The 118,976-nt window shown below is 38.7% G+C and overlaps 3 protein-coding genes across 3 annotated transcripts; 1 reads left to right on the plus strand and 2 right to left on the minus strand.

Annotated features, from left to right (window-relative positions):
• Positions 1 to 839: 839 nt before the first annotated feature.
• On the plus strand, positions 840 to 80,500 carry LOC128742040 (putative odorant-binding protein A10). Its single transcript, XM_053838221.1, has 2 exons — positions 840 to 1,041; positions 80,358 to 80,500. The coding sequence occupies exons 1-2, from the start codon at positions 840 to 842 to the stop codon at positions 80,498 to 80,500; spliced, it is 345 nt and encodes a 114-aa protein (XP_053694196.1).
• A 14,089-nt stretch (positions 80,501 to 94,589) lies between these two features.
• On the minus strand, positions 94,590 to 96,526 carry LOC128744751 (chitinase-like protein Idgf4). Its single transcript, XM_053841965.1, has 3 exons — positions 96,295 to 96,526; positions 95,286 to 96,021; positions 94,590 to 95,225 (listed from the first exon to the last, which is right to left on the minus strand). The coding sequence occupies exons 1-3, from the start codon at positions 96,428 to 96,430 to the stop codon at positions 94,751 to 94,753; spliced, it is 1,347 nt and encodes a 448-aa protein (XP_053697940.1). The 5' UTR covers positions 96,431 to 96,526; the 3' UTR covers positions 94,590 to 94,750.
• A 6,542-nt stretch (positions 96,527 to 103,068) lies between these two features.
• LOC128744740 (chitinase-like protein Idgf4) lies at positions 103,069 to 112,823 on the minus strand. Its single transcript, XM_053841950.1, has 3 exons — positions 112,636 to 112,823; positions 103,718 to 104,441; positions 103,069 to 103,657 (listed from the first exon to the last, which is right to left on the minus strand). The coding sequence occupies exons 1-3, from the start codon at positions 112,763 to 112,765 to the stop codon at positions 103,183 to 103,185; spliced, it is 1,329 nt and encodes a 442-aa protein (XP_053697925.1). The 5' UTR covers positions 112,766 to 112,823; the 3' UTR covers positions 103,069 to 103,182.
• Positions 112,824 to 118,976: the final 6,153 nt, after the last annotated feature.

Here is a 118,976-nt window from a genome sequence, read left to right on the forward strand (position 1 = left end):
GTGCTCTCGATTTTCCTCTGCTGCACTTGACACACACAGCCAGCCGGGGCGGGTAGGATATTTGTTTTGTTGTGCTTCTCTCTATCTGGTGCACGTGATTCCGGCTTACCATGTGGTCCTACGAACGGACGGACGGACTATAAGCCAGACACCGATGAGCAGACGAACAAGGTGAGAGCAAATGAGAGTGAGCAGAAAGCTCTGCAAGTTTTCCTGAACTGAACTGGAAAACTGGAGCGCGATAGCATAAAACATATTGCACCACCAGACTGGGTCCTCAGTTCGTTGCCGACCGTCGGGCGTTTTGAACGGTTCTTCTTTAGCCGCTAGAATTAGCGGTGGATTATTACGACAACATTAATCATATCAGACGCGTAGCTTACCGAAAGGGAATTTCGAACCATATCACGCGTGTTTTCACGATTCCGTTTACTGTCTTTTTGGCTTCCGCCGGTAATTGATGAACGTCCGGCGAGATTTATTTCGCGTAACCATATCAACTTCGCTTTCCGTGTGTCTTCTTGACAAAAGGGGTTTAAACGCGCGCCATCAGTAGCATAATCAGAGGTGCTTTAATATTCATCATAGTAGGCACAACTATAGCTGGCAGCCCTTGAGTGTTAGTGTATGTTGATGACCATTATTCGCTGGAGATTTAGATAACATAAAGGTTCTTTGAAATCCGCTAGACGACGACGACGACAACGACAACAAGAGCCAGCCAACTTAATTCAATAATTGGGTGTAAGTGACGATCAGATTGTCATTCGGTGTGCTTCCTTCGAGAAGAAAGTGAAAAACATACGGCGAGTATTATAGAATTAAACGAAACTAGCGCGATGCGATCGGTGAAGCTGACCATGCTATCTACAGCGGGGATTATTGTCGTGCTTGCGCTGCTGGGCAGGACCGTCCCGGCGGTCGAGGCCAACGACAGTCAGAACCTTAACCGGCTGCTCAACAATCAGGTCATCGTTAGCCGGCAGATCATGTGCGTGCTGGAGAAGAGTCCGTGCGATCAGCTGGGCAGACAGCTGAAAGGTAGGTAAACTGTACACGCCGGAGCGAAAGTGGAAAGTTTTGATTGGTTTGATGTGACAAAATTGAAGAAGAAATTCGTGATGTGTAGCATAACGAAAAATTGATTGAGGTTTGAGGGGGCTTTGTAGCTCTTTTTGTCGTTTTAACAAAATAATTGGGAATGAAATACTTTAATAAAGGCTTCCGCTTCGAAGAGAAAATTGATTTATGGCGCATAAATTGCAATCAAGAGCGAAAAGGATTCTAGATGGGACATTAAATGTTAGGAAAAAAGCCAATTAATTCCATAATTTTTATTGTATTTTACTGTATGCAGTACTCCAAGCGTGGTTTTATTATCAATCAGGGTAGTTCACGAAGATGATCATTCATTAGTTAGGTTAATTGAACAACTCAATAGAGAATTTTCTTTGAGGGCATCGAAGAGAAAATAGGCAATCAAAAACAGCAAGTGGAAAGAGACAGGATTGCCTAAAGATATGTTTCTGGGTGATAGTCATATAGTCATGGTAACACACTTCCAGTATGACTTCGATGATTCTGCAAATCAATACGACATTATATAACACTCCTGGGAACATCTTGGATTTCAGTTTACCCGCAATTCCTGGTGGTCACGTTGATTTATTACGATTTACCGACTAAATGTTCGTTTAATGCTCATCCTGTTTGAATTCCATAATGCGCTAAAAATAAAAAGCGGCAGTGTTCATTATGTCTGCTGTTTAATTTATCACTTCAATAAGCACTGTTCTCTACAATTTTGATGATTGATGCAGTTTATATTTAATAGCTACATTTGGCGGTGTTGACTACATAATATTGCTGGCTAAACTGGAAAAACCTGGTGTTTACGCTGCCCCTGTGCGATGATTTCGATCTTATCTGTTCGATGGAATGCTCTATGGTAAATATAGATAAACAGCAATTTAAATACAGTGGAATCTCGTAAAAGTAAATCGGGTACGGTCACTGAACTTACGTTAAATTTTTTAGAGGACGCCATTTGAAAATGGGTACTATTCAACATAGAGCTGTCTCTTTACCAAACCAATACTTGTAGTTCGTCAGCCTTAATAGTTACCATCCGTGGGAGGCACGCGTTTGTCTCCTTTGAGCCTCTTCCTGTTCCACGCATTTATTTTTAGCCCAATCCTTCTAAATTCCGCTTTCAGTCTGACGTAGCTTGCCTCCAACGTAGCACAGTTCCTGGCTATGATATCAAAGTCATCGGCGAAGTCTAGGAGTTGGCCATCTTTGGTGAAAATCGTGCTTTTCGTTTCGATGGCTGTTCAAGAGCGATATTGTAGAATAAACTGTCATCTTGTCCCAATCCTCTCCGAACCTAGAAGGAATCCGAGAGCGTTACGGATTACTCGATCCAATAATGTAACTCTGATCAGTCGCATCAGTTTGTCCGGAAAACCGTATTCGTGCATTATCTGGCAAAGCTGGTCTCGGTTGGTGGATCATATATACTGCGTGTGCAATTTGGCTTGCGAAATAATTCTAAAAGCTTTTGGACATTCGTAAACTTCAAGAAGAAAAACGCTTCCATTACTTCTAGCGTGATCCTGGTCGGTACGGTATCCGCGACACATACTGAAATAGCTACGTCGGGTGTCCCTGATGGTTCTGTTGATCTGGATATTTGACTACATACGTGCCAAGAAATTGAAGCTTCTATTCACCTGGTCTCGATGGTGTTTCGGCTGTTGTTTTCAGTCGTTAAGCTACTGCTCCTGCCTTGCCCCTCAGTCAGATTTTAAACAAATCGTTTGAGCAACGGAGTTTTCCAACGCTGTGAAGATAATCCTATATATATCCTGTATTCAAAAGAGAGGAAAACGAGACGTAAGGAACTATAGAGGCATTACCAGTCTATAGATCATTAGATCAGAGATTTTTAAAATCATCGTCAGTAGTGTTATTCTGAACACCACCAAAAACTATATTTCAGTAGACCAGCATGGTCTTATGCCGGGTCGATCTGTGTCGACCAACTAGATCGAATTTACTAGTACCTGCATCTCACAGTTGGAAGCTGGAACTCAAATCTACGTTCTGTACACAAATATTAGGGCCGCGTTCGACCCAGTAAATCATCGAACACTCTTGCACAAACTCACTAAACTTGGTGTTACTGATAGACCACCTTTATGATTAAGTTCATACCTTTCAGACCATACTTTGCGTGTCAAACTGGATTGTGCAGTTTCACGTACATTCAGTAATCCTTCTGGTGTTCCTCAAGGCAGTAACGTGAGGTCTTTGCTTTTCACCTTGTACTGCAACGACAATGCTATTCTGCTGGGTTCCGTATATGCCGTATATGCTAGTATATGGCGAGGATATAAAGATCTTTGCAACAACTGGGATTCATTACCAAAATTGCCCGTAACTTTAAGACCCAGTGATCTTCCCCGCTACGAAGACCGATGCCAGCTTTTGTAGAGAGTCGTCGGAAGATTTAACAAGCGACTTTTGTAGCCAAACATCTAATTAATAAACCTGATGCCACGGTTTTGCTGTCTCGTATTGATATTCGAGTTTCACATAGACAGCTTCTTTCTTAGAGTATACTGAAAACTAGATTGGACAACTTTATTGGACCTTGTACGGATTTTATGACTAATTGAAGTCATGCACTCGCACTTTCACGCTCTGTTATCGAACACTCATTTGACTTCGCAAATGTGCCTTCACGTGGTTTTAGTAAAAGAATAACAAGGTCTAGGATGCTGCAATATTCTTTTTTGTATTATAGATGCTTTAACCCTAATGGTTATTCGCGTCTATGCTGCAATAGACTTAGTTTTTGATTTAATTTTTATGTTTATGTTTATGGGCGTATCTAACTGCAATATACAACTAGTTGTTGAGTTAGCCAATTATCCCAGATGCCTGGAAGGAACCATTTTGTTAGCTCTTTTCAAAAAACAGACGTAGCAAACTACTGAGTAACTAACTCTCTATGCGCAGGATCGAAGCTACTAGAAACACTCATGAATAAGATTTGTTTTCATGAGGAAAACTGCCATAACTTTTGTGACCAACACGGTTTTTTCTCAGCACATTTGAATACCCCACACTTCATGGAGCTTACACCCGACAGCTTCCTAAACACCTTTGAACTAAATGTGTAATCAATCTGGTGTTCCACAAGGCAGTAATCTCGGACCATTGTACTGTTCTTCAATGATGTATGCGCAGTTTTATCCTTAGCGTGCAGAATTCTGTCTGTGGATGACGTAAAACTTTTCCTCATATTAATGTCCACTAAACTCTGCAGTGAGCACCTGCCGCTCAATATTTTTGCTCCTCTATATCTTCGCCGATTGAAGTATAAAGAACGGGTCCATCATTAGCGTGCGTAAATGTTCGGTCATTAGGGCTTATTTTTTCGGCAATTAGGGCTTATTTCTAATTTCCGTCGTAGTACGGAAAGCCACTTCAATTTTCATCATTTCTTGGATGGATATAACGAATAATCCAAAAGTTCTCATGTTGATTGTATCCAAACACACTTCCCAGCTAGCACCAACTCGTATATCAATGTACGAAAACTATTGTAAATATCTCCTAACAAACTCGAAATCGTAACTAAAGCTGGTTAAAGTGGGATCAAGTTGATTTTTTGTCGTATATAATGATAATGACTGACATACATACGATTTTCAGCACAAAATCGTAGAATAGTACGGAGCGACTCGCGCTTAATCGGATATTATCGTATATAAATATTTATATAGTCGTAACGCTCCAAATTATTCGTAATCATGTATATCGCCTCCAAAATAGTACGGATATGCCAATTTTGCGCATGAAATACGATTTATTTAGCATGTATATCTGTACGTAATGCTGATTTTTATTTTTTTTTATACATATGAAAATGCTAGCTGGGTTACCTTCCGATCCGTGCACTTCGAATTCACTAAAAAGCGATTAGTAAAGCATTTTATTGAAATTAAGCAACTGACTTTATTTTTTAAATTCGTCGTACCGTTTTGAAATCCATCCATCAAAATTTTTCATCGTCCGAACTAAAAATCACAACAATACGAAATTACCGCGCATGTATTTGTGGAAGACGGCATGACAAATGTTATTCTGCAAAAATTTCTGCTGGTCGTGCAAGTTTTCCCAGCTGTAGAATAACGACAATGCGTTGCGTGAGCTATTTTCATTTTATGAATGACGGAAATTGAAACGATTAGTTGACATTTTCTTCTTCGTCGCACGAAAAAACGGAAATATAGCTGCTAAGAATTCTTTAATGAAAAAAAGCATTTAAATAGATCTCAGCTTACTTTGATTGATCGTGTATGATAGACAACAAACTAAAATATGAGGGAATAACTAGTTTTGCATTGTGTGTCATAAAAACGCTGATATTTTTAATAATATGTGTTGGGTAGGATGGGAATAGTCAATTACGACGAAGCGGCAACATACTCTATACGGATGTAGCACATCGACGATGGCTTGCTAGATAGAGTTTTCGTCATTGAAGGCATCGGTGTTTATCTGATAGGGAGGCTTTCCTTCCGTGAACATTATTCCTGCATTATTCCGTTGACATGACATTGAAGGAAAGTTAAACTTTGCTCGAACCTGTTAGACTGTTATAGTTTAGACAGCATTTTTATCCTACTATCAACTCTCGAATATTCCGACCAAATAATACTGAGAATCTGTTTGAAGCTTGATTGCCGTTTAACGTTCAATTTAAAATTTGGTTCTTTGAAGTTTTTCGTGATATTCTGGCGAGCTCTAAGCCGCTGTTAATTTTAAATTATTTTATCGTATTCGATAGCCAATTTGATATTGAGAATCATGAAACTACAACTGAGTAGGTACTAGTTCCTTAAAAAATAGTATACTTTTATATCAATATTCATCGTCTATTTGTAGAGGGAATCGAGTCACATAGTATCTATTTTTTACTCGGTTAAGTTATCAGCAATACAGAGTGATTGCCCTGCCCGCTTGTCATCGGTCGTTCGTAGTGGATCCAGAGGTTGACAGCCATATCAATATCCGTTTCAATCTACGCTTCTGCCAATATTATTCGACCCGGCGGAACTGCAAATGCTCAATGAATGCTCGTCCATTCCATTTATGCAGTACTAGCTGACCCGACAAACTTCGTATTGCCACAAATTAACCTGTGTTGTACATAAATCATGAATCTCGGATGATCTTTGTCACAATCTCGAGTTTTGCAAGCCCCCCAGTGGGCGGCGCTTCCGACTGCGGGTCACCGGCAACACTCGCGACCGTCTCGTCCTGAATGATCTAGTGTTACTATAGATAGTTTTTGTGGTCTTGTATTAACTAATGTTTTATGGAAGAGTCTCGAATTTCTCGAGTTCGATTAGTTTTTAAGTTTCGCAAAAATTTCTGTTTTATTTGTATAAGAGTCCATATCCCCCTACCACAGGGGTGAGAGGTCTCTAACTATCGTAAAATAAATTCAAGACTCCAAAATCTCCCACATGCCAAATTTGGTTCCATTTGCTTGATTAGTTCTCAAGTTATAAGGAAATTTGAATTTCATTTGTATGAGAGCTCCCCTCTTAAAAGGGAAAAGGGGTCGTAATTCACCATAGAAAAAATTTCTGCCATCTAAAACTCCCACATGCCAAATTTGGTTCCATTTGATTGATTAGTTCTCGAGTTATGAGGAAATTTGGTTTTCATTTGTATAGGAGCCCCCCCCCCCCCCCCTCTTAAAGTGGGGAAATCCATAGAAAATATTCTTGCCTACAAAAATACCCACATGATAAATTTGGTTCCATTTGCTTGATTAGTTCTAGAGTTATGAGGAAATTTGTATTTCGTTTGTGTAGAAGCACCCCCTCTTAAAGTTGGGAGGGGTCCTAATTCACCATAGAAAATATTTTTGCCTCCAGAAACCTCCACTTGCCAAATTTGGTTCTATTTGCTTGATTAGTTCTCGAGTTATGAGGAAATTTGAATTTCATTTGTAAAGGAGCCCCCCCTCCTAAAGTGGGTAGGGGTCCCAATTCATCATAGAAAAGATTTTTGTCTCCAAAAACACCCACGTGTCAAATTTGGTTCCATTTGCTTGATTAGTTCTCGAGTTATGAGGAAATTCGTATTTGGTTTGTATAAGAGCCCCCCCTGTGTCTCATTGTGTCTCATTTGTATGGGAGCCCTCCCTCTTAGTGGGGGGAGGGATTTCTAACCATCACTAAAACCTTTCCTGGCCCCAAAAAACCTCTACATGCATATTTTCATGCCGATTGGTTCAGTAGTTTTTGATTCTATAAGAAACATACGGACAGACAGACAGACAGACAGAAATCCTTCTTTATAGGTATAGATATACAGTAGTTGCAGCAGTTGCCGTATTGAATACCAGCAAGCTAAATCTGTTCAAAGGACTATTGTGGGCTTCGATAAACGGCAATGACGATTTAATCTGAAACGAATCTAATATTTTCAAAATGATTATCAATGGAATGGAATCAGATCTGCCGATGCTATTGGGTGGTTTTGGTTTACCAACAATGTGTTTCAGGATACAATAAACATTTCATAATACGGTATTACGTTCGACAAAAAGCGCCACTCCATTTCAATTTATAGATGTTTATACTTTCGACGGTATTCAAACTTGCCAGGATTAGGCAAAATTCTGTCGACATGCTCTTTTCGACGACTCGAAAATGTTTTGATCGTGTTTTCAATGCATCGATTGAGCTTCGAAACTATAAAAACAATTTCAGTTTTCATTTTGTTTCTCTTCCGAACCGAACGTCGGTACCGGCTGGCTGCCAAAGCCAAACATGTTGGTATTTTCAAATTGTCTATCCCAAGCGTACATCACCCACCCACACCACCCACATGTGTACATGTGTGCTGGTATGTGCTATGTTTGTGCGAAATAGAATTTTAAATATTAAATTCCTACCAAGCACCCCAAAGTGTTTACTGCAGTAAAATTTGTCGCACATACCGCAATACAGCACACTTGAGGGAATTTTATCTAATTTTAAATTCAGTTGGTCACTGTAAAAAAAATATTTACTGCAGACCAGACTAAGGTTCACTTTTCCATTTTTAATGGCATTCCTAGTTTCGAGAGTAGGTGTTTCAGTTTTTCGCACTGCATAATTTCTAAGTCCCTTTTGGGTCAGTTAAGACGAAGTTCAAGCGCTGCAGTTTATTTGAGCACCAAAACAGAGGAACAAAAAAACTTTTTTTTAATTATGCATTTTAATTAAAGGCGAAGATGTCACCTTATGTTTTGTCGGCAAGTGCCAGAATCATATTTCGGACGCTGCTCCCCGTTGGGGAAAACACTCTGCATTAAATTTTTCTCTGCTTTGTAGAGCATCTCCGGTTGGAAGAAAAACGAAAGCGACAGCAGTTTGTACGGTTTTATAGTAAATTGCGATGTCGACCCGCATTCACGTGACTGCCAACGACGATGGTCAGAAACGAAAGGATGCTTTCGGGGTCGATCTAGACTGGAACGATTTTATTGTCGCAATTAATCTTGGTAGGAAAAGAAAAAAAAACAACTGACCTGAGCTCGCTCTTTCATCAGTTATGGGCTGCCCACTCACAAAAAACTATTTCATTTTCAATCAAGCAACTGAATTTTTTGGTGAAGAGCGAAAACCAAAAACTTGTTATGGGACGATGTTTCCTATCAACATCGAATCGCTGTTTGATCGAATTACCCAAAACTTTTCCCATAACGGAATGCAATTCCGTGTGCTTTCACCATATCAAAACCGACAAATTCGAAGCAATATTTTCCGGCACACATCAAACGTTCGGCTCAACCTCGGCGGGGGTTGATGGCAAGCAAGTTGCAGTCACCACCACCGTTGCCTGATCGGATGGGTTCACAAGAAAGAACCTAGTTCAATCTGAACAATTCCGTTCAGTGCCTGCAGCGGCGTACTAACCAACAAAAAAAAAAGGATTTCAACTTGTTGAAGCCATGATACCCTTTTCAGTAGAGAACAGATTAAAAAATACAACCAGTTAAAGGGTACGACGGTAAATCTCTCCTGGCACAACCCAAGCACAAAGACGTTGCTTGCCGCTTGCAGGAGCAGGGCAGCACGTTAAAAAGGTCGCGATTCAATTTGCAGCGGAAGTAGAAGATAAATGTGCCAAATAGCAAAAAAAAGCAGAAACTTCTCAGTCCTTTTTCTTTAGTTCAGTGGACAACGATTTGGATCGTTACGTTTGACAAGCAAAAGAAAGCAAAAAAATACAGGATTTTAATCTCCGGTTTGTACAGTTCAAAAATAAGCTGACTTATTTATGGCCAGATCGACGTGGCTGTGTTTTGTTGCATCCCAAATATCCTTGTTAGTTTTAATTTCAGCAAACGAGATACTTTTTTTGGGTGAAAAGAGGTTGTCACTGTAATTGGGATGATTTCGGTCTAATGATCCATGTAGAATCGGACCTTATTTTTCAAGACATTTTTAGAAAGTTTTTTATCAGTTTTCTTTTAATTCATGGTTTGTAAAGGCCATGTTTCTGGTTCCTTGATGATGATGCTGATGGAAAAGACGATGGTTTCCACATGATTTTTCGCTCAATCAGCTCGGCTGTATTTTGTATTCAAATTTTCTCAACTTTTTATTTGTTATTACTTAATATACTTTTACAATTAATCCACTTTTAATCAAACAGTTGAACAATGCATGCTTTTTCAGTGTTCAACCATGGTTTTCATTCAGACTGAGCTAATAAACAGAAACTTCCAGTAAGATTCCACCCGTCGTCGTATAAATTTTATAAGTCATCAGTGATGTAGGAAGCAAGTATCACTCCTACGCGTTCGGAGGTTGAAAACAACATATGTTTTGGTATGTTCTTGTTTTCGCAAGCAGTTTCTGGTGAACTTCAATCTCGTCTCTTTCTATATAAGGAGTGACATCATGCGGAAAAGCTTTTCCGAGCAAGACCGCAGTGGTGGAAAAAGTTTTTCTACACACGATTGCTCTTGACAACAACTTGGTCTGGGTCACAGACAAGCAATTTCTATACTGCTCTATTGATATTTCTTCCTCTTCAGGATGCAGCTGTGCGGAAAAATGAAATCAATTGAAAGTATGTAAAACAAATTTCTGTTTTCCTATCAAATGTTCCAACTCTCAGTTTTGGTCCCAGCGAGATTTATACACCATGTGTGGTAAACTTTTAGAAGTCTTCTCCAATGGCACTGGTATCTCGTGCACGTAAATTACATATTGAATGACAGCGCATTTCGCATCCCGAGAGTGTACATTTCCCCCCTGCACCTCACCACCTCAGACGGACCTCACACCGCACCGGAATGCTTGTTCGGCAAATGGCAAAAACGTCGAAAACAGCTTGCTTCCGAAGCATTCGTGCATGCATACGAGAGAAACCCGGATCGGCTGAAAGTGAAACAGGAAATTCAAAATTTTCCATTTCATTTCACAATTCCAATGCCACAATGCCGGAAGCGGGAAAAGAACTTTACCGAAAAAATTAAAGCTGTTTCGCGCTGATATGTTTGATACTTTTTTGAAAATTGCAACATGACAAAAACTGTCTCCGCTTGATGGAAACAAATCTTCCTCCGGGGAGTTCATTACATTCGAAACAACTTAGATGTGAGTTGTTCATCTGCTCAAAAAAAAAAAAAAGAAATTTCCGGCTGCTGATAGACTCCAATTTGAATTTGATTGATACTAAGCGGTAAGCGGTATTACCGAGGAAAAATAAGCTTCTCAGCGGCAACAAAAAACAAAGCAAAAAATTTGAGTAAATCTCGAACGCTATTTACGCAAACAACTGCTCTTGTAATAAATCAACATTAGGAAGCGAAAATTTATTTCGCCAGCTTCGGCACATATTACGGTGCGAAAGGTCTTGAAACTTTTCCCATAACACGTTTTGTTCCCGGCAAGCCAAGAAACATTCTGGAAAGTCAATTGTGGAAAACTTTTCCCACGTGTCCAGTGCGACAGCCAGCGCAGGGAAAAGGATTGTGGACCTATTGGTGGTTGGTAACAGTTTGACCACTTTACTGTTTTCCACCCGCAACCTCAGCTACGCCGAAACTCGATGACCTCGACCAACTTTAAATACATATGGCCCGGCTTGGTTCGATCGATGGAACGGGCAATCGGGAATATGGCTTCCATCCATGGCCCATCTTCCACAATTTATTACGGTCGTTTGAATCAATCCGGTCTGGTCCTCGTTGGGGAGTTGGGTAGTCGGTCGCTCGGGATGCATAAGTGAGCCGTGTTTGTCTAAAGGGAACGCATGGGGAGTTAAATAACTGTGGAATGTACGTTGCGTGTGGTTGATAAACTGAAAATAATTTAAATTTATTGCTGCGACGATGCGAAGCGATTTAGTTTTGGGAATGCTTCCGCCGGTTGTAGTGAAATATGAACTGTTGCGAATCTTTAGCAAACACTCTCGAATTTGAAATAAATTTCTATTGTATGCATTTATTATTTACTAGATAGCACTGGCGTTCTCAGGCTGAGGCGCACTGGGACACGTGCCCCACATTTTCTGTAAAATCTAATGAACAACAACATTTCTGTAACAGAAGTCCGCAGTTTTTAAACCAAAAGCAAAGCCTTTGATTTAAACGTCTTTCTAAAACTTGACCCTTCTTTATCGACAGACTTCACAGTCGGCTATTAGAATACAGGACAGTTACAGGGCAAGTGCAACAATTCTACTGACTCTATCTAGCTTGTTAGGCCAGCTTCGTACCTTGATACCAACTAAGCGATAGTTTTTAAACCAATCGGTAACTATTTTCAACAAAGGACATTTTATAATGTAACATGGCGACCGTGGTAACCAATCGGTAATTATTTTTGTCACGATCGCCATATTACATTATAAAATGTCCGTTGTTAATAACTCGCAAATAAAAGTCTGGATTGCTAATAAAGTCTCACAGCGGAAACTAACACTTTTGGACGCGAAAATGGTTGGCTACATTACCTGCACGAGCTGTCGACTACACCACTGAGCCCATCACTTGATGACCGAGGTTGAACGTGTATACTTACTATTCTAACAGCTTCGGCCTAAGCTCATCCAAAGTGACAGCCCATGAGCCGAAAGTCCTAAGGAGTCACCAGAAACGGATATGGACGGAAACGGAATGACTAATCAAGCTTAAAGTTGGTGGCCAATTGATTCTTTATTTCCAAAAAACCATCTATTTATACTCGACTTTTAGATATTTTAGATCGATATTTGTCACTTTACAATAATTTTTTAAAGCTAACAGGAGACAGACTTTCGAGATAGTGGGTGTCAAAAAAGGTTCTATTCATATGTATAAAATATATATATTTTCAATATTCAATTGCATTCTGTGCGCAATGATGTAATTCGACTCTTTACCGAACGCTGTTCGATGCCGCCCACCAGCAGCGTGGGTCAGCAAAAAATGTGCACTTGCATGTGCATGCGCTTCTGCTGGTCCCTGTCGATGGTGCTCGTACATGTAACGGCGAATTCATTGTTTGTTTACTTTAACTGATGCTAATTCGAGTGTAATATGTATAGTACAACAGGAAAGGAGGAGAAAAGGACCAGAAAACGAGGAAAAACTGATGTAAAAAAACGAAAAATGGAAATCGAGGCTCAAGACTCAAGAAACGAGATGAAAAATGGGGCAGGAAAAGAAGAGAAAAGGAACGGGGAAAGAGAATGCGCACAGAAAAATAGAAACACGAGAGCAAGGCGATTAAATTGGAAAAAGACGAAACTGGAAATGATAACAAGGGAAGTAGAGTAAATGAAGAGAAACAAGAAAAACAAGGCAAAAATGGCAAGGCTGGACAGAAAAAGAAGAAGAATGGAGATGAAAAGAAGCAAAATGAGAGAAAATAAAGACTAACCACAAAGAAAACCTAGAAAAGGAAAAATAAAATGATGATAAACTGGACAGAGAAACAGCAAAAACGAGATAAAGAAGGAGAAAACGGGAAAGAAAAGAAGGAAATAAAAAGAATTTGCTGGATCAGGCAAATGGAAAAACAGAAAAAAAGGAAAAAACAAAAAAGAGGAGGAAAATTAAAACAAAATGGAAGGAAAAAATGAAAACTGAAGGCAAACAAGATGAAACGCAAAAGAGGAACAAAACGTGACAGTAAAAGAAGAAAAGCAGGACATGATAAGAGGAACGGAACATAGGGAAACCCATAACGGATAAGAAAAAGAGACAAGACGAGAGTCGGGACCGAAGAAAAAAGGAGCGTGACCGAAAACTTTTAGTCATTTAGTCATTTAGAACTGGGCAAAAAGGAAAAATAAAAGAAAAAAGACGAAAACCGAAAATCATAACTCAGAAAAATGCGAAAAACTGGACATGAGAAGAAGAGAAAATGAACAGAGAAATATGAAACAGCGGGCAGAAAAAAGGAAAAAACGAGATAAAAACGAGTTAGATAAAGACGAAAGACGGGAATGAGACGGGAATGAAAATAACAAAATACAAGTGAAAGACTTGATGAAAAATAGGACTAAAAATGAGACAGGTAAAGAAGAAAAATGGAACATTGAAACAGAAAATACGGTCCAGAAAAAAAGGTAAGAGAAAAAGATGTAAAACGTGAGAGAAAAATAATAACTTGCATGAAAAAAGAAAAAAAAAGTGGAAAACAGGAAAACGAAGAGAAATAGGTAAAACGAGACAGAAAAAGTGAAAAATGGAAGAAAAAATAAGAAAAATTAGAGAAAAAGAGGAAAAGGAATCTATGAAGAAAAGAGGAAAAAATAAAACTGCACAGAACAGCACTAAATCGGGACAAAAATGTGATAAATGGGCTAGAAAAGCAAAACCGAAAAGGTGAAAATACAGCAGCAGGGATATGGAGAAACGAGAATAGAAAAATAGGAAAACCGCGGCAGAAAATGAAAAAAAAGGATTCAAAAAAATGAAAACGGAAAGGTAATACAGAACGTGACAGTAAAGATGGTAAAGCAGGAGAGAATAAGCGGCAGAACGGGTCAGGCGGATACGAAAAACGGGATAGAAGAAGCGTTAAAAGCGAAAACCAGAAGCGAAAAAAAGAAACGTGACAGCAAATGAGAAACGGGAAAAGAGGGAAAACGGGCCTGAAAACAAGGAAAACCGAAAGCAAAAAGACAAAAAACGGACAAGGGCGAAAAACGAGACAGGAAACAAAAATCAGAGGGGTTGTGTACAAGACACGACCGCATATATAGGTGACGCAGGACTACGTAAGTGTCTTTGTAGTGATAGCAGCATGTATTCATGCTTGTAATCATTCGATTCTTCATGTATACATGCTATATGCAACATATATACATGCCACATGCGTTGTATGTAACATTTATCAAAGGAGTAACATTGCATACGTTCAATTCTCAAAAGATTGTGCATTTGACAACAATTTAACAAAACCAAGAACACAAACTATTGCATTCCTGCTATCTTACAGAAATTAAAGATTGTTTTTATTACCCATGGTTCCCCACGTTGAAGGGATTTTACTAATTCAATCCTATTCTATCAACGGCACATCTTTTCACTACACTTCTAATGGAACGGCAAGCATGCGTATTCATACAAAGTCGTATTATAACCGAACACTACAGCCATGGCACATTTTTCCAACACAGATATCAAATTCGCCGAGGTTTAATCGTCTCGCAGTAAAGAATTTGCGATCTGTTGGGATAATGAACTTGTGTCATTTTTTCTGGCACACTTCCCTAACACAGACATCAAATTGGACTAGGTTTAATCGCGTTCGTAAGAAATCTGTTGGTACGAGGGGGCTTTGTCACTCTTTCTGGTATACTTCCCAAGCAAGGACATCAAAATGGTCTAAGTTTAACCGCGGTGTCAAGAAATCTTGTTGAAATGAGGAAACTTTGCCACTTGTTTTGGCTTACTTCCCAAGCACAGATATCTAATTGGTATAGGTTTAGATCATCGAAAAGAATCTTCCAACCAATCACAAAGCGAGAATTCTGGTAAAACATAGGTTCATTATATTCAGTTTTTCAATAGTTCAACATCAAGAATCCATACTTTTCTTCATTTGGGTCAATTCTTAGCAGATTTTCCGATCGATTGGTGTAAGAATATTGAAAATCGATTGGAAAACCGCTGAGCTATTAGCGCTAAAAACCTTTCATTTTTCGTGACGCTCGCATTTTTCGATTTTTTGGAATGACACCCTATCTCAAAACTTGCCGTAAGACGTAGTCCTACGTCAAAAAGAACAAAGAACGAGAAACAGCGTGCAGATAAAAGAAAAACCAAGATAAAGGAGATAAAAAAGAAAACAAGGGAAATAGAGAAGAGAAAAGACGGAAACGGGTAAGGAAATAACAAAAAATGAGTGATACACAAGGGGAAAAACAGGACAGAAAATATGAAGAAATGGGACAGGAAACGAAGAAAACCGGAATAATAAAACATAAAATACAGAACGAAAACGAAGAAAAACGAGAGAAAAGACGGAAGAAAAGTGAGCATAGCAGCAGAGCATAGCATAGTTTGACCGCCCATGACTTGCCCGACATTGATCTAGATCAGCTGAAATTGCACAAAGAACCATCCGAATGATGCTAATTCTTTGTGATGATCAATAGCAACGCTGACCACGCCCAAGAAAGTCAATTTGTGAAGGAAAGTAATATTAGTCCGACAAATGTTGCTACTAGAGATCGAGGAATCCTCTGCCTCATCCACAAGTGTCACAGGATGGAGTTGTTGTTAGTGGAAAGGAATGGATTGGATCCACCGAGGCAGGTGGTGCGATCACTGTCATTAAAGCTCGTGTATGACTTGAGGACGGGAAAAAAGTGAGGGGAAAAACAAAGAAAATGATACAGATAGGGAGAAAAAACGTTATAAAAAGTGGGAAAATGGGACTGGAAAAGAGAACCAACAGAACAGAAAAGAGGGAAAACGTGTGATAGAATTAGACGAAAAATGTCAATTCGTGTAAGAAAAACTTCGTGTTTAATTTCGTGTTTATATCCGGTTTGAAGTAAAACTTCAAGTCCAGATTTCCTTTTAATTTAACGGTCAATATCCAGTTCAATTGCATATCCGATTCCAAGCCCAATTTTAAATTTAATTTATTGTCCAATTTCAAGCCTAATTTCTAGTCCAATCATAACATTGCACCGCAAAGACCGCAGTTTTCAATCTAATAGGACGGATTTTTGTGATAAGTAATAAGAGATCCACCATGCTACGTTTACTCCGTTCTTCCAGACCGGAACATCCTTCTGAAAGATCGTGTGCCGCACTTTTTGTTTATGTCTGGGCACGATTGTGTCTCAAATGTCAACTAATGGAGCTATTCTAACGTAATACGAATACTCTGGCTTTGAGTGGGTACTTCTGCGTTATGGAAAATTTCTAGGGTAAATCAAACCATAAACAGATTGTCTGCCGGTAATACGATGGAAGCAAATCCAGTTCAAAGTTGCATCGTTTCCGTAGAGAAAGAGAAATAAATAAAAAAAATATGATCACCAAGATTTTGCACTCTATTGGATAGCAGAGCGACTCGCAAACTGCGGCCAATCGCGGCAAATATGTTCAATGGATGGGGTCGCTTGAAGTGGGATGGCAAGAGACTTGAACCTCTGCAGTAGTTTCTAACCGGTAAAGAAGCATAGCAAAATTTAGAGCAATACATTCAACACCCGCCATGCTACCTGATTGTGTTCACAAAAACAAACAAACATTGGTTTGTGAGAAACGTTCAGTCATGCGTTATTTTCTCGAGGCAGCTTTAATCCAGCTTTACACTCGCTGGATCAGTGCCAATTTTATTTCAAACCGAGCTAAACTGCTTATCGAGCAGAATACGGACAGGTGGATTAGGACACAATGACTGACATCGTTTTTCTTGAGAATTTTTCCCATTTCTCCTTCGTCGGATAGGAAGCCATGCATTGGCATGTCCTTTCCGCTTCGAACAAGAACGAGCAACAAAAAAAAAAAAAAAAAAGAAACAGCAACTCTAGCTCGTTTCATATGTTATTTTATGTTATGTATTACGAACCCACAAGTTCTTCTGCCTGGCAGTTCTTCCGACATCACAACGTGAATCAGAGCGGAATCGGATTGGTATTCGACGGGGCACGTTGTGAAACAGAAAACTATTGTCTGCTTCTGACACGACATCCCTGCTAACGAGGGTGGAACGATTGCCTTTTTATGTTGGAGATTTGCATTGATTGCACCATGCTGGAACATGATGTTCTGCACTTTGTTTTGGCGGTTTTAGTAGACAGTTCTTTTTAAGCGGTTATCCCTAGAAAAGTCATATAAAAGTAGATTTAAACTTTTGTGATATTCAACCAGAAGGATATGTGTTCCTTATTGCTATCCAAAATCAATATGAAAAAACTTTGGAGTGAGTTTAGCAAGAACCTATTACGGCATATTATATGGCTAACTTTGTACCCTTTTACTCCTACACCGCTCAATCGAGCGACTGAGTGAAAACCACAAAAGAAAAAAACACCTTACAAGAGCTCTAACCGAGAAAAAGGTAAACTTTTTTCATTCAATTCTCGTCGAACTTGCACTGAATTTATGGTTCACCGTAGCGTGGAAAAAACGATTGGAAACAACTTCATTCCGAAGGACTTCCGCCGTCCGCTCTAACCACCGCGTTACGTTGGTCGTTCAGTGGTGAGAAGGAAAACCGCAATATTTGAGCTACGCTCAAATTGTGTTTTCCACGCCATAAACATTTACCGGGTAGGTAATGATTATTGGGGTCCACCCGGGTGAGCAAATGGGATTAAAGTTACCGCTCTAGAGTGTTTCAATGGGAGTGTACCGATTTTGTACGCATTACTGATTGAAATATGACCGGAATTAGTTCTATAAATTGATATTTTACAGATCAATTATGGTGGTAATGGATCCGAAATTCTTAAATAAACATAACTTGGTAAGCATATTTGTTCGTTCCAATATTGAGTACCGTACCATTAAATACCGGGCATTGGAAAGGCAAAAGTGATTATTCAGCGGGGATTAACTTTGCTTCAACCAGTGAATACACTCAGTAAAGATACTACGAACGAGAGAGCAAACTATAAACTGTATACACTAATGCTGGATGCTAGATGCGAAAGTTGATAAATTATTCATCAAATTTGGGATCGAATGTTTACCATTCCATGGTGGAACGTCAGAGTAAGGAAAATTCATTACCTTTATGAGAAAACTTATTTCGTTAGCGAAAACAAATCATATCGAGTTCTGGTTCCGAGTTTATTTTTTACTCCCAGTTCAAATCGATTCTAGGCATCACATAGTCGAACATGTTTCTGGATCTTTTATATTGCTTTTTTCCAATAAAATACAAACAAATGACGGTCCAGTCCAATGATTGGAAAACAAATTTGGATAATATTTCCTACTTCGATTGAGATAACAAGTCAATAATATTAATGCTTGCCCTTTATTTCGGCCACCTTCCCTGTCCCACGTTGGCATTAACAGCTCCAATGGAGAGGAACTGCCAATAAAATTATCTCGTAAATTTCCGGCGAACCGAAGCGTAACACATTTCCTTTTCAGGCTAGACGGTATTGGGGTCAATCTCCGCCAACTGGTCCTTTCCAACAAGTGAATAACTTGTTGTGTTTCAAAAGTCAACTTGAAACGTAAAATATTTGCACGCTACTTGAAGCGTTTCAGAAAACTGCACAACTCAACAATACGGTTCTTTACGGATGACAGCTAGACATTCGCCGGGCAAATACTTGGGCTCACATTTCTGCTATTCCAGAACCGGTACTTTCGCCCATCTTGAGATATTTATTCGTTGGACCATTGTTGTTTAGCAGCAAAAAAAAATATACCGGAGAGGAAAAGAATTTTCCTCCCTAGCAACGTTGGCCCAGCGCACTTCACTTGGTTGAGAATTTTTTTACAATTTTGTTTCCATTTTCATCCGCACCTCCCGGACACCCCATCATTCGATGGTTGAGTGGCAGCTATGTTATAACACCGAATGCTACTGCAAATACAGCCATTACCAGCTGTATGTGGATTACATGCTACATTAAAACAAAGTACCTTCATTCGATGCAATAAAACTTGAGTTTAAAAATAACGCGTTGTGGTCATGCAAGTCGTTAACATGAAATACTACAATAAACGTAAACTGGGAGGTACTAATATGCAGTGCAAATGACTCTATGACTGTTTCGAAATAAGGAAAAATTCGTTACAAAGTTATCTTCATGCGTGAATATGAAAAAGTGCTTCATACACATAGGTTTGCGGATGGAAATTACACTCCTCCGAATGGATGGTGTAATAACTCTTTGATTTTTTTTATACATCGTTTTGCATGGAATTCACTGAGGCGGAATAGTAGCAGCCTTCTGGTAATAATTGAATTTATAACTTTGTATGAAATGAATTATGGAATTTTATGGCAATTTCATTAACTTTACTGATAATGAAAACCATTATATTTTTGAAAAGATATGTACATTTGAATTATTATTAGTAATTTTATTTACTGTTGATGAATCGCAGAGTATAGGAACAATACATCATTTCCGACAAGCTAGAACCAGTTGCTCGTTGTCTGTGTGTTTCAGATATAGATCTTTCTAGGTAGGCTTTCTGCACCATGCATTTTTTCGTCTGTATTTTTTTTTGATTGATCAATAAATGTTAATCAATCAGACCTACCGCTTTCGAACAGCACTGTAGCACATTTTATGCAGCATAATTAACCCATTATCAAACACGGTCAACGCAGCCTTCTCAGAGTGCACTAATCTTTCCCACATTCCTCCCATGTGGGGCGCAAAAGTGGGTATTAGTAAAAGTGGGTGGGTATTGGGTAAAAAAAGTGTAATTTTTCAAGGGTGGCGTCTTTGGAGAAGTTTATTAGTAAAATATAGCACATCTCTCTGCACTATTAGGGTGAAGGTGAATTCACCTATAAGGGTCATACATACTTTTGTTTTTTTAAATAATTAAAAAAAATCCGCGTGCTCAGAATGCTTAGTGGCGACGGTCTGTTTTCGATCCTTCGCCAAACGAATTATGGTTTTTCAGTACTCTCGCCCCTGGACTACCGTTCTCCAATCTTCTTGGACACCAGGTGCGGGATCTGATCTGAAGTCTACGGCCTCTACCTGGTTTTCTACTGAAAATAATTTTGACTACTCTTTCGCCGGACATTCTGGCCACGGTCAAACCCCAAGTACTCGTTGATAAGCTTTCTTTAGCGTCCGTGATTCATGTCCGTAAAGAGCCTTCAGGAGGATTGGTGTTCTGTGCAGCGGCAGTTTTGTCCGTAGAAAGCCGGATTCGTAGCTGCAATTCCTCGTTTTACTTCGCGGCTTACATCGTTGTCATGAGTTTTGAGCTTACCAAAGGATATGAATTCCGCAATTACTTCATATCATTCGCCTTCCAGCTTCACCTCTGCACCAACACCACTTGGACTCCCACGTTCCCTTCTAGCAACTGTGTTCTTCGTTTTGGAAGTGTTAATGGTGAATCACAATGCGCTGTTTCCCATGTAAAAGGCCTACAGGGTTCTTCTACTACTCTACAATTGATTCCGATGATATCGACGTCATTCGCGTGATGACAGTTCCGTCCCTTACCACGTTTGCTATCCGTATTGCACCTTCCGCGAAAGCGGCTGAGGTCTCACCCATTGTGCTGATGTATGACGTATTATGCTGACTCACCCAGTGTCGCACGAATCAGCGTAATTAGTTTCATCGAAAAATCATGTTCTAGTATTATCTTCCACGGCTTATTTCGTTTGACGGAATCGTACACCGCCCGAAAGTCCGCAAACAGGTGATGGGTCTGCAAGTTGTACTCTTGGAACTTGTCTAGTAACAGACGCAGGGTTTTAGTCTATGGAATAGGAGAATAGGCGAGAGCATCTTATAGGCAGAAATGAGCAATGTCTTTTCTTAAAAATAGGACAAATAAGACTATCCAATTACTCACCCGACGTTTGTTTTTACTCCTCCATCCTGATAACGATCCAGTGGATTGCTTCGTACAGCCGTTCGCTCCCTGCTTTCAGAAGTTTAATGATCCCAATTTAAGTTCAAAATCGCCAAAAACAAAAGACCACAAGAGGTCAAAAAAGGCGAAAAACAAAGTGATCCCAAATTAAACGCAGAATCGCTGGGAAAAGCTTCTATAAATCAAAAACTCGAATTAATCCACCTAGCGGCGTGACCTAGCCTTTCTACTGCCACAATAATCATTATTTAATTTCTCAGGAACATCTATGTATAATTAACTTGACTATATTTTTAAATATCCGTTCCGTATTCCTGAAAATCCTTATTTGCCAGTAAAATTACCAACGTATTGCGTAGAATAATTAAATTTTCTTTCCTTGGGTGCGTAAATACTTGTAATACCTTATTTAGTTTTATAATCGGTCGGCCTTAACTTTCGGGCTTCAGAGCCACATACGAAACTTGTTTTGAATTGACAATATGAAATATGTGGTTATAACAGATTTTTTGATAATTAATTAATACCATGCGTTCAAAAGTGAGCATCTTTGAAAAACAAGAGTTCAGAAAAATTATTATTATACTTCGCTTTTGAAGACAAAGGATATCGACAACAAAATGATTAATCTCAAAATTTTACTATTAGTTTGCTTGGCTTCAATTTTGCAATATATTTGAATTAGAAAAAATAACTGAATAGAGCATTAGATATGAAAAAGAGAAATTGAACTTTTTCTTAGCTGGCGCTCCTTCAGATAATTATTTTGCATAAAAATCAAAAATTTAGCTTCTTTTGAATGTACTTTCATGAAAAGATAGTCATTAGCTTGATCGCATCGTTTTTACAATGTCAGAGGGTTAGGAAAACAAGATGAGGTCGAAAAATAGTGCAAGCTGCGCCTTAAACATGCTTGAGAATGGGAAATATGATCGATATGATTTCCAGTGCTTGTCATTTTTGATTTATTTGTTCAAACATGATACATGACATAAGACATCTGTCCTTTAAAATATCATTAACGAAAACAAATCCTAAAAAATTACTACCGTGCAAAGTTTACTTCCTATTTTTCATATAACATTTCTAAGCTCCAGTATCTATTGATTAAAAAGAGCGTCTATTGATGCGTAAAATTTGTTTGAAATTTGTATAAATTTATTTGGAAAACTCATTAGTATTTTTAATCCTATACACCACTATACCTACATGCTTAAATTAACTGCTTCTTTTCGCTGTTTGCTTTTCGTGTACAATTGTGAGTAACAGCAAGTGAACAAAATGACAATTGAAATCTGAAATCATAGAAAAGAAATAGCTTTTCGATTAAATCCCACTATTTAATATTTATTTGTAACAGATACGTAGTTCGTCTACGACGTGCAGGCTTCATCAGTGTCTTATTTCAAAGCGTATACGTATTTGTCACAAATAAATATTAAATTGTGGAATTTAGTCGGTAAAAGTTTTTTCTTTTCTTTGATTTCAAATTTCGTATTCCACTAAGAGGCTTCAAAAACAGACAATTGATTCACAAAAGTGAGAAACATCTTTTCTTGAATTTCAATGCAAATTTAAAAATTGCAAATTGTCATCCCAAATAACAATTTGAGTTTTATTACACTCCTATGATGGCATTCAAGACCAAAATTGGTCATGAAAACCACCACAAGAGTACAATCAAACTCACATTGTTGCTTGGGACCACATACACACACACATACATACATACATACATACATATATACATACATACATACATACATACATACATACATACATACATACATACATACATACATACATACATACATACATACATACATACATACATACATACATACATACATACATACATACATACATACATACATACATACATACATACATACATACATACATACACACATACATCACACACATTGACTACAATCAACATTTGTTTTGATTTCACGCGTTTTAAGGGGGCATAGTACTTTTAACACCATATTTTTTGCCTAATTTCAAATATTTTATTCTCGATAACGCGAAAAGCAAATCGATTCGGGTTTTTTGCATTCTAAACATTGCACTTTATACTTATATTTACAATTTTGTTTGCATATGTGAACCTCTTCCCCTCTCCCCTACGGTTCCTTGAACATGATCGTTCGAAAAAAACATGATTTGCGGTACCATGGATTGGCGCTGGGGGTCTTATCCGAATTGAAAAATTCCAAAACGACATGAAAGTATATTAAATTATCTCGTGTTTGACCCATCCTTTTTTTAAAATTCGAACGCATAACAAAATGGCGGACATTCAAACATAAAAGTAAGGTTTTTAGTCGAAAAAATTGACTTTAAACATTTCTAACAAATACAAAAATAGTAATATCAAAAAAAGGATGGGTCAAACACTAGATAATTTTGTTGGCTTTAAAACAAAAAAAGAATCATGAGAATTGCTTGAGCCGTTCTTGAGATATTTATGGTACCGAATTTCAAAACCTGGTTTCGAGAAAAACGACGTCGAACTTTTTATTCGCCGTGTAATCGCTCCAGACATGCGCGGTACAAATAGCTGTAACTTTGTCAATTTTTGGAATTCATTGAAATGACTTGAAACACATATGGTCAAAATGTTAATCTTTCGAAATAATCAATAAAAAAAATTTCGATTTTTTTAAGTTGAAAAAGTACTATGCCCCCTTAACGGTTTAATATACGGTGCTTAAGTGTTAAAGTTTAAATAACTTTTGAATGAACCGTCCGATTTTTAATAACTCGGTTTCGTTTGATAGATCTCAGCAGTAATTTTCAAATAATAATAAAATGTGTGATGTTTTTCATTGAATTAATGTTTATATGTTTCAAAAATATGTTTTAAATACTATTTTTTCACATTTCTTTATGTAACTTTCAAACTACAAGCCCAATCGTCATGAAATTTGGAAGTTAAGGGTTTGCAAGGCTCCTCTTTCATATGCAATCAATTTTGTTCAAATCGGTTAAGGGACCTATGAGATAATGAAGTCCCATATTTTTCATATTTTTATACATAACTTTTGAACTAAAAGTCCGATCGGTATGAAATTCAATAGCGACCAATGGGACACCTAGACCTTTCATTTGACACTAAGAACATTAAAATCGGTCCAGCCATCTCCGAGAAAAGTGAGTGAGATTAAAAGCGTCACATACACACACACACACATACACACACACACACACACACACACACACACACACACACACACACACACATACATACACACACACAGAAAATGCTCAGTTTTCGAAACTAAGTCGAATGGTATATGACATTCGGCCCGCAGGACCTTCTTTCCATTTCCGGTTTTCCAAGTGATTTCTATACCTTTATACTATATATTTATATAGTAGAAAGGCAAAAAGGTGACAAAATATATTCCTGAATCACCGAAAAGGTCTTCTAAAGGTCAAAACAGACGAAAAAAGAAATTATCTCAGCAAAGTCAAAAACGGCTTCTGAAAGTAAGAAAAGGCAAATATAGCAAATAGTATTTTTTTTTTTTCCATGTGTGGACTCATTACTGCGACCAGTATAGTTGATCTATTGTAATATCGCCCGGGTGTTTGCTGTATGACCTGCACTGCATTTCTTTTTGCTATAATCGCTATTGAGTGAGCGATATGCTTATTAAATTTTATGCGTGCTTGCGTGTATTGGGGTTTACCCTTCCTTCAAAGCTTAATCTACTTTACCCACTTATTCCTCGCTGCCAGCACTATCCCATATTATAGCCGTCCCTGGCGAGGACTCATTCGTACCTCTGACCAGTACACTTAACTATAGGAGGGACATTTGCACCGTTAAGAGGCTTCAGAGGGAAGAGGGAATATAGAATTCAGCACGAAGGAAGGGTAAATGGAGGGGCCTGAGAATAAACCCATGCTAAAGTCACTTGACATCGAGAATGGCTTGATTCTACTAAGATTCGAACCCACGACCACTCGCTTGTCAAAGCAGACTCGGTAACCTTGCGGCTACGGAGCCCCCCTTAGCAAATAGTATAGGCAAATGATCCTAAATGAAAGCCAGTATGACCGAAAAAGATGTCAAAAGCAGTGGTTAGAATCGAGGTTACGAATAGAGAAATCTGCTCAGCACCTTAGAAGATACGGTACTATCATTTTACTGCCTACACACTCGCAAACGCACGGTCTCGTAGCGTCTTTCGGCATAACCACTCACGAGGCAAACAACTCGTGAGCAGCCAATTACCCGTGAGGGCTAGTGGCACACTAGGATACAGATTTTGCATTACTTTTTGTTTTCTTCTTCATCTTAGGCCCTCGATTTTACACGCGGGTGGGGGTGCGGGTCCTTGCGAGTGATCGGTATCAGTTGCTCAGGCTGCAATCACGAGTGAGAGCGATGACCGGCGCTGTAAGCTGAATACACACTCGCAAAAGTCGTTGCAGTGCATGAATAAACAAGAGCGGGAGTCCGAAAGGAATGCTTTTGCCGGCGTGTTCATTAGAACAAGTACGCGTGTGAGAGAAAATTAGCCTACACAAGTGCGGGCTTAGTATTGCGAGTGTTGTTCTTTTGGATAATTGTCGGTTTCTTGAAACCCATTATTAGAATGATTAACCTTTAACAACTAAAAAGTTTATTCGTTTCTTTGTTTATTTCGGTTCGGTTCATATTTCCTGTTACTTCAGAAACTTCGTTCTCATACCTTACTACTTCATCGAAGATGGCTCTGCTGATTGCGGGTTCTGAAGAGATTCGAAAATCTCTCCCGAAAAATTTCTAAATAATTTAATATCATCAATGTCACTTTCCCACCAAGTTTATCTGAGTATTTTGATTGTTGTGTTTTGTCGCGAATAGATTTTCATCAGAAGGATGTGGAGCGCAAACGGAAAGCGAAGAATGGCGTAGGCGTATGAACCATGCACTGCAGACACTACTTGGAATGATTCTCAAAGTACACTCGTCGAAAGTTGGGAGAGTACGATGGGTCGGTCACGTCGCAAGAATACCGGATGCGATCCCGGTTCTATGCTGCTAAAGGAGAAGGAAGAAAATTTTATATTCACCACTTATTGATTTAGCGCCCCCTCGAAGTGGCACTCCAAGCAGCTGCTTGTTTTGCTTAAGGGAAGTGCTGGCCCTGCTTGATGCGTTCATGTCCGTGTTGTTCTCTACATACATTCATTCTCGATAATAGTGAATGAAATCAAATGTGAATTATTCATTTATTTTGAACTACCAACAACGGTAAACGAAATTACGATAAACGTAAACATTGCTCCGAAGTTTTAATTAATTTCTTTCAGCCTTTTGGTTTTTGGTTGCTTTTAAAAAGTAGGCAGACTTACTAGGCTAAACTTTGAGATCCAAAATATCAGACTAAAGCAAGAAAATTGACTGTCAATGGAGCAATCATTCAGCACAGCAATTCATGAATGAATTGTTTTGAAGGATAGATAACTGAGATAGAAATACACTGTCAGCAGCTCCGTAATCTTTTCCATGAGCTGACAGATAAAAGAATACCACTATTGGTAAAACTGTATGCGCTGAAAGCGTTTTATATTCACCCTGCAAGCTGTTAATGTTTTCGAGCACTGATCAAAAGGCTAAAAAAATTAAAAATTGATCCCACAGTAAGTTTAAAATCACCAGAACCTCAGAATTCTCGAAAACGGCTGCTAATATCCAGAAAACCGAAATCAAAAAAGGCCATAAGTTGGTCTGGTTTTAAGAAAAATACCTAAATCAAATCCAGAAACACCAGAAAATGCGGAAAAACTTAAATAAAACTCAAATTCGCCGAAATAGTTTTAAAAGTTCATCAATGAGAAAATAAGACAAAGATCCCTAATAAAGTCAAAGATCGCCGAAAACGGTACCTAAAGGCCCGGGGAGGTGAAAAGCAGGATCCCGGATTAAGTCCATGATCGCTGGAAAGAGCTCCTTGAACGTAGAAAAACGCGAAAATGCACAATGATTTCAAATTATACCAGAATCAAACGCAAACTGAAAGAGACACAGATACAAAATGATCTCAACTAAATTACATAATCATCGAGAATGGCTTCTAAGAGTCAGAAAAGGTGTAAAAAATGTGGCAAATAGAGTCGCGTTTTCGGCAAAGGGTTTGTCAATACCAAAAAACGCGAAAAAATTAAATAATAAGAAATAATATTTCGCCGGACGGGCGAAATAAATTGAATAAAGCTCAGAATCGCCGAAAATAGTTTCTGAAGTCCAAAAAAGACGAAAGAAGAAAATGATCCCAAATGAAGCCCAGAATATCCGATAATCTGAGATACTCCAAAACGGTTTCAGGACAAGGCGAAAAAAGAAAATGATCCCAAAATAGACCCAGGGTTATCGCAAAAATAGTTTTTCACATTTTATTCAGTCTTTCGTTATAAATTGTAATGCTTATAAACTGTTTTTCGATGGAAAATTAAAGATTAATCTTAGGATTTTTAGATGAGTCCGTGTTTCATCAATCTCTAGATGAGCTAAAATTTAGCTAACTCTTCTTTTTGAAAACATTATTGAGTCGATAATACAATTATGTGAGCATAATAAACCTCTCTTTTCTGCATATCCTGAGGGTAAAACTATGATTAATTCTTACCAATATACCAATACCACTACTATTCTTACATAGTCATTTCATGGTGACAAATAAGTTCTTCAGGGTCGCGTAACACGCAAACAGAATAGGCCCACAAAATCGAAGTCGTCCACAAAGCTTATTAAATCGCATCATAGATTATATTCAATCGTACAAAATGATAACAACTGATACGATTTTTATCACAGAGTTGTATAGCATTATGGAACTAATCATGTTGAATCGGATCTCATCGTATACAAATACTTATGAATGTGAATTGTTTATGCATAATCTGCAGTACGTATATCGTCTCCAAAATAGTACGCATATGTTGGTTTCGTGCAACAAATGTGATTTTTTTTCTTCGTGATTTCTGATTTGCTACTTTGACATACACACGAGAATGTTAGGTAGGGAAATAATTAGAGGCATGCTGAAAATATCATCCCATGCCCTATAACATTTAGGACTATCAACTCCAATTGAATATGACAAATAGAGTCCAATTAGCATTTTAAAAAACTCTCATAAGACTCCGATCGAATCAATTCCATACTGCACAAAACATGCTTTGAACAACAGCTGCAAAAGTTCTGAATCTCATGAAAACAAGAAGTGATCAAATTTAAATTTTCAATAGCTCTGACAAGAATAATGCTTCCTGAAAGTGAAGTAATGGTAGCTTTTTCCCACCTTCGGCGCACGAAAAAAAACACCCCTCTAGGAGCGAAAAGCCTTTTCCCGGCGGCAGCAGCAGTGAAGCGAAGCCGCGTTGCTTTTCCGGTTTGAATTATTCCTTTGTATTCATATTTGCACGCAGAACCAACATACAATCTCAGCTCAGCCCTAGCAGCGGCTAAAAGATAAAGCTTTTCACTCGAGTTGTTTATTCCCCCGCCGTCGCACCATCATCACCTAGCTCCACCATTTCAGCATTCTCAGCTCCTGTACCTGTCTGTATACAATTTTCGCACCGGCGGGACAACTGAAAACTCAATCTGTTCGCTTCGGCGGTGCATGAAATGATTATTCATCACCGGTAATCGAGTTCGATTGGTTCCTGTGGGGGCGGCACCACGCTTAGTCTAATATTTATGAATGAATGATAAGCAAATTGTGAGCGCCACCGAGGAAGCAAAACCGCAACTTTGGAGGTTGTACACGAAAAGTGTTCTCGGTGGGAACGGTTTTTGGTCGGTGGTGCTGCGCTGGCACAGCGCTGGCTGATGGGAAGGCAGCTTCCTTTTGATGTTTATACCGCCCGCTTAGGAAACCACCAGCGAGCGCTCCGGCTGGCGCTGTTTCGAGAAAACTTTGTTTACTCTGGCACAGGAAGTACTTTATAATGCTTGATGCAGTGTACCTAGCAGTTGGATCGTTTTCCTAGCTGCCGTGTGCTTGTTTGTTTTTCGTTTTTTGACATGAACATTTTTAAAGTTTCCCAATTTGCACCGGATCGGTTAAAGGAAACAACAGCAAATAAAAACTTTGTCAGTTTAGATTAAAGTAAGTCCTTATTTACCTATGCTGGTTTTCTGAGCTTGCTTGAATACGATGCCGTCGCTTGCTCCTTATTGTAAGAACAACAAGCGTTTTATCTAGTTATAATAGATTCATCGGTACTTACATTAGCACAAATCTGTAATGAAAGTATGACTAAAAATTTCTACATTTAAAAATATTTATGGTTGGTAATATTACCAACAGGTAATTAATAATAAATATATACAAAGTGCATACAATATAAATAAGCAATTCCACGGCCTTTGAGAACAAAAGGCATTTACTGAATTTTTTACTCGTCAAACAATTCCAGTGCGACCGACATGAACCCCACGCTCTTGGTTATCGTGACCACCGAATCATTTTGTGGCTGGAAAAATATTCTCCCGGTACAACGCAATGTACTGTGAAGAACGAAATTTCCCATTAATTTTTTGCCTCACCAAAGTGGAATTCATTGTGATTAACTTTTTAATTCAAGTGAAATAACCTCAAAGAGTTCCATAATTTGAAACACAGAGAACCCCGCACATAACACTTTGAATATGGTCGGAGCTTTTAAATTCTATTGTTGCTTCATGACCAAAACGGTCGCAGCTTTCAAATCGGAAACAATTTGTCGATACCTACTACCCAATGTAATTTAATCAATTCAATCAACTTCCGGCAACATCCGGCAAGCGCTGCTGCATTGGCGCTTCCGGCGAAGTAAAAAGACAACCAAAGATCGATTTGTTTATCTGACCCGGAACGATCTGTTGACTTGTGGGACGTCGATTTTTTTTCTCTGGGAATTCCTCAAGGAATCAAAAGTTTCAAAAGCGCAATTTAGCGTAACGAGAAAAAAGTTTTCCCCCTGGGGGTACGAAGAATAGCAGGCTGCTGTCTGTTTTTCGCACGGTTTGCATTCTATCCTCTGCTCGGCATTCAATGATGTGGCGACTTTGCGTTCGGTCGTTGGTCTCCTTCAGGGGCAACCATGGCGCGCGGTTCGATGTAGTGGTGCAAACCCTTCGATCCATTGATTACCGCAATCGTGCGTGAAGAAGGCAAGCACAAGATAAGGGGTGGGAGCACTTTTCTGCATTTCCAAGAATTCAGCAAACTGTTGGCGTGTTGCCTTTGGGTATTTAATTTCCAGAAAGCTCACTATGGCCGAAGAAGCTAGCTCCGTTAGCCAATGTTCTTATGAAACATAGAAACAAAAACAATCTTTCTTTTACTTGGAAGAAAGTTGTTTGGTTTAAAACATACTTCTCAGTGCAGTTGCAGAATGTTTAAAGTGCAATCGATGAATTTAAACTTTCCTAGGTATTAATCAAAACCGGGACACTCTGCTGATAGACCGAGGCATACAACCCAAGTAACAAATAGAGTTTTAAGGTGCACTTGTAGACGTTTTCAGCACTTGATCCCTAAAGCTGATCTTAAAGCTTTTAAATCTACATAACTACGATAAACCGGCCTCGAATTTCTTATCAAAATAGAAGGACCTACACTATAGAAGGCTTGCAAGAATATTTCCAAAGGCTCATTTGAAACTTGTAATTGTTATTGATATCTTTATATAGTGACTCCCAAGAATTGCTTAAAACTATAAAAAGACCACTCAATGGGTGCGAGGAGTCCGTAAACTGTGTACAGTAATCGGGCCTGCCACAAAAGACGATCATTAGGGTTTTCGCAATGGCTTTTTAACCCAATGCCCAATTTGGTCTTTATCAGGCAAAGTTAACCGATTCAGGAAATTGCAAGTGTTCCTTTAGAGGAGAACCATAAAACCGTCTGCATTTCGAGTTTTTTTTTGTTTACCATAATACAAAAAAACTCTAAGGGTAGACGGTTTTATGGTTCTCCTCTAAAAGAACACTTGCAATCTTCTGAATCAGTTTACTTAGCCTAATAAAGACCAAATTAACTAAAAACTATAAGAGAAAAAAGTATCCATAGTAACTAGAAAAATAAACCTCAGTGGGCTGTGGTTCGTTTTTCGTTCAGTATCTACTTTGTTACAATCAAAAACTACAAGGTATACAGCCTTAGGGTTGTACGAAAGGGTGACGTAGGACAATATCAGATCAAAAACTAATGTAAACTGCATTTCTGGCATATGTATGTTTATAAGAATCTGCCATAAGAATGGCCATGAGAGCCATTAAGAGAAAAAGTGAAATATTCAGATTCAATTCTTCATTGAATGCAATGGTGTCTTTGAAAATACGTGGACAGGGGATCATAAGTACAACGCCTGCAACCATTGAGATATAAAAATCCACTTGTGTGCATGTGCATGTGTTGTGTGCATAAAGGTTGAAATAGTAATGAATGGCCAGCCCACGGATTATTGTATTAAATATGATTGCGTAGCTTGACATGCTTCAATAATCTTACTTTAAGGCGGAACCGAAAGTGGCTAACGTTATTGTGTTGGTGCGACAAACACTGTACTGTACATCTCATGTGTTCGGTAAAAACCTAAACGTTTATTTGAATATTACATTAGTATTGGTAATATATGTCAAATAGCGGACCTTGCAAACATAAACAGCTGATCCGCAGCCAACCGCACTGACTACAAACATCCCGAAAAAGGGTTTGTTTTCTTTATCAAGACCTTCCGATTCATTAAAAATTAACAGCAGCAACTGAATAATGCGTAGGATCACTAGGATGTTTAATTAATCCGCTTGCATCGGATTGCGTTTTTGATTCCTGCTTTTGCGCTTTGTTTGTTTACTTCACTCTAAGCTCATTGATGCGGCGAAAGTTGAAAGCTCTTTAAAAGCTCATTGATGTGACGAAAGTTTGATACTGTGTTGCTACTTTTTCGGAAATCGCTAGTTCAACGAAATATGTGCGCAACCAAATATCTATTAACTAATTCCAAATTATACATTGGTCGCTTTTATGAACACGTAACGATCGATATGATCAGTAAAATTTATTTTCCATTAGCAATTATGTTTTGCTGAGCGTTTATTGATACATAGCAGATCGACAAATTGAACTACAAGTTTTAGGAAATTATAACAGCACTGGAAGCACTGATTACGTGGCGAAAGCGTGCTCTGCCAATACAAATGCATTTTCAAGGCGCAAAACAATACATGCTTCGAATGGTAGCCATTTATCCAGCCATCTTTGAGCCACTTTCGGTTTCCCCTTAACTCCCTTGTGGCCTTTTAAAGGGCCATTGGTTACAAGTAACGTTAAAGCCAAAGCACGTTCATCGTAAATATGACGTGCCATTCGAATGTCCTTCTCTTTTGACATGAATGGTAACAGGGAACTGGGACGTAAGTTAGCGGCGTCGATTCACTAATGTTTAACTAGTTTACTTTCACACCTTACCGCTTGTTACATAGCAGAAAATATGGCACATACGCAAAAATTGCTGTTTTATTTGTAAGAGAGTCCTTATTCCCCTAGCACAGAAGTGCTAGGAATCATGAATCCATCGTAAAATAAATTCATGCCTCCAAAAACCCCCACGTGCCAAATTTGGTTCCATTTGCTTGATTAGTTCTAGAGTTATGAGGAAATTTGTATTTCATTTGTATGGGAGCCACCCCTCTTAGAAGGGGAAGGGATCTCCGTACACCATAGAAAAAATTTTTACCTCCAAAATCCCTCACATGCCAAATTTGGTTCCTTTTGCTTGATTAGTTCTCGAGTTATGAGGAAATTTGTATATTATTTGTATGGGAGTCCCCTCCTCTTAGAAGGGGAAGGGGTTTCAGTACGCCATAGAAAAAAATTCTACCTTCCGAAACCTCCACATGCCAAATTTGGTTCGATCTGCTTGATTAGTTCTCGAGTTTTGAGGAAATTTGTGTTTCATTTGTATAAGAGCCCCCCTCTGACGCCTTCCTTAAAATTGCTCTCTTACCCCCCATAAAATTGCTGGTCATTTTATCTATCCAACGACACATAAAATGTTCAATTTCATACAGTAGTTCAGTAGTTATTACAATTTGAAATCTTTCATTCAAACGTTACACTTCTATTTTCGTTTTCACAAAGTGCTATCCAGTATAGTAAACAAAGACGTAGTCCTACCTCAAAAACTTCAATCAATTGTTTTCAGGTTTTGGCGTCTATTTGCACAGATTAGTTCTTTATACTAGAATAATTTTTCTAAAGAGTATGATTTCCTTTTCAAGAATATACAGTTTTAAGATAGTTTTATGACAACCTTTGGTAAGATAAATTCATCGCGCAGAAGAATGTTTCAAAAATCTATCAGCTTTAAAGTAGCTGTTAATCGTCGTTTTTAAACGGGTATCAAATATTCTTCAAAACCGTTTATAAGATGAATATCACTTATTAATTATGCCGTTTTCTGGGTCTTGCTTAAAGACTTCTTCAATCATAGTTCAGAACTGTTCATTAAATAAGACAAAATTCACTTGAAGAAACGGATAAAGCGTTTATAGGAAATGGATAAAACTAACTTGTAATAGGTTTGTTATTTCGAAAGTCTTTGTCTATTGAGGTGACCCACGAATCAACGCATTTCTGGGAACTTCATTACAGTAGAATGGTCTGTGGCTTTCAAGGGAACATGTAATAATTGGTCGGCGTAATATCTGGGTAATATGGAGGATGCAGTAGGAATTGCCACTTGAGTATATCCCAGTAGACTTTTCAAACGCTTTTTTATATATTAAACGTTGTCGAAATGCTCTGAAAAAGGCTAATAATTTAAATTATTACAAATAATATGACATACGACGCTGGTGAAATTCCGTATGAATTCTTTCACTTTTTCGTGTTGCTTGATCCACATAGAACTAATCGAAGACCATTATTCTTTGTCCTGTTCTGCAATGAAGTCGCAATATTTTCGGATATTGATTGTAGGCTGACTTACGCAGATGATTTCTGGTGGTATTTAGTTTTTCTGCTGCGCTGCGATTCGTTGATCAATCTCTTTGGCTTGATTTCACTGCACCGCCAGCTTCCGTCAACCCTTGGATGTTAAGACGTAGCGCCGTCTCAGTGCGAAGTGCGAGCCTCCACCGCGTTCAACAACCTTGCGCGAATTTTATACAAGACGTGATGGTCAGAGCCGATATTTGGTCCCTGAAAAGACCGTATAACGATGACGTATCTCAGGTCACTTTGATTGATCGCATATGATATTATCAATTTCCCACCCTTTCATACGCGATGAATTATAACCGTCGCGGCCGAAACCGTCGTCAGAATCGTCGCGGGGGCAAATATCGTTTATTTAGTCAAGTAAATCAATAGCTTACGTGCTAGACAAGCATAATATAAACTTATAACTTACATACAGCCAAGCAGATTCTTTCTGCGACGATTTCTAGCTAACAAAAAAGTGAGCAGCGCGTTTTGTTACCAAAGAAACGGGCAATAGACAACAAACTAAAATGTTAGGGAATAACTAGTTTTGCATTGTGTGTCATAACAATGCTTATATTATTAATAATTTGTGTTGGATAGGACGGGAATAGGCAATTACAACGAAGCAGCAACATACCCTGCCTTTCTACCGCCACTGTAGTAGATTTGGTACTTGAAAGAAGTACCTCAATAGGGTCTACTGCACGGAAATACCTTTCTCCGCAATTTGATCATCGAACTTAGCAGCTGAATAGCGCTGATCCACTCCGAATCGATGTAGCTCTCGAGCAAGCAAGCCAGCTCGTGCCGGTTCATGGAGAGGTCGGACATTCCAGGTACTGAGTTTCCAATCGCTATCCATTAGTCGTTTCTTTGTCCTTTGCCGTATACTACTGCTCCCGCTAATGGGTCTGCCATCTTGGGTATAGCTTGTGGGATCGAGCATTTCCTTTTTAGCTGCTCGCTTCGAGTCAGACGCTGTTTGAGCCGCCCCTCGCGTGGGGAACAAGTGCTAAATTTTGCACCTCCCAGCTTTGCTACTCCGCGGTATGTACATGAAACATTTGCAGGTGTGGCCATCGATCGCCATCGTTTGACTTAGATCTTCTTAGAAAAATCCTTCTACGGTCAAATCTCAATCCCTACAGAGTTATTACACAATTTTACTTTTCAGTTCTGTTTCCCCTAAATTAACTCTGGTGCAAAAAGTATGCTAGCTAGCTTAATTCTGTTGCTTCCTTTGGAAAGCTGAGAAAATTTTACGCTTAAAATTATCCTTAAATCTCTTCATGAAATTTAGAAACTTTTCAGAAGCAAAAAGCTTTAAAATAAGTGTTTCTCAAGGCGTTTTCATCAAATTTATCGTAAAAAGGCGTGATAAAGGTAATTGCTTTTAACTACCAATTCGAAGCTCTGGTATCGTTGACGTGAAATGCTTATCTCTTTTAGTTTCCTAGCAATTTAATTTTAAACGCAGTGTTTTGGGTGTTAAATTAGTAAATATGAGTAATTCTCGCTGAAACGGGGCGACTACTGACACGAGCTCTTCAAATATTGGAACATTTGCGCTTAATTGGTTGAAAATGATTAAAAAAAATAAGAATTACACTTTTGATACCCCGCAATAGTGGACCCCTCGTTCGCCAAGGGACCAAACAGTTTCAAAAAAAGTTAAATTCTTAGCTAATCTTGAGATCTATATCATGTGATATTTCATAAATTTGCAATGAAACAACTAACAAATAGCCCGGTTCTGTAAAGAAAAAGAACAGGGCTTTCAAATGGAGTAAAAAATTTTTGGCGGCCATCTTGGATTTGGTCGCCATATTGGATTTTATCAAAAAATGGCCGTTTTCACCATCAACTTCCCAACCGATTTTCGTTTTAAGACCATTGGAAAACTGAGAAAATCTGCTATAAGAAACATTCATAAAATTAGGTGTGCAATGGCATTAACTAAATAAAACAATCAGTTATTTATAGCAAGGTTCATAATATAGATCTCAAGGTTTGCTCGAAATTCAATTTTTTAATCTGTTAGACCCCTTGCCGCACGAGGGGTCTACTATTTCGAGGTATCAAAAGTGTAATTCTTATTTTTTTTAACCATTTTCAACCAATTAAGCGTAATTTGAAGATCTCGTATCAGTAGTGGTCCCGTTTCAGTGAGAATTACTCATATCTGAAAACTGCACGAATTGATTCATCACGCATAGCACACTAGATTACCGCGTGCGACGGACACGGTCTGATGTGTATAGAAAACAGCAATGAAGCAGACGACGATTCAGAAAACGATTCTAGCAGCAAAATGTAATTTCCGAAAGCACTTGTGGACAGTCACCTTTACTATTGCTTCGCTAATTGTATTGCAACGACAGCCCAGCAGGAGTATGGTTGTAGATTTACCGACCGCTGCGCCGGCGGTAAGTAGGACATGCAGCCGTATTCGTTTTGTTACACAATGATTTTAATTCAAGGGTATTTACGACAACTCACCGTCGCTTCCGAGAAGAAGCGTTGTTTTCAACGAGGCTTCGAAGAGAGCAGAAAGTAGCGTTACCAATTCACCCTGAAATTTTGCGGATTTTGGGAAATGATCCCAAGGCACGCACAAGGCAAGTTGCGGCACAGCCCCGTGTCACACTGCACTGAAAGGCGCGGAGCTTGCTGAACTGGGTAAGAATGCTTCCATTTCAAACTACAGATTCAAGAGAAACACTTATTGTAAAACTTTTTGCTTCTGAAAAGTTACTAAATTCCATAAAATAGGAGGTCCAACGTAAAATTTTCTCAGCATTCGAATAAAAGCCGAAGAATTTAGCAGCATACTTTTTGCACCAGAGGTAATTAGTTTATCTTACAATTTTTCCTCGTGTTGTGTTTCCAGTCATTTGAATGGTTAAACAGGAAGTCCTCCGCAATTTGTCCGAAGAAAAGTTTCTTCGATCGAATCACTGCAAGTGCTTTCAACGAGTTGTACAGACTTTTTCTGAGAGCTCCTCTGAGGTTAATCTCGGTCGTGCTGGCACACCTAATCAAAGAAGGTTGGTAACGCAGTTCACTCGATTCGCAGAAAACGTAATGAAAAGCAAACAATCTGTCAAACTGTCACTACGCTACGCTACGCTGCTGCTTGCTACCGCCAATCACAAGCTTACATAGCCGTAGGCAGAGACGTAGACCGGTCGGCAGCAGCAGCAGCACGCTGAATCAGCAGCAAGAAATGGTTCAGATACCTACCTACCAGACCCACGGGATAGATAAATTAAATTGAATTAGTTTTTTGTTTTATTTTCTTCTGACGGACATCTTGGCTCTTCTCGGAAAGTAATGAATGTAAGCACTAGAAGTGAAGTTTTTGCTTGGCTCAGAAAAATTGAACAGCAGCAGCAAAACAGAAGTAAAACAGATTTTTTTTATCGCTGTAGGGAAAATACTTTTATTTTGTGAAAGTATTAGCATGGAAACGTTTACAACTTATCTATTAGACATAGTCAATTTTTTGGAAGCAAGATAATAACTTCTTGTAATTCAGTTTGAACATGGGGGTTCTGGAATTCGAATTCCCTTTAGCGACTAGATATCCTTGCTCACGTAAAGTAGCGGTCGCTTGTTGTACACTGTGAGTCGAGCACTAGTTAAGCGCGTAAAAAGTAAGATGTGTTCAGAAAAGGGAGTAATTTGGTTTCGTTTTAATCCTCGACTTGTACATGATGTCCCGGCTCGTTTCGGTAAGCTGTCACACGCTATGTCCGAAGGTGCTTATTGTTTAACTTACATGCAACCTCAGATATCTCTTCACAGGATGTTAGTAATGATCAAGACAATTAATTTAAAGAAGGTCTTAAAAAATGCTAGGGGGATTGATTAATCCATACAAAACTTCGGGAAATTGAATGTAGGGTCGGAATGAGCAATTATATCAAATTTGGTTGAAATCGGAGGTGGTCGATTACAACGGATATGACCACTTGAGAGGGGATGACCCCCAAATAACCTTGAAAATTGAATTTCGTAAAAAAAAAACCGAGATAGAATATTTTAAGACCTCCTTTAAATTAATTGTTTTGACCAATACTAACATCCTGTGAAGAGAAATTTGAGGTGCATGTAAGTTAAATAAGTACCTTCGAACATAGCGTGTGTCAGAGCTCTTTTACACCGATGATATAAAGGTCTATCGTCGAGCATAGGATGATATTTTTGACAGGTCTTCAATTATTTAACACTGTTTCTTTTGGTTCTTTACGTAGCTACAGAATCAATCTGTCGTCATGAAACCGATGTAAAAAAGTAAAATAGTATCTGGGTATTGGCATGAAACGCTGATAGCTTTCTGCCAAAATATCAAGAACAAAGAGTAAGCAGATTTTTGAACACACTTCCGACAAATTACATATTATCTGACAAATGGAAGGGCTAATAACATGAGTTTGATCTCCCTCATCATAGATCCGATAGACAAACACAAAATGTTGAAGGAAAGCCTATCCAGTTTCGTTTCAGTAGAGTTTATATCACACCAGCAATCCTGGCATAATATAATTTCTGCTCGAATCAGATCGGCTTTCACTCAGAAAGTTTGTCTACCGCGTGCCGAAGTGATCACCCGTACCGTATGCAATATCATACTGTCTAAAACCCATCATCACATTTACGGCTCAATATTCTCCAGCTCGCTTAATTACGGTCGGGTGCTATTTTTCCCGTTTGACGTCCGCCTCGCACTGCTGTATTGGAACTGTGAGTCGACAAGCATATCGGCAACACCAAACCGCGTAATGAGAAAAGTTTGAAGGCGGTTTCGATGCGCCGAGTAGAGAACACGTTCGCGGGATAGCTTCTACTACATAGGGCCAATCAGATTAGGAATCTCGGAAATTCAACGCGTCGCTTTAACGAAGCTCCGGTGAAGTTTATCTTGTTGATTTGATGAAAAGTTAGAGATAAATTTGGTGTATGTGTAAAACATAAACAAGTATATTTGATGAAAGTCTTGTGAAGATATTTATAACTAACAGGAAGAGAAAACAGTACAGAGCTTCAAAGGAGAGCAGACGTTTCTTGGTAAACGTAATTTGCGAGGATAAATTATTTATTTGATTAACGGAAAAATATTTAGTGAGTTCTAAAATTGTGCGGAGAAAAAATGAGATTTGTTTTAATATTTTTTGCCACAAAAAATATTGTAACATAGGACATGAAACGTTCTTTGCTTTGTTATAATGTAATGTTGTCCATATAAATCACACTCAAGGTATATCTACGTTCACTAAAGTTGAATGGTATTACTTCCTAATTTGTTGGTACGAGATTATCTGCGGACCTACTCATTTAGCTCTCACTAAATCTAAAAACATAAACTACCTTGTTTCTATCAAGGAAGACAAGTGAAGTGAGAACGACCTGTGTTTGCCAATATGTCGATGCCCTGGACTATCGCGTGACGACAACTCATTTTCAAAACCCATGTGTTTATTACCTACAGTCATGAACTTTTCCCAGCTTATTTTTAGTAGCTACTAAACCTCGTTTTAGTTTTGGTTTATTCTACGCGAGGATCTCCTCCTCGCTCCGTATGAAGCAGAATAGTTCTTTCAGGATAGTCATGAAAATCGTTACCGTTGTTCGCTGCCTCCGCTTTCGGCTTCGGCCTTGAAGGCGTGCTTGCTACGGTTACGGGTATAATAAATCTTCGCTGGACGTTACGAGCTGTTCTTGTGCCATTTATTGAAACGTTTCGCTTCCAGAGCATTGTTGTTCCTGATAAATTTTACATTCAGTGATGCGATCCGGAAAATAAATAAAGATTGCGTTCTAAGATACGTTTCGTATCTGAGAGACGTGGCAAGCAAGTAATGAAAATTGGGAGACAAAAGCCATGCAAATCCATTTGCTGAAATGCAGTGGAGCCACCTTGTACTGCACATTTAATTTATGGTACCACGTCTGGCCGCCTTTGCAATTCAATTCCATTATTTACTTTTTTTTAATTGGGACTTTCCCAAACCAATGTGTAGAAGCATCTAATGTAAAGCTATATTATTGAAAATTGTTTTGTTACAAACTCAGTAAATCCTCTGTAAATCCTTCGCGATAAAACTAATTTCCCTTAAACATACAGCGAATTTATTTTTTTACCTGAATTTGGGTTTGCTCAAATCTAAAATTAGTACCAGATCTCCATTTTCAGTGTTTACCAGTCACTCACGTGTCGAAAAAGTTCGAAACTAAATTAAAATCAAACGATCTGTTAGAGACTATACACAATTTTTTTAATCGTGTAACTCACGACAGCTGAAAAGGGGTATCATGGGGTATTAGCCAAGGTAGCCAACGACTTTGTTTATAGGCATTCTAGCTTTTAGTTAGTTTAGTCTAATATTGCGGGTTTGCAAATTTTCATTCCTGAACGTAAATATTACATATTTTTTTGGGGAAAAATTTCACTTTAATTTTTCGCCGTGGCTTTTCAATTTTTGGACTTTTCAGCTTTTCAACTTTTCGTCCTCCCACTTTTCAATTTCACGATTTTTCAGGTTTCCACTTTTTCGACGTTTTCCGATTCTAAAATTTTCGACTTTTTGGCTCATCGACTTTTCGATTTTTTGGCTTTTCGACCTTTTTTGGGTAATTTTTCAAATAGACCTATGTGACAATGAGAGATCCTCTTTGCGTCTCCTCTCTGCCGCTTTTCACGTATGTAGCCGTGATGCATAGAAAAGATAATTTTCAAAACATTTAGCTAACTAGTGATTTCGCCAACCGATTCATGCAAAGCTGATGTGTTAAAATGCCATTAGTATCGTCGTAAAAAGCGGAAGAGAGCAGACACGAAGAGAATCTCTCATTGTCACATAGGTCTATTCGAAAAATTACCCGAGATTTCAGTTTTTGGATGTTTTGGTGTTTCGACATTTCGAGCTTTCCAAATATTTTAACTTTCTGACCTTTCAACTTTTCATTTTTTTAATTTGCGGCTTTTCGACTCTTCGACTTCTCGGCTTATTGACTTTTCTACTCTCAAGCTCTTCGATTTTCAATTTCTGAATTTTTCAACTTTCTATCTATCAGCATTTGTCTTTCCAACTTTTCAAATTTTCGAGTTTTTGACTTCTCTACTTTGCGATTCTTCAGTTTTCTACTATTTTACTTAAAAAATTATAAAAAACTGCGGCTGAATTGAAAGACCTTTCAATTTTTGAATTTTCGATTTTTTGATGTGTTTGCTTTTCGATGTTTTGACCTTTACCGCATTCAACTTTTAATATTTTTTTATTTGGTTTTTCGGCTTTTCGTACTTCTTGGCTTTTTGATTTTTCTTCTTCAGACTTTTCGATTCTTCAATTTTTAAGTTTTTTGAATTTTCTGTTTTTCAACTTTTTCTCCTATCGGCTTTTCGTCTTTTCAACTGTTCAAATTTTTGATTTTTTAACTTTTGCACTTTTTAATTCTTCGGTTTTTGGTCTTTTCTACTTTTCGGTCTTCCAGAGTAGGGTCCCTTCTTAAAAATCATAAAAAATTTCGACTTGTCAACTTTTCGATTTTTGGCTTTTCATTTGTTTTATTTTTGACTTTTTGACTGGTTTGCTTTTCGATTGTTTGACCTTCTCTGTATTTTAACTTTCCGACCTTCAAACTTTAAAAACAACTCAGTTGTTTTAATGGATGGTTTTTCGACGTTTCGACTTCTAGCCTTTTTGACTGTTTTACATTCAAACTTACATTCAAACTTATTTTGATTGAAAAGTCACAATTTTTAACAATTTTAACAATTTAAAAAAAACCTTTTCGTCTTTTCAACATTTCGAATTATCGACTTTTCGTTTTTTTCTGCTTTAAAAATTATAAAAAACTAGCTGATTATCCGATCTTACTCGGGGCCCCTTTGCCTCTCAGTCACTTGTACATCTGTTATTGTAAGTAAAATTCTCATAGTGCAAAAAACAAAACCCTTTTTTCATTTTAATGTATCTACTCTCGTTGTCAGTTTCCCTCATGTAGTACCCCAGCCACTTGTAAATCTGACTTCTTTCCGGTAATCCCTATAAATCGACAAAAAACCGTTTTTGAACCTTCCCTTTGTTATTGGCCACCCTATCCCCCCTTTCAGAAATCCAGCAATTTGTACAACTACTATCGTTCCAATTGCAAGAGAAACGCACCTCTTTACCCATTTGAACCTTTCTTTCCCTTGTAAGAGACCATCCCTCTCTTTTGTCGACCCCTCTGCGCTGATTCTTTTATACCAAAATACATGTGTTTGACAAACGACGTTTAATGAAGAACGATCCAGAAGTCTCGGCGCTATGGCGAAACATACATTCATACTCACGTTATTCGTCCCCCTATTTGCCGATTCTTTCCCAGTCAGCTCCCTCTTTTGTCACGTAACTAATTATGCATTGGTTTGCTCTATGAAAATCACTATAGTGGAAACTAAACAAAGGTCTTTTTTTACCATATATTCCTCTTCGGTGGAACCCCCTCTTTTCTCAAAGTTATTTGCACAACTGCAATCGATTTAAATGCAAGAGAAACGCATCCCCTTTTACTTAGCCCCTTGAAATGAATTCTTGAAATGTTTCAAAAGTTTAGTAACATTAAGACTTTTTCGACTTTTCGACTTTTCGACCTTTCGGTTTTCCCTTTTTCAATTTCGGCTATTCGACTTTTCAGGTTTACGATATTTTGACCTTTTCCGATGTTTTAACTTTCTGGACTTTTCAATGTTATCAATTTCGGTTTTTTCCTTTTCACCTCTTTTAGTTTTCGATTTTTCGTTGTTTCGACTTTTCAATCTTTCAATGTTTTCCGATTCTTCATCTTTTCATTTTCTTTCATCCTCATCATCTTTCGATTTTTAAATTTCATTTTTTCGATTTTTCGCCTATTCCACATTTTAATCTTTTACTCTACGTTGACTTACTAACCTAAAAGCTATTCAATTATTCAAATTTTTGATTTCTTGGCTTTCGATTTTCGACTTTCAACTTTCAGACTTTTAGATGTTTAAATTTGTTATCTTGACAGTTTTTCAATTTTCGGCTTTTAGACTTTTCGACTTGTCGGTTGGGCTTTTCGACTTTTCGTCTTTCCAATTTTATTCGAAATTTCAATTTTCCGACTTGTCAATTTTTCGACCTTTGACTTTTCGACTTTTAGGTTTTTCGACTATTCGGTTTTTTGACATTTCAATTTTTCGACTTTTGCCGACTCTTGAACTGTTCGACGATTCGACTTACCCTTTTTCAATGTTTCGACTTTTCGGCATTTCAGTTTTTCCATTTTCTTAGCCTTTTCATGTTCTGACCTTTTCTATTATTTTAACTTTCGACAGGTCAACTTTTCAATTTTTCGACTTTTAGGTATTTCGACTTAGCGGCTTGTCAACTTCCAGAGTTTTATATTTTTCAACTTTTGGATTTTCCTATTCTGACTTTGACCAAACTCGTGTTTTTAGTCTTTGACCTTGAAATGCGGTCAGGCATTAATATTAATATTTTTTGAAAGGATGCATCGCGATGGTTCTACAATTGATGGAGGGACGGTAGGAGAAAATTTTGAAATTTTTTTGGGAACGGAGGGGAAAGAGTGGAAAGGAAGGAGGGGGGAGGTAATAGGTAGCTACGCTTAACAAGTTGTGGTTGTGACTCCTACCTTTTGTCCAATGCTGGAAGGTGCATGGATCGAACTAAGCTATAATCAGAGACTATAAGCGGATTTGAACCCACAACACCCGTCAGGGTGTGTGGCTTCAAAGGTACACGGGTACCAGCGAGCCACACGCCCTGGCGGGTGTTGTGGGTTCAAATCTTGTAATAGTCTCTGCTTACTTTCCCCTACCGTCCCTCCTTCAATTGTAGAACCATCGTTTTTAAAAAATATATTAATATTCTGACTTTACCATTTTTGAAATTTTTTGGAACTGCACCTTCGAAAGCCATACTGAATACCGTAGACCCCCGCTAATTTGAACAGTTCATTATGCAAACTAACGGGGTTTGTTTTTTAATATGAACAACTGGCAACTCTGAATAGGCTGCAACTTGCATGAACTGGTCGTCCTGCTCTTTGTTATTGTTTCAGTGGTTTGATTTAATTGGTAGTTTCATTCTTCGATCGGATTTCTATCAGAATCGTTGGGAAAACTGAATGTGAAACAGGTTCAACACGCTAGATCAGTACAAACAAACAAACAAATAACAAATGATGACATGCCGATTAAGATATTTGAACCATTTTAAATTTGCACGTCGTGTAAACCAGCGGGGTTCAAATTTAAAAGTATTCAGTTCGTACGGATCCACGGTATAAGGTTTGAAAGTGCTTGAATTCAATTAACGCTATAAAAGCGGCTCTTACCCACTATCATTGGTCAACCATCATCCGCTACAGCTCCTATCACTTCACTGAATCGTGCACCGCCTTGAAATTCACAACAGATGATAAGCTTGCTAGTTGTTATCGCTTGACTTATCTACAAGCAAAAAAATCCTTACATCATTTCTACCGGAAAGATCACGTAAATTTCACTACAATAAGTTACATGCAATTCATTTCAAAATTGATGGTAAAAATAACAATAGTGATTTGACTTTCACGTAAACGCATTGATATTTGTGCAAACCACTTTAAATTTATATTCTATCTAGCGTCTACTGAAATGATGGTTTGGCTGTAATTTAGTGTCGAACTAGATGGTCTCGAGGTACAACGCTGGTCTAACAAACCAGTCGTCGTATGCTCAAATCTTAACTGGGAAGTGCTGTTAGAATCAATAGAATCGTAGGACTAGCTCTGTAGTTGTCTTGTATTCTAACAGCTGTTTGCAAAATCTATCGAATAAACACGTCAATTTCTAAAATTTCTAAAAACAATTAAAAATATCAAAAATATCGTTCAAATGTCATGGTTAGTGGTATATTAGGAAATTTCTTCTTTCATATGATTGCCACGAAAAGTTCACAGAGAAAAAAGAGAGACGGTTTCCCATAGGTGCTCTGCTGGACTGTTTGTAGAAGTTATCACGAAATGCGAAAAATGGTTCTCTAGACAAAAGTTAATCAACGTCAAGTACCGTTTAACTTTAATTTTCTAATTAATGTCACTATACTATAAAAGTAATCAATCTTTTAGCTGATGCGTCAAAAAAAAAAATATTCAGTATTAACGTTTACTATTATCTTGATCGTGAAGAAGAGTTATTTAAAACAAAAATTTTCTCCTATATAAATGTCTGAATAAGTGTAAAATATCTCGTAATAGAACAGGTACTCTTCCAGTTTCAAATGATTCCAGCTAAACAACTCATCGCAACTATCAGCTCGTGAGGCAAAAACATAATTCTGTATGAAAATGCAAATTTGTTAATTGCGCTCGTACGGAATTCCTCTACACCGGCACAATTGCCACTCCACCGTTGGCATTTTAGGCGCACAAAACCGCGAATTCTGTTTAATAAGTTAGAATAACAAATTGAAACGTCCCCCGCACAAAGTTGTCATGAGCAAACATTTCCGAATGATAACTCTTGTGCAACCGACTAACTGGAACCCCCATTTCCACGCACGGTTCCCACAGGAGCAGCCGAGTTTCGAACTTAATTACGTGCACAACCGGCACAAGCACCGTTTCGGTTCACCGGAACCGAGAGGCTCCGGTATTCTTGCTTCGCTTCACCCGTCATTCAATTAGCCTAGAGAGCGGATCTCTCGAGAGGAAACGAAGCGGCACACAAGGTATGCATACAGAGCAAACGAACCATTTCCGAAGCGGATGATATTTTCTTTCGAAATATGAAACACAGAGTCGCTGAGGGTGGTGGTTGGTCTATCAGTGTGATCCACTTTCATAAAAAGGCTCGGAATAATGAGGCTGGAATTAGGGCCTCTCGTACCGAGCATCATCGAGCAGCTTTTTAATGCTACTTGATAACGTTGCAAAGAGCAGCTGACTAAGGTGCAACGAAAAACCAAAAGCGTGCAACACACTCTACTATCCTGTTTGCTGTTTATGCACACAGTTGGAGTTTTATATTTTATAACCAACTTGTTTTTCGGCTCTGTCAAACCTAGCTGATGAAAATAGCTCTGGTGGTTGGTTCTCTAGAATACAACCGTAGAGATACGATTGCCTCTGTGCTATGTTCTCAATTAGCGATAGACGATGGGACGACCCTTTGAGGTCGGGTAAAGTACCATTAAGGTTTGAAGGGCCTAGGTTAAGTGAACGAAATGGAAACGGAAGTGGGTGCTTTTGACAGAAATGACATGGACCCTATCCGGACAGTTTACCGTATTATTTAACTATGTTTTCATCATATCAAAGAACATGTCATGTCGATTACATCCCAGCTAAATAGTAGAGTTTTGTTCTTTTTTCATCAACTGCTCTCGAGGTTTTCCAAACAAAGTTTTTAAGGTCTTCTTCCAAATATTTAAAACAGAGCCGATTGGTTTGCCCATTCTGTTCTGAAAATTTGTCATGGAACATGCCTGGCTCTACAATCAACTGTTAAGCTGTTTACGAACAATTAACTAAACAGTGATAATCCTGATGTAATAGCTTGTTTCTGGCCAGAAAACACATTCTAATCCCTAACCTTTAATGACAAATGAGTTTTCCCCGAATTCGGCTGTACGACAAACTTTCAGCTCTAGGAACAAGCTTAGGCATTCTTTCCGGGAAAATGTGCTCGATCTGTTTCCTCCGATTGTCTTCGCTCCTCCTCCACCTCCTCTTTCAGTTTGCCGGTGCTTAATTCTGTTCCATTAGGAGCACTCAATTAATCTTGTCACGGTCCATTTCCCGTCTTCCGTCAGCCCTGATTTTCATTCGGCCAGCTACAGGTACGGAGAGTTACGGGCCATTCCGTTCAGAGCAATCATTTATTTAGGCGACAAATTGCACTCATTTCGTGGGATGATTGCACGGAGAGTCGTTATTCCTCTTACTAAAATACACGATATTATTAGCGCTGTCATTACCATTTTCAAAATGATCCCATTGAGATTGCTTACTGCCAAACAATCTGAATTATCAAAATACGAAACAGATTTTCCTAATTTTCCCATCTGAGATTTTCCGTGTAACAATTCTCAATGCCCTGCCTAGGAACAGCGATTCGATTGTCTCTCAAACAGATGTCTTTATGAGGTTGCTAGCAGGCTAGCAGGACTCGGTGATTCCATTTCGAGCATCCGTTTCGGCGTCCATTAGTTCAAGGTGGCAGAACAGACTAAACGTGATGCCTCCGTGACCATCCTCCTGGTGCACCGGGGCAGGGCATGACCCATTACCGTCGGTCGGCTACTGTTTGTCCGTGACCGTGTTTCATTACGGAGGGAAAATGAGTTTGACGCTTGCTTCGCGTTCATTTTCTTGCTCCAGAACAAAGTAGAAGGCAAACAATTCTCTTTCTTCCTTCCGAGCGAGCGAGCGGCTGGGATTTATGGGGTGGCTCCGGTGGGTGGTGCAATTTTCACATCCATTAGAGGCGTTCATGTATAAATGATTTGGATCGTTGGAAAAGTGACTCGAGATGGGATGCTATTTATTCGCATGACACAGTGAAATACGTATGTGTGGTGAACAATAAACTTAGTTGTCATTGTCATCGTCATGCGATTCAATTGCAGACAGTTAACATCCCGGTTTGAACTAAATACTTTTCATTGTTGCGTGAGCTGCTCCCATTTACCATTCCATTGTTGCATTCGACGATAAATTAATAGCATCTGAACAGGCGATGATGACATACTGAATAAGTAAATATGACTGCCGTTGCTAAAGCCATCGCTGGCAGGGAATTGCGGAAGATTTATTACCCCAAGTACGCGATGGTGATGTGAACTGGCTGACGTGCGCAAATTTTGAAAGGAGGTGGGGCGCAATTTTCCTACTGGAAAAGCTTGCCTGCGACCTATAGGGAAGTGTCGAAAGGGATTATCAAACTGTGAGATTACGGGCGCTAGCTTACGAGTATGATTCGGGCCTATGGGATTTATCTACTTCCAGCGTTACTGGCGTGCCCGAACCTTAGTAGAAGTTAGACCCAGACCTTGGTATAAAGATAATGTTTGAGTTGTTTTTTAAATTTCCGATTAGGTTGAAAACTCCAGACTTTCGGGTGCAATTGGACTTTAAATCAAAGTTGAAATTGGACTAGAAGTTAGACTTCGATTTGGACTAGAAATTAGTGTTGAAAATAAACTAGAAGTGGGATCTAACATAGGGCACTAAATTAGGCTTAAATTTGGTCTAATTTGGGCTTGAAACTTGACTCGGACTGCAAGTTTACCTGGGAATTAGACTTGAAAACAGACCTCATGAAAATTATTTGCTTGGGACTTGAATTGGCCCTAGAATTTGAAATTAAAGTTGAATCAAACATGAAATTGGACTTGCAATTAAGCTTGGTATTGGTATTGAAATTGAACGTAAATTAGATTTATTTATTATTATTCTGAAACTAGCCCTGGAATTACATTTGATATTAGGTTTGCAATTAGAATTCAAATTTTACTAGAAATTGGACTTGAAATCAAACTTAAAATTTGACCTAAAATTGGTCTTGAATTCTAATTAAGTTCGACTTGAAATTGGGTCTAAAATCGAACATACAATTGGACTTTAAGTTGAACTTTACTTGAATTTGGACTTGGATACGAAATTGGACACGAAGTTTTATTCGAAGTTAGAAATGGCATGCACATTTCATTTTGCTCCCATGCATGTTCTTTCCCTTTTAGTCCGTTTTTCTGCTATTCCGTACCTTTTTCTTTGCTTTTGCTCTCACAACCGGAAGGAATCGGGTTTTCCTCTTTTTCACTCGTTTTTCTTTTTCCCTGGTCTGTGTTTTCTGTTTCATAGTTTCGTTTTTTTTTCATTTCCTGTCTCATTTTCTCTTACTTTCAATCTTATTTTTTCGCCTTGTTTTTCGCTCATTTCTTTGTAATTTTCTTTCCTGTTTTCCATCTTTTGTCTTCGCTATTTCCTGTAGTCGTTTGTATTATTTCTTAGTTTTCGTCTTTTCCCAACTCTTTTTATCTCTCTTCCGTCTCATTTTTCGTCTTCGTCTGTTCGCCTTTCCTCTTTTAGATGCCACCTTTTTTCTTTTTTGTCACGTTTATCCTATTTTGACTCATTTTTACCTTAACGTTTTATTTTACCTTTTACTTTAATCCGTTTTCTTGTGCTTCCAATTTTATCTGACTGAAGTTTTTTGATTAATACACTCAAGCTGCCTTTCACGCGAAGGATACGTCCCGCGTAAATCAAAATCGCGTAAAAAAAACGCGAAAACTCCGAAATTCGCGTAAAAAACCGCGTAAATTCCAAAATTTGCGTAAAAAACTTCGATTTTAACACTACGTGAAAAAATAGACTAGTTGATCACATCCGCGTAAATTCCGAAAATCGCGTAAATTCCGAAATTCGCGTAAAAATAGTCGCGTAAAAAACGAACCGCGTAAAAAGCTACTTCAGTGTACAATAAGGTCTTATTTTACACGGTTTGTTTTTTGCAGTTATCAAAAACAGTACAAATTAGGGACCATTTTCAAATTAGGTGACGAATGTCGGGCCACTCAGAAATGCATTGAGTAGTAAATGAGTGGTTCCCAAATTGCCTCTTTTATCATAATCGAAAAAATAAACCGTTTAAAAAAAGAACTTGAGTGTAGTGGAATTCAATCGTGAAAAAGTTTTCTTTAATTTCAATTTTTCTTGTGCGATTTTCCTATCCCATTCAATTTTATCCCATCTTTCCGCTGATATATCCCGTTTGACCCCTGTTTCTCGTTTTCCGTTTCCCTTTCTTATCTCGTTTTCCCTGTTTTTCTTTCTCGGTTTCCTATGTTTTTTGTCACATTGCTTTCTTTTGTTTCGTTTTTCCTTTATTTGTCTTATTTTTATTGCTGTTAACTCTCATTTTTTTTCCTTTTTTCTGCTCATTGTTTCCTCTTTGCTTTCTTTTCCTGTCCTTTTCGTCAGTTTTAGTACTTTTCTTCTTGTTTTTATCTTTTCAAGTCCGCTTACGTCTTTTTTCTTACGGTTTTCCTTATTTTTTCTCTGCATTTTTCATTTTCGTTCCTCCTCTTATTATGTCCTGCTTTACCTTGTTGTCACGTTCTGTTTTTCGTTTTAATCAGTTTGTCACGTTTGTTTTCATTGTTTCTTCTCTTCCTTTTTTCTTTTTCTCCTTTTCTAACCCGCATTTTCCCCATTTCTGTCCAATTTGTATCTATTTTCTTTCACGTTTTCCCTGTTTCCTTTATCGGTTTTCCTTCATTTCTCTCTCATTCACTTATTTTCTCTTCCGGTCTTCCTATTTTTCTGTCCAGGCTCCACTTTTACGACTTGTTTTTGTTTTTTCTCCAGTTTTCTTCTTTTCCACTTTGTTTGTCTGTTCACGTCCTATTTTTCCTCCCATTCGTCGCGATTTTCCATTCGTTTTCCTTTTTTTTGTCAGTTTTTTTTGTCTATTCCAAATGTCCAGTTTTAGTCACGTTTACCCCAATGTTCTGTTCATTTTTCAAGAGCAGCCGACTTTTCTTTAGAGGGATGTGCGATGTTCGATAGGCATATAGACGTTAGGCATAACAAACTATAGGCATAATGGATGGTTCGCATAAAGGATGATAGGCATAATGGACGTTAGGAATTATTTACAAAATTTCGTTTCCTACGAATACACGTTTGAGTCATTGATAGCTGCGTCACAATACAATGAGAACCGGGGCCCGCTCATTGAACATAAATGCATTTGGCATAACGTCGTTTTCCATAAAAACATTGGCATAAATTGACCCTTAACAATTTGGCTAAACACATTCGGTATAACAACCTTTTGCTATAATTCCATGAAAAATGTTTAATGTCTTTTCATACACGATTCAGGGTGAAACAAGCACAGGCGTGCGGAAAAGCCGCTCACTGCGGAAGCAGCCCCTCCCCCCTTCTCCGCAGAAATTCCATGTGTCTATTATTGGAGTTAGTCACCGTGCACTTTTCCGTCACCGAGCTTTCACCGAAAAACAACGAATTTAAGATAGTATTCTGATGTGTCTAGGATTATTCGCTTTCCCAGGTTCGCCGACTTTTGTTAGTTTTCTCGAGCCCTCACATCGACTCACCGAGTTGGTACTGAATGACCGAATAACAAAGAGCCGAAATCCAAATGGCCGAAATTCACCAACTGCCACAGAAGGTCGAATTTATATTTGGCCGGATCATGAAAGGCTGAAGGCCCTATTTGTCCGAATCATTAAACTTCGAAACATCAAAGGTACTAGGCTGAATCTCGATGAAAACTATTTTTTCGAAAAATATTGATAAAAATAATATTTTAAGGTCAATGTTAGGCTGGTTAAGTTATTATCAGAATAATTAAAAGATGTTTTCATGCGTTTTAGAAAAATAACAAATGATAAAGGGAAAAATCACTTCGTAAAATACTGGCACCTTAGTCTCAAAACAACAAGACACACACACGTTGCACCTTATTTTTAATTTGGTTAATTTTAGTAGGAAAAAAGTGGAATAGAGGGGACAGCCACACCCCGCAGAAGTCACTATTATTTAGGTGCATGCATACCACCATTAAGGTTTCTAGGGGCTAGGAGCGGTCGCAAGTAAAGACAGTATATATCCAACATTTGAGAAGGTCGAAGGCCGCAAATATTTTCTATGACAGTCCACTCGGCCATTCGTGATTCGGCCATGTGTGTTTCAGCTATTTGTGATTCGGCGATTCGTGTTTCGACCATTCATATGTAATCTGACTCACCATATATGCAACATATTTTTAAACCAAGTCGATTAGACCGCTTGCAAGCTAACTGCAGATTGCCTAACGTCCGTTATGCCAATCATTCATTGTGCCTATTGTCCATTATGCCTAAAATCTATTATGCCTATCGCCCATTATGCCAAACGTCCATGATGCCTAAAGTACTTATGCCTAACATTCTGTATGCCAAACGTCCGTATACCTAACGTCCATATGCCTATCGTCCGTATGACTTACAGGGTACACTCCTTTGGGGTTTTCCATTGTCACTTAGCTTAAAATTGAATTTAAAATTGGAAATGAATATAAAACAGCAGAGGCTTGGGCTTAAACGTATTTAATGACTTGACTATTCTTTAACGACTTTAACGACATCGTAGTCGCCTGTTAGAGTACAGGACAGCTACGGGGCTAATAGAATGATCATACTGACTTTATCGTAATTTATTTATTTACTAGCTGATCTTACTCGAGGGCCCTTTGTATCTCAGTCACTTGTATCATATTACTATAAAGAAAATTCTCATAGTGCAAGAAGCAAAACCTTTTTTCCTTAATTTGAATGTGTCTAGAAACGCACCCCTTTACCAATTTGAACCTTCCTCCCCCCTTGTAAGAGACCGTCTTCGTCAACCCCCTGCGCTGATTCTTTTAGATCAAAACACATTTGTTTTACAAATGTTTGATGAAGAACCGTCCAGACTTTCCGGGGTTATGGCGGAACAAACATTCACACTCCTTCCCAATCAGCTCACCTTTCTGTCACGTAACTAATTATGCATCGGTTTGCTCTGTGAAAATCCCTATAACGGAAACGAAACAAAGGTTTTTTTATATCTCGGTGGAACGCCCCTCTTTTCTCTTTCTCACAGTCACTTGCACAACTGCAATCTGTGTAAATGCAAGAGAAACGTAACCCTCTTTACTTATTTGAACCTCCCTTCCTTGTTAAGGATCACCTTCCTTTAGTCAACTTCCCTGCGCTGATTTTTTAGCATCAAGGAACATGTGTGCCAAATTTGATAGAGACGGTCAAGGCGTTTCCCCCCCTTTCAGTTAGGGACCTCCCCTTTAGCCCCCCCCCCCCCCTAGAACTAGAAATTTCATTTATAGCTGGACTTGAAATTGGACTTGAAACTGGGACTATTTTTACGTAATTACGTAATTGCGGACTTAAAGAAATTATTACACATAGCGGGTTGGATGTGTTTGCTTTTCGATGTTTTGACCTTTACCGCATTCAACTTTTAATATTTTTTTATTTGGTTTTTCGGCTTTTCGTACTTCTTGGCTTTTTGATTTTTCTTCTTCAGACTTTTCGATTCTTCAATTTTTAAGTTTTTTGAATTTTCTGTTTTTCAACTTTTTCTCCTATCGGCTTTTCGTCTTTTCAACTGTTCAAATTTTTGATTTTTTAACTTTTGCACTTTTTAATTCTTCGGTTTTTGGTCTTTTCTACTTTTCGGTCTTCCAGAGTAGGGTCCCTTCTTAAAAATCATAAAAAATTTCGACTTGTCAACTTTTCGATTTTTGGCTTTTCATTTGTTTTATTTTTGACTTTTTGACTGGTTTGCTTTTCGATTGTTTGACCTTCTCTGTATTTTAACTTTCCGACCTTCAAACTTTAAAAACAACTCAGTTGTTTTAATGGATGGTTTTTCGACGTTTCGACTTCTAGCCTTTTTGACTGTTTTACATTCAAACTTACATTCAAACTTATTTTGATTGAAAAGTCACAATTTTTAACAATTTTAACAATTTAAAAAAAACCTTTTCGTCTTTTCAACATTTCGAATTATCGACTTTTCGTTTTTTTCTGCTTTAAAAATTATAAAAAACTAGCTGATTATCCGATCTTACTCGGGGCCCCTTTGCCTCTCAGTCACTTGTACATCTGTTATTGTAAGTAAAATTCTCATAGTGCAAAAAACAAAACCCTTTTTTCATTTTAATGTATCTACTCTCGTTGTCAGTTTCCCTCATGTAGTACCCCAGCCACTTGTAAATCTGACTTCTTTCCGGTAATCCCTATAAATCGACAAAAAACCGTTTTTGAACCTTCCCTTTGTTATTGGCCACCCTATCCCCCCTTTCAGAAATCCAGCAATTTGTACAACTACTATCGTTCCAATTGCAAGAGAAACGCACCTCTTTACCCATTTGAACCTTTCTTTCCCTTGTAAGAGACCATCCCTCTCTTTTGTCGACCCCTCTGCGCTGATTCTTTTATACCAAAATACATGTGTTTGACAAACGACGTTTAATGAAGAACGATCCAGAAGTCTCGGCGCTATGGCGAAACATACATTCATACTCACGTTATTCGTCCCCCTATTTGCCGATTCTTTCCCAGTCAGCTCCCTCTTTTGTCACGTAACTAATTATGCATTGGTTTGCTCTATGAAAATCACTATAGTGGAAACTAAACAAAGGTCTTTTTTTACCATATATTCCTCTTCGGTGGAACCCCCTCTTTTCTCAAAGTTATTTGCACAACTGCAATCGATTTAAATGCAAGAGAAACGCATCCCCTTTTACTTAGCCCCTTGAAATGAATTCTTGAAATGTTTCAAAAGTTTAGTAACATTAAGACTTTTTCGACTTTTCGACTTTTCGACCTTTCGGTTTTCCCTTTTTCAATTTCGGCTATTCGACTTTTCAGGTTTACGATATTTTGACCTTTTCCGATGTTTTAACTTTCTGGACTTTTCAATGTTATCAATTTCGGTTTTTTCCTTTTCACCTCTTTTAGTTTTCGATTTTTCGTTGTTTCGACTTTTCAATCTTTCAATGTTTTCCGATTCTTCATCTTTTCATTTTCTTTCATCCTCATCATCTTTCGATTTTTAAATTTCATTTTTTCGATTTTTCGCCTATTCCACATTTTAATCTTTTACTCTACGTTGACTTACTAACCTAAAAGCTATTCAATTATTCAAATTTTTGATTTCTTGGCTTTCGATTTTCGACTTTCAACTTTCAGACTTTTAGATGTTTAAATTTGTTATCTTGACAGTTTTTCAATTTTCGGCTTTTAGACTTTTCGACTTGTCGGTTGGGCTTTTCGACTTTTCGTCTTTCCAATTTTATTCGAAATTTCAATTTTCCGACTTGTCAATTTTTCGACCTTTGACTTTTCGACTTTTAGGTTTTTCGACTATTCGGTTTTTTGACATTTCAATTTTTCGACTTTTGCCGACTCTTGAACTGTTCGACGATTCGACTTACCCTTTTTCAATGTTTCGACTTTTCGGCATTTCAGTTTTTCCATTTTCTTAGCCTTTTCATGTTCTGACCTTTTCTATTATTTTAACTTTCGACAGGTCAACTTTTCAATTTTTCGACTTTTAGGTATTTCGACTTAGCGGCTTGTCAACTTCCAGAGTTTTATATTTTTCAACTTTTGGATTTTCCTATTCTGACTTTGACCAAACTCGTGTTTTTAGTCTTTGACCTTGAAATGCGGTCAGGCATTAATATTAATATTTTTTGAAAGGATGCATCGCGATGGTTCTACAATTGATGGAGGGACGGTAGGAGAAAATTTTGAAATTTTTTTGGGAACGGAGGGGAAAGAGTGGAAAGGAAGGAGGGGGGAGGTAATAGGTAGCTACGCTTAACAAGTTGTGGTTGTGACTCCTACCTTTTGTCCAATGCTGGAAGGTGCATGGATCGAACTAAGCTATAATCAGAGACTATAAGCGGATTTGAACCCACAACACCCGTCAGGGTGTGTGGCTTCAAAGGTACACGGGTACCAGCGAGCCACACGCCCTGGCGGGTGTTGTGGGTTCAAATCTTGTAATAGTCTCTGCTTACTTTCCCCTACCGTCCCTCCTTCAATTGTAGAACCATCGTTTTTAAAAAATATATTAATATTCTGACTTTACCATTTTTGAAATTTTTTGGAACTGCACCTTCGAAAGCCATACTGAATACCGTAGACCCCCGCTAATTTGAACAGTTCATTATGCAAACTAACGGGGTTTGTTTTTTAATATGAACAACTGGCAACTCTGAATAGGCTGCAACTTGCATGAACTGGTCGTCCTGCTCTTTGTTATTGTTTCAGTGGTTTGATTTAATTGGTAGTTTCATTCTTCGATCGGATTTCTATCAGAATCGTTGGGAAAACTGAATGTGAAACAGGTTCAACACGCTAGATCAGTACAAACAAACAAACAAATAACAAATGATGACATGCCGATTAAGATATTTGAACCATTTTAAATTTGCACGTCGTGTAAACCAGCGGGGTTCAAATTTAAAAGTATTCAGTTCGTACGGATCCACGGTATAAGGTTTGAAAGTGCTTGAATTCAATTAACGCTATAAAAGCGGCTCTTACCCACTATCATTGGTCAACCATCATCCGCTACAGCTCCTATCACTTCACTGAATCGTGCACCGCCTTGAAATTCACAACAGATGATAAGCTTGCTAGTTGTTATCGCTTGACTTATCTACAAGCAAAAAAATCCTTACATCATTTCTACCGGAAAGATCACGTAAATTTCACTACAATAAGTTACATGCAATTCATTTCAAAATTGATGGTAAAAATAACAATAGTGATTTGACTTTCACGTAAACGCATTGATATTTGTGCAAACCACTTTAAATTTATATTCTATCTAGCGTCTACTGAAATGATGGTTTGGCTGTAATTTAGTGTCGAACTAGATGGTCTCGAGGTACAACGCTGGTCTAACAAACCAGTCGTCGTATGCTCAAATCTTAACTGGGAAGTGCTGTTAGAATCAATAGAATCGTAGGACTAGCTCTGTAGTTGTCTTGTATTCTAACAGCTGTTTGCAAAATCTATCGAATAAACACGTCAATTTCTAAAATTTCTAAAAACAATTAAAAATATCAAAAATATCGTTCAAATGTCATGGTTAGTGGTATATTAGGAAATTTCTTCTTTCATATGATTGCCACGAAAAGTTCACAGAGAAAAAAGAGAGACGGTTTCCCATAGGTGCTCTGCTGGACTGTTTGTAGAAGTTATCACGAAATGCGAAAAATGGTTCTCTAGACAAAAGTTAATCAACGTCAAGTACCGTTTAACTTTAATTTTCTAATTAATGTCACTATACTATAAAAGTAATCAATCTTTTAGCTGATGCGTCAAAAAAAAAAATATTCAGTATTAACGTTTACTATTATCTTGATCGTGAAGAAGAGTTATTTAAAACAAAAATTTTCTCCTATATAAATGTCTGAATAAGTGTAAAATATCTCGTAATAGAACAGGTACTCTTCCAGTTTCAAATGATTCCAGCTAAACAACTCATCGCAACTATCAGCTCGTGAGGCAAAAACATAATTCTGTATGAAAATGCAAATTTGTTAATTGCGCTCGTACGGAATTCCTCTACACCGGCACAATTGCCACTCCACCGTTGGCATTTTAGGCGCACAAAACCGCGAATTCTGTTTAATAAGTTAGAATAACAAATTGAAACGTCCCCCGCACAAAGTTGTCATGAGCAAACATTTCCGAATGATAACTCTTGTGCAACCGACTAACTGGAACCCCCATTTCCACGCACGGTTCCCACAGGAGCAGCCGAGTTTCGAACTTAATTACGTGCACAACCGGCACAAGCACCGTTTCGGTTCACCGGAACCGAGAGGCTCCGGTATTCTTGCTTCGCTTCACCCGTCATTCAATTAGCCTAGAGAGCGGATCTCTCGAGAGGAAACGAAGCGGCACACAAGGTATGCATACAGAGCAAACGAACCATTTCCGAAGCGGATGATATTTTCTTTCGAAATATGAAACACAGAGTCGCTGAGGGTGGTGGTTGGTCTATCAGTGTGATCCACTTTCATAAAAAGGCTCGGAATAATGAGGCTGGAATTAGGGCCTCTCGTACCGAGCATCATCGAGCAGCTTTTTAATGCTACTTGATAACGTTGCAAAGAGCAGCTGACTAAGGTGCAACGAAAAACCAAAAGCGTGCAACACACTCTACTATCCTGTTTGCTGTTTATGCACACAGTTGGAGTTTTATATTTTATAACCAACTTGTTTTTCGGCTCTGTCAAACCTAGCTGATGAAAATAGCTCTGGTGGTTGGTTCTCTAGAATACAACCGTAGAGATACGATTGCCTCTGTGCTATGTTCTCAATTAGCGATAGACGATGGGACGACCCTTTGAGGTCGGGTAAAGTACCATTAAGGTTTGAAGGGCCTAGGTTAAGTGAACGAAATGGAAACGGAAGTGGGTGCTTTTGACAGAAATGACATGGACCCTATCCGGACAGTTTACCGTATTATTTAACTATGTTTTCATCATATCAAAGAACATGTCATGTCGATTACATCCCAGCTAAATAGTAGAGTTTTGTTCTTTTTTCATCAACTGCTCTCGAGGTTTTCCAAACAAAGTTTTTAAGGTCTTCTTCCAAATATTTAAAACAGAGCCGATTGGTTTGCCCATTCTGTTCTGAAAATTTGTCATGGAACATGCCTGGCTCTACAATCAACTGTTAAGCTGTTTACGAACAATTAACTAAACAGTGATAATCCTGATGTAATAGCTTGTTTCTGGCCAGAAAACACATTCTAATCCCTAACCTTTAATGACAAATGAGTTTTCCCCGAATTCGGCTGTACGACAAACTTTCAGCTCTAGGAACAAGCTTAGGCATTCTTTCCGGGAAAATGTGCTCGATCTGTTTCCTCCGATTGTCTTCGCTCCTCCTCCACCTCCTCTTTCAGTTTGCCGGTGCTTAATTCTGTTCCATTAGGAGCACTCAATTAATCTTGTCACGGTCCATTTCCCGTCTTCCGTCAGCCCTGATTTTCATTCGGCCAGCTACAGGTACGGAGAGTTACGGGCCATTCCGTTCAGAGCAATCATTTATTTAGGCGACAAATTGCACTCATTTCGTGGGATGATTGCACGGAGAGTCGTTATTCCTCTTACTAAAATACACGATATTATTAGCGCTGTCATTACCATTTTCAAAATGATCCCATTGAGATTGCTTACTGCCAAACAATCTGAATTATCAAAATACGAAACAGATTTTCCTAATTTTCCCATCTGAGATTTTCCGTGTAACAATTCTCAATGCCCTGCCTAGGAACAGCGATTCGATTGTCTCTCAAACAGATGTCTTTATGAGGTTGCTAGCAGGCTAGCAGGACTCGGTGATTCCATTTCGAGCATCCGTTTCGGCGTCCATTAGTTCAAGGTGGCAGAACAGACTAAACGTGATGCCTCCGTGACCATCCTCCTGGTGCACCGGGGCAGGGCATGACCCATTACCGTCGGTCGGCTACTGTTTGTCCGTGACCGTGTTTCATTACGGAGGGAAAATGAGTTTGACGCTTGCTTCGCGTTCATTTTCTTGCTCCAGAACAAAGTAGAAGGCAAACAATTCTCTTTCTTCCTTCCGAGCGAGCGAGCGGCTGGGATTTATGGGGTGGCTCCGGTGGGTGGTGCAATTTTCACATCCATTAGAGGCGTTCATGTATAAATGATTTGGATCGTTGGAAAAGTGACTCGAGATGGGATGCTATTTATTCGCATGACACAGTGAAATACGTATGTGTGGTGAACAATAAACTTAGTTGTCATTGTCATCGTCATGCGATTCAATTGCAGACAGTTAACATCCCGGTTTGAACTAAATACTTTTCATTGTTGCGTGAGCTGCTCCCATTTACCATTCCATTGTTGCATTCGACGATAAATTAATAGCATCTGAACAGGCGATGATGACATACTGAATAAGTAAATATGACTGCCGTTGCTAAAGCCATCGCTGGCAGGGAATTGCGGAAGATTTATTACCCCAAGTACGCGATGGTGATGTGAACTGGCTGACGTGCGCAAATTTTGAAAGGAGGTGGGGCGCAATTTTCCTACTGGAAAAGCTTGCCTGCGACCTATAGGGAAGTGTCGAAAGGGATTATCAAACTGTGAGATTACGGGCGCTAGCTTACGAGTATGATTCGGGCCTATGGGATTTATCTACTTCCAGCGTTACTGGCGTGCCCGAACCTTAGTAGAAGTTAGACCCAGACCTTGGTATAAAGATAATGTTTGAGTTGTTTTTTAAATTTCCGATTAGGTTGAAAACTCCAGACTTTCGGGTGCAATTGGACTTTAAATCAAAGTTGAAATTGGACTAGAAGTTAGACTTCGATTTGGACTAGAAATTAGTGTTGAAAATAAACTAGAAGTGGGATCTAACATAGGGCACTAAATTAGGCTTAAATTTGGTCTAATTTGGGCTTGAAACTTGACTCGGACTGCAAGTTTACCTGGGAATTAGACTTGAAAACAGACCTCATGAAAATTATTTGCTTGGGACTTGAATTGGCCCTAGAATTTGAAATTAAAGTTGAATCAAACATGAAATTGGACTTGCAATTAAGCTTGGTATTGGTATTGAAATTGAACGTAAATTAGATTTATTTATTATTATTCTGAAACTAGCCCTGGAATTACATTTGATATTAGGTTTGCAATTAGAATTCAAATTTTACTAGAAATTGGACTTGAAATCAAACTTAAAATTTGACCTAAAATTGGTCTTGAATTCTAATTAAGTTCGACTTGAAATTGGGTCTAAAATCGAACATACAATTGGACTTTAAGTTGAACTTTACTTGAATTTGGACTTGGATACGAAATTGGACACGAAGTTTTATTCGAAGTTAGAAATGGCATGCACATTTCATTTTGCTCCCATGCATGTTCTTTCCCTTTTAGTCCGTTTTTCTGCTATTCCGTACCTTTTTCTTTGCTTTTGCTCTCACAACCGGAAGGAATCGGGTTTTCCTCTTTTTCACTCGTTTTTCTTTTTCCCTGGTCTGTGTTTTCTGTTTCATAGTTTCGTTTTTTTTTCATTTCCTGTCTCATTTTCTCTTACTTTCAATCTTATTTTTTCGCCTTGTTTTTCGCTCATTTCTTTGTAATTTTCTTTCCTGTTTTCCATCTTTTGTCTTCGCTATTTCCTGTAGTCGTTTGTATTATTTCTTAGTTTTCGTCTTTTCCCAACTCTTTTTATCTCTCTTCCGTCTCATTTTTCGTCTTCGTCTGTTCGCCTTTCCTCTTTTAGATGCCACCTTTTTTCTTTTTTGTCACGTTTATCCTATTTTGACTCATTTTTACCTTAACGTTTTATTTTACCTTTTACTTTAATCCGTTTTCTTGTGCTTCCAATTTTATCTGACTGAAGTTTTTTGATTAATACACTCAAGCTGCCTTTCACGCGAAGGATACGTCCCGCGTAAATCAAAATCGCGTAAAAAAACGCGAAAACTCCGAAATTCGCGTAAAAAACCGCGTAAATTCCAAAATTTGCGTAAAAAACTTCGATTTTAACACTACGTGAAAAAATAGACTAGTTGATCACATCCGCGTAAATTCCGAAAATCGCGTAAATTCCGAAATTCGCGTAAAAATAGTCGCGTAAAAAACGAACCGCGTAAAAAGCTACTTCAGTGTACAATAAGGTCTTATTTTACACGGTTTGTTTTTTGCAGTTATCAAAAACAGTACAAATTAGGGACCATTTTCAAATTAGGTGACGAATGTCGGGCCACTCAGAAATGCATTGAGTAGTAAATGAGTGGTTCCCAAATTGCCTCTTTTATCATAATCGAAAAAATAAACCGTTTAAAAAAAGAACTTGAGTGTAGTGGAATTCAATCGTGAAAAAGTTTTCTTTAATTTCAATTTTTCTTGTGCGATTTTCCTATCCCATTCAATTTTATCCCATCTTTCCGCTGATATATCCCGTTTGACCCCTGTTTCTCGTTTTCCGTTTCCCTTTCTTATCTCGTTTTCCCTGTTTTTCTTTCTCGGTTTCCTATGTTTTTTGTCACATTGCTTTCTTTTGTTTCGTTTTTCCTTTATTTGTCTTATTTTTATTGCTGTTAACTCTCATTTTTTTTCCTTTTTTCTGCTCATTGTTTCCTCTTTGCTTTCTTTTCCTGTCCTTTTCGTCAGTTTTAGTACTTTTCTTCTTGTTTTTATCTTTTCAAGTCCGCTTACGTCTTTTTTCTTACGGTTTTCCTTATTTTTTCTCTGCATTTTTCATTTTCGTTCCTCCTCTTATTATGTCCTGCTTTACCTTGTTGTCACGTTCTGTTTTTCGTTTTAATCAGTTTGTCACGTTTGTTTTCATTGTTTCTTCTCTTCCTTTTTTCTTTTTCTCCTTTTCTAACCCGCATTTTCCCCATTTCTGTCCAATTTGTATCTATTTTCTTTCACGTTTTCCCTGTTTCCTTTATCGGTTTTCCTTCATTTCTCTCTCATTCACTTATTTTCTCTTCCGGTCTTCCTATTTTTCTGTCCAGGCTCCACTTTTACGACTTGTTTTTGTTTTTTCTCCAGTTTTCTTCTTTTCCACTTTGTTTGTCTGTTCACGTCCTATTTTTCCTCCCATTCGTCGCGATTTTCCATTCGTTTTCCTTTTTTTTGTCAGTTTTTTTTGTCTATTCCAAATGTCCAGTTTTAGTCACGTTTACCCCAATGTTCTGTTCATTTTTCAAGAGCAGCCGACTTTTCTTTAGAGGGATGTGCGATGTTCGATAGGCATATAGACGTTAGGCATAACAAACTATAGGCATAATGGATGGTTCGCATAAAGGATGATAGGCATAATGGACGTTAGGAATTATTTACAAAATTTCGTTTCCTACGAATACACGTTTGAGTCATTGATAGCTGCGTCACAATACAATGAGAACCGGGGCCCGCTCATTGAACATAAATGCATTTGGCATAACGTCGTTTTCCATAAAAACATTGGCATAAATTGACCCTTAACAATTTGGCTAAACACATTCGGTATAACAACCTTTTGCTATAATTCCATGAAAAATGTTTAATGTCTTTTCATACACGATTCAGGGTGAAACAAGCACAGGCGTGCGGAAAAGCCGCTCACTGCGGAAGCAGCCCCTCCCCCCTTCTCCGCAGAAATTCCATGTGTCTATTATTGGAGTTAGTCACCGTGCACTTTTCCGTCACCGAGCTTTCACCGAAAAACAACGAATTTAAGATAGTATTCTGATGTGTCTAGGATTATTCGCTTTCCCAGGTTCGCCGACTTTTGTTAGTTTTCTCGAGCCCTCACATCGACTCACCGAGTTGGTACTGAATGACCGAATAACAAAGAGCCGAAATCCAAATGGCCGAAATTCACCAACTGCCACAGAAGGTCGAATTTATATTTGGCCGGATCATGAAAGGCTGAAGGCCCTATTTGTCCGAATCATTAAACTTCGAAACATCAAAGGTACTAGGCTGAATCTCGATGAAAACTATTTTTTCGAAAAATATTGATAAAAATAATATTTTAAGGTCAATGTTAGGCTGGTTAAGTTATTATCAGAATAATTAAAAGATGTTTTCATGCGTTTTAGAAAAATAACAAATGATAAAGGGAAAAATCACTTCGTAAAATACTGGCACCTTAGTCTCAAAACAACAAGACACACACACGTTGCACCTTATTTTTAATTTGGTTAATTTTAGTAGGAAAAAAGTGGAATAGAGGGGACAGCCACACCCCGCAGAAGTCACTATTATTTAGGTGCATGCATACCACCATTAAGGTTTCTAGGGGCTAGGAGCGGTCGCAAGTAAAGACAGTATATATCCAACATTTGAGAAGGTCGAAGGCCGCAAATATTTTCTATGACAGTCCACTCGGCCATTCGTGATTCGGCCATGTGTGTTTCAGCTATTTGTGATTCGGCGATTCGTGTTTCGACCATTCATATGTAATCTGACTCACCATATATGCAACATATTTTTAAACCAAGTCGATTAGACCGCTTGCAAGCTAACTGCAGATTGCCTAACGTCCGTTATGCCAATCATTCATTGTGCCTATTGTCCATTATGCCTAAAATCTATTATGCCTATCGCCCATTATGCCAAACGTCCATGATGCCTAAAGTACTTATGCCTAACATTCTGTATGCCAAACGTCCGTATACCTAACGTCCATATGCCTATCGTCCGTATGACTTACAGGGTACACTCCTTTGGGGTTTTCCATTGTCACTTAGCTTAAAATTGAATTTAAAATTGGAAATGAATATAAAACAGCAGAGGCTTGGGCTTAAACGTATTTAATGACTTGACTATTCTTTAACGACTTTAACGACATCGTAGTCGCCTGTTAGAGTACAGGACAGCTACGGGGCTAATAGAATGATCATACTGACTTTATCGTAATTTATTTATTTACTAGCTGATCTTACTCGAGGGCCCTTTGTATCTCAGTCACTTGTATCATATTACTATAAAGAAAATTCTCATAGTGCAAGAAGCAAAACCTTTTTTCCTTAATTTGAATGTGTCTAGAAACGCACCCCTTTACCAATTTGAACCTTCCTCCCCCCTTGTAAGAGACCGTCTTCGTCAACCCCCTGCGCTGATTCTTTTAGATCAAAACACATTTGTTTTACAAATGTTTGATGAAGAACCGTCCAGACTTTCCGGGGTTATGGCGGAACAAACATTCACACTCCTTCCCAATCAGCTCACCTTTCTGTCACGTAACTAATTATGCATCGGTTTGCTCTGTGAAAATCCCTATAACGGAAACGAAACAAAGGTTTTTTTATATCTCGGTGGAACGCCCCTCTTTTCTCTTTCTCACAGTCACTTGCACAACTGCAATCTGTGTAAATGCAAGAGAAACGTAACCCTCTTTACTTATTTGAACCTCCCTTCCTTGTTAAGGATCACCTTCCTTTAGTCAACTTCCCTGCGCTGATTTTTTAGCATCAAGGAACATGTGTGCCAAATTTGATAGAGACGGTCAAGGCGTTTCCCCCCCTTTCAGTTAGGGACCTCCCCTTTAGCCCCCCCCCCCCCCTAGAACTAGAAATTTCATTTATAGCTGGACTTGAAATTGGACTTGAAACTGGGACTATTTTTACGTAATTACGTAATTGCGGACTTAAAGAAATTATTACACATAGCGGGTTACCGAAATCATTTTGTTTTACCTATACCAAGTTTTAAAGAGAAGGTGAGGCGCGTTATTTTTCATACCAACCTACCCAGCTAAAAGTTCTCTCTTCATCGCAAATGTAACAATGCAAAACGATGTAATTTGCCTATATATTAAACAAAATAGCTTGTGACAGAGAGCAAATCGTTCCGGGAATGATTTATTTCCTTCTCTCAAGGCAAAATACCCCGACTATTTCGTTTGTCACTTTGAAGTGAAGAACAAAAACATCGCCTCGAGCAACAGGCATGCCTCTTCTTCTTAGTAAATGAAATTCAACAGACTGAATCTAATCAACAGATTTTCCTAAAGCAAGATAAACAAAAGCTTCCTTCACGGGGGCAAATTGAACCCGCCGGCCGGGCTCGCTTCGCTTGGTTTGACAACGTTAATTAAAATGATAATTCCACAGAATATTCCACAAGATAAAAGCTCTCAGCGGCAAATTCGATTTAGCATAATGCAAGCGGTGGCGGCGTTTGCTTCGCTCTAATGTTAATAAGGAAAATTCGTTCCCAGTTTCCATCTCCCAGCGTTGCGTCCTGCATCGCCATAAACATTGTCATCCTGCTCAACCGAACGTCTCGGTGCGATGTCAAGCGACTGTATCCTGGTCAGATGATAAATTGGTACTAATTATACAAAAGGGACACCGAAATTAGTTTATTTTTTGAATTTTTCTCTCTTTCATCCCGACCCGGCCCGGATCGGTTGCAAAGTGGAAGTTTTATTGCCGGCGTCGCAATTTTTCCGCTCATTTATCTCAATTATAAGTTGTAATTTGAGATCAGCCCCCTATGCGGTAGTCGGTTTTTTGTCGGTGGAAATTTCCCGAGAGAGTTTCCGCATCGATTTTTGATTTGCTACTACGTCGCAGGCTATTTAGAATGCAAAAATAATTTTACTACATAAGTTCAAATATAGAAATTCAAAAATGTCAAAATTTTTTGCCTCTATTCGAAAATGCACTGCTGCACTGGTTAAATTCAACTCAAACAATTGAAATCATTCGAACTTATTCGAAAATTAATGAGAAGCATTCAACAAGTAAAATAAATGATGTTAAAGTGGTTTCGGCGTGGAAAAAAATCACCCAACTTTCACACGAAACTCGTTATTTCTGACTGATAAAAAATGTCGACCATTTGTGTTACCTTTATTGCGGAAGCTCTCAGTAAGCTCTCATCCCTCATCACGGTGACACGTGCGAAGAGGCCAAGACTGCCGGAACGAGCTTGCATAAGCATGAAAAGCACTCTTTTTGAAAAATTGTCATCGTTTGTCAGCGAAATTAATTTATCGGTTCTTTTCCGCATGCAGGATGTACCAGCGCACACTGATCACAGGTCAACATTTCGTGGCATCGAGAAATGTTTTCCAGCACCAGCACCATTATTTAAAACAAACTTTTTAGATATTTTCTATACATATTAAATTGAAAACTAATAAATTTGTGACAAACATAAGCAATTCAATTTCGACGCCCAGTACTTCAACTCGAAGAAACAACCATGTGTTTCCGTTTTCGAAATCGATGGTGCTGCCTGGTTCATTACAACCTCTGCTCGTTATTGAAATCGATGAAAGTGTCATTTTCATACAAGTTTTAAGATAACACTTATACAAAAGTAAGACACTAGTTTTGCCATGATTTGCATTCCTTCCTACCAGTGTGCACAGCACTCACAGCGATGTTCGGGCAAAAAAGTAGCTAACGTTCCGTCGGGTGTGGAGCTAGCAACGAAGCCAACACGAATACGAAATTTTGAACGCTCGGAGAATGCATCTTAGTTGGTATACGTACTTCCTCACTGTGCGGAACTTTCTTTATGCTGCTCAAGAATGCATGACGGTGCATCCATTTCATTATCAGGAGCCATGCAAAGTGAGACAGCTTATACGTGTAGACTGTCTTGCTTACTTTCTCTGCATATTGCATGCAGACAGGCAGTGTAGATCCATTCTTTTTCTGGAAAAGCTATACGTACGTATAAGCCCCGAATTTTTTTCTTTTATCATGCTCAATAAAACCGGAGAGTGAAACCATCGTAGTACAAGGATTTCGTTAGTTTTGCTAACTTGTAGCTAAGATACATATAGAAACTAATTTTGATGTTTGACTTTACATAGGTACATACAACATCTATATAATAAAACCAAGTTGGTTCGTTTGTTTGTAAGGGATAAACTCAAGAACGGCAGAATGGAATTGCATGATTCTTTTTTCAGTTGAGGTGTTTTGGTTTGCTTCAGGTTTATACGCAAAAAAAAATATTAAAAATCTACGCGAAAAACTGAAAAATAGTAAAAAACCGATATTTTACTTTTCCCGCCATTCGTCGCATAGACAATATTTTAGACTACTATGATTATTATCGGTGCAAATCAACCGGCGTCGCATTCAATATGAAGCGTCGTTGCTGGGCTAACAAACATGTTGATGAGGGTAACTTTGATTGAATGGTCAATAGTGCCTGATTTTCACAGAACATCTGTTCGTTACAACTGTGTTAGAAAGACTGAATACTGAAATACTTAGAAACTGAGTTAGAAATGTTTGTTCGATTTAATCGACGTTTTTCGGCGAAATAAATATGAAGATTTTTAAATACCAGTTAGTCTGGACGTTTCGAGCTACTACTGGTCTTCGCTCATCATCTGCGGACAACTTTTTCGTCCATTAGGTTCTACTTGGTTTATCTTTCTCCAAGTCCAAGTAGAACCTAATAGACGAAAAAGTTGTCCGCAGATGATGAGCGAAGACCAGTAGTAGCTCGAAACGTCCGGAAAAATCTTCATACTTATTTCGCCGAAAAACGTCGATTAAATCGAACAAACATTGCGGTGGCAGCGATAATCTGAAATCAACATTAGTTAGAAATGGTAATCTTTCCAGAATCCTAAAACTTATTGCCAAATATTCATTGAAAACATGTGGAAAATGTTGATTTTTCAATTTACAGCACTCAACAGTTAAGCTAGCTGTTAATTTATTTTTTGTAAAAGTAAATTCGATAGCTCTAGATAATGCCTAATTCCGTCTGCTGTAGTTGTCCGTTAATATGGTATGCAATATACATATATTGAAACAGAATCTTTATTCTTGCTAATAAACAGTTTTATGGGCTAGCAAATTTAAAAACTAATAAATGTTGTATAATGCGTTGGGGGTTCAGTTTATAAAAGAGCCTAATAGTCTAAAACTAATTCTTTCACATCATTTATCAAATTAATGAAATTAACCAGAACTGGAAACTTTCTACGTTGTATGCGTTTCTAATGCATGTTTACAAATGTTTCAATGACTAAAAATTAGGTATGAAGTTATATGACCGTCAAGTGAAGAATATACTTTATGTATTAAATTTAATTGAAAAGTGTACTTGAAAAGAATATTAGCTAAAATAAATTAACACTAAAAGTACATGTAACCCATTAGAATAAATCGTATTGAAAACAACGTTAATTATTTTTTGTGCTTTTCTCTTCTGATTAGACTTCTAAAAGTGCAAAAAGGCTCATAAAATTATAATTCTGCTTCAAATTGTTTTGAAATACCAAAGTAATAAAGAAGACAAAAAAGGGTTTAAGACAAGGCGTACATTTATTTGCATTTTCGTATGTTTGAGGAGCCCAGCAAGAAATGAAATTAGCAAATAAAATCAAATTTAAATTCAAAAATTACGGTGGCAATCACTACAAAGCTCTGATTTCGATAGAGGAAATCGAAAGTGTCAACAAATTATATGTTTATAAAGCAAAAATTTGCGTAAAAAAGAACATGCAAAATTTCAAATCAATAATGGGGGAATGCACAAAGGCGAAAGAAAACATTTGAGGGCGTTGAACAGAACAATCATAGATTTGGCGGCAATGAAAATATAGTTGGTGGTGCAATGATTCTGTTCTCAAAAAGTTTTGAATGTATATTGCATATCATTAGACAGTTAGCTGCAGTAGACGGAATTAGGCGTTATCGAGTCTACTTTTACAAAAAATAAATTGACACTCAGCACAACTGTTGGGTACTGAGAATTGAAAAATCAACATTTTTCACATGTTTTTAGCGTATATTTGGCAATAAATTTTACGATTTTGATTGCCATTTCTAACTAATGGTTTAGCACAGTTGTAAGAAACAGATGTTCTATGAAAATCCGGTAGTCAATTAACCATTCCCTCAAAAGATAAACTTCTAAAAAACGCACAAAACTTAACCTACACTTTGAGTACATCCAAAATTTACTATTTACGGCATTTAATTCAATTGGTGGCAGTACGAAGTTTGCCGGGTCAGCTAGTATAGTAATAAAAAAGGAATACATACTACTCTTTCAACGATGACGAGTACCTATTTGTATTACGGCTATGATCTTAATGGCAAAATTAAATTCTAGTTGGCTAACAGAATGAGTTTGTGGGGGAAAGATATTTCAATACGATTCCAGGGACCCATTTTTGATTGCGAAAAATTGTGTTTATGAAAGGTTTAATTTTTTCTACAAGTTTGCATTTTGTGTTCGCCTAATATACCACTTTCCGGTAAAATAAAAATGAATTTCATTTCAACAATAAAAAAATTCAATAATAAACTAAATCAGTTTAACCACAAATGAAAGAAAAATAATAAAAATATTTGACTGAGACAATGTGCTAGTCAAGTGCTAGACAAGTGAAAATAAAACTGTTAACAGAATTTTGGAAACAAATAAACAATTATTGAACTAACAACGTCAGATTTTTCCAGTTTGTTTTTCGTGAAAAATAGGATTTTGTATTAAATAGAAAAAGATTTCTCGTTCAAAATTGTAAAAGTGGAACGTAACTCAATACCTATTGCTGCAGAAAACAACGGAGGAACGGCAATCGATGGATAGTCAAACCATTCTCCCAGTCAATTTTGGCAAAAGATTCGGCGGTAGATAACAGAAAAGAGTGCAAAAAGTTTTTTCTGGTAATCGCCGTCAATTATTTCATAAGAAATTCGGCTGTCCGGTTTCTTTCCAGAATTGCACGAGATTTCATAGTAAATTTTCATACACTAGGAGCAGTGCCCACACTATTGTGGTGTGTGGCTTTCACTACATGTAGCAACCAAGGCTACTTTTGAAATACTGAACACTGTCCCGAAGGCAAGACAGTCTATTTATTTGATTTTCCACTGTGCGTCCCTTTCGTAGGCCTCTTTGTAGGGGTTCTCCCCTAGTAACATTTCTAATCTAACGGTCTAACGGTTTTCTACTAGGGTTCCACCCTAGTTGCCTAAACATTCTATTGGGGTGAATATACATTATTCCCCTACTGCTACTATAATTAAACCCCTATGCTTTTGCGCATGGGTTTAATTTATGGCTTTACATCCCTAAAAGGAAACAGCGCGTGCGCTTCGTTAACCCTACTCAAATAGCGCTTAAAAATGACAGATGTTCAGAATGAAACATCTGCTAGCTTGCTTGTGGTTAGAACGACAAAAAAAAACCGTTGACTAATAATCTGCTAAAAGAAAGCTACGAAAGGAAATAGAAAAGAATAGTGATATCGTCATATCACACTATTTAAAGACGGTAACAGGATAGAAGGCATACGAACGTCAGACTTAACGGATGAAAGGCATAATGGACTTGAAGCCGATAAGACTCGAAGTAGAATGTTGCACCAAGTGTCTTACTTCTTACTGATCACTTTTCACTTCCCCGTGTCACTTTTCACTACTTATTCACTACTCACTACTCATTACTCGTAACTCATTTCTCACTTCTTACTACTACTACTTACTACTTACTACTCACTACTCACTTCACTCACTAGTCACTCTACTCACTACCCACTCTACTTACTACCCACTCTACTCACTACTCACTACTTTTACTTACTGAGGTGGTTTGCCGTCCTAAGACAAAGCCTGTTGAACAAAGTTTCTCCATGTAACTCGGTTGAAGGCTACCGCTCTCCAATTCCTCGGACACTTGCCCTTATTCTGCGAGGCGAGTGACGTGACTATTTGGAGTCACCGCGAATCAGGTGACATTTGTCACCTAGGTGACTCGCTTTGTCACCTAGGTGACACGGTCTGTCACTTAGGTGACAGGGGTTTCTTACCTAGGTGACTCGGCTGTCACCTAGGTGACTCGACAATTGTCGTATTGAGTCACGTGACTCGCAGAATAAGGGTAACTGAGTACTCTCCGTCAGATCTCGCTCCGCCTGGTCTAACCGCAGCAGGATCGCTGCACTCCTGGTCATCTTGTTCCTACCGGATTTGAGACGAACACCATCTTTGCAGGGTAGTTGCCCGGTATTCTTGCAGCTTTAGTCTCCTTTTGGATACTGGGTTCGCCATAGAGTTGTGCGAGTTCATGGTTCATCCTCCGCCTCCATACCCCGTTCTCCTATACGCCACTGAAGATCGTTCTTAGCACTCGCCTTTCGAAAACTCTGAGCACTCGCAGGTCCTCCTGGAACATTGTGCATGCTTCATGCCCGTAGAGAACAACCGGTCTAATAAGCGTCTTGTACAGGGTGCACTTTGTACGGGGACTTAGTCTGCTCGACCGCAATTGCTTGTGAAGCCCACAGTAAGCACGACTTCCGCTGATAATACGCCTCCGAATCTCACGGCGGGTATCATTGTCCGCAATTACTAGAGAGCCAAGGTAGACAAATTCGTCGACTACCTCAAATTCATTGTCGTAGATCAATATACTACTTCCCAAGTGGTGTCGGTCGGTCTCGGTTCCGCTGGCCAGCGTGTACTTTGTTGTAGTCGTATTTACCTTTAACCCATTCTTTTCTGCTTCGCGCTTTAGTCTGGTGAACTGTTCAGCCACCGCCACAGATGTTCTGCCGATAATATCCATGGCATCGGTAATGCAAACGAATTGACTAAATTTGTTGAAGATCGTGCCCCGCATGTTGATAACACCTTGTAGCGCTAAGTTGAACAGCAGGCATGAAAGACCATCACCTTGACGAAGCCGTCTATGTGATTCGAATAAACTTGACAATCCACTCGAAATCCGAACAAAGCATTGTGTACCATCCATCGTAAATTTAGTCAGTTTGATGAGCTTCCTGGGGAAGCTGTTGCCGTCCATGATTTTCCATAGCTCTTTCCGGTCGATGGTATCATATGCGGTTTTGAAGTCAACGAACAAATGGTGCGTTGGAACTCTGTATTCACGGCCCTTTTGTAGGATCTGCCGCAGTGTAAATATTAGATCCGTTGCAGACCGACCTTCGTAGAAGTCGGCTTGATAAGTTCCAACAAATCTGTTCGCCATTGGTGATACTCACTACTCACTCTATTCATTACTCACTAATCACAGTGTTCATTACTCTCCGTATTCACTAATCACTCTTTTCATTACTCATTCTACCTACGCATTACTCTCCGTACTCACTATTCACTCTACTCACTACTCATTCTACTCATTACTCTGTACTCACTATTCACTCTACTCACTACTCATTCTGCTCACTTGACTCACTAATTACACAACTCATTACTCTCCATATTCACTACTCACTCAGCTCATTACTCATTCTACTCACTACACACTCTCAGGGATGGTTCGATCACTTTGACTCAATTTTGATTCATTTGACAGTACCGTCTCAGCCGAGCAAAATTTTGCAAAATTGTGTATGACCATTTATAGAACTAGTTATCTACAATTTTGCTGAATAATTTTGCTGTAGTTACGGTGCTACAATGCTAGTATCTCATTAGTGATTAAATGAACGTTCATATAGTTACTATAATGAGGTATTAGCATTGTAGCATCGTAATTACAAAAGATACAACAAAAGATTATTCAGCTAAATTGTAGATAATAACTAGTTTCACAAATGTCCCATATACATTTTTGCCAAATTTTGCGTCAAATGAATCACAATTGAGTCAAAGTGATTGAGCCATCCCTGCTCACTCTATTCACTACTCACTCTAATCAATAAACATTCTGCTCACTCTACTCGATACTCTCTCTACTCACTACTCATTCTGCTCACTCGACTTACTAATCACATAACTCATTATTCTCCGTACTCACTACGCACTCTGTTCATTACTCACTCTATTCACTACTCACTCTAGCCACTGCTCAAACCGCCCAGTTAGCTTCGAGGCACGATGCTGGTCTAACAAGCCACAAACCAGTCGTCGTATGTTCGAATCTCGGCTAGGCGGTGCTGCTAGATAGAGTCAGTAGGATTGTTGCACTAGCTCCGTAACTGTCCGGTACTCTAACAGCCGGGTGCGAAGTCTGTCGATAAAGAAGGGTTAAGTCTCAGAAAGACGTTTAAGTCCAAGGCTTTGCTTTTTATTAATCACTATTCGGGGGCCATTCCGGGGCCAGAAATTTGCAAGTCATTTGATCTGATAGAGAGGCATTTTTTGAGAAATATCTTGGTGGGTTTGCTCACTGCAGATGTAATATTTTACTTGCGCTTGCGAAACGCAGAGATGGAAATCTGGCATGTTTTTTTTATAATCTCGTTTGTTTGATTTGGCCCATTTACGGTAGCTTAGAGGAGCCGTAAGGCTTTTATAAAAATAGTACACGAGGAGTACTGCTTACATCTATGTTAGGAGGTATGATCGATACACCCGATTTACTGGGGTTAATAGGTAATAACAGTGGGGGCTGGGTTAATAGGTAATAACAGTGGGGGCTGGGAGAAATCGGGCATGCGTACAGAAAAAATTGGCAATGTTGTCAGCTGATTTGCAGCAACCATGGTAAAAACAGTCTATCAACTACGCTCGATGCTTTGTTCGTACTGCCAGCTCCATCCCGGAGCACTTATAATGGGTCACGTGACTTACCTTAAGCTACATCGCTCCAACTAGCAGGAGACTGACTGCTTTACGTCCCCATCAAATTTATTTCCTACACCAAGCTCTCGAAGAAGGTTCTTCTGTAGCAGACGGCCAGTGCTATTAACGGAGTGATATTGTGATATTGAGTGAGTGATATTTTGGTCGGACCTGACCTCGAACCATTTGCCCAGACCAGTAGGTAGTATTAGATTGAAAAAACTCGCTGATTCCGTTTAATTCGAGTGCTTTGAGAATCATCTTGGTTAATATAAAAATGTTCAGTTTAATACGAAACATCGCTCATTGATGTTGAGTGTGATATAATATGAACCCCGGTTTGTAAAGTATTTTGCTATAAGTATAGTAAAGTTTAGTCTGTCACGAAGGACTTAATTAAATTTTAATTTTACTTACGTAACGATTGCTCCAAGCCGTTCTCGTTTTCATTCGCTAACCAAAAGACTTGCCCTTTCCCAAGTTTGCATGTTTCGTACGATGAAGTATGAAAAAATTACTGTAATTTTCAAGACTGACTGGTGCAATATCGTGTGCTTTAGAAAATATTCGATGCAGTGTTAATTACGATTTGATGATGAAGTAGTTAATACCGAGCTTGTAACAAAATAGGTTTTTATTACCTACCTGCTAGTTTCTTATACCAAGATACCATTGATTTGAAATACTCTTTAACTGTAAATAAAAGAAAATAATTGAATTCCAATTTACCAAAGTAGTCACAGGCGATGCTATATAAAGGCGTCTCCATTGCATTTCAGCCGGTGGATTTGCATGGTTTTTATCTCCCAAACGTCATTACTAATCACACACCCCCAGAGATACGAAATATATCGCAGAACGTAATCTTTATTTATTTTCTGGATTGCATCACTGAATGTAAAATTTATCAGCAAAGGCACAAGAAAGCTCGTAACGTTCAGTGAAGATTTATTACGCTCGTATCTGTAGGCAGGCACGCCTTCAAGGCCGCCGAGGCACGAAAGCGGAGGCAGTGAACAACAGCAACACTTTTCATGACTATCCTGGAACAACTATTTCTGCACCACAGGGCACCAGTAGAATAAATAAAACTTAAAACCTCAAGTTTAGTAGCTACTAAATAAAACTGGGTAAAGTTCATGATTGCAGGTAATAAACACATAGGTTTTAATATGGGTTGTCATCACGCGATAGCGCAGCGGGGCATCGACATCAATTACTTACACACCGGTAGTAATCACTAAACTTGTCTTTCTTGTACGGGAACAAGGTAGTCCCTTTATGTTGTTAGATATATTATGATATTAGTGATCGTAATTTGATATCAGATTACGTAGTGCCTCATGAGAGGAGGTGAGGTGGGAAGATTGTCTCGTACCAAACAAATTAGGAAGCAATAACATTCACTTTGAGCGATCGAAGATAGAAATTGAGTGTGATTTATAATCAAAGGTTAGGATTTATAGGTCAATCAAATAAATATATTATCCTTGCAAATCACAAAGAATTATCTGTCTCCTTTTCCTTTAATCACTGTAACGTTGTTTTTTGCGTTGCGGGTTGAAACAAATCCCTAATTAGTAGCCAAACTTTGATAAGTTGCATAAAACTTCTAAATGGGCACAACAGCTGTTTTACAGCCAACATAGTCCCTGTTTTGGAACTTATTTTTAGTTTTCAACGAATAAAACTTGCGTACTCTGTTGTAAGTACATCCCACACTGTTGTGCTGCCTGCTTTCTGTTTTTAATCATCAGAGCAAAAGTCAAATATTTGTAACACCCACTCGTCCTGTTCTGCTTGCGCTCCGCACAAGCACGTGCTGGGTGCTGGTCCAGTGTTTACTCATGGCTACCATTTTGTTCTACCGATTTTCACTATGTTGATCATTTTCAGCGTACGACCGAGCTGCTATTTCCTGTGGGCTTCATTCAGCGTACACAATGGGTTGGGGTTGGACAGTGAAGTGCGTTTATGTGCTAACAGCACAGGGTCTAACCAGCACATTGCTACTCTTCTGTTTTACTCTACAAACATTGAATAAAACCAGCGGGTATTTGAACGTACTATGTGAACAACGCAAGCACACGTTGCAAATCGATTTGTTGGAGGGTTCTCTCATACCGCCGTATCAATTCGCATAGGTGTGCCAGCTGGAGCTGGACCGACCTGGTCGTGCCCTGTGTATCCTTGGTCCACCCTTGTTCATATGGTGAAGCAACTATCAACAGAGCCATTAACACACCAGATTACCAGAGGCAGTCGTCTCAATTAATGTATCCCATTGGATCTACCTACGTGTTTGTTTCCAGCATTTTCTGCATCAGGAAATTTGCTTCCGGAGCATTTCCATTTTGTAACAGTCAAAGAACCAATTGACAGGAGTTACATGTATATCATGACTGGTGTGCCTAGGCTGGGGCATACTGCGGTACGTGACCCACCCTCTGTTTATGCCTGGTGACTTACTTTTTCTATAGTCTACGAACTGGACACTATTTTTCAAAATTAGGGTACAATTTGGATCGACAGATCTAGCAATTTTATAAAAAAATTTACACGGTCATAGTTTATGGACGAAAACAATTTTAACAATTTATAATTCTTAAATAGGTATGCAAAAAAAAGATTGCTCAGCAATCAATATAATATTTTAAAATTATTTTCTAAATTCTTAATGCTGTCTTTTTGCCGTCATTTGTAGTCTTTTTGGCATTTATTGTCGCTGTTCCATTTTATGGCTCTTTATCGCCTTTTCTGCATCTAGTAATTGCAGTTTGTCACTTTTTTGTTGCTTTTTGTTGCCCTTTTTGGCATCTTTTCAGCGTCTGTTCGGCTACTTATACTTTGTACTTGTCATTATTTTTTGATCGTCTTTTCGCTGCCTCTTCACCGTCTTTTCCTCGACTATTTGCTGCCTTTTCGTCATTTTATCTGCATCTCATTGTTCTCTTGTCAACGTCTTTTCATCACCTCTCTGTCGTATTTTTGGGTTCTTTTCATGGCATGCTCTCAGACATCATTTTTTAATCGTATTTTCGTCGCTTTTTGACGCTTGTTTTAAACATTTTTTTCAGCGGCATTTTGTCATTTTGGTTGTCTTTCTTGCTGCTGTTTTATTCGCGTCGCCCTCGGTTGTCGAAAATGTTGTCTTTTTGCTGTTTTTTCTTCGCCTGTCTGTCGCCTTTTCGTCATCTTTTCATCGTGTTTTTTAATGTTTTGTCAATTTTAGATGCTTCTCAAATGCCTTTTTTGTCGTTTTATAACGTCTATTTGTTTATTGTTCCTATTGTGTCAGCTTTTTGTCATTTGTTTTCGATAACTTGTTATCTTCTTTAGTTTACAAAACTGACATAAAAGTACACAGGAAATACACTGAAATTGGTTTTACGGGGTTGGTTTTTTACGCGACTATTTTTATACAACTTTCGGAATTCATGCGGTTTTTTGCGCGAATTTCGCAATTTAGGCGGATGAGCTATATGAGTCAACATTTACGCATAGCTTTGATTTTGGAATCCACGAAGTTTAGTTACGCGAATTTTGGAATTTACGCGGTTTTTACACGAATTTCGGTATTGACGCGGTTCTTTTACGCGAGTTTTTTACGCAGCTTCGATTTACGCGGGACGTATCCTTCGCGAAAAAATGACTTTAATGTAATAATATAACAGCAAGGAACAAGAACGCAGAAAAGCAAAAAAATTAACACAAAAATGAAACATGGTAATGAAATGAATCAAAAATAGCATCTAAATATACAAAAAATTTTAAAAAGATTATTAAAAATTTATACAAGAACATAAATTATTACAATACATAATAATACATAATCTATACCTATAAAAATGGATTTCTGTCTGTCTGTCTGTCTGTCTGTCTGTCTGTCTGTCTGTCTGTCTGTCTGTCTGTCTGTCTGTCTGTCTGTCTGTCTGTCTGTCTGTCTGTCTGTCTGTCTGTCTGTCTGTCTGTCTGTCTGTCTGTCTGTCTGTCTGTCTGTCTGTCTGTCTGTCTGTCTGTCTGTCTGTCTGTCTGTCTGTCTGTCTGTCTGTCTGTCTGTCTGTCTGTCTGTCTGTCTGTCTGTCTGTCTGTCTGTCTGTCTGTCTGTCTGTCTGTCTGTCTGTCTGTCTGTCTGTCTGTCTGTCTGTCTGTCTGTCTGTCTGTCTGTCTGTCTGTCTGTCTGTCTGTCTGTCTGTCTGTCTGTCTGTCTGTCTGTCTGTCTGTCTGTCTGTCTGTCTGTCTGTCTGTCTGTCTGTCTGTCTGTCTGTCTGTCTGTCTGTCTGTCTGTCTGTCTGTCTGTCTGTCTGTCTGTCTGTCTGTCTGTCTGTCTGTCTGTCTGTCTGTCTGTCTGTCTGTCTGTCTGTCTGTCTGTCTGTCTGTCTGTCTGTCTGTCTGTCTGTCTGTCTGTCTGTCTGTCTGTCTGTCTGTCTGTCTGTCTGTCTGTCTGTCTGTCTGTCTGTCTGTCTGTCTGTCTGTCTGTCTGTCTGTCTGTCTGTCTGTCTGTCTGTCTGTCTGTCTGTCTGTCTGTCTGTCTGTCTGTCTGTCTGTCTGTCTGTCTGTCTGTCTGTCTGTCTGTCTGTCTGTCTGTCTGTCTGTCTGTCTGTCTGTCTGTCTGTCTGTCTGTCTGTCTGTCTGTCTGTCTGTCTGTCTGTCTGTCTGTCTGTCTGTCTGTCTGTCTGTCTGTCTGTCTGTCTGTCTGTCTGTCTGTCTGTCTGTCTGTCTGTCTGTCTGTCTGTCTGTCTGTCTGTCTGTCTGTCTGTCTGTCTGTCTGTCTGTCTGTCTGTCTGTCTGTCTGTCTGTCTGTCTGTCTGTCTGTCTGTCTGTCTGTCTGTCTGTCTGTCTGTCTGTCTGTCTGTCTGTCTGTCTGTCTGTCTGTCTGTCTGTCTGTCTGTCTGTCTGTCTGTCTGTCTGTCTGTCTGTCTGTCTGTCTGTCTGTCTGTCTGTCTGTCTGTCTGTCTGTCTGTCTGTCTGTCTGTCTGTCTGTCTGTCTGTCTGTCTGTCTGTCTGTCTGTCTGTCTGTCTGTCTGTCTGTCTGTCTGTCTGTCGTCCCTATATACCTTATAGAATCGAAAACTACTAATATAAAAACAAACATGGCAATGAAAAATAATACAGCATTGTATCAAAAATGATCTCGAAAAATTACAAAAATAATATAAAAACAATATACAAAAGTAGTATAAAAATGGCACAAACTGATATAAGAAATAATACAAAAGTAAAGCAATGATGGAACCAAAGGAAAATAAAAAACACCAAAGGCAAAAAATATAAAAGATAGACAAAGAAATGAAAAGTGGTGAAAACATGATTTTTTATAACAGTAGTTTTTTACAATCGACGAACGGGATGGTTGAAGAAAGTAATGAAAAATGATGTTGATAGGATCCAAACAGAATAGGACCAGGCTTGATGGGGAAAGAGCGGTTAAATAAGTTAAGGGAAGGCCATTGAGATTGAGCAACGAATCTAGCTGTAATCGGAGTCAATTATAACCTAAAAATAAATAAATTATGCCTAAAAGATGCGAAAATGACACAAAATGTTATTAAAATAACTCCATAATACATTAAAGCCAGATACTAAAGACACTAAAAGTCCCACAAAAACGAAAGAAAATAACAAAAAATGGAAAAATATACATAAAATAGCACTAAATCTACAACAAACAATAATTAAAATGACGGAAAAGAACCCCAAAAAGCGCAGAAATAGCAAGAAAACAGAAAATGAAAAAATGGTACAGAAATACCACAAAACAAACAAATAAAACAACCACAAAACGGTACAAGAATAATTCCTGACATCGAAAAGACACAAATAATGATAGAAAAATGACTTTAAAACGACAAATATGATACTAATGGCAGACAAAAAACAAAAAAAAAAATGATGTAGAAGCATTCCCAATGCACAAATATAGATATATGTGAAACAAATATTGAGTCAAATGTGAAAAATCATGGAAAAGTGAGGTGAAATTTTGCTTCAGAAATATTATTCCAAAATAAGATAATCATTAGATAAAATTAAGCTCAGTAAATGCAATTTACAAAAAGATGGAGAAAATATAAATAAGATAAATAGTTAATAAAATAAAAAACTTTATGATATCATGACGATTAGAAAATATCAACAAGTACTTGATACGCTAGTGTATATTGTTGTTTTATTCTTGTGAGCTGAGCCTAGATTTGCCTTGTGCTGTTGAAAAGGCTGTATTTCTTTACTTGAGCACTGTTTATTGAACCATACAAATTTTTATTTGATTTAAATCTTAATAGTTTTTCAATCAGAAAGTGTTTGGTTAACCTGCAAAAGTATGAATAATTGATACATTGAGAAGGTTTGGTCAATGCAATATCCATAGTTAGCAAAGTTTAACCAATACAAGTTTCATGCATCATAATTGAGTTTTATTGTTTGTGCTTTGTTATTGCACCCGGTAGAACAATGTACAAAATTGCCGGCAGCCAACAATTTGGTCCAAAATGAATCATACTTCTAACGATGAGTCCATGGCAGGAGTCGCAAAACTTCATAGAGAAACATTTTTTCCTAAACGACAAAGTTGCACAACCAACAGAACCTCAACTCGCCGTCATCGTCCAAACTTCCAACTGCAGCTCGTTTCGTATCAAATTTAATTTCTCTTCCTTTTCTTTTTCCTGTTTTCGCAGCCGCCCTGCCGGAAGTGATACAGCGGAACTGTCGAAACTGTTCGCCACAGCAGGCCCAGAATGCCCAGAAGCTGACTAATTTCCTGCAGACGCGCTACCCGGAAGTGTGGGCAATGTTGATACGCAAATACGGTGCCGTCTAAAAGCGGAGCTGAACTACGTAATTTGGGGCGCCGCTGAAAGAAATTGCAACGAATTTTCAACAGTTGTAGAACAGTTGTTAAGCTGAAGAGTTAGAATGCAGAAAATTGTGATAATATCATATCCCCTCCGTATGACGCATCACATCCCCTTTTTAGATTCGTTTTATCATCCATTGTATCTTCTTCGTTATGGTATCAATCTGATATATACTTACAGCGTCTATCACCTTGTGTTCGTGTAATTATTTAAGGAGGCACACAGCTTACTATTAAGTGAAAAGTACAATATCAAAGTGAGCGCAGAGACACTGACTGCGAGTATGAACGCGCAAAGTTCTCAGAATAGTACACCGGAAAGCAAGGAGGCTGACATTATTTGTAACAAGCCAAAAATAAACGATGCATAAAATATGTTTTAAACAAGTTTTATTTGGAAAGATGGCCATTATAATTTTGCCATTTACAAGACTTTAATTAAAAAAAAGGTAAGTTGAAATTTCATAATAGTTTAACTAATACGCCATTCAGTATTATGACTTGTCAAATTTTCTCGGTCATATTTCAAAATGCACCAACCAACATAGTTTTTGCTTACTCCGGTTTGCAGCATCAAGCGGCAACGTACCAATGAATGACATCCCTGACGCTTGCTGTAGTAGGTGTTTTTTCCAATTTACCCGCACCGCCGCCACCGTCGCCTGTCATTGTTATGGTCAGCGAGATTGGAAGAGAATACAGCAAATGCATCTCGGACTGGGATTCGTTTTTCCCAAGAATGGAATAATGGTTTCCGCCGTCGTGCAGAAACCGTTGCGTTGCGTTGATGCGAACAACGAACCAAAAATGAAAAGCTGCGTCAGCTGCTGTCACGTCCCACTATCGCAATTCGAACGAGCGTATCCTAGCAATCCGGGTACGCTAGGAAGTCAAACACTGTCATCACAAAGAACGCTTTTTTATCTCTACGGTATTCAACGAACCAAACGAGAAGTCGATGTATAGTGAAACAATAATATACTCCATGACTTGTGAACTAAGTTTCCGACCTGTGTAGGTTGAAGCTTGCTGTTGTCATTAATCCGAATTTTCAACTGCAGCACAGAAGAATGGCGTTTTTCTTCCTTCTGAGTTGAATGAAATGCCAGTCTGGATTCTTGGTAGGAAAAACGCCTTCCCTTGGGATCAGAATGTCTTCAATAAATACATTTCATATTTCATGCTACGAAAGGTAAGGAAAAAAATAATCATTTACCTTTGGCCTTTTCTATCATTTTCTTTCAATCTCTTGAATTATAAAAAGAAGGTGTATGGAAAAACTCATTACCGTAAATTGGCCAAAGCAAAGAAAGACGGTAGTATACTTACCAGGAGGTAAATGTTTACAAACTCTAATAACAACAGCAAGTAGACTTCATTACTAATGATCGCGTGACCTCTGGTTTTCTCGAGTCTGTAGAACGGTTGTTTTTCAGTGGAGACTTAGACGTGTTGTTGAAGATAGACAGCCACGTAGCCAGGGGGGGTGCCCTGGGGGCCTTGCCCCCCCCCCGAAATGTTTTGGCTTACATTTTTCAAAAAAATTTCAATGCAGAATAACAATACACCAAGCTAAAACTGTAGCACTAGTATATTTTTTATGAGTGCGCCTTTGAATAACAATATAACCGACATCATTTTGTATCTCTCATAGTCTGTGAAAATTCTCAACTATGTAGCTCTCCGTTACTTGGAACATTCGGCATGGACAAAGGCGACGAAATATGGACATGGAATGGAGACTTGGTACCTGGAACTGCAGATCGTTAAATTTCGTTGGTGGCGATAGAGTGCTGCTCGATTAGTTAGGACCCCGAAAGTTTGGCATCTGGAACTGCAGCGGAGATATGTCGCAAAGGCGAGAAGGTGTGGAGGATCCGTGGCAGTAAAGCCCAAATTTTTCAGAGCGGTGGAGCGACCAACGAGCTGGGAACGGGCTTCGTAGTGTTGGGCAAAATGCAGAATCGCATAAAGGACTGGAAAACGATCAACGAGAGAATGTGCGTGTTGAGGATAAAACGCCGTTTCTTCAATTAAACTATCATTAACGTACACGAAGGTATACTCGACGACGAGAAGGAAGCGTTCTATGCGCAGCTGAAGGCAACGTACGACAGCTGCTCATGATAGGACATCAAGATCATCATCGGGGTTATGAACACCCAGGTCGGCAGGGAAGCAATGTATAGACCTGTGATCGGGCCCCATAGCCTGCATACCGACGCAAACGACAACAGCCAGCGATGCATCAACTTTGCAGTTCCCGAGCATTTTCGTTTCCCACAAAGATATCCACAAAGCCACCTGGAGATCACCTGACCAACGAACTTCTAACCAAATCGACCATATTCTCATCGAGGGCCGGTTTTTCTCGAACATCACCAACGTATGCTCCCTGTCGACTCGGACCATTACCTAGTAGCAGTACATGTGCGGTTAAAACCCCGTTTTATCTCGCGACAAAACCGCTCTTCTCGGTTAAACATTCGGCAGTTAAACAACCCGCCAGTTGCCGAAAACTACGCGCGCGTACTGGATGAAGCTCTGCCTTCTTCTGTGGAGCTAGATGCTTCAACCCTCGAAAACGGATGGAGTATGATACGCTCGTGCATACATCGAGTGCACGAAATGATTGGTTTGACGTGGAATGCCAACAAGCGATAGAATTGAAGGAAAAGAAGAGCTTGGGAAAACTATCCAATCATATCCACGAGAGAGAATTTGGCCAAGAATCGACAAGCGCGGAATGAGTTGACCATGATCCTGAGGAAAAAGCGCCAGAAGGAGGACAGAGCTGGAACAACTATTCTGGGTTAATGACGCGCGCACGTTTTACGAAGAGATAAACCAAACTCGTAAGGGCTACACACCTAAACCTGACATGTGTAGGGACGAGGGAGGGGATCTAATCACAAACGAGCGCGAGGTGTTCGATAGGTGGAGCAGTATTTCGATGAGCATCTCAACGGCGATATAGCAATAGGAGACGCAACGGAAGTTAACCTCGGAGTGCCTACAAACGACAACAGCGTGCCGGCTCCCGATCTCGAAGAGATCCGGCGAGAAATCCGTCTGCTGAAGAATAGGATTATCGGTCTGATTAGCGCTTTGTACATCGTCTGCTTTGTGCGGTGTATGCTCCTTGATCGAAGCGTCTTGCGGAGGGAAAAGTAGGTTCGATGCGAGAGTGCCAGAAGCTATGAAGTTTTTAAAAATCCTGTAAAACATTTTTCTCACCAGCAAACTAATAAGCATAAATCATATTGTACGCAAACTTATGAAAACCATTAGAAAGTTACTTGTGTTACATGAATATTTAGTTAAACAAATTAATTAATTAATTCGAAAGAACATTCTGTAACATAAGCATTAAATATATTTCTTAAACAAAAGGTTTTCTGCATACTAACTTGGCCTCCCTCCAGAGGTGAGTGAACCTCTTAAGTTTAAAACTTCTCTAATAAAAAAATGACTTGGCCCCCCCCGAACGAAAATCCTGGCTACGTCACTGAAGATAGAGTATTTATTTTGACGTAGGATTGCGTCTTACGGGGAGATATCAGCATCTGTGGCTCCAGTAGCACGTTCCACAGGAAAGTAAGGGTGTAAAATCGAAATCTAAAAGGTGAAAAAGTGGTCCGATTTTGTCCGTATAACTGCAACATCGTAAAAACAATGTGATCAAGCTAACAACTATTTTTCCCATGAAAGTACACTCCAAAGAAGCTCAAGTTTTGATTATCATATCAAAATAATTATCTGCACTAGCACTAGGAAAGAAATACTGTCATTATCGATCCTGCGTCGAACAAATTATAGTCCTTCAGTACTGTCCGTTCTAGGCTGCCGTTCTCCAATCTCCTCGAACACCAACTGAACGTGCTCTTCCTGGTTCACTGGTGCAGTAGTTTTGGCTACCATTTCGTCGGTCATTCTAGCCACACGCCCCTACTATATTGTGGTGCAGAATGCACCGCTTAAGCAAAACATCATTTTGCAGAGCAACGGCGTGTTTGTTCCACGTTTTCAACTTCTAAAATACTTTGGGATCTTTTTTACACTTACTCCTGGTGAAATTTCCTAACAAAAACCAGTATTTTTTGTTATTTTTGACGATTTTTGGTAAGAGTCAAAATCATTATGTGAGGCAGAACGCCAAAGCCCGTGGACAAAACGCTTCAAGTTTGCCCAGCTAGGCGTTAAACGCAACCAAAAAATTTACGATTCAATCACTTGTTGGATAAACTCCTAAAACTAGGCTGCCGAAATGGCGAAAGCGTTCGTTATAGCGTTTGTTGCAAACGCAAGTTTGCTGTTTGCTGGACATAATGGGTTCATATCTCAACATAATTGGCAATAAAATTTATTCATCTACTTTTCTCCAACTGATGTGTGATGAAATATTGTAAGTTAAACAATGTACAATTAGATTTAAGGCAAATTCTAAGTCCTACACAATACATAATATTGCTACATTTTTATAAATAATCCGAAACGAAAGATGTACTGCAAATTAAAAATATTGTATAACCACAGAGACCAGACTACCAAGTAATCGACAAAAAGTGTGTAAAAGGTTTTTATGTAATCTACGAGTAATCCTTCAATAGAGCACCCCTCGAGCAGTAAGTGGCAAACTAAATCTTGATGTCGCTGCCATAGCTGCTATGTAACTGCAGCACAAAGAAATATTGATAAAGGTACATGGATATTTTTAGATGCGTTTGGCAAACTATTTCTGGAGGGCGCCACCGACAGATTTTACACACAAAAAATCGATTACTTCCTTCGAGCCTGTTAATCTGTTCTCTGTGGTATAACTGTTCGATCCCGCTGTGATGCATTCTACCCCTGTTTTGTATTTTGAAGATTTTCGCAATATATGTGAAAAACATGCCTAGTTAATGCCGTTTTTGTGATGAATCATCGAATATGACAGTATATCAATTAGATAGACTGTATTTATTATGAAATTTGCATACCGACTAGTGGTAAAAGCTTAAGAGAAAACCGTGATTTCTTACATGTGGAATGAGATCGCGGATAATCGCTTGATTTTATTGGATGTGGCTATGTTTGATGCTTTTACATGCTACATAATTATGAATTAGCGCGTGTTACACCAAAATAAAATGCGCATTCATAATTTTACCAAATAGTTTCCGCGTTTTTAAGCAATTAATAGCATGGGCCATTCTACCCCCACGGTGCGTTCTGGACAGTTCTACCCTAGTCATCCTTTGGGTGCCCTTCTTCCGTGTTTCTGTATATACAGACATCATGGAGACATGGAAAGTAGGTGCCACAAATGGCCATTCCACTGCACAGTGCTCCAAAAGGGCGAAAAGTGGAACTTCTTTTCTAGTATCTCTTGTTTTCATTTTATCATTTATGGTCTTCAGCACCTTTGTTCATATGAATATCCCCCTTAATCTAAAACTGTCGAAAGTTCGTCATCGCTTATTATATAATGAAAATAAGAACTTGCTTAGTTATCGCACAGTCAAGCTTTAAATTTCCAAAGCTTCACGAGCCCATGGGGTAAAATGGGGCAAGCGGATTTATGAAATCATCTTGAAGCTTAAGTCGAGTACTATAAACTTGTATGGGTTCCACTTGTCTCCAACTACCCAAATGAGAGTACGGCAAGCATACGTTTTAAGTGTTTCGCGTTGGCTCAAGTAGATAGACACATGGTTTCTTCGGCAAAGTTATGGAAAATATAAAGGTAAACAACTTTTCTTTAAATGTCATTTCTATTCCTATCGAGTGCAGAACTATAGAGCATTTTCCTTGAAAATTCTTTAAAAATAGGTTTTCCATACTTAGCTTATGTTGGTTGCATTTTCCAGGAATATATGGTTCTAGGCGATTATTGAAGGACTCAAAATACACATTTTTGCAGAAGATTGCGAATCTCTAGGACCTTTCCTTACAAAGTTATCGCTTTTGGCTCGTGAAGTTTAAGAAAAATATAGCTTAAATAAGCGATAATTTTGATAGGAAAGGTCATACAGATTTGCAACCTTCTGCAAAAACATGTGTTTTGAGTCTTTCAATAATCGCCTAGAACCATATACTCTTGTAAAATACAACCAGCTTACGCTGAATATGAAAAACTTATTCTTAAAGAATTTCCGAAGAAAATGCTCTGTAGCTCTGCACTCGATAGAGATAGAAATGTCATTTTTAGCAAAATTGTTTATCTTTATATTTTCTATAACTTTGCCGAAGAAACCATGTGTCTATTTACGAACTCAAAAAAAAAGAACGTGAATTAAGCTTTTCGCGAACGCGAAACATACAAAACGTATGTTTTCCGTACTCTCATTTGGGTGGTTGGGGACAAGCGCAACCCCTACAAGTTTGTAGTACTTGACTTAAGCTTTAAAATGAAGCGCTGATTTCATAAATCCGCAAGCCCCATTTTACCCCATGGGCTCGTGAAGCTATGGAAATTTAAAGCATGAATATGCGATAACTCAGCAAGTAAAGGTCCAAGCGATTTGCGGTCTTCTGCAAAAACGTATATTTTGAGAGCTTCGGTAATTGACGAGAATATTGTATTCTTGTAAAATGCAACTAACAAAAGCTAAGCATGAAAAACCAATTTTTAAAGAAGTTTTGAAGAATATGCCCTATAGTTCAGCATTCGATAAAGATAGAAATTTTATTTCTTCAGCAAAGTTGCTTGTTTTTACAATATTTACAACTTTGCTGAAGAAACTATGTTTATATTTTCTAACACAAAAAAGTTATTTTTTTATTTTCATTATAGTAAGCGATGACTAACTTTTGACAGTTTTAGATTAAGGGGGATATTCATACGAACAAAAGTGATGAAGACCATAAATGATAAAATGAAAACAAGAGACACTAGGAAAAAATTTCCACTTTTCGCCCTTTTGGACTACTGTGCACCGGCCGTGGCAAAACGTCAGGTCGTTATCATTGGTCTTCCTATGACAGGACGAAAGGATTCTTTCGGTGCGTAAACGTTGATTACCGTTCTGATTCAAACTTCGAATACTTAAGCTAAGCGGAAACATTCTTCAAAGTAAAATGTTCGAAAACATCTTTATTCTACCCCCATAAATGTTATTTTACATTGAAAAACACTAATAAGTTACAGCTCGGTTTTGATTCAAACTTCGAACACCTTCATGATCGACATTCAAAGCTCGAATATTTCAGTTTCAGTCATCGAACACTTGTATTACTTTGATAAGTATCAATGTTTTAGTGTCATTCTACTTAACCGTTATGTGTGCAACAGGGTACCCGGGTACCTTTTCAGTTTTAAAATTGTTATAACTCATTCAATCTAAAACATACGTCATTGAAATTTAGCGACATCGTAAAACTCGTTGATCTTAAGTAATTGAGGGTTTTTGGTGCATATCCATAAAGGGGATTAGCAATGAGAGGCACTTGAATTTTTTTATTACGTAGGAGGGCGACAAGGGTACCCGGGTACCCATGATTTGCTATGTTTATAACTTTGGCTATCTTGAACCGATTTGGATGAAACCAGTGGCATTTGATTCGTACATTTATCTAGTTTTGATTAGACAAAGCATTTGGCCATCAAATGACATGTAGTTCCCGGGAATCGGTAATTCCGGAGCAACGTCCGGTAAAACGTGGGAAGCCGCTTGTTTTGAAAGAATATCAGCTTTCAGCAAAGCTATTAACTTTGAACTTGACATTGTGGACCCTTTTTTCATCTTATTATATAAATTGGTTACTTTAGATCGCATTGGCCATTCCAGAATTGGGTTCCTGTAGGGTTACAGATGACCAGTTGGGTGCCTAATCCAATATTAGGATTGGTTTAGCGGATCTTTTAGATGTTTTGAACTGATATGGCCAGTTTAGTACTGATTAATAATTTTGGAACTTGTTCCAATTGTATAACGGATGGTTCTACGTTTTGAACTGTTCTGATAATGGTAAGCATTATCTTGAATCCTGCGGTATCATCTGGGATCCCGTAGAAACCATTTTCGAAATAACCAATCAAAATACATCTAAATGTAAAAAATATCACCTACCGAACTAATTCCAAGAACTTTGATACCCATATTGCTAGGTTTTACCTCCAATCCTAGACTGGCCACCCATGACCCCACAGGAACCTACTCCGGAATGGCCAACCTGATTCATCTCGTTATATGAAATAGTTCATTGTATGAATTTTTAGAGGTTTTATATCCGCGTGACTGATTTTCGAGCAATACAATCAGTTCTCTACCTCACAGCGGACACTCTGTCGGAATTCCGGAATTTTGAGCCCCGTATGTCTTTTAATGGCCAAATGGCCAAATAATTCAAAACTAGATAAATTAACGAATCAGATGACACTTATTTCATCAAAATCGGTTTAAAATTGTTGATGTTATGGCAATATCAATTTTGGGTACCCGGGTACCCTTGTCGCCCTGCTAAAGGTGTTTTTTTTGTCGCACACATAACGGTTAAACGAGTGAAATTATATTCTTTTTCTAAACACTGTCTTTTTAAATGTACGTAACAGTGTGATTCAAAATAATCACGCAATAATTTGTTTTAGTCCATATATCTGTACTCAATTGCTAATACTTTCGCACTACATGTACCACATCTAAGCAAGTTGACTTTGTACACCTTTACAATGCAGACAATTCATTTTCCCGCAGGAAACCCCGGAAAAACCTGATTAATATCGTAGTTGTTCGAAGTTTGAATCACTCCTCAAAACATGCTTCAAGAGTAGAGGACATTCTAACGGACATGGTGGTGTACAATAAGCATAATATTTAATAGATATACCAGCATTTTAAATATACCTATTTATACCAAAACCAGTCAAAATGACTGGTGGATAAGAAACGGTTGATGAACGACTGAATAATGTGCAGCACAGACCCTATAGTGGTCCTTAGCCTCTTATCCAGCAACTTCTATCTCCACCTCCTCGTTGTAGGGTAACCAACCTGTTTTGGACCTCATCTGCAGCTGTACATAATTTGGACACTTCCATTTGACTTTGCTGTAAGTGTCCAAATTATGTACAGCTACAAATGGGGTCCAAAATAGGTTGATTACCCTACCAGCCGGAATACGAGCAATCTTAGCGGAGATGTGGTAACCAACCCTGGTGGTAACTAAGGTCGTATACCGACAGGCAAGGAGGCACTGTCTTGTCTCGGCACTATACGATGGCAGCCCCATCATGAGACTCGGCAGCATAGCCCTAGTAAGGCAAGATTTTTATATCTAGAATATTACGAAAAATCAAGAAAATTCAACTCGAAATATTTAGCATGGACAGGCGATGAAACAAGGATTTGGAATGGATGTTTCCTACCGAATTTCGTGGATGGCGACAGAATGTTGCTCGTTCAGTTAGAACCGCAAAAGTTCGACATTGTGGCACTACAGGAGATCTGTCGCAAAGCCGGGAAGGTTTGGGGGATCCGTGGCGGCAAGGCCCAATTTTGCCAGAACGGTGGAGCGACCAACGAGCTGGGAACGGGCTTCGGAGTGATGGGCAGAATACAGGATCGAGAGAGGATATGTGTGTTGAGGAAAACAAGCCGCTTCTTCAACTACACCATCATAAACGTGCACTGGCCATACGAAGGTAGACCCGACGACGAGAAAAAAGCGTTCTATGTACAGCTGGAGGCAACATACGATAGTTGCTCGAGTGCTCGCCACGGGATATCATCGTCATTGGGGACATGAACGATCAGATCGACAGGGAAGCAATGTATAGTGATAACGGCCAGCGATGCATCAACTTTGCAGCTTCCCGAGGCCTGGGGATCAGAAACACATTCTTTCCTCACATAGATCTACAAAACCACCAGGAGATCACCTGACCAACTAACATTGAACCTAATCCACCATATTCTCATCGAAGGTCGGGTTTTCTCGAACATCACCAACGTATGCTCCCTACGGGGTACGGATATCGACTCAGATCATTACCTAGTATCAGTACACGTGTGCTCAAAATTATATACCTCACGACAAAGCCACCTCGGTTAAACAATCGATAATTAGCAGGGAATAAAATTTTCACTCACATGTAGGATAAACATATTTCGCTCACCCATTCTTCTCACATGACAACTAGATGTGGTAGTTATCTGTTCGTATAAAGCGGAAGAAAAACATTTTTCCGCTAAAGAAAGAGAGTTGATTATATTTCGTTTCATTTTTCCCTGAAAAACATTTATCCTCTCTCACTAAAGGCATGATAAATAAATATCGCAGGTAGACTTGGCGCGAAAATCTAATGCAATAATAGGTATATAACAGAAAACCATGGTGATACTCAAATACATAAACTCGGTTGTTTTATTTCACTCTCTTGTTGGCTGGTTGTTTGGTAAATTCAATAGTAACCTGTGCATTTTCGTCTCTGGAAAAAGGCTGATACAGCTTTATCCTCTCACACAAAGAGAGGATAAACTCGTGTTACGAAAATTTAAAAATTAAACAAATCATGATCGTGTATTCCTTGGGATAAATGAAAGTCTTGGTAGCCCATGCTCACGAACGACTATACATGGGTATAAAACATTCTCGTTTCACATTTGTTCAGTTTTTTTCGTAGTAGGCAAAATTCATAGATTATCGCGCGTTTGAGAGGATAAATTGAATGCCTGATAATTAGACAACCCGGAATGTGATGAGAACTACGCGCATACTATGCACCTTCCTCTGTGGCCAGGTGCTTCGACCCTCGAAGATAAATGTAGCAGGATACGTTCGGCCATCAGTGAGGCCGCAAAACGCCAGAAGGAGAGCTAGAACCACTATTTCAGACTAGTGAGATGCGCAAGTTCTATGAGAAGGTGAACCGATCTCGTAAAGGATGCACACCGAGGCCTGATATGTGTAGGAACGAGCAGGGAAACCTGGCCACAAACGAGCGCATAGTGGTTTGTTGAGTGGAAGCAGTTATTTGATGGGATCTCAATTGATGATATAGCAAAAGGAAATGGAGCAAAAGTCAACGTATGAGAGCCTAAGGGCGCTTCGACTTCCGATCTCAAAATGATCCGGCGAGAAATTAGTCAGCTGAAGAATAGAACCGCCGAAAAGGACCGACTCTCGACAAAACTCTACAAAAATGGCCAAGAACCATTAGGAACGGCATTTCACTGAATAATTTCATGCTTCGAACTCACCGTTCTCCCGAATTGCTACATTTCTTCATAGAATCTTGCACCAGTCATTTTGACTGGTGCTGGTATAAATGGCAAAAACAAAAATTATATTTGTTACTAATACATTTTATGAACTTAATGTTACTTTGTATATAAGTAACATTAAGTTCATAAAATGTATTCTCTACTTATAGCTACAAAAGTCATAACATCGTTTCTAAAGTCAAATGTTAGATGTTGTAGAAATTTCAAATTGAAATTGCACGACCAGTCAAAATGACTGGTCTGGTATATCTAGTGTTATCATATTAGCGATACTAACAAGCATTTTATTCTGAAGTGTTCGAAGTTTGAGACTGTTCTAAGTTTGAATAAGAACGGTATATTGTAGCTAAAGAACAAGCAGCATTCTAGTTATGATCGTTGCAAACGTTGTCATGAAAGTAGTCATCCCATAGCCTACACTATGCTACATTTAAGTTCCACTCTAAATCCAAGTTCAAGTTGAATTCCGATCTCAAGCCTAAGCCCAAGACAAAGTCTCGTTGTGCAAGTCAACATCGTCGGTAGCAGCATAGAACCGGAGTGGCTCGTGCTGTTTCAAGCAATCGTCACCATTCCACTTGATCTAGGCGAGTCGTCACCAGTTTTCCAGTTGTCTCAAAAGCTATAAATAACTTTCGACCTGGTCGAGCCATCTTGCACGTTGAATCCCTCTGTTCCTGGTGCCGGTGGGGTTGTTGAAGAGAACTGTTTTCATCGCACTATCGCCCGGCATCCTTACGTAGCCTACCGACTTTCACCAGATGTACGATGGGAAGCTTTCCATGTACCTGTAGGTCGTGATTCATACGCCCCTGCCACTCACCGCTTTCAATTTGTACTCCACCAGATATCGTCCGCAGCACTTTCCGCTCGAACACGACAAGGGCGCGTATGTCTTCTATGAGCTACCAGTCTGTTAGGGATTTGAACATTGTCAGCTTCGTACGGCGGCGTATAGTGCTTGATCGTAGCGTTTTGCGAAGCGCAAAGTAGGCTCGATTTCCCGCATGAATGCACCGATAGATCTCTTTCTTAGTGTTGTTGTCCGCGGTCACCAACGATCCCCAATGCACAAACTCAGTAATATGTCTAGTTCGTCGCCGTCAACGGTTACCGTCCGTGGAAGACACGCGTTTGTCTCCTTTGAGTCTCTTCCTTTCATGTATTTGGTCTTCGACGCATTTATTTTTAGCCTAATCCTCTTAGACTCCGCTTTCAATCTGACGTAAATTGTCTCCACCGTCGCAAAGTTTCTTGTGTTTCTTGTTTCGCCGCCCGCTGGTCGGATCACCCCCTCAAAATGCTGTTGAACATCTTTTTTCGTGAACATCGTGAAAAACGAACATTAGAAGAACTGGGAAAGATGATATGCAAACCGTGAAAACTAATGGGCTTTTTCTAACCAATCATCCCCTTCTGCGTCTATCTCTAGAAAGTCACCAACTTCTTCCGCTCCATTGGTTCATCTGGATCTATCGGCTACTAATCAAGTACGACTACAGATTTCTACAGATAAAAGGGGGAGATGCAGAGGCCCCTCGAATCAACCATTGTGCTCAGCTCTGCACACGATGGTTATCGCTTATGTCTGCTTCTGTTTTCTCGTTCAAGCCGTTTTAGACAGCTCTGTTAATAAAGCCAGTTGTTTAGACTAAATATACACCCTGAGTAGATTGACAGAGTGGCGACATGCCATCCTAAATGTGCGGCTCCATTGCTCTTTCACCGGATCCCTCTACTTAATCTTCAATTGATCAACCAATCTGAAAAGCAATCTGATCAACCGGGTCCAGGTACAGGTAAGGAATATATCAAAATCCGGTTGACTAATTGAGGGTTAACCCATCGGCTTAGCTTAGCGGTTCATAAATTTGTTGGCTTTTACCAGAATATTGCAAACGGGTTTCTGTGGAAGTTAGAGATAGATGCTGTTTGAATGATTGTATGTTTATAAAAATTCAGCGTACTTCGTATTATGGAAGAGGAAATATTGTCCAATCTACTACCATATAAAGTGCTTCTACATTCTGTTTTTAATTTGAAGGTATAATTTTTCATTGATAATTGCTTCAAAATGCATTGGAATGCGAGAAATTATGGCAATACCACGATATTGAGAAAGGTTCTAAAGCAAGAAATTTGTTGTCATATTCTTTATTATTGACGTCACTTTCGACATTTGCTATACAATTACTATCTACTGTAAAACTTTGTAAAGCTCTGCTATACGAAATACGAGCCAAAACTTCTCTACTGATGAGGGAAATTTGCAGTTAGAAATTTCAAATATACGAGCTGTCAAACAACGATGGAAACCAATTAAAACGCGAATTAAATTAAATTTCCTTCATTTAGCAGCAAAGCATCATTAATATCATTTAGTACTTCACTACTACAGCGAGCTATGCATAAAACTTTTCGACATCTAGCACTTCAATGTGCAGGACGGTGCATACCGTACCGTAAAGCCCGCCTTTTTGTCTGCCATACACCAAAGAGAAGAACTTCGTAACGTGAAAGGGCTTCCCTATTCTTGCAATGCAAATTTTACGTTATCCCTTTCCCGAATGAAGCTTGTTCCGTGCTCAAGAAGCGAAACGGAAATTTCAATGAAAGTGTCACCATAAAAAAAGACACGGGGTATATCGGATTAAAGATCAAAGTTCCTGAAAGGAATCGGCTGGACGAGATTAAAAATTGTTCTAAAAAACCTAAGCTGGGGTAAACTTTTACTATCATGGACAGCAATATGGCCTATATCAAAAGAAAAGATGTACTATTTTACTCCACCATTCCAAACGCAATCAAGGGATCATTTCTGTAGTTCAAAGCAAACGTCAAACGTATTGTTCTTTACAGAAAAGAATCCTACCATTCATGTTTAATTGGGCTGCAAACTGTGATAATTGGTTAATCTCTCAGTGTAGAACACAAACAATATACACTATTCTATTTGATATGATTCTTTACATAAGAATAGAACACCGTCTCTGAATGATTAAATAAACTACAGTCGATACTTGGAGGCACGGAGAATGGGAAATTTATCCCCAGCACAGTTACCACGGAAATCATCGTTGCCCAGGTCGAAAATCGATATTCCTCCCAGTCCCTTCGCCTTCACGTAGGCAGCCTTATTTCCAGCCGTTTCCGGATCCTCGTAGGACAGCCAAATTCCGTGCTCTCCGTTTTCGTCCGGTACGCGGAAAGCGTACGCTCCGAAGCGTCTCGTGGGATCACCAATTTTGCGCAGTGGATAATCCGCACCCTTCAGATTGGCATTTCCCGGATTGGGCAGCTTGGCACATACTTCGGCCCAGCTGTAGAATCCTGGAATTCCAGTGTACGGTCCCGCAACGGCCGGTCCGTCAGCTCGCAACGGTGGGACGCCTGTGATTCCGGATTCCTCCGTTAGCTTCCATCCCCGACCGTACGTGGGAATGCCAACAACCAGCTTCGAAAGTGGTGCTCCTTTTCCCATCCTTAAAGTTAAAATTCATATTAAAAATTATGTTAAAATCAATTGAAAAAAAGAATCTCACCAGTGGCTCACTTTGGCATCGACATTATTCCCAACAACACGCTCCGTTGGCTCGTAAAGCGGTCCACCAAAATCGGCCTCCTTTGGATTTCGCTCTGGAGTTTGCTGATCGAATGCAGCCAAATTAATATAGTCCAAATTGTCCTTCAACAGGAAAACATCTAGGAAAACGCTCTCGTTAACATGCGGTAACACGGTCAAACCCAGCTGGAAATTGTCCGGAACAAAAGCATTCTTCAGATCGCGAACCAGCGCTACGAATTCCTCCCGATGTTCGTCAGCTTTAGGATCCAGCACACTGTCACCGGTGAACAATTTCTTGAATCCATGCCACAGCTTTCCGGTCCAGCCTCGGATACGTTTCGGTTTGCTCTGCGGGAATTGCCATGCTAAATCTAGTCCATCGAAGTTATAGGTTTTTAACAGTGAATACGCTGAGTTAACAAAAGCCGTGCGACTTCCGGACGACTCCAATAATGTCAGATACTTTTCGAACGGTTTTTCTTCAGCAAGATCTTTGTATCCACCAACGCTCAGCAGTACTTTCAAAGCCGGATAGCGTCGTTTTAAAGTGGTAACCTGTCGGTATTGCCCTTTTCCCGAGTCCAAATCCAAACTTTCGTCGATGGCACGAAGCTTGTAGTTGTTAGCTGCATCCACTCCAGCGTATCCGTAGATAAGGTGCGTACAGAACGGCAGTGCAAGCTCAATGTCCGAAACGATTACCTTACCGAGGCCTGTAAACAAACAACATCAAACGGAATGAATTATACTATTTTGATTGACAGCAATCCGGCTGTTTTGAATGAGGTCAGCAAGATTGGTTCTAGGAATAACGCTCTCGCTGATAACCGCCAGTCAGGCTCTGACTGAATACGAGAATGTTTACATGAACGAACACCGGTCCTTGATTCAATCAGCTTGATTGCTTCACTATTAATTAATCAACTGATCCCGCGGCGACGTCTATCTGAAGGTCAACACAAAATCTGGAAGCTTCGCACACCTACCTTCTCGCAGTGCAGCGGATCCATCGTAGTAACACAGGACCTTCGTCGTTCCGTCGGTGCTATTTGTGTTGGCCCGAACCGTTGCCACCAGCACTGCCAGCAGCACCAGCAGCAGGGAGTCTATCTTCCGCCACATTTTTTTTTGTTAGGCCTCTGATCCTCTGATCGATGATTAGTTTCGTTTTCTTTCCGCGAACGATTCGATGTGATCCCCTAGAAGTGAAGAAACTTACTGACCAACGATGGACGTAATGACGATCATTTTATATTTAAATTAGTGTCAGATTATACGGTTTCGGTTTAAAGTAACTCACTCTCGCTCTGCGGCGAGTGGTTGTTGAAGTTGATTTTGCTCGAGTACAGGAATCACCGCTCAGAATAAACGACATCATTCGAATGTTTATGTCAATCGCATAGCATTAGGTTCGGATTAGTTCACTTACTGAAACTGATTACAGTGAGTCCTAAACAAAAACATTCACATTCATGGAATAGTGCAGTACTAAGCTGCGTTTCTTCAACTCAGTTCCAGTTTAATCCTATTATGATTCAACGAAATATTTTGTCTAAATGAAGAGCATTGATGAGAGTGGTAGCATTGCTGTGTTTGGTGATTCACATTGATTGACAATAATTCAATTTTGTTGTAATTTTAGTGGCAATAAACTGTGTATTTTAAGATTTTTATATATTTAGCTACAAACATTAGAAACCAAAATTTAATTTTATCAGGTTAAAATTGAGTTTTACCTTATTTCATGCAATGGGCTAGTACCATTTCTTGAACACGGTCATATTTTGCAACGGTAGTTTTTTCACTTGTTTGGTAGTTTCATTTGAATTCTTTGTTGCTTGTAGTACCATTCTTCTTCTTCTTCAGTTAGCCGTTCACACGGAGGTAGTTCTCAATCAACCTAACTTTCGAGGTATTGGTTAAATTTCACTCTTTGAGAATTACAGTGATATCATTCATCATCAATTTGAATAGCGTTACCTTGCCAAGTCGGTCCAGAAAAGGCAATCAACCTTATACTCCTACAGGAAAAGTAGCAACTTATCCTGAAGGTACTCCTCGTGATAAACTTTCTGGTTCAATTCGCAGCTGCTGATTGTGTGCCAAACGAGGAACTTTGACCTTGTGGCATTCTACCGTTCAATCAGATTTTCTGAAAACGTTCTTCACTACGATTCTGCATCCATATCGACGCAATCGTATTTCGTCAGCAAATTCCCGTAGAGCCTCCTTGAACAATTCTTTCTCTCCCTTCAGATTTTGCTTCACGTTGTAAAATCTGACGGTCCACCTACAGCTTGTGTCTTGAAACCAACCCTCTTTTTCGCTGTCTGGACATACGATTGCGAAATTCATACTATTTTCATCCTGTCATTTAAATCACAACTTTCAAATGAGTTTCAGGAGCAACTGGCCTTGCCTTTTTCCTTTTGTTCTCCAAGATATTTCGGAATATTAAACAACGTGAATTTGGGTTGAAACAACTCCTCAATTCAGGTAGATGACCCGGAATTTCCGTTACGAGCGTACAGGATGCACTGAATGCGTGAATCAATGTGCTTGTTCCGGTGCCGCCATGATATAAACAATTTAACTTATCCTGACAACGAAAGCCTACTGTGATTCTATACGGGTGCGCGATGTTAGGCATACAGTTGATAGGCATATGGACGGTAGGCATACGGACATTAGACATAATGCACAGAACGAAAAAATGAATCTCACATTCGACGTAAACTGAAATCCGATATATTTTTCCTTTAAATAAAACGTAAATAGCCCAAACTGTTTTATAAGATGTATTTTTTACATCAAACTAAACGTAATAAATAAGCCTTTAGGGGTCAATCCCGGCGTAGTGGTTAGTATTCACGCCTCTCACGCCGAGGACCCGGGTTCAAATCCCAACCCCGCAGAAGTCACGAATGACCTAAGCTGTTAAAGCTGGCATTACTGGTCCTGGACTGAATAGGTCAGTGACAATGGGCAAATGGCCAACGGTTTTTCAAGCCGAAATATATGCTATTCTAGAATGTACTTCAATCTGCTTAAAGAGAAAATATAGGTATGCAAATATCTGTACTTTCTCAGACAGTGAAGCAGCTCTGAAAGCTCTAAAAGTAATGAAAGAGCAGACGAGTTAGCCAGATCTGGATCTGCTATGGAATTTATAGGTTCCGAACCTTTCTGTGGGGTATCTAATAGTACGTGCAAGATGGAACTGAAAAAATGGGAAGAGAATCAGGTCATATTGAACTGGAATAAAACTTTATCAGCCCGTCATGCAAAACGGTTTATTAAGCCAAATGCCTCAATCACGCAAAAGCTATTGAATCTTTCAAAAAAGATTTGAGTACTTTTAGCGGAGTGGTTACTGGTCATTGTTCAAGCAAATATCATCTGAAGGTAATAGGAAAGCTTAATGATGATAGATGTCGTTTCTGCAATCTAGAGTGTGAAAGCGCTCATCATATACTGTGCGAATGTCATTATTATTCAATAAAAGGCGAAAATTTCTTGATAAAGGACTGTTGGAGCCTTCGGTAATTTGGGCTAGTTCTCCTCAGAAAGTAGTACAACTTATTCTCAACATATTACCGTGTTGGGATGATGCCTTCAATTAAAATAACAATTACAAAACGACGTAGTAGCTATTCATAAGTAAAGGCATACAGCAAAAGAGGACACACCACAATAGATCAAAAAACTGGTCGCAGTGGTTCAAGGTCCCCAACAAAAAGTTGTTAAAGTGACTATAATCAAACAAAAAAATAAGCCTTTAAGTGGAATAATACGTAATTTTATATTATTTGCGATGTTCCATTTATGTGCATGTCAGAAGACGTAATATCACAAGATTTTTTCGAAGTGTGTGGACAACAGGCATGATGGACGGCAGGCATAATAGACGATAGGCGTAACGGACGTTAGGCATAATTTACAAAATTTTCCTTCCCTGCGAATACGCACTTGAGCCAATCATCGCTCCGTCACAATACAATGAGAACCAGGGCCGCCAATTTTACATAAATTTATTTGGCATAACATCGTTTGTCATAAAAACATCGGCATGGACATAAGGGACCATTTAGTAGAAAACCATATGGAATAACGACTTTTGGGTATAATTCCGTGAATAATGTTTTAGGACTTTTCACAGATAATTCAGGGCGAGACGGGCGCAAGCCGCGAGGAAATCACGTCTGTCTAGTTTTGTTCACTTTCCTACCCAAGTAGCAATTTGGGTTTTGTTACACTCTTATGATGGCATTTAAGACAAAAATTGGTCATGAAAACCACCATAAGACTACAATAAAACTCACATTGTATCTTGGGCTAAGTCTACCGACGTTTGTTAGTATTCCCTAGCCCTCGCATCGACTCACTGAGTTGGTATGGATTGGCCGAATAACAAATAATCGAAATCCAAATGGTCAAATTTCAACAACTGTCACAAGGCCGAAATTGCACTTGGCCGTGTTGTGAAAGGCCGAACCGCTATTTGGCCGAATCATAAAAGGCCGAAACACGAAAAGGCGAGCCCCTACTTTGCTGAATCTCGCCGAAAACTCGTTTATCGAATAATATTAATAAAAATACTGTTTTTAAGGTCCATGTTAAGCTGGTTAAGCTATTAGCAAAATAATTAAAGGATGGTTTCCTGCGTTTTAGAAAAAAATATTATATATGAGCCAATGAGTTACACTCATTATAAGGTGCGAGACCTATTTACTATGTCAGTAGCAAACGCTCCCTCGATGATTTAGGGCGAGACGGTCGCAAGTCGCGAGTGTTCGCCGGTGGCCTGCCGTCAGAAGGGCCGAGTGTCCAAATTTTTCGTGTTGAACCGCCAGTCCTTTTATGTCAGTCAACAAGGCTTACTCGTAAAGTCGTAAATTTGATTCAAACTTCGGTTTTTCAGGATCTTCCTTTATAAATATGAATTGTTTTGATAATAAAGCTTCAACTTGCTTTAGAATTGGTACGTGCCATTCGAAAAAATTACCAAATAACTACAAAAATATGGGTTAAAACTAATTTTTGCGTTAAAAATCCAAGCCGTACTGCTGGGTGGATTTAAAATAACAGTGTTTAGTAGAAAGCGAATAATTTCACATCATTAAGTTGAGTGGCACGACGAACATTAATATTTATCAAAATACTATAAGTGTTCGATGCTTGAAATAGCAATATTAGAAGTTTGAATGTCTGCCTTGGAAGTGTTCGATGTTTGAAACAAAGCCGAACCGTAACGTTTTAATGTTTTCAAATGTAAAATAATATTTTATCTTCATTTTTCCGCAAAAATAAATAAACTGTCATGCTGCTATGTCACATATGGATGTAAAACAAACGCATTTTCAAACATTTTACTTTGAACAAAGGTTCGCTTAATACGTGTGAATAGCTCAATAAGTTTGAATCAGAACGGTACGTAGTTTCTTCCACGCGATTACTTTCACACGAATTTTTTATTTTATAAGATATTTTTTAAACGAATTGTAAATTATGCGAGTTTTATTTAGATGGAACTTCAGAGTGTCATTTAGGCTCCTTGGACTAAAAAGCGAATTGAGTGTCATAACTCCGGAACGCCTGGCCCGTTCTCTATCAAACTTGGCATATGTGCTCCTTAATATAACGAAATATGGGATAGAACGGCATAGAGAGGTTGTGAAAAGAAGGTGTTGGCCACCGTGAGAAAAGAAAGAGATATGGAAGGAGACAGAAAAAGAGAAATCTGTAGAGAGAAATTGTTAGACAGAATTAGGTAAAGAAAAGCTGATAGAGAAATATTGGTAGAGAAATGAGTAGAGAGAAACTGGTAGAAAGGAATTGGTAAAAGAAATTGAAAGAGAGAAACTAGTAATGAGAACTTGGTAGAGAGTTATTGATAGAGAGGAATTTGGAAAATTAGCTAAAGCTCATAAAAATGAGCGTTTTAGTGGAATACGAAGATTGAATGAAAGAAAAAGTCTTTCACGATTAAACTCCTATATTAATTCTATTTACATCTATATGAATAAATACATAATTAGGTACAGAGAAATTGGCAACGAGTTATTGGTAGGGAGAAATTGGTAAAGAGAAATTGATAGAGAGATTAGTAGAGAAAAATCAGTAGAGAGAAATTGGTAGAGTAATTAGTAGAGAGAAATTGGTAGAGTGAAATCAGTAGTGTAATCGTTGGTTACAAATTTGTGTATTATCTCTACCAATATGCTATTTCAAATTGTTCGAAACCCCTACATCCTAAATCCAAGAGGGGCTCTGTAGCCGCAAGGTTACCGAGTCTGCTTTGACAAGCGAATGGTCATGGGTTCGAATCTTAGTAGAATCAGGCCATTCGATGTCAAAGTGACTTTAGCATGGGTTTATTCTCAGGCCCCTCATCGCCCTTCCTTCATGCTGAGTTCTATATTATCCCGATATGGCCTATTGACAGTGCAAAAATGAGACCCTTATAGTAAAAATGCACTGGTTTGCTACGCCAGGGATGACTATAATTGGGGACTGTGCGCTGTCATGTGGAACGAGGTGGGTAAAGTAGAGTAAAGTATTGAAAGAAGGGTACCCAATTACACACAAGCACGCATAAAAAAAAAAAAAAAAAAAAAAAAAAAAAAAAAAAAATTCAATAAGCATATCGCTCACTCAATAGCGACTATAGCCAAAATAAATGCAGTGCGGGTTATACAACAAACACCCGGGCGATATCACAATAGATCTAACCATAATGGTCGCAGTGATGAGTCCATACAGGAAAAAAAAAAATCCTAAATCCACCTCTGAGCAAACTGTTGACAGTAGGAGTGATAGCTCTTCAAGTCTTCGAACGGAGAGGTCAAGTGTTCTCCCATGTGGATTGGGAGTACCCATCTCCGGGCGAGCTGTTTTCTGTGATGAGTGATAACACTCCAAGTCCATGGACGGAGTGGTCACACATGCAGGATGACTTTACAAAAGTGGCAAACAGATGGCATGGTAAGGGTGATAGCACTCCAAGTCCTCGGGCAGACGTGTCACTCATACAGTAAAACTTTTTAATACAACCATGAAAACTCGTAACTATATGGGGGATAACACTCCAAGTCTTAGGACGCAGGGGTCACTCATACATAACCGCGTTCTGCGACGTCGAAAAAACAGCCAAGGTATTCAATATCACAGGATGAGGATACCGAGGGAATTGTTACCAGTAAGGCCTATTATTTGGAATCGGAAAGCTTGCAAAAGGCCGAGTTCAAACATACAGACGCTTTGAAAAGGCTTAAAGCAAACAACTAAAGATTATTGGATCTCGTGATAGAGCCTCCCATTTGACAGTTTTCAAGTAGGTTTCATTTGATTCGGCAACGTGAAGCAAAGCGTTGTCATGCTGTGGAATCCCTTTTTTATTCCTCTGTTTACATTGTGGCCGCTTCACGCGTTGTGCTTGGTTCAATCGCATCACTTAACTTTGATATCGTTCTTCTTCAGTGATGGTTTCGTTTGGTGTTAACATCAAATGACTTAACTTTTCAACATCAAATGATTAACTTTTCAAAAGGAGCTAAGTAACATTCACAGACTCTCTTTGGCATCCCTCTCTTCAGATTATTACGGTGACATAAACACATCTAAACCCTTGTTTAGTGATTAAAATCATTTCGATTTTTGTTGGTAGACGTATACGTAAACTAAATTTTACGTAAACTGTAAACTGAGTTTTAGAAAAAGACAATAAGACCTTTCGTGTTAACTAGAGTGATAAAGGACAAATCAAACAACACAAAATAATAATTAATGCGTTCATTCATTGTTCCAAACGTTTCAACAAAGAAAAAATCATATTAACTGGGGGTGCTAATCAAACAATAAAACTTCTCTTACTCTTACAATCTATACTTTGCCGCCCGCAGAATCGGGTACTTTTCCCCGGCACAAGTACCGCGGAAATCGTCGTACGCCAAATCGTTGATAGCAATACCACCGAGACCCTTCGCCTTCACGTAACCTGCCTTGTTGCCCGCGGTATCTGGATCCTCGTACGAAACCCACAGCCCGTGTTCACCGCTGCTGTCCGGCAGACGGAACGCGTATGAACCGAACCGCTTGGTGGGATCGCCAATCTTACGCAGCGGAGCGTCCGCTCCCTTGAGACCGGTATTGCTTGGATTTGGCAGTTTGGCACAGGTTTCAGCCCAATTGTAGAAACCATCCTGCTGCAGCTGTGGCCCAGGTGGTCCAGCACCGTCGGCTGGCAGTGGTGGAACTCCCGTAATTCCCGATTCGTCGGTTAGTTTCCATCCGAGACCATGAGTTGGAATGCTGACAATCAGCTTGGAAGCTGGAGCGTTGCTATTCAACCTAAAATAACACAAACTGAGCTCAGTTTCAAAACTAATTATATTTTCATTTAGAGCTTACCACAGCTTAACCAATCCATCGACATTGTTTCCGGCAATTCGCTCGTTCAGTTCGTAAACGGGAGCGGCAAAATCGGCTTCCTTGGGATTGCGTGCCGGTGTTTGCATGTCAAAGGCTTCAATGTTGACAAAGTCCAAGTAGTTAATGATTGCCGGAATGTCCATAAAGATGGTGGCATTCACATGGGGCAGCACGGTAATTCCCAACTGGTAACCATCGGATCGGAACGCGTTCTTTAGCTCCCGCAGCAGAGCGGTGAACTCCTCGCGATGCTCGTCAGCTTTCTCATCCAGCACCTGGTCACCGGAGAACACCTTCTTGAATCCGTGCCATATTTTACCGCCAGTCGAGCGGATCTTTTTCGGTTTGTTCTGTGGGAATTGCCAAGCTAGATCGATTCCATCAAAGTCGTAAGTTTTCACAATCGAATAAACGCTGTTGATAAACGTAATTCGTGAAGCGCCGGACTCCAGCAGTTCGAGATATTTAGGAGATGGAGCGGAGAATCGGTAACCACCGATTCCAAGCAGAACCTTGAGGGCAGGGTATTTGCGCTTGAGTTGCGTCACCAGCCGATAGTTGCCCTTTCCGGTATCTAAGTCAAGGTTCGGATTGCGCGACACGGCTTTGAAGGAGTCCGAATCGACAGCCGCGTAACCGTAGACCAGATGCGTACAGAACGGAACGGCCGTTTCGATGTCGGCTAGCGTAACTTTGCCTAGACCTAGAACGAGAGGAAAAGAAATAACAGCTCAGTTATTATGCGTTATCGGAACCGGGGTTTCAAATCAGTTGAAACTTTCTAATAATTATGCAATCTGTGACCTTCTCTAAAGCAGGGTTATCGGTGGAGAGCAATTGCTTCGTTAGTCGCATACCTACTTATTCAACGAGTCGCATCAAGCGGTTTCATCTGGCGTGTCATAATTGACAGCAGCGTTCTATAGAGTGCACAGAAATTATTCGTTGTAAGCCGTTGAAAGCTTGTACTTAAACAACGTTTATTTACTGCGATATAGCAGCGACCGGTGCGGTGGTCAGAAATAAGACGATTATGAAATAAAATAAATCTCATCTGATGATTCACCGGCATGCCACCTAATTGTTGTTGCGGTGGATTTCGAATCCGAGCGGTCGGTTACCATTGTGTGAAATTACATTTTACATTTTCTGTGCTACTAAAACCACTGAATAATGAATGTAAAATACGGTAGTGGCGATGCATTGATAGATTGATCTGAATTATTTATATGGTGAACATGGTTTTGAATTGCAATGTTCATTTGCATTTGATCCTTAGTTTAGGCTGAATTAACCATGCAATCAAATGATCTGTGGTGATGTAGGTAATATTTTACATGCCGTTTCAACGATCATAAAACAGATGAAATTTTAAAATAGGATATTGAACTAATCTTTTAACAACACATTTTTCATACCATGTTTGAATCTGCCCACTTTCTTAGAAAAAAATTTTTTTGCCAAAGATAAGGCATCAGTTTTCAACGTTCAATTAACGACTTCCAGTAAGGAATAAAAATATTGTTGTTCACCTTCTCCATAAGTCAACAATGAAATTCACTGGAAATTTACTCAATACTATAATAGCAACGGCAGGGCAGGACGGTAAACACCAGCCAGCCGTACGTTTGAAATTGTTTGCGTTTTGTATTAAACATATCGCTTAGCCTCCCCGAGGCAAACAAAATTCACTTGCGATCCGTGCGCTAAGTTGCTTTCGGCGAAACTTGGAGGTCATCAACGGGCGGGCGTTGATCAACAAGCTTGAATTTCGAGAAAGAAAGAAAAACAAACAAGCTTGAAAGAAGTCTTACAAAGCGAGGAATTTCAGACAGTGAGATAGAGATGGAATTAGATGTTTTTATCACCCGAAATGAATAGCGTTTTAGTAACGGAAATCACAAAAATTATTATTCATTGATATAAATAGCTCTGAGTATTTTAAATAATCTTAAGCGTAAAAACAGATTCTAAAAACAAGTTGCTCACAATTATAAATTACCAGGTAGGTTGAGATTTATGACCATTTTCAATCAGAACATCCTAACTAGATATGACAACTAGACAACTGCGAAATCGGTAATTTTACTTCTTCTGGCCTGAGCAAGCAGTCTTCTACATTTAAACGGCTGTATTTGAAATGCACATGAAGAATATAATATAAAAGTCGGAAATGAAGTCAAGTCTTGTCCCAAGAATTCCTTTATTTACGCAAAAACGAAATTGAAGTTGCCCCTCGACTCTCGACCTTCAATGCATCTCGACAGGCAAATAGGACAGAATAATACTGAAATTTCTTAGCCAACTTTTTTGAAGAAGTATACACCATATTTGTCGAATCATGCCGAGACCCCGACTGTTTCTCCTATTTTCCTGAACATTCAAAAAGTACATCTGTAGACTACATATCTGAACATCAAATTTACACTACACTAGACAACCTGGACACCTCCAAAGGTCTAAAAACTCTAGCAGAAGAATAAACTGCTTGTTTACAACAACTGTTTAATATGTCGCTGAAAGAAGGAATTTTTCCAGAAGTTTGGTCAGCATGTAAAACACCAAATTACAGCTAAACAGCATGGTTTTTATAAAAACCACTCAAATCTTTCGGAATTTTCAGAATATTCACTCTGAATACAGTGAACAATGGCAACCAAGTACAAGCTCTTTACACTGACTTTTTCTGTAGTCGTTTGATAAATTGTCATAACTTTACTACTCTTTAAATTGAAAAAATATGGAATAGAAGAAATACTTTTAAAATGGTTACAGTCATATCTCGCAAAATGCAAACAAATTGCTTCAAAGCGCGTTTTCCAAACCAATACAAGTCACTTCTGGAGTTCCACAAAGTTCTCACCTGAGCCCTCTTCTTTCCATCTTGTACGTAAATAACACCTTTTTTTTCACAATTTAGTATGTGGTTTTGTATATGCAAACGACATGAAAATGTAATTCAAATGAATTGAGCAGGGAAACACAATCATATTTATGTAATAGAGATCATCTAACATGGCAATTTATGTGGAAAATTTATTATAGGTACATATTTTAGACGACACATAAAAATAATCTACTGACAAAGCTTAAGTAAAATCATGTGAAAATTAAAATACACAAAAGATTTCTTGTACAAATTTAAGATCGAAACCAAAAACTCCAATATTTAAACTTCGTAGCTCGTTGAACAAAAGTAGCTGACAATTACTGCTTCCAAATCCAATCCAAATCCAATCCAAATCCAATCCAAATCCAATCCAAATCCAATCCAAATCCAATCCAAATCCAATCCAAATCCAATCCAAATCCAATCCAAATCCAATCCAAATCCACTCCAAATCAAATTCAAATCCAATCTAAATCCAATCCAAATTCAATCAAAACTCAATCCAAATTCAATCCAAATCCAATTCTGTGTAGATCCAATCCAGATTCAATACAAATTACCCTAAATCCAATCAAAATTCGATGTAAAAGTGAATCCAAACCTCAATCCAATTAAAATAAATCCAAATACAGAGATACCTTGGGAGGGAATCTCTGCAAGCAGTACCTGTAGCTCGAGGTTCATAGGCCTACGCTACGGCAAGGGTGCTCGAACACGGCAAGGACGCTCGAACACGGCAAGGACGTGTTTGTCCTTCGTGAGGTGCGTCACGGTTTCAAGTTCCTAAAGAACTACCGGCCTAATAAGAGTTTTGCACATTGTCAGCAATAAACGCCGACGTATGGTGCTTGATCGTTGCGTTTTACAAAGGGCAAAATAGGTTCCGGAATTTATTTTTAGCCCAATCCTCTTAGACATCGCTTTCAATCTGTCATAGATTGCCTCCGCCATCGCGAAGTCATAGCCGCATAACCAAGAAGGTTATGCTTTTAACTTCATCTGCGATGCCTAGGAGCTCTCTCCCTTTGGTGAAAAGCATAGCTTTCGTTTCGATGCCCGTTCGTCGGATCATCCCCTCAAGAGCGATGGTGAACAGCATGCATCCGTCACCTTGTCTCAACGCTTGCCGCATCTCGAAAGGACTCAAGTGTGGCTCAAGGGTTTAGCCGAGATGCAGGTGAAACACATCATTTGATCTGATGAGCTCTGATTATTCGCTTTAGTTTGTCCGGAAATCCGTGTGCGTGCATTAAGTGCCAGTGCTAGTCTCGATTGACTGTATCGTACGCTGCTTTGAAGTCAGTAAAGATGCATGTTGAGTGGGCATGTTGTACTCTCGACATTTTAGCAAGATCTGTCAAATAATAAGCATTTGGTCGGTAGTGTCGCGAGCTCTCATGAAGCTAAACCCTGTGCTACCGGTGACAACCGGTGTAACAAGATCTGGTAGAGTACCTTATAAGTAGCATTGACCAGCGTTATACCCTGATAGTTACTGCAATCGAGCTGACCACCCTTTTTGTAAATGGGACAAACCACTGCCTCCATTAATTCCTCCGGTAGCTACTTTTCCTTCTAAATCTTGAAAATAATGTAGAGCCGTTGCCAGCGTTTTCGAACATCTTACCAGTAAGTACCATCAGCTACCCGATTACTCATTTGAGTCGTTTGAGACCAGATGCTGTGGCATTACTATCTTATATTTTGTATTATATCGATGTTGCCTTACTTCGAGGTATTTACAATTCAACTGCAATCAGGGATGTAAAATCAGTGATTTTGATCAAATCTGCGAGTTATCGCCACATGCACGGATGTACAGTTGTACTGAACAGTTTATGACAAACAGTGAATTTATAGCTTTCATCACAAGATTTTGATCTCTTATTAATTTTAAAGGAGGGTTACTCGTGTTGTTTGTATTGAGATGCACGCACTGCACACAACGGATCATCTATATTTGTTATATTTCCCAACGCAATCAAGTAATGAACATGATCTGATATGATGTTTGTCATAATCTGTACAGATCACGACAAAGTACTTGTTGCTTACAAGTAGCGATGTTAGTGAATCTAAATCTGATCGCTTCTATGTTCTTGATAGCGAGAAGCGATTATTTTCCATCCCTGACTGCAATACTAGTCAATTTCAAATTCAATCCAAGCGTAATCGAAGTTCAATAGAAAATCAAACGCGCTGTGTAGTGTAAAATCGATCGATAGCGACTTTCGAAAAATGGATAATTATGCGCTTTCATCTGCTGTCAATCTGTCAATCTGCTGTTTCTCGAAGGACGACAAGTTAAATATATAATAATACCGCTGACCCCCGCTAATTTGAATGATTCCTCATGCAAACTAATGGAGTTAGTTATTAATTTGAACAACTGGCAACCCTAAATATGCTGAAACTTGCACTGCTCTTTGTTATTATTTCGATGGTTTGATTTAGTGGGCAGTTGAAAGCAGCGAATATTTCATTCTCCAATCGAATTTCTACCAGAACTAACGTGCAAACTAGCAGGGTTTTAATTAAAAAGTGTAAAATATTAATACTTATTGAATATATTGAATGAGAACAAAAATTGATGGCTCGAGTTTTTACCTATTTCTATGGATTTTGTAAGAGTGCGTCGTGTGGTCGAATGAAATTAAAGATTCACTCTCGAATGGAGCACACCGGTACATTAGGAAAACTATAAAATGCTGGAGAATGCCAGTTTATGATTTCTATAACAATCACTCAAGTCACTTTTTAAACCAAATTTCGCGTAAAAATAAACGGTGTAAATTCCAAAACTCACGTAGAAATAGTAGCGTAAAAAGTGACTTGAAAAGGTACTTTCTTAGATATGCAATCAAAAAAGTCGACACTCTCAAAATTAAATTTGTCGCACTGGGAAGAAACAAAATCTATGATCTATGACGTTTTATTGCTATCCAGCCCTGTTTCGTTTCCTTCCAATGTCCTGACTGCTTCCTTATTCCTGAGCTGCAATGACGATGACTCAAAAGTCAAAAGAAGAATGCAGCGGACTTGTTTGCTCTCTTATATATCATTCCACGCACGAGGATTGTTTCACAGAAGCTAATTTGCATGCGTCGTCTGTTTGCGAAGTCGAGACAACGTGGAGGTAATCTATGGATTACCCTTCTCATTTATCATTAATATTCATCATGGCAATTGAGATTCGATCTCTTTTTCCATGAAAATCAATTCGGAAAAATGTCTGATCGATCGAAATACCTAAACCATGTTTGTAAATACCGGAATTTCTTGGGAAAATTGAAGACTTTGAATTTTTCAAATTGTATTTTTTTATAAATCCATAAACTTCGAGCGAGTATGAATTTTCATAACATTCTGCGACCCTTCGGCCCAATCATGTAGGATTATTGAAAAAATATCTTCTTTAACCTTATGTGCACTTTTATGCCGCACCGTGGGATGAAACCCAAATCTAGGTAGACAAAAGTAATTACATTCATTTTCGCTTTTTAAGCCATTCTGTTTACGTGAAAATTGTGATTTTGGCAAGTAAAACGGTAATTTATACTTCAATATTCAATACGGTTTAGCAAAAAAGAACCGACCTGGACCAATGTGAACTCTATTAATTTCGGAGGCCACTATATTACTAAACATCTATTCAAAATTTGATTTGCTGCTTTTGAGCAGTTTTTACATTATTGACATTGAAAAAAAGCAATTCTTTTTAGAAAAAAATGCCTTTGGCTTCAGAACCTAAAGAGATAGCGACTTGATTCCTTCAAACAAAATGTGCATTTTTTATGTATGTGAAAGTGCTCAGAAGTCATGATTTGTGAGAAATAAACAGGAAAGGAGATATAAAGAAAAAACGAATTTTTAGGTCCACCCCGACCAAATTACTCCAAATAAAAGTTCATTGGTAACATTTGATAAACAAATAAACCTACTAAAATCAAGGATAAAATTCATTCAACTATTCAACTATTTAAGGGGTCATCCATATACCACGTGGACAGCTTAGAGGGGGGTGGGGGTATGAAAATGTCCACGCTTGTCCACGGAAGGGGGGGAGGAGGTATGGAAAATGTCCACGTGGACACGTTTTTTTTCCTACAAAAAATAGAAATTAAAAACATTGTCCATTGATCAGTGATTGTTTTTGAGCTTAAATAAAATTTTATCTTCTGAGGCATATGTTGACCTAAACACATGAACCGAGCATTACGAGAGCACATATCTGGCATAAATCTTGTTGAAAAGATTAAGCCTGCGTTAGTACACGTAGATCATGACTGCCTAGCCTCGCTGTATCCACAAATATTGCACCGCTTGCATCTAATGTGGATTGCATTTTGCCTCAAAATCAAATGCAGCTCGCCACAAAAAGGGTATCCATGGGCAACGTATTTCCAAAAGGATGCCTTCAGAAAATTTTACGAATCACATCGTGCCGGAAAGATCTTGTGTTGTGTTAAAGTAGACGGCCAAGCTGAGGTGCTCTGGTTAGACAAAGATACTAAGCATAAGCATAAGCATAAGCATAGGATACCGCCCGTGAGCTCTGGTTAGACAAAGATACTCTGGACAAAGAAGAATCGTCAAGCGAAAGTTAAGCTGAAACGGACTTTCGCAGTCGATAATAATAATTTGCAGTAGAACAAGAATTAAAATCCAAACACCTTGTATGCGGATTTTAAGACGCTGAGGAAAATTGATGGAAAAACCATGGAAAAACTCAAATTTCCGCAACGACTAAAAATACGTATGCATTGTGTCGGTGCCTTTAGACTGGAGCTTCCTTTCACATAAGCTTTTTCAATAAATATTTCATAAATGAAGTTGAAAACAAAATTTACAACAATGTAAATATGTCTACGTGGACAAACTGAGGAGGGGGGTGGGGGTTGAGCAAATGTCCACGCTTGTCCACGGAGGGGAACGGGGGGGTTGAAAATTGGTATTTTTCTGTCCACGTGGTATCTGGATGACCCCTTATCAAACAGTCATAAATCCGTACATGGCAAATCATCCTTCAAAACCTCTTTCAAATGTCGAATTGCTATCTGATATCTCTTTTTGGTTCTGAAGAACATTTAATAAGTTCTAAATTACCGTAAATGTCAATAACTCTATGAGATTGATATTAACTTAATAGCTTCTCTCAATCTCCTTCAACAGCAGATTAAAAGCGAATTCCGCCTTAAGCCCAATATAACCGGAAAATAGGTTGTACACTTAGTCTGAAATGGCTTTGTTTTGACTCATGAAGGTAGCAGCTATTTAAATTTTCGTTGGTGAAATCTTCCCAATCACCTGATAATTAAAACTACAATTCATGAGATCATCAATAACAATTCGTAATCTGCTAATTAGGTATACAGGCGTTCAACAAATGTTCACAAACTGAACAACAACTGATTTCATGAATCCCAAATTTACAACTAAAATGGCTGCCGTGCATTATTTTAGTTTTTTTTTTCAGATTGTTTTTATTCGCAGTACAGCAGATAAGTAAAGCAAAACACCGGTTGTATTATCATTTCTTGGATCAGTGTACAAAAATAGTGTAAAGGCCAATGGCTTGATGTTCAATCGAAGAAGCAATCAGAGAAACACTCATGTATTCATTGATTGCTGCAAATATAGTTTCTGTTGCAAAGAAATGTTTTACTTTATATTGCACACGTCGAAAATATGATATATATGATTTAACCGCAACGTATGGCACAATTAGTGCCAATTGTCACAGTTCTACTGCGCTGCTGTACTGTGTTAGCACTAGTAGAGAGACGCGATAATCACATGATTTCGTTCATTTTGTACTGTACACACCAGCAGCAATAGCAACAAAAATAAAAAGTACCGGCTTCTGGCAAACAATCGTTCAATCTTGATGCGGAAAGAAGAAACCTCACAAATCACCGACCGCAATCATGGCACAAAGGTGATGTCACTCCTGAACGGCGCCGCGCCGGTATCTAGAATAACAAAACACGCACACCGTGTGACTTACCTTCGATCAGGAAGTTTGCCCCGTCGTAGTAGCACAGGACCTTGGCTGGCTGTTGACTCTGTCCGCTGTGAATCAGCACCGCCAGGATCAGCCCCAGTGACAGGACAGCTGATTTCTTCGGTAGCCACATTTTGACACTACCAGATTGGAATCACACACTACAAAGTTGACGATCGCCCGCGAACAACACAAGATCAACTAAGCTAAGCCGGTGCACGAACGCACGGTTTTATATGGAACTGGGTTCTCAACTGGCACGAAGATCGGTGCCGGTTTGATGGCGGTGAGAGATCGAGGATCGGCCGCTGATCGCCGTCACTCGTAGAGGCGAGTACCGGCGGAGAGAACTACTCCGCAACCTGCTGGACCGTGAAGAACCTATTTTATGGCTAACTAGATTGCTTCGCTGTTTGCCATAGTCGTTGAATAAATAGGATGGTTCAAATCATTTGGAATACTGTAGGGCACAGTATAATGTTGAGTAAAAGTTACTTTCAATATTTTATCAAAGTGCTCTTCATTACGAGAATAGGAATAAATCTATTGGATTGGGTCTTTCGCAATCTTTTGCATTAACAAGCTGTTTGTAACATTGACTTGGTAGCTCTTTTTGCTACAATTTTGCTCTTTTAACTGTACCGCTTCAACCAAATTAATCAAGTCAGCATTGCCTCTATAGTATTGTATTTATAGCTCTCTAGGATTGCTACCCTATTGGTAACAAAAAAGCACTCTGCAGTACAGAAAATCAGTAAAAACAATCAAACGGAATACTAAGATATTCATCATTAGAAAAAGTATCCTACCTACCTAAAAGAAACTGTGTGATTTTGTTCCAGCACCTGTAAACATAGTAGCAGGTACGCTGTCCCATTCGAGTTCTTTGCAAAAGCACAGTGATAACGAACTGAGAATCGTAAGTGAAGTATCATCATTGAAAAAAACAGCAGCAAAAACAACCATATTTGAATTGGTCTTTCCTATTTCATTACTTGCATACAAGTCCATTCAACGTAGGACTACGTCTGTGTTTACGTTTTGTACGCTGATAACACAGTCATTTCTTATCAAAATTTTCATTTTTGACGAATACCATCCACTTTCGTTCGACAAATTCATTAGTAAGATTAACCAATCAAACAATAAAATTTGCCAGACTATTTTGAATCGAAAGAAATAAAAATTTAAAAATTATACAGACCTACGTCGCCCTCACGTATAGCCCATTTGGATGTACACCTTGAAATTTATGTGCATTGGACTCAAACGGTATGCTGCTAGTGAAGTTGCAGAACTGCACACGGATCACACAAAAAAACTACGATCGTACAGTATAATCTATTTCCTCGCCCGGAATGGTTTTACTCTCAAGCAGGATAGTCAAACAAAGCATTCATTCCGATGTACAGTCAGTGACCTGGAACTGGATGGCGGATAGAGGTTAATTTCATGATTTAATGAACTAAGGAAACATTTCTACATACTAATTCATTTGAAAAAGGGTATCTTGTTTGCATTAACAATATTGTGTTTGTTCACTATTCTTTCGCAAACATGTTGCTGGACAGGAGAAAAGTGCCAGGCAAAATAAAATATGCAACGCTACCGATTTGAAACTTTCTAGATTTTACCCATCATGGCATAGTCAAATAGATTTTTGATATGATTATTATTCATCTACGGCTATTCTGCTGACATTCTGCGTCCAGTTGCTTTTTTACTGATTTCAGTACTTGTTGCTACTATCGTTTTGTTGAGAATAGAGTTGCTAGTAGTAGGTAATAATCTGTTCTGAACAATTATGAAACGTAGAATCGCGTATCTATTTTTGCTGTTGAACTAGATCCGACAGTAATTCTCCCACATAAAATGTAGTTTACGGTGAATTTTATTATCAGTGAATTTTATAAGTATATTACCGACACTCTACGACCTTTAATTTAATAGCGAAAATAATTGGTCAATTTCATGCTCAAATGTTTACGTTGGCATCACTCCACATAAACGTCCGTTCCCTTGGCAACGTACAATAACGACGGTGGCGGATTCGGAATTGCAATCGAAACGAAGTGAAGTTTTTCCTTTCAATTAAAGTGAACAATTTAGGCAAAATGATTATAATATCGTCCTAAATAACTGTTCGGGTGGCAAATTAAAGTTTTCTGTGTCTCAAGTTAAGTTTCGCGAGTAATATGATGACAAAAACGGCCAAAAAAGTTAATGAAAAATCGACGGCGAATAAGTGAAAATATAGTGATGAATTTTAATTGGGCAAAAATCTCAGTTTTTAGTATAATTTATGCCCCAAAAAGCAATAGAACTTATATAATGCAATGTTTAGTAGTTCGAGTTGCAAGATCTTATTACGGCTAGCAGGTTAGTTGCACCAATTATTTTTGTGATGGTTTCCCGAGTCTATGGCAGCATGTTGGTACACTGAAGAAGGGAGGGGAAGGGTGATATTCGGTGCTGTACTGACTGCCATAAATGGACTCTGACGACCTTGTCGTGAAAGACGGTGGATACCGCTCACACAAAAGGGAGGATAAACTCGTGTTACGAACGTTTAAAAATAAAGAAATCATAATCGCGTGTTTGTATATATAAAGGAAAATATGGGTAGCCAACGCTCACGAACGACAATACATCCGTATAAAACATTCTCGTTTCTCTTTTGCTAGCTTATTAGTCATAGCAGGCAAAATTTATTGAATATCGCGCACTTAAAACATCATTTGAAAAATGATGCAAAAACTACAAGGTATACAGCCCTAAGGGTTGTACGAAAGGGTGACGTAGGACTATATCAGATCATCAGATCAAAGACTAATGTAAACTACATTTCTGGCATATGTATGTTTATAAGAATCTGTTAGAGTCATTGTTTACGTGAATGTTTAAAAGAGAAGAGTGATATATGCAATGCAATGGTGGCTTTGAAAATACGGGGACGTGGGTTCAAAAGTACAAGCTCTGCAACCTTTGAGACATAGAAATTTCTTTTAAAAATCACTTGTGTGCATCATAAAGGTTGAAAAGGTAATGAATGACCAATTTCTGTTTTATTTGTATGAGAGTCCTTATCCTCTTACTACAGGGGATAAGAGGTCTCAAACCATCACAAAATAAATAAATTCAAAATAAATTTATGCCTCCAAAAACCCCCACATGCCAATTTTGGTTCCTTTTGCTTGATTAGTTCTTGAGTTATGAAGAAATTTGAATATTATTTGTATGGGAGCCACCCCTCCTAAAGAGAGGAGGGGTCTCAATTTACCATAGAAAAAATTCTTGTCTTCTGAAACCCCTACATTCCAAATTTGGTTCTATTTGTTTGATTAGTTCTAGAGTTTTGAGGAAATTTATATTTCATTTGTACGGAAGCCCCCCCTCTTAGAAGAGGAAGAGGTTTCAGTACACCATTGAAAAAAAATCCTACCTTCTGAAACCCCCACATGCCAAATTTGGTTCCATTTGCTTGATTAGTTCTCGAGTTTTGTGGAAATTTGTGTTTCATTTATATAAGAGCCCCCCCCTCTTATGCCCCCCTTAACATTGCTCTCTTGCCCCCCTATAAAGTTGCTGGTCATTTTATCTACCCAACGACATACAAATTGTTCAGTTTCGTTCAGTAGTTTAGTAGTTATTAGCATTTGAAATCTTTCATTCAAACGTTACACTTCTATTTTCGTTTTCACAAAGTGCTACCCAGCAGCCCCAGTATAGTAAACAAAGACGTAGTCCTACGTCAAAAAACACGTTAGTTCGAAAAATGATGTGTAAAAACCATGTGAATTCAAAAATCGCCACGAAAAACCGCGTTAATTCGAAAACCGAGTTAATCGGAAAAAAACGTGTAAAAAAAGAGACTTGAATGTATTTACATAAAAAGAAGTAAAAAAGAAAGATGAGACAGAAGAAGAAAAAATGGAAAAGAACACAAAGAAAAACGTGACAAAAAACTGGACAAACTGGACAGAAAAAGAGGAAAACACCGAAGAAGAAAATAACAAAAACTGGCATGAAAAAAGAAAAACGCAAAAATGTGACAGAATCGGTAGGAAAACAAGACATAAAAATAGAAAATTAGGAGAAAAAGGATGCAAAAGAGCCAAAAACATACAGGATACAAAAAGAGGGAGAATGGAAAAGAAACGCAGGAAAAGAAAGAAAAACAATAAAGAAAATTAGGAAAACGAGCAAGAAAATGAGGCCAAAATGGACAGAAGAAATAAAAGCAGAAAAGATAAAATAGGGTAGCAGGAAAAATGAGGATAGGAATAGAAGAGAAAATGGAAATGAAAAACGAAAACGGCGGTGGAAATATAACGGAAAAATAAAAAACCGTGAGAGAAAAAAGGACAAAATAGGAAGAAAAACTGAATAAACGAAACCAAAAAAGTAGATAAGGAATAAAATGGAAAAAAGGTAAAACCTGGTACCGAAAACAGGAAAAACATGAAACGAGACCGAAAACGACAACAAATTAGAAGGAAAGGCAGAAAAATTCGGCGAAAATCGGGACAGAGAAAGAAAAAAAAACGGGTAGAAATAAGTTAAACGTGGGAAAATTGAGAAAAAAACAAGACCAATAAACAAACAAACGGCACAGAAAAAGAAATAAACGAGACAAAAAGGGTGAGAACAAGCAAGTGAAAAACTGGAAAATGCGACAGGAAAAAAAGTACGCTAAGAGAGAAGAGAGAAACTATAAAACCGAGAAACAACGAAAATGAGAAAAAGAAGTCAAACGGGATATACAAAGTGAAAGACACAAAGTGAAAGAACAAAAACGAAAAAAAGTCGAAAAAAGGCAAATATAAAGGGAAAGCCAGAGAGCAAAGCAAAAGGAGAGACAAAACAAGAATAAACGTGACAGAAAAGATAGCAAAATGGAACATCTAAAAGAGGAAAAACCAGACGACGATGAAAAACAAAGAATAGTTTGAAATTAAATAAAAACTATGGTTTACTTTCATTTCACTCGAAGTGTAAAGTCGTGTGTAAATACACTTCGCGTAAATTATGGACTGAATCATGAATAACGCCAGGATATTTCTTAAGCGACCAAATTAGATTGCAAAAAAGTTAGACAGTGTGGAATAGAACAAAATAATAACAAAAAATCTCGATTCTTAAAAATTTATTACGCAAATCATTGTTCGTTTTTGTTGTTGTTACTTATGAAGCTAGTTTTTTTTACTAAAGATTTTCTCTAGCAAGTAGTCATCATATGGCCGAGAACCAGCGGATCCGAGTCCCACCATTAGGTGGGATCAAAATCCGCTGGCTTTTCAGAACGGCACAGTTCCATCCGAAGTTGTTTGAACCAGCCTTTGAACGATCTGTAATAAAAAATCAAAATGGAAGAAAATCAGTTAAACTAAAGTATTAATTTGACTTATTGTTCAAGTGATAACTTTTACTTACCTTATTTGTATAAATTTCCACGGAATGCCAAATTAATCGACACAATGCCTCGATGGTTGAAGATGATATGATTTCATTCCACCACCAGGCCCTGAATTTATATGGATAAGTAAATCGGTTACCTGTAACCTATCCCAAAGAACGGTAAACATTTTTATCAGGCAACATGTTTTTTGCAGTCGGTAAACCCCCATTTTAAAGAGACATCAAAATTACCTGACTAAAGCGCCTAGACGTCTCTAGTCTCTAGATAGAGAAATGAATTGTCTTCTTTGGTAATGGCCGGGATGGGTAGAATGTGGTGATATGTTTACACTGAAAGAAATAGATGTGATAATGAAGTTTCTTATATCTTCTACAATTTTCCTGTGTGTTAAAACAATCCACAAGTTTCCATGACTTTACCCAGCCCAAAACCATTGGCCTATCTCATTACCATTTCTAGGTTACCAAAATTGTTAGCGTAAATGTTTATTTGCATTTGTTTTTCTTCAGAAGAATTTTTATTTCACGAGGTGGAAAACAACGAAATCACCACATCTGTTATCAGTTGTGGTCCAAGTTTGCCATGATGCCAGCTGGCAAAACATAAACAGATTGAGCAATGTTTGTGGAAATTCTGAGTGCACTTTTCAGTTTTTTCGCATAGAAGATAGATTTCACCTGCAACCCGTTCTATTTTTTCAGTTCTTCCGTAGTTTGGTGTGATAAAAAGGTGCTGTAAAACCAAATTCCCCAGAATCGCAGAAACGAAAACGTGGCATTCTGACTGTAATAGAGAAACCAACGCTGGTAAGTAACCGAGGAAGGATTGCACTTTTTACGGGAATGTAAAACGGAAAACACAAAGCCCGCATGAGAAAATTATCACAGAAAACAGACATTTAACCCATGCAAAATGAGTATAAGAT

Source organism: Sabethes cyaneus, chromosome 3 (genome assembly GCF_943734655.1).
Source record: "Sabethes cyaneus chromosome 3, idSabCyanKW18_F2, whole genome shotgun sequence".
Taxonomy (NCBI): domain Eukaryota; kingdom Metazoa; phylum Arthropoda; class Insecta; order Diptera; family Culicidae; genus Sabethes; species Sabethes cyaneus.

Coding starts and splice junctions, on each gene's coding strand:
- LOC128742040 (XM_053838221.1), top strand. CDS start 840: ATGCGATCGGTGAAGCTGACCATGCTATCTACAGCGGGGATTATTGTC. Junction 1,042..80,357: donor GCTGGGCAGACAGCTGAAAG/GTAGGTAAACTG, acceptor CTGTTTTCGCAG/CCGCCCTGCCGGAAGTGATA.
- LOC128744751 (XM_053841965.1), bottom strand. CDS start 96,430: ATGTGGCGGAAGATAGACTCCCTGCTGCTGGTGCTGCTGGCAGTGCTG. Junction 96,022..96,294: donor ATCCGCTGCACTGCGAGAAG/GTAGGTGTGCGA, acceptor GTTTGTTTACAG/GCCTCGGTAAGGTAATCGTT. Junction 95,226..95,285: donor GATGCCAAAGTGAGCCACTG/GTGAGATTCTTT, acceptor TTTAACTTTAAG/GATGGGAAAAGGAGCACCAC.
- LOC128744740 (XM_053841950.1), bottom strand. CDS start 112,765: ATGTGGCTACCGAAGAAATCAGCTGTCCTGTCACTGGGGCTGATCCTG. Junction 104,442..112,635: donor GGCAAACTTCCTGATCGAAG/GTAAGTCACACG, acceptor CTCTCGTTCTAG/GTCTAGGCAAAGTTACGCTA. Junction 103,658..103,717: donor GATGGATTGGTTAAGCTGTG/GTAAGCTCTAAA, acceptor GTGTTATTTTAG/GTTGAATAGCAACGCTCCAG.